The sequence below is a fragment of the Haemaphysalis longicornis genome, unplaced genomic scaffold (genome assembly GCF_048455015.1).
Source record: "Haemaphysalis longicornis isolate Haplotype H1 unplaced genomic scaffold, Haemaphysalis longicornis Haplotype H1 scaffold_1, whole genome shotgun sequence".
Taxonomy (NCBI): domain Eukaryota; kingdom Metazoa; phylum Arthropoda; class Arachnida; order Ixodida; family Ixodidae; genus Haemaphysalis; species Haemaphysalis longicornis.
Window position 1 is genome coordinate 411,252,436 of NW_027526203.1, and position 144,179 is coordinate 411,396,614.

The 144,179-nt window shown below is 48.5% G+C and overlaps 1 protein-coding gene across 3 annotated transcripts; it reads left to right on the top strand.

Moving 5' to 3' along the window:
* Positions 1–2,704: 2,704 nt before the first annotated feature.
* LOC144155502 (uncharacterized) lies at positions 2,705–68,286 on the top strand. 3 transcript variants are annotated; one of them, XM_077686990.1, is made up of 15 exons: positions 2,748–2,877; positions 24,738–24,805; positions 25,411–25,572; positions 33,210–33,335; positions 34,887–34,988; positions 37,983–38,147; positions 40,857–40,937; positions 42,192–42,362; positions 50,965–51,020; positions 51,955–52,080; positions 54,961–55,135; positions 58,964–59,063; positions 59,151–59,257; positions 63,539–63,670; positions 67,713–68,286. In XM_077686990.1, exons 3-15 carry the CDS (start codon positions 25,459–25,461, stop codon positions 67,839–67,841), a joined length of 1,584 nt encoding a protein of 527 aa, XP_077543116.1. In that variant the 5' UTR covers positions 2,748–2,877; positions 24,738–24,805; positions 25,411–25,458; the 3' UTR covers positions 67,842–68,286. The 3 variants fall into 3 exon arrangements, with proteins under 3 accessions (XP_077543115.1, XP_077543117.1, XP_077543116.1); XM_077686989.1 differs by lacking the exon at positions 24,738–24,805 and having other exon boundaries at positions 2,705–2,877; XM_077686991.1 differs by lacking the exons at positions 24,738–24,805; positions 25,411–25,572 and having other exon boundaries at positions 2,708–2,877.
* The last annotated feature ends 75,893 nt before the right edge of the window (positions 68,287–144,179 follow it).

Consider the following 144,179-nt stretch of genomic DNA (forward strand, 5'->3'; position numbering starts at 1 on the left):
GAGTATGTTTGAATATAACTTTCACAGGATTTGGTCCAAACCGCAGTCACGAAGAAAGGTCACCAAGGTCCGTGTAGCCCGTGTGGCAGCGGCATTCAAGTGCCATGCATTGTCCGATGACATCGCTGAGGTTCAGGCGTTCATCAGCGCGCAGTCACAGTCACCTTCAGGATGAGCCGTGGTGAAGAGAAGCGGGGACACACACAGAGGATATGCTCTATATCCTCACGAAAAGTGCAAGTATATGGCACAGAGGGAAGGTCGCTCGGCGCGTCTTGTGCAGGTATTCGTTGGTATACAAGCCACGTTGAACCGTACGCGGCGAATGGTTGCCTCCCCCCGCGTGCCTAGACCAAATTGCACCCGGAAAGTACAGGCGGGATGGATTTTGTATAGATATTGGTAATTTTTTGTTGTGTCAGTCGATATGGACAGTCGTGACTGCCGTGCCACAGAATACGCAAGCAACACGGCGTCCCTATGTGAACGGAATGGGGATGACGACTCTCGACTGGCTGTGGGCCGCGCAAACAGTTTGGTCTGCCGCCACATTTACAATCACCCCGCGGTGACCAGGTGGCCACCGCAAGACGATGACATGAAGCTTACTAGCAGTCTGAGAATGCAGGGCATGCATTTCCTGGAACAGTTGCTCGCTCGGAAATGAGGCAAGCTGTTGGAGCGCAGCCTGTGAGCCCGTGGAAATAACCCATCCACAAGCTTCTTGATCTAGAACGTACTGCAGAGCAGAGCGTAAAGCAGCAAGTTATGATCAGAGTTCTTCAATATATATTAGTTGCTAAACTCCGCTTCAGAATCCGGGTGGCGCGGGCCCCCCTGCTCCGTCGAAGCTGAGGGGCGAAGGGGCAAGCGTACTGGCGCGCCCCTAGGGGACAAAAACTGAACTTCGCTTAACTATTACTTAATCACAAAATTTCTGTAAAATAAAGCTTGCTTTTTAAATTACAAGACATTATTTAGGTGAAATTTACTTTTGTTTTTACGGTGGTTCTTCTTCTGAATTACAGCAGCAGCCGCAAGCACTTGAGCATTACTTCAACTTTCTGCCGACAGACGGCAGGTTAGTCAACTTGCCACGTGCTTGCCCCAGCGCAGGGGGGCCAACCGAAGACCGGATTCTGATACATGGGGCCTATGGGGAGTTTCGCAACTGGTATATATCCAGAAACTCTGGTTCTGATCTCGTCGACGCTCTATTATGGCTTAGCATGGCCGCAATAACGGTCCGCGTCGATGGAATCCAGGCTCCCACAGCAGATCCATCGGTATAAACATGTTTGCGATTTCGGTAGCATCTTAAGATGCGCTAAAGGGTAAAGAACTTAAGTGCTGGGGCCGGTAACCTAGATTTTCTTGCGATGCTCGAGATCGTGCCGGCAATTCGCCATGAAAAGTGCATCCAGGGCGGGAGTCGGAGCCGTGCAAGGAACTTCTGACACAAGGGAGATAACCTCGTAAGGTGCCAGGTCGCTAAGCAATCTAAGCTCTCAGAACGGACCTCCTTAAAAAATCACGCGTCACTTTGAGCGAGAAGGCCCAAGGAAAGGCCACGACTCCAAATGCTTCGTTAGGGTAGGTTCCTAGAACGTAGAGTTAGCACGATGACTCTATGCAGCACCCATGCGCGGCAGTCCAACAGGGACCGCGCGAGGTATTGCCAAACGTGCTGTTTCCAGTCAATACGCCGGTGCGGGTTATGCTTCCTGTCTGCGAGCTTTATTCGAGTAGCAGAGGACGTCTACACTTGCGTGGCTTAAGATGTAGACATGAAAGCGCCGTAATCGTAGTTACTTGTTTGTGCCTTTTCCTTATCTCCGTTACTATGAATAAGAGTCTCGGCCAAACGCCCTTGATAGGTCTATGTCTACACTTCACGTTTGGCAGCACATAACTATCTACCTAACGACCTGCCAGGCAACGTAAAACTCAGATTACGTCAACCTGCGTGTACTGTTTGACGACGTTAGACATAGACGTTAGACGACGTTGTGCGTAACGCCGTTGCTGGGGCTTTACCTAGGATAGAATGCTTTTGCAATAAATAAATAAATAAATAAATAAATAAATAAATAAATAAATAAATAAATAAATAAATAAATAAATAAATAAATAATCGTATGTGAATCTGCCAAAGCACATGCACTTGCTTTGCTGTTCATATACAGTTTGTGTTCATCGACATTTCGTGCTTAGCAAAAATCTCAAAACCGTTTACTGGGCAAAACAGCTCATACAGTTTCGCGGTGCAACTGTCATGAGCATCGAGTATAACGGTGCAAGTTACAACACAGTTTAGTTGTCTGCTAGACGCTTGGGGCTACTAAAGGCACAGCCACGCAATGCGAGGCAAAGACGCGACATGCGGGTTCATCAGACTCCCAAGAGGGCAAATAACAGCAGTCTGAGAGGCCGTGTGGCTGTTTTCCCTTCGGGCGGGTGGGTCCGTGGGCGCTGGAGCGGTAGGGCGGCCCGTTCGGGGCCTCGTTGCAGCGCCGAGTGTCGAAGGCGTTCTCTCCCGTGGCGGACACAAAGGTGTTCTATCTAACGGTATCAAAATGCGCCTAGGTGAACCGCTGTCCGCGGAACGCGACGGTCGCGTGCAATCGGCTCCCCCTTATCGATACGGTCGTTACCACGTCCCGTTGCCTGGGGAGGGGGGGGGGGGGGCTGCTACCGGCCGCTTATCGAGCGGCTCGTTTAGTCTACCCGTGGACCTCGACAGTGCCCGTGACACAGGCCGCAGGTTGCGCAGAGCCCCGTCGTTTGCGGACACTGTCAGTGCCCGTGGACGCCATGTACCACAGCGCTGAGCACGTGTCCACCATCAGCGGCCGCTACGGCAAGAACGACGCCGAGGCAAGGCCCTCCCGTTTTCTGTTGTCCGTTGCTCGTCGTCCTGCAGGTACACGTCTGTCCCCGCAGGACGCCGACAGCTGATTCGGCGTTGATGCCCGAAGGCAGGGAATTCAGTCCAGTCGGCTGGCACTCAAAGCTTTTTTGTGGCTTGATTACGTACTTACATAGCTGTGATTTGGTGTTACACAGCACAGCTTAGCTGCATATGCGTAGCGTTTCATGTGGCTCCTCTCTTTCCGTAAACAGTGCAAATGACCTCGCTAGGCTGACTTTCTGTGAAAACAGGCTTTTTTGTCTCTTATGCAGGTTAATTTGATTTCTTCTGTGTCGTGATTCATTGGAAGCATGTAATGGGGACAACAGCAGCAGGCATGCAGGTACTGTCAAGTAGGTTTAACAGGCACAGCCCACGCCGTACGTTCAGCCCATTCGCAAAGAAAATGCCTGTAGTTGGTTGTGTCAAATTCAAAATGTTTCGCCACCCCACTTACACCTGGGCCATGAGGCGCGCCAGTCGATTGAGGGCTCCAGAATAATTTTGACCACATGGGTATCGTCGACGTGCGCCGAAATCTCGGCCCTCAAGGTGTTTTCGCTCTTCGCCTCCATCTGAAAAATGGCTACCTGGCCCGGGATCGAACCCAAATCCTCCTGCTCGGCAGCACAACGTCTAAGTCACTTAACAAAGCTTGTTGAGCTAGTTGGTTCATGCTTATTGGAAATAATAAAAGCGGCGCTAAGCAGACGAAGACGTGTTGTGTGCGCCTGAATGTGGTGTATGTTTGTACTTCGTCTTCGTCTGCTAAGCGCCGCTTTTATTATTTCCAATCTAAGTCACTTAGCCGCCGCGGTGGGCCTTGTGGCTAATTCTTGTACTACCGCCCACCACGGTGCGTTTGTAGCGGTTCCGTGAAAGTTCCCGAATGTGCGTTGAAACACGGCGGTTGCGCAAAGATCGTTTAATTTCTGCTTCTTGATTCATATATTAATTCCTTAGATGTACGTCTTGTGTTCCAAGACGGCGGGGTGGGGGTGCCCTAAGAGTCGATGCGTAACGCCGTCCACCGATATCCAAGACACTTTGGGTGCGTGTTTTCGCCGGGAGAGTAGCTGGGAAGATACCTTATGCCGATGAAAAGTCAAAACATCGGTACCGTAAAGTATGTCTCTTGCTGGCCTGATAGGCATTGTGGCACCTGCCGCCACTCACATCACGCGAGCCTACTCAGCGCATGTTTTTAAACATCCCCTGGGGCGCTAGCGACGTATGGGTTTGCACGAATATGGCCTCCAGAGTGGGGGGCGTACGCGCATGAACTTGTGTTTTCGTCAACGCAACTCTTTTTTTACGGCTACTCACACGCACACGGTTAATCTGAGACCACTTGAAAACTTTTGTAAAAAACCGAAGTTGGACACTCCTCCGCGTTCGCATAAGATTAGGCGGTCTATTGTTTAAAAAAATGTTTTTTTTTTTTTTCTGCCGTGTTGCATTAAATGTTCACTAAACTCTCCGGAAGCGTGGACAGCACTCCGCACAGTGCTCGTATACCGAGCAGATTTTGAGGAACCGAGTTCAATTTTTGGTCATACGTAGCCTGGATGGATGGGAGGAGGGGTGAGGGAGCATATTTTAGGTGCGGAGTACCTTAGGACCGCACAATGTGCGTCCGCGTCCGTGCGCATAGCATTTACAATCGCAAAAAATCACACAGGCATCGTCAGCATTCGAGCCTGTGTCTGGTAGACCAGACAGAGTTAGGGTCAGTCGTCTTACCCTTTGGGATACGACCGTGAATTAGTACCCGAGAGTCAAACGGCTTACTCCCTCGCCCGTAACGGTGCGGAATACATCCCAACGTCCGTCCGCGTCCATCCGTGCGCACACAACCATCAAGCAAAAATCAAGCGAAATTCGATTTGAGCCGTGAGTTGCAGCTTCATTTAGGGAATAATCAAGGTGCAACTAACGGCTCAAATCGAATGACGGTCGGGGCGCAAATCGGATGTCACTCGGGGCGCAACTTGGATTTCATTTCGAGTCCCCGTACTCCGCACCCTCGCCATCATCCACGGAGTGGAGATGCTGCCATTTTTGAAACTGTTACCACTCACGCCTTCATTAATACTCTCCACTTGAAGCTACATATCACATACCGACATTTGCAAGTAAGTCGGTTTTAGACTGTCCGATTTGGGTTATGTTTGTTGTCGCCATAATCATAAAATCACACATACACACGCATGCACGCACGCACGTACGCACACGAGCACGCACGCGCAAACGCTCACGCACAACCCCACTGCGGGTATGTGTAACTTTGCATATGCAACCCTAGTGGGCATCAGAGCGCTCATACTGGTTTCAGAGTGCGGGCACATATTTATTATGTGCAACCGTCCAAGTGCTTGCGCTCTAAATTGATTAGTTCATTCACTGATTGCTTAGTGCGCGCCCCGGCATGCACCGCGGGCGGCGTGCATTCTTGCTCGTAAAGCGTTATCTAATACAACCCTACGTCTACGGGCTTTACTCTGTGGGTATAGGTTGTATGCACTGGCGAGGCACGCATGCAGGCAACCATGTGAGTGCGCCGTCACTGGTTATGTCGGGCCCCGCTGGATGGCTGTACTTGTCTGTGCTAAGCGCGTGATGTGTGTTGGACGTTCCAAACCCTACCCAACCGAACGCAGAGTAATGCTTCGACTCCAATGTGAGTACGGTTAATAACATCTCTGTCGACACCACCGTTGAGAATCGGGTTGAAACGGAGTAGACAAAGCACGCCGGTTGATTGATTGATTGATCAAACTTTATTATGCGAAAGAGTGAGTCCCCTCCGGTGGGGTTGACCCGTCGACGGGAGCGGAGCCTCATTCCCAGGCCCCGTACCGGGCTAGCAACTCCCGCCCACGGGCCGCTAGGCTCGCGTGGACGTTTGCGGATGGGCTGAGCCGAAGGATCTCCCATCGCTCATTAAGGGGAAGGGGGGAAGGGGAGGGTGTGTCGGGTATTGGTGCCTTTAGTGCGGTGCACTCTAGGATGACGTGTTTTAACGTTCCTTTGCTAGTGTTGCAGAACGGGCACAGCTCGGAGTATTGGTGCGGATACATCTTGTGTAGTAGTGTTGGGTGGGCCAGAGACCCTGCCTGTATTCCGCGTATTATCGTCTGGTCCCTGCGGGTGAGGGAGTGATGAGGCTCAGGTAGCGTTTGTCTATTTTCCCTGTACATTGTAATGATATCTTTATACGCAGTGATTGGTGTCAATGAGTCGACCCCCGTCTCCTCCACCTCCCGGCGGGACATGTCTCGGGCGTAATAGTCGGCGGTGTTGTTGCCGACCAGGGAGGAGTGCGCGGGTGTCCAAATCAGTTCGACCTCGTTGTCTGGTGTTTTGTGCCGTTTGAGGACGCGTGCCGCCTCGGAGGAGATCAACCCCCCGCGGTAGTTCGCGTAGGCTTTCTTGCTGTCTGTCACGACGTGCGTCGCCCCGGGTTGGATTAGTGCCAATGCGATCGCCATCTATTCAGCGTTTGTTGCGTTTCTTGTCCTCGTGGACGCCACGGCGACGAGCCTCTCTCTTGTTGTTACTGCCAAAGCGGCCTTGTCGCTTCCCTTGACCAGGGCGGCGTCGACGTACATGACATTGGGGTTGCCTTCCAAGCGCGTTTCCAAAGCCTTGGCGCGCGCTTTTCTCCTGTCGTCATTCTCGCCCGGCGTCATGTTGCGTGAAAGGGGTTTTGTGTGGATCTTGTCTCTCCAATGTTCGGGGACGCGGCCGGACGCCGGTGTTTTTTTTTTTTTTTTTTCTGCGGCGTGCGGGCGCACTGAGACAAGCCGCGCCATGTCCGTGGCGCTTCGGCCATGTTTGTGGCCGTTTCCATTGTTGCTAAGCGAATAAATTAACAGCTAAACTTTTCAGTGAATACAATCTATACGTAGCGATTTGGTAGAATAACAACAGTAACTGTCAGGTACGCGCAGCAGCTCAGGCCTAACGTTTCGCGTGAAAGTCTGGCGACGTCAATTAGAACTCGTACCTTGACGTACAATGAGTACTTTCATCGATGGGTGCCGGTTGGCGATGTGAGACCTCAAAGCGGGGCGTTAGGCCTAACATGATGGGTTTAGGCTTAGCGTTAGGTAACGTCCAAGTTGAATCTTACGGCGTGCCGAGAAACGTTCTTCTCATTGTGTATGCTTCGAGCTGTGGGTACGGGTTGGCGACGTTAGTTTGGAAAACGTGGCGTTAGGCCTAACGCCAGGCCGTCTTATGCCCTTGTCGCCGTTTCCCTCTCCCACGCATCAACCTGTACGTAAACTAGTTGTAGAGGAGAAAATACGGTAGGCTTCACCGAATGAACGACTTTCTACATCTGCGAAATCCACCGAGGTTTATTGCATTAAAATAATGAAAAGATCGGGATTGAAACATGATAGCCACAGCTTGGGTTACATGAGACCACCCGGGCTTCAGTTCGTGTGGAAGGAGGGGAAGGAGGAATAAGCGCTTATTTTCTTCTAAATTTGGAGCAGATAGGTGGGCGCCTTAGTACAGGTAGGTGCGTGCTTTCTCGTTGCAAGGGCGGCCCGCTGGATCAGGTTGCGGTGGTTCTGCAGGAAGAATTTTTTCTCTTCGTCTGAATATTAAACCGATGCCGGAAATCGAAACTGCGACCTCGTGATCACCAGCATGATGCACTAAGCCTATTATACCTGGTGCGAAAATATCTGCGGATTCGGGGATGTGATGGCACCCGTGAACCAGAACGGCCTCAGCTTTTCACAGCTGCGGCGAATTTCTAAACCCCTAACAGAGGATTTTTAAAAGGGCAAATTCTGTTTTCGCATATTCGGGATTATCTTGCTCACCCGTTAACATATCAAAGTGTTTTTTTTCGCGATATATGTATGAGTAAGATAAAGAATCGGGCTAGTATGTTTTGCATGTTCGTAGACTGCGCTTAAGGTTACTAAGGGCACACTTTTTTTAAGGAATACAAACGAACGACGTGGACAGTGCGATTGCAAGCCCGTAAGAGCGCAAGCCCGTAAGAATATGTAGCCCGGAGGAATCTCTAAAGCGTAGTTTTATGGTTTTGTCCCAACCAACACTAATGGTGTGAATCTGCATTTCGGAGTAAATTGGGTAATTTTAAAGATTCCCGAAAAGATGTTTGACTGATTGATACATCGAATTGGTTTTTGCTGGCGAATTTTACTCGGTGAAATGCACAAAACGAATTTTAAGGATTTCACACTGGGACGAAGCTAAAGGGCCGAAAAGGATTTTTTGAAACTACCCTCATGACGGGCCGAAAAGGTCTAACATTTGATGTGAACGCCAAGCCAAACTGCCGGTTGTAGAAACTTTATATTTGAGGAGCACATTCTTAATATGGTGCAGGAGCTCAAAATGGCTCATTTTTTTGAAAAATTACACCCCTAAAAGAATGAGACGCGCTAAAAAAATCGTCCCACAAATTTTTGTTCTAATCGCAGGCCCATTGAGATATCGAACAAGTTTTTGTTGATATACAAATGTGTAAAACTGCATTACAAGATTTTTTATACAACAGCAATGTAATAGGGAGGATCCAGATTTTTGGAAAATTACCCTTTTTACGGATTTCTCAACAACTATTCAGCCCGTTCATATATCTGATTTGTATTTGCGCATAAACGCTGCCCATAAAATTGTACATTAGCCAATTTCAGGATTTTGTTCCAGCGGGAATGTAAAGACACTAGCGGGATTTCTTCAATTACACCCCTCTCGACGTGGAATGCAGTTCAATTTTTCTTGCGCAACATGAATCGCGCTCGCATTTATTGGGAATTTCTGCAACCACACGTCTCCCGTAGGATCCAATGTTATTTAGTATAAAACTGTGACTAATGGGTATCCTTCACACCTACCAGATAATACTTTTCATGTGTACAGCCGCCGAATGTTTTAATAATATCGCGGGAGCGTCGACCGGCGGGTGGGTCAGCGCCTTATCACGGTAGAAAGCGGCGAAACGGGCGCGTATATACAGGGTGTTGCGACGATAATTGGAACACTTTAAACATTTTTCCTGAGCGCACCGCCGCTCTGTTCGCGCTCAAACTTGCCACGAAGGTCGCAATTTTTAGTCTATTTTGTTTGATGTACGGAAAAACGATGGTACTTACCTGTGTATTCTGAAAATCAATAAAAGCTATTTTCACCTATGGGAAAATGGCGGCTGATTTGGACGTGCGAGCCAGCGCAAGTTGATGTTGGAACGACGGAACCACCTGCAGAGTGAAACGAACGTTTGGGATTCACGTACGGAGCCAAATGGTGCAGCAGACGATCAGAAAATGCACCTAGAAATGAGCTAGCAGACGATCAGAAAACCCGGTTTTCGGGCTCGCACGTCCAAATCGCCGCCATTTTCCCATAGGCGAAGATCCTTTTTGTTTATTTTCAGGATAAACAGGTAAGTGCCGTCGTTGTTCCCGGTGTCAAACAAAACAGATCACAAAATGCGACGTTCGTGTCAAGTTTGAGCGCGAACAGAGCGGCGGTTCGCCCAGGAAAATTTTTAAAAAGTGTTCCAATTACCGTCGCAACACACTGTGTAGGTCACCCATTTCGCATGCGCAGAATGGTTCCGCCAGTGCAACCGTTGTCTGCTAGGCTGTTCCCAAAGGGGCGAAATCACCCCTTTCCGCTTGTAAGCAACCACCTATCTTCATTGCCGTGAACAAGGCGCACGAGAAAAAAATGGCAGCATTTCCACTCCGTCGATGCTGGCGAGGGTGCGGAGTGCGGGGACTCGAAATGACATTCAAGTTGCGCCCCGAGTGACATCCGATTTGCGCCCCGACCTTCATTCAATATGAGCCGTGATTTGCACCTTGATTATTCCCTAAATGAAACTGCAACTCACGGCTCAAATCGAATGACGGTCGGAGCGCAAATCGGGTGGTTGTGCGCATGGATGGACGCGGACGGACATTGCGAGGTACTCCGCACCGTTACAGGCGAGGGAGTAAGCCGTTTGACTCTCGGGTACTAACTCACGGGCGTAGCCTAATTAATAAAGAAAAAACAAACAAACAAACAAAAAAACGGGCGTAGCCTAGTGGATAAGACGACGGACGCTAACTCTGTCTGGTCTACCAGACTCAGGCTCGAACCCTACCGGTGCCTGTGATTTTTTGCTATGCGCACGGACGCGGACGGTCATTGTGAGGTACTAAGGTGCTCCGCACCTAATAGCTGTCACTACCCGGCAATGAAGATAGACGGCTGATTACCTGCGGGCAGGGGTTGTGTCGTGGTTGTGGGAACAGCCTAGCAGAAGGTGGTTGCATTGGGGCGTTTGTTCTGCGAATGCGAACTGAGCGCTCTGTTCTCGCTCGTTTCGCCGCTTTCTACCGTGATAAGGCGCTGATCCACCCACAGGTTGACGCTCCGGCGATATTATTGAAAAATTCGGAGGCTGTGCGCAGTCCTTTGAGCATTGGTACAATTTGTTTCGGAATAGTTTGAATAAAGCACGAGTTCCAACCGTTTCCCCCAACCACACGAACCCAGGAGGAGCCCATGTATACAGCACGCAGGCGTTCGTAGTTGTGTACTACTCCATGGTGAACTACCTAATTATGGCAATCGAGCATAACTCAACAATTAATTGTTATACCCATTCGTGTAATTAGTATAGTGGAGTAGCCGCGCATTGCTGAGTACTTCCGCTAGTGTTTGTATATGCCAAACTTTCCTGCGGATACCAGCCGCACGTGCCGCGCGGATGAGAGGCTGAAACAACGTGTTTCGTGAGTGCGAAAGTCGCTCAGTTCGTTAGGATTCCATCTAGAAGACATTCGGATTTTGAGCTGCGGTTGGTCATAGCACCGGGTTCGCAATGGAAACACGCATCATGGGGTACATCATCATCATCATCATCATCACCATCATCATCACCACCACCACCATCACCATCATCATCATCACCACACCACCACCACCACCATCATCATCATCATCATCATCATCATCAAACAACATAAACAGCCTATTTAGGTCCACTGCAGGACGCAGTCGTCTCCCATTGACGTCCACGTGCTCCTGTCCTGCGCTGCCCGAGTCCATTCTTTGCCTCCTAATTTTCTTTTTCCGTCTCTTCATCGAGTATATGGCCCCTTCTTCGGTCCCCGTCTCTTGTATCCACTCTATTGTCCTCGTAGCCCACTACATGGTTTGTGAAACTACAGTTTGTGAAACTACATGGCCAGCCCAAGTCCATTTCTTTTTCTTAATTTGAACTATGGTATATCCTACTCGAGTTTGGTGACTGATCCACGATGCTCGTTAACTGTCGCGAAGTGTTATACTCCGATCTTTATTCGCTCCATGGCCCGCTGGGCCGACCTTAATTTGCGTTACAGTTGTTTCGTAAGGCCGCTCCATACGTTATCACCGGCAGCACGCATTGGTGGTAGACTATTCTTTTCAGGGATAGAGGGAGTTTTTACTCTTCCTTATTTGTGAGTGCTTGCCGAATGCACACCAGCCCATTCCTATTCTGCGCTGGATTCTTTTGGCGTGGTTGGGATCAGCACTGACTATGTGGCCAAGACAGTTATATTATTGTGTTCTAGCGTTTTTTGACCTATCCATGGAGTACAGGGCTTCAGTTATTGCGTCAAATACGCGAGAAGGATTTCTCACGGCTTTGATGCTTCGGCGTGAAATTGTACTACTGATCCACGATTTAAAGAACCTTCCAGCGGTGACAAGCGCTCTTTTATCAAGTGTGGCGAACATTATATATTAGAGATAGCGCAGCTTCTACTTTCTTCACCTTGCTTCGTGGGCCCAACAGTTCATAATGGTGGCCCCCTGAGAAACTTCGTTTAACAAATCATGCACTTCTCCGTCTAAGGACGACGATGGTTGAACGCGAAGCTTTCTCGTGACGGATTCTTTGGTTGTCGTCTCAGTTTGGACTGAGTCTCGACCGTGTCGAAATGGAACAATCAGACAGACGCCGGCTTCATAACGCGGGGGACACGGGTTCGATTCCGGCCACTGAAGCGTTTTATTTTTCTTTCTATTCACCCACAATCAATCATCATCCGTCAGAGAAAGTTGGCTTTCCTGCGGAGCGTTTTCGCGTTACAGGCGCGATCAGTGAGAACACTGAAGCTTCGCTTTAAAAGTGGAGTACAAGTGCCGAGTGGGGCTGGGTTGGCGACCATTCCAATTAACAGTGCTGCTGAAGTAACAGCGCTGAAAACAAAATAATTTCCATGAAAGGGTAAAAATGCGTCCGAAGAATAAAAGACTAGGTATTGTGGAATCGTCAATCAAATAACTAGTTTCATGCTTGTGCTGCGGCTTGGCGTGTCGCGACAGAATAATGATAAGTGTATGGGCAAATAACACGATATCAGTAAGCTTATCTGTATATCTCGGTACACATGCCTGTCCCGGAGGCAGTTTTTTTCCCCGCTAGGGCACGTGCTTAATTGTACAAGGATCAATCAACCGTCACGATCGATACAGTCGATATCGTATTGAATTCAATCTCGGATCCTTTTCTGTGCGCATGCATGAGATAATGTTTCTATGCAAGCAGGCTGGCTATCATCACGTATACGCCTGGAGCAGTTTGTATTGATAATCAGCTGTTCACATGAAAAAGCGCCAACATGAACTTTGATCTCCTGGAGCTATATCATTTCGTAATATGCTATTAAATGCGCACCACCGTGGTGTTCTGTCGCCCATAGTCACCAACCAAAGAACGTTCACTCCTGTTGGGAATACTGCACTACGAGAGACCTCCAATGCTTGGAAGGATCGCTCCAACTGATAGTTTACGGGATCTGACTGTTGGAGCTTTTGCTACTGCCTTCTTTCTTAGTGGAAGGTACATTTCTGGCCGAGAGGTTTAATGAATTAGGACATCTTAAGAGTCAAAAATCCGACAGTCAGGTGACAGCCGAGTCAAGATTTCGAATGAGTCAGGATGTCCAATATGTGTGAAGAAGACCAACGAGTCAATAGATTCGTCTTCTCGCTCACTCACTCACTCACTCACTCACTCACTCACTCACTCACTCACTCACTCACTCACTCACTCACTCACTCACTCACTCACTCACTCACTCACTCACTCACTTACCTACCGAGTCAAAAGGACCCAAGGTCATGAGGGCCAACAGTGGGAATTCTAGTAAGCTATAAAATTACACTGACGCCCTTATGTACACGAGATTTCGCCTCATATAAAGGAAAGACAGATGTATTTACATTTCAGTCATCCTGTGCTACTGCATCCTTCCTATATCCTAGCTGTAGCTTCGGCGCGTTTCAACTAAATTTAGTAGTATCAGAGTTCACAAGCTCCAAACTTCTCGAGCTTTCAACTTTACAAGTTCAGACTCCCAATTTACGAACCGCCAAGCTCTGCAGCTCAATAGTATATAATTTATTCTGATCTCTTACAGAAACAGAGGACGCCATTTGCTGCATTCAAGGCTGGATAGCTTCTTGTTTGAATTTAAAAATGGCACTTATAGTCGCACTTTTTAACAGCGAAGCTGTTTAGCAAATCGTAATTTTTCGTGTCCGCAGTTAAAAAAAAACAAGAAAATGCCGAGCGCCTTGTGTGCGGGCTTCGCGGCGACCGCCCAGCGTCCCCGGGGCACGTTTGCAAGCCAAGCACACCCACTTAGAGGGATTGGCAATTTGAAAAAAAAAAGTCTCCAGCGTTTGCCGTATTCGTGGCAACACTTGCTCAGAACGAGAATGACATGTCACAGCGTATGCCCCTTCAAGTGATGTCCAATGATTATCCCTTCCAAAAAAATGAATGAAACTTACACTTATAGCAACAATTCTGGAGTAAAGGTCGTTGCGGCAGCGAAGAAGAAGCAAATTGGCTGCAATCGTGGACTTAAACCATCGTGATGGTCGTGAAGTTTGCGTACAGCTTCGCTACCTTCAAGTCTTAAGCGTTAGTGTGAGTTTCCTTCATTTTTTTGTTTTTGTTCGGCGACAAACAATGCCTTGTTTGTTTATAAATAAATAACAAATGCTGCGCTCATTTTTCTCGCCCGTCTTACTTCCATTTTTTGGTGATGGTAAGCAAGGCGCCAGAAAGTGGGAAAAGTTGTAGGGATAGTAAGAAAGCCGAGCTAGTTGGTAAGGTTGCATTCTGAGCAGCGCTAACAATACGGATACATAGGAAGAAGAACGATACAAGGTGTGTTACGTCGCGAACGCGGGTCACGCTCAGGCCTCCTGGGCGAGCCTCCTGGCCCACACTTTTTGCGAGTCTCGTTCAGCTCATACCCGGGGTTTGCTGCGGTGGGCACGGGAATAGGTAGCTGGGTTCCCACGAGTCTACAGTGGAGTCTCGAATCTGCAGTCTTCAATAATTCGTGTGGGCAACAGGACAACAAAAAAACTATGTCTTCATTGTGTCACTCCACAGTCCAACATTCCTCTTCAGGCCGTTCGTTTTATTTTAACGCGTAAATACACAGGAGGTATTCTTACATTTATTTATCACTCAGAGACTTCTCCATGTGTATTGATTGACTACTTATCGCGTAATATTGCGATGCTCACCTTTATAGAACAGCGGTGGATCGAAGAACTTGCTTTCGGACTAAAGCAACCGCAGCGCTAACGTATACTGAACCATGGGAAGACACGAATACGGACACACAAGGACGCTGCTGTTGCATGTCGGTATTCGCACCTTCCCTTGGTCCCATTCTGCTCACACTGCAGTTGTACTAGGTGTACTAGCTTCCACAAAAACGATTTCGGGCTAGCTCTACCAGATTCGACCCTACGGGGCTTGACACCCCCTTCTAGTGATGTTCGGGAAAACCACGGGAAAGCCGGAGGCAAACACGTTTCGCGATGCTACGCTGTAAACAGAAATGGGAAAGAGGATTAACGACGTCTCTTCCCCATTTAACTTACGCCTTCTGAGGAGCATTCATCCCAATGAACCACAGCTCAGTTTTCTCGAAATGAGGGTGTTGCTTGTACTATGTGTTAATTTAATATTGTGTACTGTGATGTGTATACTATGTGCCCTTAAAATATTGGTGATTCATTTTAATGCATGAAAAATAAATATAAACAAACCATCTTTAATGAAGTTTTTGTGAAAATGTAGCTTAAATTAGTATAGAAACAATTACCAAGCAACAATATACGCTACCCGCGGTGTCCAAAGGGGGAGGAGGTATGGATCCACGCTGTGCCAAGGTGTCGACACCACATGTCAGACAGTTTCGGGCCCTTTTCACCCATCTATCCCCTCCATAAAATCTCATAGCATAGCATGCTCGCCCGTCCCTTGCACGCACCGATGGCCGTCAGATATAGACGGTATTCGCTGAAAAGTTTAGCTTTCAATTACTTCGCTTGGCAACACTGAAAACGGCCACGGGCATGGCCGAAGCGCCAGTGACATGGCGCGGCTTGTGACACTGCGCTCGCGCACCGCAGAAAAAAAAAAAAACACCGGCGTGCGTCGTCCGCACCGTTTCAACCCGATTCTCAACGGTGGTGTCAACAAAGATGTTATTAATCGCACTAACATTGGAGTCGAGGCATTGTTTTGCGTTTGGTAAAGTAGAATTTGGAACGTCCAACACACATCATGCGCTTAGCACGGACAAGTACTGCCATTCCGCGGGGCCCGACGTAACCAGTGACGGCGCACTCACATGGTTGCCTACATGCGGGCCTCGCCAGTGAATACAACCTAAACGCACAACACTGACTGAGTGACACAGTGGAATCCAGATACTGCTCTGTAACACTCCGAAGGTGTCTCAAAGCGAGGTTACGGCTATGAAAAGCATCCATCGTCAGTCTAAATTTGATAAAAGTACCTCTTCATGGTTTAAACCCAATTACATTTTGTTTTGAGAAGCAGATATATTTCTTCAGTTTCTGGAATGGACTGAAAGTGAAATAATTCATTAAAATTGAAAGGAATCAGTGAAGCAATAAAAAACATATAGAAATTCATGTGGAGAAAGTTCGAGAGACGCACAGTAAATAAATATGCTTGCTATATACACTGACTTTGCTAGGTTCGCTTCACATAGCGTGTCTGACAGAACGATATAAGACCTACGTCACAAGGGATGGAAAGCCAGTACGCGCCCTATGGGCGTGAACGGCTTCGACAGATTGATGTACAGACCACCGCCGGGATGACCGATGCGTGTTTGCATTCGGGACGGTGACCAAACCTGTGAAAGATGCGAAGTCACATTTGCTTTAAAATGTTGATTTAGCATACCTCCGGGTTATTCCCCGTATTGGAATTTGCTAGTGTTTTACCCTAGCGGACAAGCCTGGTATCGTTTGTTCAGAAAAACGTGCGTTCATAACTCATTTTACAGTCGTTTTTCCGAATTCAATTCAGCCGTATAAGAGACAGCTTCATATCACTCGTTTTAAAATCGATATTGCTTGTTATCTATTTTAACGAATCGTATAAAGCAGGTCACCGTTGTAGAGCATTTTTATCGAACAAACATGGCTTAATTTCTGTTCAATTTCGTGCATTGGAATGCTAGTTACAGCCGTTTTGCGCAACGGTACTCTTCCCCGTGGAAGGCCATGCATTCGAATGTGCGGGGCAGCGGCATTGTAGTTACCCTACGTTTTAGCGGCTGTTCTGTGAGCTAAATATTGACAAGGAGCACATGAAACCGGGAAGGGTTATAGGGGCGGGATAGCGATCAAATGTTAGCGATAATTTTTAGTAGTTAGCTTGTCTTAAATCTGATTGAATTGGACACAGGCTACAGCCGTCGTCCAGAAGTATACATACATACCTCCCATTGAAGCCCACAGAGCGACAGAACATTCCCAAACGTATTCACAACTTCATTAGAGAGCTAACTATTGTCGTCGCAGCACAAAGAAAAAAACAAGAAAAAAGAGGTAAGACTGAATATACGGCTACAAAAAATTCGGCATGAAAGTGGCTTCAAAACATTGAAAACGTGAAATCGGTTTCCGAAGACATGCCGCAAAACAACCGTTTGGGGTGGGCGTTTGTCATTACCAGGCCTCCTCGATTATCTGCCCCGGATGGTCCGCGGACTGCCAGAGGCGCGATCCGGCGCTCGATTTTCCCATGTATTCCTATGGGACTTCCGGTCCGAGGGCAGTCCTCGGACAGCCCGCGGACTGTCCAGCACTGTTAAATCGAGGATTCCCACCATTTTAGCACATAAAAATGGCGCCCGTTTGAATCCATCTATAAGCGCTATAACTACAGAATTCTGGAATCATTACGCGTAGTTTCGGTGACGTGATTTGGTGCACTGAGTGTCAGTGTGGACACTGAACCATCACGGGTAATAGTATTGCCTGAACGCGCACGTGCGGCAACCCGACACTGCGGCCATGATGCGAGACCACTGGACCCGGTTGGGCCTCGCCAGCGTAGAATGCGTTCTGTAGAATCAACTCCATCGCAGCCAACAACGCGGAGACGATCATGCCGCCTTCTCACGTTATTCGTGCTCTACACAAATGTGCCGTTCCGAGATTCGCTGCGTACACACTTGAAAATGACCTTTTGTCTGCTTTTCCACAACGCACTTGAATGACCAACCGCTGTTACAACACGGGAACAGTAGTTCAATGACGAGGCCCGGCGTACGGTTCAAGTGTAAAAATATTGTCTGCGGCTTGAATCTATGCCATTACCGGATGTCATATTTGAGATTGAATTTTTGAGGTAAAGCGCACATCTGATCTCATTTTTTGCCAAATTTGCGCCTTTCAACGGACGGTTGGTTGCACCAGTGTAGTGTATTAACGCAGACACAAAGAGTTCTTTCAGAGTGCGTACGGGAGGCAGCAAAACCACCGCAAGTATTCGGCAAGGTCTCCGGCTCGAGAACTCATGAGCTAGGAGGTTCATGAAAGCCTTTGAAGACAACAGGGAAGACGTAACAGAAAATTGAACCATCACTGACGCCATAACCGGAAGTAAAGCCAATTTTCATCGTGACGAGCTTTTCGGTGTGCGGTTCTCTGTGTAGAATGCGCTGTCTCCCTCAACCAATGCAAATCGCTAGAGATCGAAATGCCTACCACTAGATGGTGATCGTATATAGCGTCGACATGGAGCTCCGCCGAGCTACGAATCGCAGGCGATGGATGCGGGAAGCACTTTTAACGCATAATTAAATAAATAGTGCAGTAAAAACGAAACGAAATATGAACATGAAACTGTTGATTAGGACACACCAGTTTCTAGGCGTATTTATGAGCGCGGAATTGTTACGTCGTTCGGTAGGGTGTATGAAAAGCGACGGTCGTAGTTCATTATATTATACGAATGAAGCCGTTATTTGATATCGGTGGGATCGAAACCCAATTTCATTGTGTCCAGGTACATGTTTCGTGTCCACGTTTCATTTTAGCTGCTCTGTGCCCAACAAGTTATCTGGTATTTCCGGTCGTCAAGACGTGTAGTGTCAGATACCGCAAGAGAGAAATAAACGTTTATTGCGCAGAAAAAGGGGGAGCGATGCAAATACAAAAAAAAAAAACTATGCCGTGGAAGCGCAGAGCGCTTATATAGCGTTATCTTTGAGCCATAATCAGCCTTTCCTCCCTTGCCTTCTACAGGAGGCTGCTCCATCCATGCCATGATCGGTGTGTACACGCTGCGTGTCAAAGAAACTCGTTTCGTCCTCTCGTCCCGTTCGCCTGAAAAGTAAGAACAAAAATAGAAGGCAATTCTTGCTCGGTTTGCAACAAGATAGGTGTAAATGCAATGACTTATGTGGTGTGCCCTGTGTTTTCTTGTATGACCAGGCGCTCCCAATTGTTTGCTAGTGGCGGCAGTAAGTCGCCGCACCCGCCGCACCACGCCAATCATGTTTCGTTCCTCAGAACGCGCCCAACTGATCTACCGTGAACGGCCTAGTCAATATCGAATTTGTAGACCTTGTAAGGGACCTAGGTGCAACTTATTTTGCTTTCTAGTGGTTCATTTTTTTACGCCGCAGCCGTTACTGCCGAGATCGTGTCAGTGATCCACCTTATCGCACCATGCCCCGCGAAAGAGCATGATGACATATGCCCGTTCAGGATGATTGGCTATCAGCGCGCCCTGGCAGCGCATGATGACACCTATCCGCTTCGTATTGTCATTTCGATTAACTATCTGCCAATTTTTTGTGGGGATTTCAGTCTGACTGTCAGAAGGACCAGACTTTTTCCTTGCACCTTCCTCAGAAAAAAAGCTCCCGCTTTTTCAAAACTTTTAATTTCCTACCAGCTCTATGCCTCTTTTTCCACCTGCCTCAAATATACTTGGGGACCGACCTGTAATAGTGCTAACGGCAGTCATGGGCACGTTACCAGTAAAAAGTAACAGTGTTACAGTTAGAGTTACTTAAGCCAAAAAAGTAACCGTCACAGTTACAGTTACAAAGTTTCCAAAAGTAACTAGTTACAGCTACAGTTACTGTGAAAAAGTAACGTCATTTCGTTTCCGTTACTGCATCAAAGTAAGCTACAGATCACAAACCAAACGATGTAGTTTACACTCATTGCACGTGGTAAAATCTTAGACGAAGGGAACCTAACCGGAGGCACACTCAAGCTCAACACCTACAATCGTTGTGTACGCCTCATTTTAATACTTTTTGGTTGATCCACCCTTGGTGTCATTGTGGGTGCCCCGTTCTCGGTGGAACCCTCTGCCGTGGTCTTTCTTTACAATGCTTGACCGGCTTCATCCTGGGCGGAGGTATAATTCACAGAAGAGCTTGCGTTCGGGCTAGTTGGTATTCCATATAATGTTCATCTTAAACGCACAAATAACACACGGACAGAGGAGGCAAGGACAAGCGCTTTTTACTATCAACTGGATTTTATTGAATCAGGGTGAAGTATATACCAGCAAAAAGACAAGAGATACAGAGAAGGTTACGATTATACAGAGATTAGAATAACGGAATCACTCTGCAATGTCCCAGACGTGTCAGGCATCATCACGGCCAGTTCTTTTTTAAGAACGCTGCCTCCTTATCCGACAAGGCTACCGATGTTGTACTGACACACTCGAAATCACCTAGTTGCATTTCAGCATGCTTCAACTATCTCACGCGTGCGCTGATCAGAGTCATGAAACAACAGAATTTCGAAAGTATGGCTCACACGGGGGGAGTTCACCGCAGTGAGTTGACAGGTTCCCATCCTTTCTTTTGTGTACGTTATTTTGACGGTCGCGTAACCGGAAGTTGACACGCCGTGCCGTCTGGCCTACATATCCCCTTCCGCAGGCCAACGGAACACGGTACACAACCCCTCTATCGCATTCTACGTACTTGTTTTGGTGCCCAACGCTACAGCCAGTGTTTTCTTTTTGTACAGGACATGTATCTGTGCAAAGCCTCGCTTGTCCTTGTCTTCTGTGTCCGTGTGTTTTTTGTGCACTTAAGATGAACGTTATCTAATTCACAGGTTCTTTTTTGTTGTTACCGCTCAACTCAACACGAAGGAAAAGTTTTAATAAATCACCTCAAAGACCTCGGTATTCTGCAGGGAAGACAGTCCTCTGAGCAACTTCCCCTTCTAAACTGCGAGGGAAGCTGTGCTGTGGAAAGGTGAAAGAGGGAGAGGATATGTGGAAGCACAAAGTCCAAAAAGTCGAAAGGGGGAACCGTACGTGGGCTTTTAACGAGTGTTACTGTTGGATAATTTTTTTTTAAGGGATGAAACTGTAACGGTAGTTTCCGTTACAGTTACTGGGCAAAAAAGTAGCAGTGTTACACTTACATGTTCCTCTAATTGAAAAGTAACTAGTTACAGTTACAAGTTACTGAAAAGAGTAACTAGTTACAGGTAACGCGTTACTAGTAACTAGTTCCTGCCCAAGACTGGCTAACGGGCAAGTGGTTCAACAAGCCTAGGTTGAGAACTTCCCTCGCATGTTCTCGTGTTTACAGCGTGGGCGCATGTTCGCGCTGTGTTTCCGGTGAGTCGCCCGATACGACTTGTGAACGCGGAGGGCACCAACGCTGATGATGTAAGGACACGTTCACGGCAGCCTCTGCTCAGCGCAAACAATACAGCTTTGGAGACAGTCGGATTGCAAGTGGGCGATTTTCACGTAGGTATCGGCCCCAAGCGATACGCCGACCAAAGTGCAATGATTACGTAGTCGTGGCACTCCAGTGTTTGACAAAGCTTTTGTTTTTTCTGAAGCAGCTGAGGCAATCGCCGGCACTCTTATCTGCAAAGCTGCGGATAAACTACTCGAACCATACACAACCACTTCTACCGTCTCGTCTCGAACCCAGAGGCCTTCGCCAAGGCGGTTTGGATCTTTCCATGGCCTTGCGAGACGACAAGGCCGCAGTGTTCTTCTGAAAGGGAGGGCAAGGTCAAGGCCTCACATCTTTTACATTGCGTAATGCGCACATAATGCATTACAGTTCGGTCGAAGGAGCAGGGGTATTTTATTCTTGTTTCCAAATAAATGAGTGCGTTTATTGTATAGGTGAGACAACCCTCGCAAGACTTCAGCTGTGGCTTAAAAGGCCGCATGACGCCACGACGGTGTCCTTGCGGCACCGACGGGCTCGTGCAATTATAGGGAAGTTTATCAGGATCTGTTTACACTTTGTGGTGATGCAGCTTCTGGCAGCCACAAAGCGCGCTACTGCTCATCGTAGACTAAGCAATCAAGCCACGCGACACGAGTATCGTTACGATGGCGCGTCCCAGAGAGCAACAGCTTGTTGCAAGGAGGTTGTCTCCTTCAACTATGTTTCGGAATGTCCACATTGATTCCGCCCACGGGCGCGCTTAAGAACACATCAAATTCTCAGAGAACAGTGATGAAGAAGAAGACGGTTTTTATTTTTCTGAAAGTTTCATATATACAAGGGCTGTGATTAGCATCTAGATCCGTAGCCCCAAGGCTAGTTTTGGATCCATACAAAAAATTTCACGTTTTTTTTTCATCCAAGTCAAGAACAAGGGACATATCAGGGGTTCAATACATGTAACAAGGAAGATGTGTTGATACAATACGAAAATAAACGCCAAAGTTTGAACAAGAATAACGGTGGGGAACTATACAAGGTATCAGGGAAAAATACGCATTATGTGCTGCAGAGCAAACTTTAAACTAGGTGAACTATATCCGTCAGACATCATGTAGGTTTTTATTGACTGTTCGTTTTGTGTCATACATTTTATTGTTGGTGGTAGGCTGTTCCATATTTTTTGTGCCAATGAAAGGAAGGCTTCGGCATCCATATACATTTGATGTCTTCAGTAGGTTCAGGTTATTATTGTTAGCACGCCTAGTATTTCTACTAGGAAAGCTTAAGATAGACGAGTGGTACGTAGTGTTAGTACTTATGACCCTCTTGATCAGTATTGCTATTTTGTAATTTCGTGCTTTATTGAAGTGTATGATGTTCAGCTCTTTAAAAATTAGCGAAGTTTTTGCAGTTCTCGCTGCTGATGCTATTATGCGCACGGCAATCTTTTGTAAAATATTGATAGGTGTGCAGTACGATGTGTAAGTGTAGCTCCATGAATCTACACAGTAGGTTAAATGTGAGTCAAAAATACTGAAGTAAATTTGGCGCAGTGTTGTCTCGGTGAAGTGTTTCCGTGCTTGGATAAGGGTAAAGCATCCAAGAGATAGCTTTTGGCAAACAGTTTTTATGTGGTGTGCCCAGTGCATTGATGTGTTCAGTGTTACGCCTAAGTATTTATATGCATCTACTTGGCAAAGTACTTTTCCATTCACTTTAAGGTTACACAGGTGGGATAAGTGTTTTTGACGTGAAGAAAAAATAATAAATTTTGTCTTTTTGATATTTAGTGCTAATTTGTTTGTGTTGAACCACGTTAATGTTCTCGCGAGATCTTCATTTGCCAGAGTTTCAGCTTCCACCACAGAGTTACATGTAGCTGATTAATAGTGCTGTGTCATCAGCATACAGGATTGCTTTCGCGTAAGTAAGGGAAGTAACATAGTCATTATAAAGTAACATAAAGATCCTAGGAAGTCAAAATAACGCAAGCTACATCACGCAAGTCGCCGAAGCGGAACGGAGGAAAGCTCCAGTCATGCTTTACCGTGCGCACGGGAGCTCTTTCCACGTGTCGACTCCGTCAGAGATTCGGGAGCCGGACGTTGGTCTTTCAGATGCGACTGCCTCTCATTCACTCGCCTTGTCCTTGCGTCCGGCGTCGCCGTTGTTGTCGGCGTCCGCCCCTCCCCCATTCTCCTCGCCGTGCCAGCTGCGCTCTCCACCGCTCACCACCTCTCCTCTCCGATAGCGAACACTCTCTCGCGAGGGGCATTCGATTGGATTCGATTGGCTTGGCTTGGCTTGGCTTGGCTTGGCTTGGATTGGATTTGGATTGGATTGGATTAAAGTGGATCGTGTTGGATTGTGTTGCGTCATAGCCGCGGCAGACGCACTGGCGCCGGCGCATCCCCTCACCGTTATGCGCGCTATAAAACGCGGTGCCTGCGCCGCTCCGCTCCATCGTTCCAGCGCCGTTCCTCCGCTGTCCAACGCTGCAACGTGAACCCCCTATGCGTCGCATCTACACATGGGTTCCCGCGAGGGGAGGTGGGAGTTTTTCATTGGCGCCACCCTTTCGCCACACATCCACGTGCAGCAGCGAGCAGAGACAGCCGAGGGGCAGCGCACGCACCGCTAGAGAGAGAGAGAAAACAAAACTTTATTAAAAAGAAAAGAAAACTGGGCTAGCGAGGGGGCGTGGCGGAGGACCAGAGGTCCGCCGCGACCGCCAGAGCTCGGCAGGTGACCAGCACTTGACTAGAGGCACGTTTCTACCAGCAAAAAAAAAAAAAAAAAAAAAAAAAAAAAAAAAGCGCCCTTCTCTTTCTTGCTAGCTCGGCATTCTTTCGCTAAGCAGGCGAGCCGCTCTGGGCATGCGAGGGCGTTGCCAGCAAAGGACACGTCCGCTGCTTCTTCATCGGGCTGTTTCTCAATTTAGCATCTTTGACATAAATGTTTGCGCAATCTTCTACGTCGCTTTAATGTGTCGTGCTCGTCTGCTGGCCTTTGGAATCTACGCCTAGTGTATTCAATCACCTTCTTTTGTCCTCGTCTTTCATGCAGTTTTTCATTTAGTAGTGTGCCAACTAGCCCAGCCCAACTCAACTAGCCCAGCCCAGCCCAACTAGCCCTGTATTCTGCGAGCGCTCCTCTTTCTCGCTGTCTCGGCATCCTTTCGTTTAGGAGGGTTTCTATTTCTTACTGTCGCGATGTTCTTTCGCTCAGGAGGCTGCATATACGGGCAGCGTTTTTCGCTCACGGGGCATTTAGCGCACTCACTCAAAAGACACGACTGAGCTTCGTCTTTGAACAATCAAAATAAAATAATAACGGAGATTATGTGGCGCATAGTATTTTTGTTTTGTTCTGTCACTCTAAAACAAATTATGCCAAAGAAGAGTTCCAGAAAAAAAAGACTTTCATTTGCGCAGGAAGACTCTAGATCAAGTGGGAGAAAGGGAATGAAAAAGATAGGGACGCTTAGAGTCGGGGGCATCTTGTGGTCTGTTGGAGTAGTGGTGGTGAGTCTGCGATGCCCTTTTGGAGGGCAATATGAGTCTTGTCAGCTCGGGATCAGGTGAAGGGAGCAAACTCATGATTCTATACTGCTAGTGTGAGGCCACTTGGAATATTTCAGCGAACAATGAGAGATAGCATCTCTGGGTCCGCTGTATGGCAATCCATGTATGATGTGAAGTCGATTATTGAGAGGAGGTGTGACGGTTCTGTCTGTAGCGGGTGAATTTCAGGCGGTGCCATATTAGGGGCTGAAGACCGGCGTTCGTGGAGGACGGGCACGAGGAACGTTGAAGTGGCAGTGAGTGTGTGCACCCTTTACAGAAGGTCTGCGGGGTATGGCTGGCGTTTCAAAGTATTTATTAATGAAAATTTAGGCTGATCCTGAAGTAGGGTGGAGTGGGGGAGCATATAGAAAGTAGGCTGGAGTGAGGGCCCGGAGACAATTCTCTGGCGCGGCTGGCGAAATCGAGACGGGAGCGGGTATAGTCAAGTGGGGAGGCAGCAAAGTTAAACATGCAGCCGCGTTTGATACCCTGACGATGAGTGGTCGGTGCGCAGGGGAATTCAGCTATAATGCAGGGTGGCGCGCTGATGGAGGATTTTGTTCGCGAGGAAATTGGTTGATCTCAGGTTTCTGAGACTTTGTTGTGCTTCGAAGGAGTCTGTGAGGATGCGAATTTGGGACGTGACGGAAAAGTGAAAGTCAGGCGTGAGTTAATCGATGGCATAAATAATCGCATAGAGTTCCGCTCCGGGTATGGTTACTTATGCTGTATGAAGGGCGCATTTTTTCTTTGATGAACGTGAGATACTCGAGGTCCATGCGATACCAACTGGAGTGGCGGGGCAATGCTAGCGTTGGGTGTAAACGTCGATTTCATGGACGTGCCTGTTGTTACGTAGGGAGGTGATGCGGGTGACACGGACGGCACGGACGTTACGTGGGGCGGGATGGGTGACCGTAGAGTCCGAGACGGACGGGCGGTGCCCTGGTGCGAGAGACGGTGGGATGTCGTGGGGTTGTCGTGGCTGGATTTCGCCCCGGGCGATGATAGGAACACATTGGTGAGTAAATGATCGTATATCAACGGATTGATATACTTGTTTTTTGTTTCATTTATTTATTTAAGGCACAACGGCCCCGAGGCATTCCATGAGGCGGGAGCAACTAATGGGCATCCTCTATTTACCAGACCTGGACAGTATGCGATAAAAGAAGCGATACGCTACATTCCTTGTCAGCTGCCGACTTTGTGGAAAGTTTCCGTGAATTCGGAGTCAGTTTTCAGGGACGTAATCACTGCGACATCATTTTTTGTGTATTGAAGCCACAGAGGGGATCCTGTGGACGCAGGGAGACTAAAAAGATCACATAAGCTCCACTCGAATCGTTTTGCTGTCTATTGCTGTAGGATCTAGCAGATCGTCTGCGGCGACAGACGGAGCATAGACCAATTGTCAGGGCATAAAAATTATAAAATAAAAAAGGCCCAAGGGCCTCCAAATAAGACCGCTCATATTGTCCCCGGAAAAATGTTAACCCAGCAATGCCCTGCGTTGACAGATTACTTTAGAAGGTATCGGTGCAAGCTAGGTCTTTGTAAGCTGGCTTTTCCACATTGTGGGTTGCGCAGTGAAGCATGACCATCTACGGAGGGAGTACGAAGTTACAACCCCACTTTATACTTCTCTCTATCGCTGCCGCCTCTTTCCCAAGTCGTGTATACTCCTTGCCACGCGTGGCATCTCTTTCCCCCTGACATTGCGATATGCTGTGGCGTGATTGGCGTAGCCTCGCTATAATAAAACGCCACTGTCTCTACCCGCCAATCGTCTGTGTCCTTTGTCTGAGGCGTAGAGATCGCGCCACTGTCCTTATAGTTCAACATGCCAAATCCCCAATGTAGTTAACCCGAACATAGCAAATCCAACCGAGCGCCAGCTTCGCTAAAATTCCCTCTTCTCAGAACTGATTGCTATTACTAATTAACTGTACGAGGACCTATCAAAACGCTATGGCTGGTGCTTGGTAAGATGGTAAGATATAGATTTAGTTACATGTACCTCGCTGGCCAATCACTCGTTGGGTACGGTGGGTTGTAGGTTCTTATTTTTGTCGTAATCCTTATGGGGAACCTTCGAATCATGACGACATATACCCGGCTGGAGCCACGCCGAAGAAAGCATCCGCGTTTCTACGTAAAAATAGTTTAGCATGATTGCGGCTGAAGGCATCAAGCGGTTGCTAGTGGTGTCCTAGTTTGTAGTTTAAGTTAATGAAAAGCTCCTTTATTGTCCCTCTTTTGAACCGGGCTGAGGTTTGCACTGGTGTGATAGTGTAAAGTTCTTTGACAAAGAGAAAGTTGATGATAGCTACCTTGAAAAGGCATTGGAAGTATTTAAAAAGGTAAATACCATTTATGAAAGGACAAGTTCTTTTTTGTTTGCACAAGTGACCTGTGGACGTTTTGTCGGTGTTTCTTGTAGGATGTCTGGAGTGGGTTTGAAATAATCTATCTGAGCCTTTAGCCATTTAAATGGACCCTGAAGTGATTTGCAAACATTGCGAGATTACTTGCGCAATTTGTAGTCTGGAGTCTCTATAGGCCATGTGCCGACCACTCTCGCTGCGTTTACGCGACTTTATTCAGTAGAAAAATCAATTCGAAAGTTCTCTCCCCCTCTCTGCATCCTCCTTGCCGATTTCGTATGACGTTTCGTATGACGTTAAAACAAGATGGCTTGGCTTGACTGCGCTACTACACCCCTCGCCGACCATCCGACAAGTGTCTGTCGGCCCAGCGTTTAGTCGGCCGGGAGCCGGCGGGTCGTCGCAATTCGTTCGCTGAGTTAAAACTAACCCACGGCACGTTTGTGCCAGGAAGAATGTGCCTTTAGTTTGTTAGTTTTTAGAGTGTATCAAGCTCTAAGTCCAATTCGCTCCGCACAAGCACACATGCGACGCTTCGCTGGCTGGTACGCTAGTAAAAAAATCCAAGGCCAATTGAACGCGGGAGAAGAGTTGGCGAAGTTAACATAGGTACGAAGAAATAAAAACCAACCGAAACTTTTATAGTACAACGTAAATCCAAGGAGCGAGAAGAACTTTTCGCGCTGGGTGAACTAGCACAGTGGTCAGCGGCACGACGCACATCTGCGAACGCTTTTCCGTCTAAGGAATGCGGTCTGTAGGCATGAGATTGTGGGAATTGGGGGGACGCTTACTGCACGAGCGCTATACAACAAATAGTCCCATAAGCTGCTTGAAATGCTAAAACTAAATAACAATGTAAACTGGCTGTATATTATATACATTACATTTCCGCCCGTACCATCGCTGGCTTGTGGCCTAGTGGTCTGGAGCACTAGGTACATTCATTTGCAAGTCGCAAATTCGAATCCACAATAGTGCATGTTTTTTTTTTTTTGAAGTTGATTTATTTGTTTTTGGACAATTTTTGCTATACTGAATTCACTATTTTTGCGCTGTAACGTTCATTTCTCCACGAGCGAGTCACAGCCTATAGCACTAGGGGACAGAGGAACTCCGCAAGGGTCTGTTCTGTCACCGCTGCTTTTCAACCTGGCGCTTCTACCTCTACCAGCATTACTAGGGAAAATAAAAGGAATAGATCACGCCTTTTATGCGGACGACATTACGATCTGGACAGCGCAAGCGGGCTCAGAAGGGTGGATGGAGGAAACACTCCAAAGGGCGGCGGACACAGTCCAGTAATATGCACGCACCTGCGGTCTCTACTGCTCACCGCAAAAATCAGAGCTATTAGTGATACAGTCAAGAACCCAAAAAGGAAGACAAGAGAAACATAAGAATAGTTAAAGACGACTGCAACATCACGCCCACGACTCACGTCAAGATGATTGGCCTAATAATACAGGAGAATGGTAAAGCCCGAACCGCACTCAAAAAGCTCAAGAGCACATCCGAACAAATCATGAACATGATCACAAATAAGAGAAGAGGACTCGAAGAAGAGGAATCCCTCAGGCTTGTCCAAGCCTTTGTGATCTCGAGAATCATCTACTCAGCTCCCTATCTCCAGCTTTTGAAAAACGAAAGGGACCAACTGGACACAATTATAAGAAAAGCTACGAAGCTCGCGCTGGGCATTCCGATACACTCATCCACGGAGAAGCTACTGGGGATGGCCAAGCATAATACGGTATCCGAACTGATCGAAGAGCACCTATCAAAACAAAGGGTGCGACTGAGCCAAACAAAAGCGGGAAGAGCCGTCATAGCTAAAATAGGATTGCAAGAAGCTTATCGTCAAAACAAAGGCCCTATACCGCCCGCATAGGCCGAGACAGTGGATAGCAAACCATTACCTCAAAACATGAAGCCGGAGAGAAACGAAGGAAGACGACTGGCCAGAGCCAAGACCCTAAACGAGTCTATAATTAAAGAAACAGGAGTGACGTACACAGACGCCTCACTTCCCAAGCACAGCAACGATTGCAGTAACAGGAAGGGACGAGCTTATCACGTGTGCCTCAGTCATCACACCAAGCCTAGAGGAAATTGAAGAAATGGCAATTGCCGTTGCGTTGACCAAACCAAAAGCGACGAAAATAGTCACGGACTCCAAAAAAGCGTATAGGAACTTCAGAAAAAGATGGCTTTCTTATAAGGCAGGGAGAATCCTCCAAAAGAAAGTACCACCAAGCCACAAAATAGAGCTAATATGGGTGCCAGCCCACTCTTCGGTGGAGGGCACCCACCAACAGGCCCGAGAGCTAATCAGCCGGGCAGAGGGGCAGGAAAAGCAACCCATAACGAGCTACAAGGACATAGTCAATCACTATAAAGACGGGAGGAAGCGATATCCTAAACCACACCATTCTCTAAGCAGAGCGCAGCAAGTGATATACAGACAGATCCAAGCCGGGTCGTTCCCCCACCATTGTCTTCGAAACAAGTTCTACCCAGATAGATACGAGAAAGAATGTCCCAACTGCAGACAACTGGACACAATCCAGCACATAATAGGCGAGTGAAATATTCCCAAGTTCACCCCTCCCCCCTTTCCCCCTCCCCTCACATCAACCCTGAGCGATGGGAGACATTGTTGTCCAGCCCTGCCCTGGAAGAACAGATTGAGCTGATCACCAGAGGCCAGGAGTACCTGGAAACATAACGGGCCCGAGAAGAGGGCACCACCATATGCATCAAGCGCCTAAACGGCTCTAGAATGCTCAATAAAGTTTGTTCTCTCTCTCTCTCTCTCTCTCTCTCTCTCTCTCTCTCTCTCTCTCTCTCTCTCTCTCTCTCTCTCTCTCTCTCTCTCTCTCTCTCTCTCTCTCTCTCTGACGCGCTGGCGAGTTCTCGTTGGTGTGGTGTTGTCATAAGCCCGAACTGCTTGCGGGCAAAGTCCCGTATCAGCCGACCCATGGCCTGGTGCGAACACGCCGCTTACAATACAGGCACAAGCCAGGCAAGCTCCAATGATGGGGGGAAAACGCATCGCATTTGAGCGTCTCCGGTGACGCGGACGCGGAGGGCGTTCATCCACTGCGTAAGCCTTGGCTAGTGCTTGTTACGATTCCAAGCCGTGTTGGTAGGCATATCTGGCGCATTTTACAGCCGACAACATGGCAGAAGTGCGGTATACCGATTACTGAGACATCGTAAATGCCCACCCGACGATAACAACGGATGCCAAGCATGTTGTTTCACAGTACCGAAACTGAAACTGGTTGCAATTCTAATCTTGGACATCGTTCCATCAACATCGCATCTCGATTGCGCGTCACTGCTGCTAGTTATTGCGGCCGCCGCAAATGTCGCCTGGTATTATTTGTTCTTACAGGCTTTATAAATGAAATACTTCTTTATCGACCGGTTTAACAATGAAAAGTGTGTTCATTTGAGCCAGTCTACGCAATGCAAACAAAAACAGAAGTTTGGCAAATTCCCTTCAGCGCCCTTTTAAGAATCCCTTTGCGGTGGCTCAGTGGCTATGGTATTGTGCTGCTGAGCGCAAGTACGCGGGTTCCATTTCGACCGCGGGGCTTCTGTTCTGATGGAGCTGAAAAGCGAAAACAGGCATGTGTCGAGATTTCGGCGCGCGTTAAGGTCCACCAGGTGTCCAAAATTAATGCGGAGCCCCCCACCACAGCGCGCCTCATAGCTCAGGTGTAGCTTCAGCGCGTTGAACCGCACAATCAATCAGTCAACCCGGAAAGTGCGCGGGAGAAGCTTTACACAGGCTCTTGTAGGCAGTTAAAACTGGCCGCGCTAAGGGGACCTAAATAGCGACTGAGGGAGTGATTTATTGAAATAGAAAGTGGAAAAGAAGTGGACTGGGGATATTTTGAACTGATTTGGTAGTTTACCAGCATACAATCCAGTCCGGGGAAGGGGAGAGGGGGAATCAAAGGGGATAGGTGAGAAGAAATGGGGACAAAGAAAGAAGGAGAGAAAGAAAGACAGAAGGAGTGCGTAAGCCTGGCCGGTAGGCATTGGGCTACAGCCCTTTGATGAGGTCGGTCTCCTCGAGGAAGGCTCAGACAAGTCGAGAGGCTTCCCGCCGAATGGAGTTGGGGCCCGTCGGGAAAAGCAGGTCCTTCAGGGTGTGGGTTGGCAGACCGAGACGCTGGAGTGCGGCCGAAAGCTCTGCTCTCGGGGCATCGTGCTGGTGGCAGGAGCATAGCAGGTGCCCCAGGGTCTCGGGCTCTGGGCAGTCGGCACATGTGGGTGACGACCGGCGGCCATGTCGGTGCCAGTGGGCTGCCACATTTCAGCGATCGAGCCGCATGCGGAGGAGTATGGAGCGGGCGTTCCTGGTGATGCGTCCAGGCAGGACCCGTGGAGCTTGGCCGCTGACGACTCTGGGGGGCCCTAAATAGGGTGGCGAAGTCTATAGGACCTGAAGCTTTCACGCTTTCCTCGCGCCTCACAGCGTTGTGGATGCTACGAGCTGATAAGCTCGAGCAAGACAACTTCAGGACACTTGTCAGGGCCCTCGCTTTCCGAGGTACGCGCAGCCGCTTGCTCCGCTCAGCGGTTCGTCCAGCCTTTTATTTTTAGCAGCCGGCGCTCCTGCCTATACGTAGGTGCGTGGCACTGCTTTTCAGGTTGGGCGTGCTAGCGATGCCTCGTCAATTTTAGCATAGGGGAAACTAGTGTTTAAAGGCCAGATAGGAGGGCTCCAAAAACAACATACTTTTTCATGACAATAATCAACAATGACTAGCGGCCCGCTTGCGTTTCTTGCATGCGGTGCTGTCGCGGCGAAGCGGTCTCTTCGAGGCCGGGTCGCGCAAAGAGGACTTAGCATCGCCGCAGTTATTCGGTCACTGCCAGCCGCGCCGACTGCACTCCCCATCGTCCACCGCACTATCATCCCCTTTCACGCATTTGTAGACTGATTTTCAGCACGGATTTGGCAGATGGCAACGAGTTTTAGCTGCTGCGGTGTGTGCCAATTCGTGCGCGGTCCATGTCTAGAGTGAAGGTAGGTGGTTGCCGCGGTCGCGTGCGTCGTGTTTCTGCCTGCAGAAGGTGTGTGCTTGGCAGCGTTATTTATACCTTGTAAACGACGTGCTATATCAGCAAACTAAGCTAAGCTCGTGTGACGGATGGCGACGATCGACATTCGTACCTACAAAGATACGCCATGCCGGAGTGCCCATCTCGTAGAAGATGCCTGAGCTGCCGACACCACCTGTGGCTTCCCCCAGAGCCGGAAACGCTGCTTGGTTGCAGCATTTGATGGAATCCGCCAATAGCGGCGCTGTAGCCTTCAGCGCCAGCTGCGTCCATGGGCGTTGGCAGGATTTTTTCTTGAGGGGGCAAACCCATTGTATTGAGGGGTAAGAGGGAGAGGGCATGGGGGCGGGGCCATTGTTCTGGGGAGGCTTGGAGGTGGGGGGCAACTGTACCTTTTGCACCCCCCTGCCGACGCCCATGGCTGCGTCATAGAGGCTACGTCAGAGGCGAGAAAAGCTACGTCAAAGCTCCGTTGATGATTGCAAGACTTCACATGTAAGCAAGAAAAGAAAAAAAACGCTTATCTAGCGATAGCCCGCTTGAAATTGCGATCTATTAAGGGCCCCTTTAAATCGACGGTCCGAATGTGTTCGTAAATTGAAACGACGTCTCAAGAAGACTGCTCAAGGGTGCCAAGGCCATCAACAAACCGTACGTTGCGGGCCCCTGGGCGCATATTACTAGTGTGCTCATGTCTAGTGTGCTCATATCACCTGTCTTATTTTTTTCTTTGTACAAATTACACAAAAAATGTGCTCTCTGCTGTGGCATTATACAAAGCAAGCATGGGGTTTCGCATTGCGTTACACAATAACGGCCGAAAACTGCGTGAAGTGTCCCAAAAAGGCTGACAGCATTGAAGAAAATCTCGAAGCAAACCTACTTTAAATAGCAATGCCCATTTTGTCAGGTAAGCGCAAAAAAAAATATCTGAAACGCACACGGTCCTCAAGAGAACAATGGTCCAGTTCGAACGAGTCTATTCAGGATAAAGCCTCATTACTCCCCGCATAAAATCATATTTGTACATTCTCCGTTTTACCTAAACCTATCGAGCGGCAACTATCCAGGGCCTTTGAGACGCTGGAAAAACAATGGCTACATGACATAGCGCACGATTTGCCTTGATGCAGGCTTCGTGGAGCGCGTCTTCGAACCACCGTTTCTTCCGTCCTTTTCCTCTTTCCAGGTTCACACTTCGCGCTCCTTGCCCGGTACGTCTCGCGACTTGATTGCGAGCCGAGGTTTTTCTCCTCAACGCAAGAGGAGTCACGAGAACGTCTCAAGCACCGACAGCTCTAACGTCCACGTCCAGGTAAGGTTCGAACTATCTCACGGAGTCACTTTTGTTCCATACGTTTGAAAAGACCGAATCGGGGCGCTTTGTACTTTTCTCAAGATGGTATAAGTGCTCTAAATCAACACAAAAATTGGATGGGATAATAACAGGGGCGTGACAATACCAGAAATGCGCGACAATGAAACTTGTGTAGACTGCCGATGTTTGTTACTTCGGAGCTGGACACCATGTTATTTGGAGATCAAGGTCATGAAGTCCTAAATACGAAGCCACTACTAGTTTTCTCATTGAAAATGATGGGGCGACGACGAGGCCTATCATCGGCTTGAAGTAAAACAAGCGAAAATATAATAAATAGTGACCTCTGGTTGCGTATATAGAGCAGCGGCGCCCAGGCTGACCTATTGTGATGGTACAAAACACAATGCCTCAAGAGCACTGCTTGGGTGCAAGGAGAATACTATGAACTGAAGGTGCAGCGGCTATGGTTTGGAAATGAGGGGCTCGTTAGGAAATACAGAAAGAAAATGCCGGCAGTCTACAACGCGAAAGAAGGCATAGGGGAATGGTTAGACTATTTTTTTACCGTTAGTGACGTTACATTATTTTTTTATTAATTGCGTCAGAAAGACAGAAAGAAAAACACGCGCCCAGAGTGGGGACCGAACCCACCGAACCCATATATATATATATATATATATATATATATATATATATATATATATATATATATATATATATATATATATATATATATATATATATGCTCAGCGTGCTTCGTGGAGGCCTTGAGCTGGCTTTCTTAACAGATTCCATTGGGACCTGCGGAACTAACTACATAAACTACATAGAGGAACTCTAGATTTAGGCACTTTTAGTGCCCCCTGTCGTCACCACTAGCGTAGGCGGGGAAGGGGGGGGGGGTAGGGGTCACTGAGTGGGCGCAGCCCATCATACAGTTTTTCACTAACTCATTATTGCCAAACTCTATGCAGCCCACCTCCCCGTTGAAATTTTTGATCCAGCGAGGGTAGGGGGGAGTGAGGAAAGACAAAAATAATTTTGCCTGTCAATAAATAGTGACTGCCGATCGTTGTTCTGGCGGGGGTAAGATACGCCCCAACCACATGCGGCTTCGATGTATATTCTAACCACGAAGATCAGCTATTTGGAAATTGCATGGGACAAAACGGACAAAACGATTGGAAAGTTATGCGGAGTACGACGTCATCTCTAAGTCTTTGTATTTTTAATTTGTACGCATACTTTGTTTTGACTTTTTTATGTTTGCTTGTTTTGTTGTTTTCTCAACGTTTCCTCCTTTTTGGGGGGAAATTAAATTGCCCTTATAAAATGAAACCCTGCGTGCACCACTGGCCATGACTGTCTTCAGCAGTCACTGGCGATAATTTATTTCGAAACGCATGCATTTTGGTGGGGACAGAGTTGTATTTTAGAATAAAGCGATCGTTCAAAAAGGGATGACCTGATAACGGTGGATTCATACATTAACTACGATTTCACCGGCTGTGTGACAAGTGGCGCTCGGTCTTTCTTTGTTTACAGATATCGGACATCGCTGGGGATGAAGATATTGTAGCTACAACGTATTTCTTGAAGATATGCAAATCCACCATCCTAAAACCCTATTCCGTCATTCTGCAACTGGTGAGATTGAAACGCCGCTGAAACGAACTAAAGTCGCTCGCAAACAAAACGAAGGAAAGGGAAAATAGGCAAGCATTTGAATCGCTCTGAGCAACAGGGCCACACAACGCTCGCTGCACGGGTTTAGGTCAGGGAATGTGAATGCCACACCTTTTGGTGTGAGGGGCAGTGCCGTGTTGTCCCTTCCCTCGCTGCTAGCGCTCGTAATGAGAAGCAGTGGATGGTTTAATGTTTCGGCTTAAAACGGGCCATGCAGACAAAATATAAGTTTCCTTTATTCGAAAGATCTCGGCCCGTTTGCCCGAACGCGATAATTATAGGAATAAGTTCTCAGCTACAACTTCAGCGCTGTCTAGGTAATAAGTTGTGTGCCCGAAACTGACACAAACGCTCGGTTAAGGTAGCGTTTCCGTCGGGTTTTCTGGCAACCAGCTTATTTGCCGTGGCCGACTTCGACTTATTGGCGCATTATTCGTAAGCGGGAACTCAATCGGGAACTTATGCGTACGGGCAAACGGGCCCTGGTGTTTTATAGTGCCCCCAGCATTTGTCCGGCAGCAAACGATGCTTTATTTACTAAAAAAAATGTATTCAAGTTAAAATTTTGATTCTCCCGCCAAATCGCGTGTTTCGTGGCGTCTCCGATGACGTAACCAGGACAGGTCTCTAAGCAAACGTAAGTGCGCTCTTTACTCTGCAGCGGACTGCCGGTGCGCATCCACACTGGCAGTGGTGGGACGAGAAGGGTGACGTCACTAGCGTTCCCCGGTAATGGCGGCCGCCTTGGTGTCCGTTTAGTCGAATCAGAAACTGACACGAATAAACTAGGCTGTTAAAAATTACTTACGCTGCTACGCTATGACTGTCTAATGTGCCATTCTATAATTATTGGGCTAGTAGGCTCCCATAGCAGCGAAAAAAACATAACAAGAAAATTTCGTGTCAGCACTCTTTTAAAGGGGCCATGCAGACAAAACACAAGTCTGGTTCATTCGAAATATTGCCGCTTTAGAATCACACTGACACCCCTTTTAACGTAAACTACGCTCAGATAAGCTATATAATTATGAAAAAAGGGAATGGCCATGCGACTATGTTAAATGCCCACCTGCGCGATTGGCTGAGGCTAGCAAAAGTAAACGCAGATTAGGCAGGGCATATAAGCTTGCCAAACGAGCTAGTCGCGCTTAAATTTAGGGCACGTTCTTTTTATATCAGTAATAATGGTGTAGTGAACAATTAAAGTTACGAACGAACACGTAAACACCGAAGCAGTTAGTGCGGCACTTCGCCGACTGACACCGGCAGCCGTCGGATGCGTTGGACTTGTCGGAGACAACACTGACCAACTGACATAAGCGGCCCGGTCACTTAAACGATCATGTTTGTCGAGTCATAACTTACGTTTTAGGAAACGATTAGTACGAACCCTAATATAAATACGGCAGAGATAGAAGTCCGGCCCCAAGCAAAGTGCGAACACTGGCAGTTCAACTAACTTCAGCTAAGGCTCCTAACTTCAGCGGTATTGCAGCGTCATCTATAAACAATATAACCAAACCATGGCCTGCGAGATCAAAACGCGCGCGGGGTGATCTCGGACGTTATGACGAAACAGCCGTCTGTGAGATGGTAGCAGCCCTGGTCAGCAGGCTATCTTTAGTTTTAAGGCCGTGCTCCGGATACGACATTGTCGACGTCACGAAAACACATGATTTAGCGGGAGAATTGAAATTTTGGTTTAAAATTTCTAATTTCTCTGGGAATAAAACATCTTTTACTGCCGCAAAAGCGCTGAGGGTACTATAAAACACTAAATCTTTCGAATAAAACAAACTTGCATTTTGTCTGCATGGCCCCTTTAAGCAATAAAGGATTGCTTGGTGCCAGCACTGTCGAACTATCTAAGCTACAGCTTAAATGTGCGTGTGCGTACATTTGTGCGTACAACCTAAACAAACTTAAATACATTTTTGTGCCATCCGATGAAGAGCATAAATCCGAAGATCCACATCACTCACATTCATTTTTTATAGTTACGTACAACCACACCTCAGTTTCATTGGACGCTTTTGTGGGGCAAGCAAGGCGCCTCTCCCCAGCCACAGCGCGCGTCTCAAAGAGGTGAGCGATAATTGACTGTTAGCAGGCTAAGTGGCGAGTAGACGTTTTTCCTTTCGCGGTTCATCTTTGTGGGTATGATCACCCAGAACAGACCTATGAAGCACACCCTCACGCTTGCCCCGGGTATTGGAAGCGCATCTAGTTATATTGAACAGACATGATGCTGGCACTAACGAATGAACAGGATCGACGTTCGCATATCCCGCAAGCGTGTCGGGTCGACAGCATCTGCACGTCCTCAGTTACGTCGCAAAGAACTAGAAGCGGCATTTTGCGGAGGTGGGTAACGGCATTTGAATTCTTAGCCCTAAGCCGTTTTCAACCCGCCGAGTAATCGCGACGCAAAACTAAGAAGCGCCTCACTCACTACCAGCACCACCACAACCACCAAAAGTGAAAATTGGGAAGGGTAGACTGAAATTGACACGGTGGAAAACAACGAAATCATCCGTGAAGGAAATCCTCCTCTTCAAATTTATCGGACGACGCTGGGACGACCCACACCTTCTTCCCATTTACCTTTTTCTTATTGAATGCTTTCTTTTTTCACTATTCCGACTTTGGCATCAAAATATTTTTCAACCTGTTTAAATTATCTTTTTGCAATGTCCTGAAGTTTTTACTAGAATTTTTTTCAGCCACTTATGATTGGCCGATCCCACGATTGGTTATGCGCCATTCACCAAGAAAAATTCATCATCACCATTAATGGTGGGTGAACGCTCTCCTGATGTGGCTGCCCCCGTTCCGCCAAGGTCCTTACTTCTATCAGATGCGCGCTTGTGGCTCTCTTTCGAGGGCTCTGAGAAGCGGAGGTACCCAAGGGCCATCTGCGTGTGTTGAGTTGTTTCGGTGGTGCCGCCTGTGCAGATAGCATGGCGCAAGTTTCGCAAAGACAACCCCACACGCCACCATCTCTCCTGGAGGCTGATGAACGTTCTGTACCCAGCTCTCATCCTCACCCTGTTGCTGTTCTACGCTATTCTACAAGGACTGGCCTGCCCTGGACGGCTGGAGTTCAAAACTGCCAGGGCGGTGAGTTTTCCCCTAGCAATGCGCCCTAAAGCCTTGTAGGTTTGGTGGGCAAAATGTATTTGATTTTTTTCCGCCTAAGGACTTACAAGTGAAACCTGACTTCTTTTAGCTTTGAAAAGACAGTGCTTTTCCAACATTTTGGTTTTGAGTAACGTGGCAACTACCAAGGAGTGCTAAAAACCCTTCCCTTCGCACACTACCTTCGCATTGTCATGGTTTCAGGCATACCTGCCATGAGTTATAAGGATAGGACCTTCAGTTAAGGTAATTGAAGTATTGCAGGGAAAATCTCACTATTAACACTGTCATGAATAAACAATTCGTGCAGAATGTCGGCGAGTGCACTTAAAGAACGGACGTATCAGTATAGAGTTTGCGTTTTCAAAGCCCAGCCGTGAAAATACCGTGTTGTGGGGACGTTCGTTTGAGAGTTTCTGTGAACAAAAAAATAAGGTGGAGGGGGGCCCTTTTTGAGGTCACCTGGAGTCCGGAAATTTTGAATCGATGCTCATGCTCATTGGCTTTAACATTTTCTATGTGTTTCGAGCGCATTTTTTCGCATACGTTAGCCGGAAGCACGGGACAAAACTTAGCGTCAATCGAAAATAAAATTTTCTGTCGCGATTTCTTGTTTCCAGTTTCCCGGTGACGTCGAAAGTAGCTCCCCAGGACACTAAACAAGAGATGATGTGCACATAGTTACTTGTAATGTTTGTTCTATTCACTGCTGTTGCATTTGGTAGAGGCTGGTCAACTAACCGGCACGCATTTTAGCTGTTATCACTGTCTCCCTCCTAGTCGGTCTATGGGAGCACTTCTCGTGAAGGGATTAATTTGACTTCTGTACGTCACCAGACTTGCCCACTTAAGTAGTCCCCTACAGGAAGCCGCGTTCTTCTTACTGCAGTTAAGATTAAGAATACTGGAACTGTGGTTGCTCCATTTTTCTGTTAATTTACTTGATGCGTTCAGCAGGCTTTAGCGAAGGGACGTAATATAATTATTATGTGGGATTGATACTGTTCAAGTAAAACTACCTCTTGATTGATTGTGTGGAAAAAATTTGCCGCAACACGAGGACGGTAGCAAACTGCTCGCTACGAGCAACAGACCTACATCATTAATCAGTAATTGCTGCAGGCTGCTTGAGCATATAATCTGTAGCCAGATAACGTCGTTTTTTGGAATGCAGTAACATGTTATTCAGCTTCCACCTTGGGTTTATAGAACGCTATCCGCCATGACCCAGCTCGTATCAGTCATGCACAGCAATGCTGTCAACAATAGAACACAAATCTACCCAATAGTTTTGTATCTATCAAAAGCCTCTGATGGGGTACCGCATTGTTCAGAGGGCAGTTTGTTCAAATTAATAGCTGCCAAAAACAAAACCTTGACGGGAGTGCTCCGAGGGCCGGTGGGTGTAAGAACCGCTCTTGTTTTATCTATTCCAATGATATTGCTGAGGTCCTTTACGCGGGTGTGAATGAAAATGTTTGCAGATGACTTGTAATTTATACTATACCGTCAGTAGCACCTTGGAACAATTATTGGAGAATGAAAAGTTGTGTCAAATTGCTGACTGGCGTTAGACATGGCACATGGTAATCACCTTTCCAAAACCTTGTGCTCTTGCAATAATGCACAAGAAAACTTCCTGTGAATATAAATACCATGGCCGTGATAAACGCATTGAATTCGTGAACGATATGTAAAATAGTTTTGACTGTTAACATGAAACGTAGATGGTAATTTGCGTCAAGGCCTACAAAAAGCTATGCTTTTGGAGAAGCATATTGGGAGCTTGCAAGTGGACCGTCAAACTTTCAAGCTATAAAGCTCCACTTCTTCCCAGTGTCGGAACACGCGTCCATCGCGTGGGATCCACGCTTGAAGACAGTCATAAAAAGTGGGGAGGATCCAGTGACCAGGAGCACGATTTATTTTTCTCAAATTTTACAGGCGCCTCTCCTTAGTTTCTGAAATAATAAAAAGATATGGCCGGGAATTACTGGAGACGAGGTGGGAAATTGTCAGGTTAAACTTTTTTATAAAAACTCGACAATAACAAGTCTGGTTTAAATGAAATGTATATTCTGCCCTCTCTCCGAAGCTCAGAAAGGTTAAATCACTCAAAAAGCGTTAGGTCATATGTCGCTAAAAATGACACCTTTAAGTAGTACATGTACACTTCCTGTATACGAACTATCGCCTTTAAGTAGTACATGTACACTTTCTTTATACGAACTATCGATGACCGTGGTATTCATTGCCTTCCGACTGCGCGCATGCCCCGACATCTCCTAGTTTTGACTGCTTTGTTAGGAAAATGACGTAACCCTCTCCTGCTAGGGTGGTGAAAAATTATCCGCAGTGTTTTTTAAATAAAAATAAACCAAAATTTGTATTATTCTCTGGGTCGACTCAACGACGTTCTTTCTGGGTTATTTTGTTTTTCCTGAATGCGCTAGCGCTGACGCGACTGAGTGGGCGCGAGGTAGCGATTGTAATTTTTAAACTGGAAACCCACCTGCTGCCTTACAGCAAAGATGTCACAACCTCTTAGCGTGAGCAGAGATCGCGAAGTTTGTATAAAGATGAGTGTCCTTAGTTCATTATGCTCTAAAACTATGGTCGAAGTTCGCGAAGATAAGGGAATTTCTTTTGTTAATATCAGAACATTCACAAATACCGCTGCTGTTTTCACAGGTAGAACTCCAAAACGCGACGAAAATACCTCCCAAGAATACCACTACCGACTCCATCGGGTTCTACTGGGATGAGACTACAGTGAGTACGCGTAGGTCGACATCTCGCGTTATAATTTAGCCCTCTTGCCGTCGTTTTCAAATGCGATATATATTTTTAAGAAAAACCAATTCTGTTTTGAAAAAAAAAAATGGCAGCATCTCCATTATGTGGATGATGGCGAGGGTGCGGAGTACGGGAACTCGAAATGAAATTCATGTTGCGCCCGGAGTGACATCCGATTTGCGCCCCGACCGTCATTCGATTTGAGCCGTGAGTTGCACCGTGATTATTCCCTAAATGAAACTGCAACTCACGGCTCAAATCGAATTTCGCTTGATTTTCGCTTGATGGTGATGGGCGCACGGATGGACGCGGACGGACTTTGGGAGGTCCTAAGGTACTCCGCATCGTTTCAGGCGCAGGAGTAAGCCGTTTGACTCTCGGGTACTAACTCACGGTCGTAGCCCAATGGGTAAGACGACTGGCACTAACTCGGTCTAGTCTACCAGACACGGGCTCTAATCCTGCCGATGCCTGTGCGATTTTTTGCGACTGTAAGCGCTATGCGCATGGACGTGAACGGACATTGTGCGGTCCTAAGGTGCTCCGCACCTAAAATTCGTGCACCTTTAATTTATTACCTGCAGGCTGTATCCAGGAGGGATAGCATTGGGGGCGGACGCTAAACTAGCTGGGCAAAATAACAGATGGCAGACCCATTTCCCATACCTGCTCCTGGTTTAGGGTTGATAGACCGATGGACGTGGAAGGACCCACGAAGCGCGCCGGCACCGTAATCGAGGCACGTGCCGATCCGGCACCACGCGCCCTGCAGAGCCACACAAGCTTCGGCGGGTTTCTCCGCTGTTTGCATTGTTCCGCAACTCCTCTCCGTCGGCAACTGCAGTAAAGCCTCATGATAACCTAATCCCCGTAAGCAAAACTTTGTTAAAAGCGAAGATGAAGTGATCTGACCACAGTACAGTGAGGGGCCAGAAAAGCTTTGAACAGAACGATATTTCGAATGGAGCGATTTCGTCATACCAAAGGTTTACTGTACGCCGTCGCCGCATAGCGGTGGCGTGTGCGCCCCTCTGCTGCCGAGAGAAGCTAGGGGCGGCTGCGTTAATGGGCCTCTGGTTCTGTGTTACACGATGGCGCAGTTGGGATTCCCCGGGGCGATAAAGAGACACGTCTGTAGGACACAGGGAAGGCGCGCCCACACCTCCCCTTACGCATGCTTCGGGCGGCGGTGTGTTCTGTGTAACTTAGTGGATGCGCGGCGCGTTGCAGACGTCGCGGAGTAGCGAGGAGGCGGACGACCTGGGCGACCTTCCGCAGTGCCAGCACCGGCTCACGCTGTACATCCTGCCCAGTGTGCTCCAGGTGGCTGCTTTCCTCTACGGGTTCTACATGTTCCGCCTGATCGGAGTGGACGAGGAGCTCTATGCCATCATGGAGAAGGTGCGTGCCGCACCCGGCCAGTACGTACAGCGGCACTCTGACGCTGATTGAGAATTGCCTCAAAGGGAGTTACGTGCGGCTCAATTCTGTCATCTGGAGATTTTACAACTAGTTACAAATGTAACTAATTCATCGCATGAGCTTTTAACTGCTTGCCACGGGCGCTCCATGAAAATATATCACAACACAGCAACACGTTAAACCCGTTTCATTCCCATGTTAATTTGCACTCAGACATGTATATTTCTTTGGCGAATTCTCATTCATACCTCGCCCGTCCTGTCAGGTTGCATGTAGAACGCGAGGATCGGTCATTTGGATGTGTTGCAATGAAGCCTACTCAGAGGTGTTTTGAAGAATACGCAACGCCACAGCACCGACCACAAGTTTAGAGTCGAGTCGCATATGCCAGGTCAGTCAGGTCAATCAGTGATATCCTTTGGAGGATGTTTTCCCTTTCTCGAGGAATTTGCGGCTGCAGTTTTGGCCGAAAGATAAAAAGGGAATCTGTGATAAATTCAGGAAATGTTCATAGTGATATAGTAAGAATAAAAGAAATATGTCAGTAAATAAGACCTCGCATCATTCATTCTTAACACGGCATTGTCAGGGCACCTTATGAATAACTGTGATAAATAAATAGCCTCAATTACCCCAAAATATCTTGATTTCCTTTCTTAGGAGCACTGTAAACTTAGAGCATTAGCATGCAAGGATTGAATGCTTTTGGGACGAAATTTGAAATGCATGTTACCGCATCAGTGCCCTGTAAGAATTCGGGAAATGGGGCTGAGCGACAGAGGTAGTGGAATCTGTTTCAGAATAAAACTCTACACGGCGTCTGCGTCCGCAGGGTGACGTAAAGCCGACATAGGTGGCACTGATTAACGCCCAAAGAGAACAGGAATACACCTAAAAGATCAGTCAGCTACGAAAAGAGCATGCAGGGAAACGTTCAGGGTTTTGGCGAGAAATCCGCGTGGAAAAGGGCTAAAAAGAAATTTCTGCATCTAAAAATTTGAATTTTTCTCCCCAGTACGGGACATCACGGCCGTCAGTGGCTTGCTTTGATCTATGATCGCAATAATTGATCAAGCAGCTGAGTTTCGGATAAACAGGCACGGGAACGTTTTTAAGAGTTCAAGGCCAAATGATCGCCGCCGCGTGGTTATGAATTCTCGTGCCCACTCGCCCTTTGACGGCTAACTGCGGTGCCTTCTCGGAAGGCCTCGGCACCGGCCATTGTGGTAGCGGGTCATTTTTGCCTTCTTGCTTGGCTGCCTGATGGTCAGTGACTTGGGGATCCTTGAGCAGTTGGCCGGACGAACAAAGACCCGCAGGGAAGGCTGACGGAAGGCCGACTTCCGAGCAGGAGTCCATTTTCACCTTTCCATATAAAACGCGCATCGTTCGACCTCCCGGCTATCCGTTGTGTATATCAAAACTAAACAAAATGTGCATTGAGATGTGTACCCCAATAATTTCGCACGTGAGGTTTTAACAGTCATTAATTAAAAAAATACCACGCTGCCCCAAAAATCCAAGAATTCGGCGCGCCTCGTTCATGCATTGCTTCAGATACTAACTCTTTAGCTCCTCGAAGTTGCATCGATTCGGCATGAAATCAGCGTGTACAAACATGCGTAACGGCAGTCTAACCGCAGAAAATTAGCGGCACTGTGTTATATGCTTCTTTTCTTGCCTTCTGGAGAAACTTTTCGCCGGAATGTACCTAAGTTGCCTGTCAGATTTGTTTTCATTAGTGTGTCTTCGCATCAAATGCGGCAAACCGAATTTGATGATTGATTGTAGGGTTTAACGCGCCGACGCAACGCAGGCGATGAGGCGCGCCGTAGTGGAGGGCTCCGGATTAATTTTGACCACCTGGGGATCTTTAACGTGCGCCGAAATCTCGTACACACGGGCGTTTTTGCTTTTCGCCTCCATCAGAAAAGCGGCCGCCGCGGCCGGGAATCGAACCCGCGACCTCGTGCTCAGCAGCGCAACGCCTTAGCCACTGAGCCACCGCGGCGGGTTCAAACCGAATTTCACGCGTCGACGAAAACGTGTTGTTTATACCCTGCTAAGCTCAAGGGGCGAAAGGAGGCGTTTCTGGGCGGGTTGCCAATCCTTCAGCCGCGATAGTGCCCGTGCGTACCGAGCTCGTATTCTTCCTTTATGATAAGGCTCGTGGTCACAGATGACACTGCCGGGCCGCACGACAATGCGCGTTTCTTGTGCGAACCATAGCTGTGAATGGAGTAGGAAGGACTAGTGCTTACTTCTCTCCTAACGACAACGAATCGTCTCCGTAGTGGGGAGATGCCACGTTTCGCGGTGGTCTGATACCTGCGGTTGTTTAGGACGCAATCAGATGCACGCAATCTGACTGCTAGCGTGATGTTTGTCAGATCTGTGCGGTGGACCTTTCATGAAGTGGGTGCTGCTTGTGCCGGCTGTAAGGTTAAGGGTGCAGCGGTAACCGTTCAGCCTCTCCTTTCTTTTCTGTTTGATTTTAACTCATTCGCAGTACAGGAAAAGCGCAGTATCTTTTGTTTTGGGTGGAAATTGAACGCACTTAAAAAAAAGCACGCTTGAAGAGGTACTTCAAATGTTTCCGTTCTACGAATGACGCAGTGGCTTTCGGTAATGAACTGAGAAATCGTTCGCAGTGGCCGTAAACGTTATACAGCCACTCTTAGCGGACAACACTTCATCATTGAAGATTACTTGTACATTTTACAGCCTTTATTACTTGTATCTGTCGTGTACATGTATGTCATGTAACTACACCACTCCTGCGATGTCTCTCGTTGAGACAGCAGTATTTGCAAATATATATATATATATATATATATATATATATATATCAGGGTGTCGAACCGGAACCGAACCGAACCGAAAACCGGAACTGAACCGGTATTTTTGCCGGAACTGAACCCGAACCCGAACCGTTATTTTTTGAGCACGCTGAACCCGAACCGGAACTGAACCGAAAAAAGAAATAACGGTTACCGGTTCATGCCGAAACGGTTCGACCCTCTGTTGTTGACATTGCACAGTCAATGCAATTCAGGCTTTTTTTTCTTTCACGTACCATCAACTTCGTACCTGCTCGCTCACTTCCCCCTCCAGACAATTGAACACTATCACACTCTATGTAACAACAAGGGAAATGAATGAGCACCAATGTAGCAATGGTCTGTTGCTGCTGGAAGCGCGAGCGTAGTGGAAGCTGACCAAAGGAAATGTCATTCTCCGCAGCTTGCAGGGGATATAAAACGGCTTTGCCCTTCCCTAGCTGCAACTTTAGTGGAGCAATCAGGCTGCAGGAGTGCTCTAGTGTGCAGCAGCGAAAGCCCGATGTGTGCAAACTTTTTCCATTTCATAATTTGTTTAAAAGGTCCGACACCTGCAAATTGTAATATTTGACAAATTTGACCGCAGGAGCGGCTCAGTGGCTAAACCACTTGATGCTGACTACAAGTGGCTTCGATGTCCCTTACCCACGACCATTTTTGAGGACAGTACAGTGGACAAGCTCCGTTTTTTACAAGTACAAATAACAACAGATATGTCAGGGAAAACTGTTAAGGTGCGCACTTAATCTCTTGGCAAGAAACTGCAGTCCTCGACCTTGTCTTGGAAGCAGAAACAGTAATAAAGCAGATGACACGTGCAGAAAGGACGGCCGGTACCTCACACTGTCCCATTCGCCGAGCGATCATCTTTTCTGCTTGTTCTGCAGTTTTTTCTCTTTCAGATCTGCTTTTTTTTTCGAAGGTGCACTTGTACTGACTGCCCAACTCGCTACATTACTTCTACTGCTACTCGATCCGGAGGGGAGTACTGATTTGATTTGATTGTGGGGTTTAACGCGCCGACCCAGCACAGGCGATGAGGCGCGCCGTAGTGGAGGGCTTCGAATTAATTTTGACCACCTGGGGATCTTTAACGTGCGCCGAAATTTCGTACACACGGGCGTTTTTGCTTTTCGCCTCCATCAGAAAAGCGGCCGCTTCGGCCGGGAATCGAACCCGCGACCTCGCGCTCAGCAGTGCCTTAGCCACTGAGCCACCGAGGCAGGTCAGAGGGGAGTACTGCTGTGGACGAATTAAAGAGCGCCTACCCAAAAAAGTTCTTCTTATGCTCCGCGCGTAAAATTTCCCTTTCATTTTGTAACAGCATAATCTGTTATAAGATTACGCAATGTAGCACACGGAACGATGGCCGGGGGTCAGGCGGTACGATGACATACTGATTGTAATGCACACATCCAGTATAGCTTTCGCAAAAGGAATTGCAGTGGTCAGAGAAATAATGCAGTGACTGAGCGTTAACTAAAGCTTACTTTTAACAAAAGTGTGGCTAACACATTCGATAGGGTGACAGCTAACAAATTATTCAGGGTGACCAAATGATCTAATTCATTGGTAGTATTTATGTGCCTGTAGTAGGGTTGTTCTGTTTTGTTACAAATATTAAAAAAATGTGCGCCATTGGTAATTAGCGCTGATATTTCAACACGCCAGTACGCAGACCTAAATTTAAGGCTTCAAGGTAAGCGTGATAGGCGATTCCATAGTGACGATTGCGATTTTAACAAAAAATGAAAGGGCAGAATATACAGGGTGTCCCAGCTATCATGCACCAAGATTTAAAAAAAGAGAAATTGCGTAACTCGAAGAAAACCTAGTGCATAATGTTTGCAGTACTGTGAAGTTGCGGAGAGTAATTTTTTCGTTAATGAGACTTAATTAATTGATTGTAATTAATTATCTAACTAGAGAAATACTTCCCTAATCACTAAAGTGTCAATGAGGCACTTGTAGGTAACCACGAGGGGCATCTAACTGCGCTATTTTCAGCGACGAACTAATTGCGTACTCATTTATTTTGACTGATTAAGGAAACCCGCGAAATATGAAAAATACCACGTGACGACGCTTACGCGCGCATTGTAAAGCAGCGTCCCCAAACAAAGCTGATTGAAAGCAACTGCTTCGCGTGTTATCCGCCCGAAAAGACAGCGCATCACCTTGATAATAGCATGCATGGAAGGAGCAGCAACAGCAAGATTCCCGGGACGCGTGTGCAGATAAGGAACAAACTCGGTCGCGATTTCTTCTTTCTTTCTTTTGTTTATTTCATTCTGGCTAACTCAGAGGCAGCCTGTTTGAGGGCGTTGCTTTACGGTGCGCGCGGAGGCGCCGTCACGTGGTATTTTTCATATTTCGCGGGTTTCCTTTATCAGTCATAATAAATGTGTACGCAATTAGTTCATCGCTGAAAATACCGCAGTTAGATGCCCCTCGTGGTTACCTTCAAGTGCCTCATTGACACTTTAGTGATTAGGAGAGTATTACTCGAGTTAGATAATTAATTACCATTAGTTAATTAAGTGTCATTAAAGAAAAAAATACTGTCCGCTTCTTCACAGTACTGCAAACATTATGCACCTGGTTTCTTTCGAGTTACGCCTTTACTCGTTTTTTAAATCTTGGTGCATGATAGCTGGGACACCCTGTATATCCCACCGTCATATCTCTCGGCGGTGGCTTTATGAATAGTCGCTAGGACAACATAAAGTCTGGACGAGAAAGTAGGTAGTAAATCGTCACCACTTCATCTGTTTTTCTAATATCTCGTGATTATTTAAAGTTTGCTTTGCAATTGCGCCACTGCCCTTGGGGAACAGCAGCATTTTGAATTTTTGTTTGTGTTTTGACTTTACTGTCGCTTTAAACTACTAAATGTTTTTTTTCTAATTTTAGTGACAATTCAATTCATCGAACCGGTTCGCGAACCGGTTCAAGCTCCCGAACCGGTTCGCGAACCGGTTCGGCACATAATTTTGTCGAACCGGAACTGAACCGGAACGAAATTATTTCACCCGAACCCGAACCGTAACCGAACCGGTATTTTTTTCGGTTCGACACCCTGATATATATATATATATATTTAAAGCAAAGGGAGGATATGGTAGGTCATTGAAACAGATAAAGAATTTGGAAAAAAAGAAAGTGGAGAAAAAATCCCCGCCAGGTGGGATCCGAACCCACGAATGTCATTAGAGAAATATGTCAGTAAATAAGATTTCGCATCATTCATTCTTAACACGGCATTGTCAGGGCACCTTATGAATAACTGGGATAAATAAATAGCCTCAATTACCCCAAAATATCTTGATTTCCTGGAGGTCGTGGGTTCGGATCCCACCTGGCGGGCATTTTATCTGTTTCAATGACCTACCATATCCTCCCCTTTGCTTTCCAAGGTTTTCTTGACTGCCAACCCTTATTTCTGTCTTATATATATATATATATATATATATATAGTCTGTGGAACTACAATAGTTTTACTTTACAATGTTAATCAAACCTGCTGAACAAAACACCCCAGCACTAAAATTTGAAAAATGCCTTATATAACACCTATGGTTTTTGTAAAAGCTTTGTTGGCCGCAATGCGTGTCAGCGATCAACTCTTGAAGGACTGAAACGACATGTACATCGCTAAATTTAAAGCTAGTAATGTAAAACCTTGCGAACCGTGTTTATAGAATAAAAAAAAGGTATCTATTTCTACGTCAACGAGAAAAGAGAACACATTATGACCGAGTCAATCCTCTGAAATTGTTATTCGAAAAAGGGAAATCGCAGTTTTGTTTGTTCTAGACAGCTTTCTTCTGTACCCGTTTTTACGGCTGTTATTTTAAACATTGCTCTCTTCTGCCTTTGTTTTTCAAAACATTGTCCTCTCCGCGCATCGCACCATTCAAAACAATCGCTTATCAACTTTTTTAAGGGGCACCTTCCACTCACTTTCTTGCAGTGATGTCAACACCAATATTTTATCTTGCTTTATACTTCTTACGGATAACAGGTATTATACAGGAAGCTTGCGCTTTTATTCATCGATCGAATCGATTACTCAAAGAAGGCATAATATCTTTTTCTTATATTTATCCTATTTCGACACGGTGTTTTAAGGCATAATATAATGTTTCAGCACCATGTATGAACTCTCATTTAAAGAATATTCTGCACAGCGCATGTATTTTGTACCTAGCTGTTAACGTTACTGAATGTCATTTCACACTGTGGTACTTTTGACCAATGAGCACAGAAAAACTGATTTCGGTATTTGTAGACCACCACTTCCGGGAGCTCTGAGGATGTATTTCCCCTAGGGGGCGGGGCCTCTCATGCAATGTTTCAGGTTCAGTTTTATAATACAGTCGGCTACCGTTAATACGAAGTCCACGGAGACCACCAAACACTTTGAATTGGCGTAACTTTCAGTTAAAGAAAGGCAACGAGAATAGAATACCCAATCATACAAAACTAGCCTCCCTCCACGATTTCGTTCAGAATGTAGACTTTCGATGCTAAGTCGAGTGTACAACACAGTCGTTCAGACATATCCCTAACATCGAAGCCTGAAGCGTCCACCGCACAAACTGTTCACACTCGTCTGGCGCAACAACTAAGGATAAGGACCTCAGAAAGATCCGTCAGCGTGCGCGAGCATACAGTTTCCTACACATGTATGAAACCCTATAGAACCGCCGCGGTGGCTCAGTGGCTATGGCGTTATGCTGCTGAGCCTAAGGACACGGGTTCGATCCCCGGCCGCGGCTGCCGCTTTTCTAATGGAGGCGAAAAGCAAAAATGCCCGTGCGTTCGAGGTTTCGGCGACCGTTAAAGATGCCCAGGTGGTCAAAATTAATACGGAGCCCCCACTACGGCGTGCCTCGTCGCCTGTGTAGCGTCTGCACGTTAAACGTCGCAATCAATCAATCAATCAATCAATCAATCAATCAATCAATCAATCAATCAATCAATCAATCAATCAAATCAATCAATCAATCAATCAATCAATCAAACCCTATGGGCGCGATCCTCGACTGAGTAATACTGCCGCTTTATCAGCTATGGCGCTGCCTTAGTTGCTATGGCGCCGACACCAGTAGATAACACGGTGTTGTTCTCGTGCTTGAAAATTTGGAATTTTATCAAGGAATGACGGTCACCTCGATGCTTTATATTAAGAAATGCATCCCAGTTAACCGATATAATGGGTTTGAGATTTAAATTATCGAGTAATTACTTCCATTGCATTGCATGTAAAATTGACGGGACCAGCATATCACTTCTAATTAACCGAATATTACAAATAGGCGACTGACTAACTATTTAGTGGCTAACTTGATAAGGCACTGCTGTTTGTGTGGTAATAAATGTATTGAATTTAATATGGCATAGGCCATATTAGAGTTAAATATAATTTGCGCCAAGGTAAATTAATTGCTCAATAAATATCTGGGCGACCCAAATTCCCCTCAGAGTAGATCTTAGACTGCGTGAAGGGCGACCAGGAACCGTCGTTTTAGCGTCTAATAGCAAGCATGGCTCTTCTTGTTTCTGTTTTTTGTAAATTGCAAATTGTTGAACAACTGCAAGCTTTCATTTCTCCTTGTCTGATCATTTGTAACTCTCACCTTAAGCATATTTTAAGCAGCTTGAAAACATTTGCTGTTGCCCAATGGCGCTCCTCACCGTGGAAGCCAACTTATTTCTCCTTCGTTTTTTTATTTCAGGTTTTTCTACAGTCTTCGGCATACTTCACAGAGCGCATCATCATAACTATTACAAGGTACCGACAACGTTTAACGGAAAAATTCTTGCTTGGAAATGGCGCGGGTAATTGCCTGCTGTGATGCGGGATGGCTAAAGCACAGTTCAGTGAAGCCGAATTTGAAAATTAATTTAGAGACTGTGAAGGGTGCAAGCTATAGGGAATAAAATAGAAAGTCATACCTTATTCTCCCTCGATTTTTATTTTCTTTAGAAACAGCGCAACAAAATTGAAGCAGTCGAAGCCTATGACTAAAAAATGTACCGTTGCTTCCGCTGTGGCGTCAAATGCCACAGGACAACCCTTTATCTGAAAGATAAATATTTTCGGTCAAGCATTGCCTAGGTATTCAAACAGGGATGGCAGCTACAAAAACATGAACCTGACTGAGAAACGGCGTAGTATCCGCACCGCGTTGCAAGGTATGGTGAAAACCGAAATCCCTCTAGAAGTAGTCACTATGCATTCGCGAGTACGCGCACCTCGAAAGAAACTCCCTTCTCTCTCATGAACTGGTGCAGTTTGATGTGTGCTGGAATTCTTTCGGTCGTTATACTAAGCTTAAAATGGTCGTGGCTTATGGTTCCTATCGTGGCAAATGGTTCCCATCGCGGGTATGCGCGCGCATTTCAAATCGAGAAAACGAGTAAACACATGCTCGTTGTACTGTGCTCCCACTCATAGACCCCTCCCCCCCCACACACACTCACAGATGCACATACGTACACACGCACACACAGGCACGCACGCACAAGAGAACACTACACACCACAGCACCACATGAGCGGTGTGCAACTCAACTCGCCGTGGAATACGTAACACTAGTTTCTGAAGCGGGTATCATCTTGTAGATATATACAACTCGTAGTCTTTAAGGTGCTGCCATTTCAAACCATGGACTATTTTCTTTCAGAAAAACTGAGCCAATTTTCTTGTTTTTTTTTGTATCTAGGAGGTTTCTACTAGCGGGAATCGTTTGGACACTTCTACAGATAGCGGTTCAAGTACTGTACAACACCGCTGTGGAATCAGAAGAAAAACTGGTGGAACGAGCCTTCGCTACCTCAACTCTGCCGGGGTAGTATTGCTGTATATGTATGTATGTATGTATGTATGTATGTATGTATGTATGTATGTATGTATGTATGTATGTATGTATGTATGTATGTATGTATGTATGTATGTATGTATGTATGTATGTATGTATGTATGTATGTATGTATGTATGTATGTATGTATGTATGTATGTATGTCATGAGCTTGTTTGTGTCCACTGCAGGACGAAAGCCTCTCCCAAAGGTACATATTTATGTGTTTGAAAACGACCGGTGCCCGGCCGAAACGTTAGAATGAATATTGTTGTTTTTCACCATGACCATTCAATCGTACAGTTAGCCTTATAGTCAGGAACCTTTTCTCTTAATTTTACACATGCTCATTATCAAATCAAAGAGTTCATGTGTATATATATATATATATATATATATATATATATATATATATATATATATATATATATATATATATATATATATATATATATATATATATATATATATATATATATATATATAGCGAATCAGAATAGGAAATGAGGGGCTCGTTGAAAATAAGACAGAAATAAGGGTTGGCAGTCAAGAAAACCTCGGAAAACAAAAGGGAGGATATGGTAGGTCATTGAAACAGATAAAGAATTTGGAAAGAAAGAAAGTGAAGAAAAAATGCCCGCCAGGTGGGATCTGAACCCACGACCTCCAGAATACCGGTCTGGTGCGATAACCACTACGCTACCGGCGGGGCTATTTTTCCCCTTCACCCTTCACTTTCTGGGGTATTTATGTCAATGTAATTTTTTTTCCTCTCCTTGGGGGCGGGACAGGACTTTCTTTCTTTCCAAATTCTTTATCTGTTTCAATGACCTACCAAATCCTCCCCTTTGTTTTCCGAGGTTTTCTTGACTGCCAACCGTTATTTCTTGTTATATATATATATATATATATATATATATGGTGCTAAGGCGAAACTAAACGTTGAAGAACGGTAGCAAAGTAAACATTCATACAGGCGCACTAGCAGATCAGTGAATACATGTATAAATGTATACATAAATAAACAATTAAGTGCCGTTCCACTATGTAACAGCGGACGACCGGCGGAGCTGATTGTGGGTTACCGTAGTAACGGGACTGGTGTCCCCTGGAAATAACAAACGATCACATACCGCACAAGTGACGCCGAATCAGCTGGCCAAAAACTCTCGCTCATTGAAAACCGCACCGTCGCGGCGGAGAAGCGTTCAGCGGGATTGTAGCCACGCCGACGTCTTAACTGCGTCAACCGCCTCGCGGTATTCGTAGTCCGACGGGCATCGCGCTCACACCTGGCGTCGCGGCCCGATCGTCGTCGGTGGCCTCCTTCCGCCGCGTTCGCGGGGAGTTAGACTGTCTTCAAAGACGATAGTCCTTCTAGGGATACTTAAACGGGATAATTTCGCTCTGTCTCTTTGTCTGTCCCTCGACTCAGCCGCCCGGCCAAAACTTAAGAGAATTCTTGAACGTGACGTTAATATAGGCACAGCATTCCGAAACTACTAAATCCGGTGGGTATGTTCATACTTGTCAACATTGTTCATCAAAAAGAAAACATCAGGCATATTTGAGGCCAGACATCAATACATAAGTGACATTTGCATTATGCTTTACATTAAAAATATGTGGATGCCTGATTTTTGCTATAACAAATAAAAATTACGACTTCAACAATGTTTCGACCTCAAAACACCAAAAGCGCTCGTAGAGCCGCCTTGCGGCAGTGTTCCAAGCTTAACAGTAACAAAAGGTTTCAGTAGATGGCCTGAGCAGTGAAAAGCGGCAAAATTGAACTTACCTGAGTAAACCTCAACAGCGTTTATTGTGGGAGGAGTGAAATGGGAGGGGAAGACTATGAGAGGTGGGTGGGAACGGAAGAGAGGGATTGACGTGGTCATGCAAATGTCGTCCAAAGACTATCGTCTTTCGACGACATTTGCATCGAAGTTAGCAGATACGAGGCCAATTTTCTCTTTGTGAGTACGCTTTATTGTGCAACAGGTAATGTGGGGAAGCCGGATTACAAAAACCAAGCTTGTACCGATCTTCGTAAGGTCAGCTTCACTTCTAAACAAAAATGCATGGCTAGAAAATATGTTATATTCAGCAACGATACACGCAATCCTAAATCAAAATGTGAAGCACAGAAGGCGAACAGGTGGCGGAAACGAGAGGGGGTACATACAGCCTAACAGAAGAACACGTACTGCCATGGCATATGCAGAGAACAGCGGTCAGAAAACTGAGAGAACCAACTACGGACGAAAAAAAAAAACGGGTAAGTTAGCTTACAACAGCTCTGCTGTAATAAATAAATAAGGAAGCGAGCTGCTCATGTATTTAGCTCGAATACGTAGTGCCTACAGCTCACATTGTTCACTGTTCTTCGGATTACATAATGACTTTCGACGACACACCATCAACCTAATGTGTTTTCATGAAAAATACCACATAGAACAACTTGCACGCAAAAAAAAACCAAACGAGAAATAACTGTGGCCCACTGAGATTTTTGTGTTTTGAAATTACCAGCATAGAATAAAATGTGTGCTCATGCACTGCTAAATTACCGCCAGTGTGTTTTAGTTGTGGGGGGTGGGGGTTTACTCCTTATTAGTCATGTTTTTTTATGGAAACTAGTTCCATGCTTGCAATTTCTAGGTCGGTGCTTCAGTGCACCTGCTTAAGTATTTCTATGGTGTAAACAGTATGCTGACACTCGGAAAGAGACGGAGTGGGCTGGCACTCAGCTAGTGATGTCCCTTTCCGTCCTGCCAATAGTTGTTTTTATAACCGTGCTTGGGAAGTCCGACACATGGTTATGTAGTGCACGCCCAGAGTCTTCATTCTGGTCCATGTGCCTATGACAGGTGGAAGATGCTGAGCCTGATTACGCTGCGGATCCTGGGTCAGCTGGTGATGACCCTCGTTGAGATGGCGGTGCTGCTGAACTACTGCACACAGTGCGAGATGATCATCACCTACCTGCGCGGTGTCGCCCTGCGGCTGAGAGAGAAACGCATCACGATCCGCGAAGGCATGCACGTCAGTATGCGCTGCATGGCACTCAACTCCTTTGCCCCACGTCAGCACCACACTCACAGTGGTACAAAAACCTAATGTAGTGCTTCCTTTCAATAGTAGGGTGGACTTAAGCAAACACTCACATAGCGAGACAAACCACTGAAGCAGATAGCGCCAACAATGCTCTATTTGTGCACGTCAAATACTTATCACACGTTAGTTTGCTCAGAACATAGGTGCAATTTCATTCTGTATCGTGGATAGCTATGCACATGTATAGCTTTCGATGAGAGCAAACGTGCACCAGCAGCTCCAATGTTACGAGTGGGCTTACATTAACAGAAATTAAGAGTAGTTATGAGATGAAGCAGAAAGCCGTTGTTGCGCCTTTCTGCGGGTCGAAGGTCAGAAAGCGCCCACAGGTTAACTCTCAACTGAATAGCAGTTTGGCCAAGCAAAAAGGCGCTGGGACGGTATTTCTTTGCTATGTCTCTCTACCAGACGTCTACGCAGTTTAACTACTTAGTTCAGGTTACCACAGTTTAGCTAACTTCTTGAGCAATTTAGCTGTTTTGATTACTTTTTAATTTGATAATGAGCAGTGTACTTTCAATACTTCCCCGGGGGAATTCTACTACAATTAAAAAAATGTTTTCCAAATGTAGACGTTGGATAGCTCATCACAAGACGATTTGGGCAGTAGTTTGGAATAGACAAAAAACAGGATAATCGAACCCATGGGTGTCATATTTTCTTTGCGGTTTCCTCTCGGAAGTCTTAATAGGAATTCAAGAACCGGGGAAGACAGAAATGGGGCCTGGTTTTTGTTACTTTGATGATGCATATGTAACTCAAACTAAGCGTGACCAAAGATGAAAAGCAAGACCCGCACGTCACTGGTACTTCCAATGCTATTTATTCGAATTTGCCATACCCTCTTTGTTTCTCGCACCGACAGATGTTATTTTAGGCTGGTTTACGATATTCACTGACCATATTAATTCAGATGGTTACAAGCTACAAATGTGTGCCACAGTGCAACTAAGAAGCTTGCTATAGGCAAAGATGAAATGCATGCACTCAAAGACGAACAAGGTAGCATCACACACAACATGGGCGAGATAATAGAAGTAATGGAAAGATGTGATGCCGAGTTGTATGCTAGCAATGTTAGGCATGGAGAAAGGACTAAATCTACAAACGTGGTTCACAAGGTCTCATTAGTAGCTAAACATGAAGTATTGAAGGCGTGTTAAGGGATGAGCAGAGCAAAAGCTTTAGGAGACGATGAAATAACTGTGGGCGAATGAAAGAGGGGAATGTACATTGTACTATAAAAGTGAGCAAAATTAATTTCTGGACACCTTAGGACTTAAGGGCACCTTAAACTGGTGAGATGTCAACATAACAAAGATCCACATGATGGGTGGTGTCAGAGACCTTAAGAATTACAGGAATATCAGTGTATAGCAGCTGTTTACAAAATAAAACTAACGGCATAGACCTAGATTTTGCAACTGGTTGACCGGGATGTATTTAGGAAAGCATTCTCGACAGTTGATTACATTCCTGGCACCAGCCAAGTAAGGAAGGAAAACGGTAGAGTGTAACAAGCCATCTTACATAGCTCTAACATATTCCGAAGAAAGGTTTGATTTTTCAGATACCGACGCAGTACTGGAATCATTGAAGGTCTAGGGAATAGAAAAGACTTACAGAATACTCTTGGAGGACATATACAAGGAATTTATGGGCGGGATAATCTTTCACTAGAAGAGTGTAAAGTTCCCGATAAGGAACGGAGTGAGTGAAGAAGGCACTATCTTTCTGAAATTGTTTAGAGCCGGTCTAGAGAAGGAATTCAAGAAACTTGAATGGGTAAAGTCACTGATACGAGCGAATGGAGAATATTCAAGTTACTTGAGATTTTCAGGCACATTATCTTGCTCAGTGAATCAGGAGAACTAGTGAAAAAAAAAACGCTTCAGGAACTGCGCTTAGAAAGTTCTGTTAGAATTAAAGATAAATATGAAGAAATTGAATCAATGTAGAAGAGACACGCAGAACGCGTCACCTTTAGCCTGGGTAATGTAATGCTTTAACAGGTAAATGAATATAACTATCTTGGGCAAGTCACTGCTGGTCTCAACAATGAGAAAGAAATCCAGCATAGAATCTGAATTGGCTGGGGGGTATTTGGCATCTGACTTAAGCATGCAAAACTAACGAACAGCGGCGTATCTCTATCACTGAAAATAAAGGTATGTGCAACCAATATGTACTGCCAGTGACGAGTTATAGGGCAGAACTTGGTGCCTTATTAGGCGCCTTGAAGGAAAAAAGTCAGCCCAAGAAGCAATGGAAAGAAGGATAATAGGCGTAAGGCTTAGGGGTAGAGAACATGTCCTATATGAAGGAAAAATGAGTAGGGGGGAAGGGGTGGGTAGGAACATCATGGCTAAAATAATGATAAAAAAGGAGTGGACTTGGGCTGGGTGTGTAGTAAAAAAATGGAGGGGGGGGGGGGGTTCCAAAGAATGCGCAAGGGCACTGAAAGACAGAAACAGCTAGAAGAGTAAGGGAGAGGAATTCGTCCTGTAGTGGACATAAGTAGGCTGGTGTTGATTATAGGTGGAAGTCACGGTTGATTTTTTCAACCTTGGAATATTTTACCTGCCCCGAAGTCTCCTTCACACACACCCACACACATTGTTGTAGTATGAGTGCAATTATTCCACCATGTGAAATGCAGCCCGTGGGCTTTGGATCAATTTTAGCACTTGTAGTATAGCAACAGAGCGCTTGAACCTTTGCAATGTTTTAGTGGGAACCAAATGGATTTATACAGCTTCAGTTCGATGCGGCAGTAGGCAATGCATTTGTTTTCTTTAGCTATTTGATGTGAGATAACATTTATGCTGTCCCTAATATCCGTCTTAATTAGCTTTTCCTTCCGGTATCTTGCCCTTTGCATTGTTTTGCCAGCCAGTGCTCCACAATCACAAGTTTTTTGGAGACCTTTTGCTGGTAGGCAAAGGCAATGGAGAACCACATGGTTAAGGGGGACATGGCTATGTGCTACTCATTAGGACTTAACTTATTCTTGCACCTACGCTCTACCTGTGCACTGGTTTTATGCCTGCTTTTTATGTGATTGGCTATCTCGCACAGCGTCGGTGTGTGTGAAGAATCAGAGCATAGAATCCAAAAAGACAGTGTGATAAAGCAAGCTCATTGCATTATTACCGAAGTTTGGCATCGTGTTTCAGTAGCACACCGCAAAGCCCTCACAAACCTAGGTCCGCGTATCTGCATTTGAGAACCACAGTGGTTTCCCTCCCGCCAGCGAGCGACTAGTGTTACTTCTTTGTGGTTTTCTATTAGGTTCCTTGTTCACAAAGGTCTGAGCTTCACTCACCACCTAAAAGTGATCAAAATGTCACAGTGATGAGTTAGGATGGTTTCAAGCATTTGAAGGTATGTTGTAAGTGTAATAACATTTAAAATATAATATCATCTTTATGACTAGTGGCTACGGTTTTATGTACCAACCTCATATTTCACCGATAAAAGGGCCGAATGGAGGAAAGGAGCACTCTTACCCCCGTAACAGATATCTCTGGCTTCTATCAGAAACTTTGCGATTGCTGTCCCTTTCCCCCAGATTTTTCTTTTGTTCATGCATGAGTCGTATATATACTAAAGCTAGACATATGTGTATGACCCAGAATAATTTCGTGTTTGGCAAAAGTACTTGTTACGTGACCTTTTTTTTTAAATTTTTTGAGTGGCAGAAGCTGTTGATTCACATTTGCAATGCGGCATTCATTCGTTTTTGTTCCTGCACAGGAGCTCCTGGCAAGCAACGACTACATTAGCCACCTGAACCGCAACCTTGGAAAGGTTACTGCCCTCTTCTTCATCAACTTTGCAATTCACGCACTTATAGGTACGCCGCAGCAATTCATAAACTTGTGCAGAGACGCCGGATGAGTGACATCGTCGATCTACTTCACTTTCTTCCTTCACGCTGCAGGAATTTTCCTGTTCCTGCTCAACAACAGGAAGGCAGCCGTAGTGCTGGCCTACAGGGCGGCGTATCCCATTGTTTGGATGCTGGCCATGTTCCCTCCCCTTCTCCAGGTTAGTCACAGAGGCCCCTGCGTGGTGCATGCACTGACAACTTCCACTCCTAAACGTCGTATCACACACAAACACCCTAAGAGTGACCTCCGCATGTAATGATCTGATGTGCAGCGTGTTGATACGTTGGCGTTCTAAAGGCATAGTACAACAAAAGGAAATTGGGTATGACGCTACAAAAATTAAGCTCAGTGTACCGACCTAGCGAGCATTGGCGTGGAGATTACTGAAGTTTGATTCAGTGAATGTTTCGTGAGGCAAAGCGAAGAAATGCATTCACATATTTAAAGCGTAAGACAACATACACGATGTCGAGAACCATACACCAAGGACTCTTCAAGTGGCTGGTACAAATGGGACAATGCATAAGGCGTGCCTGTTTATTGGGATATTTATTTATGGTTTGTTTTGTTCTGGAAGGAAAGTTATCACACCGAATTACTCGACAGTCTACCATTTCTTGACTGACATTTACGTGGTAGAAAAAAATTGCAATAAAGGACCCCACTAGAAGGCGAGGTAACTGAAATAACATACTTATGGAACATTTTATTGAAAGGAATGTACGCAATAAAAAACTTGACAGGGTGGAATAGAAGGAAGAATAACAAATTGAAAAAAAACGGGTTCATCTTGTGATATGCCTCTTAATGTTAATCTAGAATTAAATAATTAACGTAAGTTTTGGCTGCAGTGCGCACCTAAATGGGTAGTTCAAGTTCGCATAAGCGACAGATAGCAGTGCGTGCTTACGTATCTACGTGCTTAATTAGCGTTCTTACTTAGGACCGGGAAGAAAATGTTGTTAATAATAAGTACGCAAGGCCGTCGTGGTCTAGGTGGTTGTTTGTGGGGCACGTGATACGGCCACGATGGTGAGCTAAGTCCCAAACTGGACCGACTGGCTGCTATGTCAAATACGTTAATACACGGGAATGCGAGCTGTCGCTAAAATTCGCATGGATGAACACCAGTGTGTGCACTGTAGAGAATAGCGGCTGCTGGCCACTCCATTTTGGGTGATTGGAGGAATTCCCCATTAAAAGAGGGAAGGGAAATACGTAAACTAGTGTCACTAGATAAGGTTACAGAGTATTGGCACTTTTTTCTCCTACGCCGCCATGATCGCGTAATGGAACAATAGTTCGCATCACGTGGCACGTGTTTACTCTGTTAAGGTTCATGGTCGCCGCCATTTTGTTGTTTATGCGTTTTCCCTCGGTCAGTTGTGGTGGACTTAGCTTGTCCTTCCTGCTCTGTGTCTTCGCGTGACTGACGTCGTCCCGAACACGAATCAAAGATAGCGCGTCTAACAGCCTTTCAGCAGGAGAAGTGTGTCCGAAGATGCCGTTTTTAAGCATCTTAGACTGTGTTGTTAACAAACGACCCGGTCAAGTTAGCGGCGAGGCCGTATAAGCGGCAATCTCGCAACACCAAAATGGCTGCCGTTGTTGACTTGCGTACTTGAATGGCGGTACTCTGATACCTTATCCAGTGACACTAACGTAAACCTTGCGTCCTCGCACTAAGGGGAGAGCCAGTAAATGTACTTACGTAGCCGGGAGCAGTAGCGTCTTCGCCATCGAAATCCTCTCTAAAATGCAATTGCATGTGCACCTGTAAAGCGTGCTTTGCTGTAAGAACGCTGTGTACAGTTAAGGAGCCGATGCACCAACCAAAAGAAACGCGAGAAATGCGCCAACTGTGTGAATTAGGGCCCACTAAGCCAGCAGAACACATTAATCTGCAGATAATAATGGGATGCCAGCTAGATGCATTGTTTCTCCCTTTCACTATCTCAGTAACTTATATCTTCCTGTTGGCGTATGCGAAGTGATTCCAACCACACATGCACGAATGGTTTTATGTACAAAGTTTATAGGGTATGTGTAGTACGGGGAGCGTCCAAAGAACGGGAATACAAAATCTTCCTCGCGCTACAGAAAAGCCTCACCGAACAGAGGCACCGCAGCTGTGCTACACACGCTGTATTAGTTGAAAATGTTAAAAAATAATTTGGCCGCTGTCCTCCCCACTTCGCTGAAAATGCCGTCGAAAGATGATGGTCTTCTGCCGCCTGTGCCACGTAAATGCCTCCCTTCTCTCCCTCGCCCACCTCTCCCGGTCTTCCCCTCCCGTTTCGCTCCTCGCACGATAAACAATGAGGAGGTTTTCTAAAGTCAATTCAATTTCGCCGCGTTGCACTGCTCGCGCCATTTACTGGAACCTTTTGTTACTGTTGAGCTAAGAACACTGCCAGGACGCCCATCCAAGCGAGAGTTTTCGTTTTCTATTTTTGGGTCAAAATATTACTTTCAACGCTTTTTTTATTTGCTATTGCAAATATCAAGCGCACATTTTTTTTTTCAATTGAACTAATACTGCGAGTAACCATTGTACAGGCGGCAACACACATGTCTATAACACTCGAGCGACGTGCCTTGGGCAGCACGGGCGACGCCTATCGGTGGCACCTTGTTCGAGATAGCTTGAATCTGCGCGTGTGTGACAGCCCTGACACGAGCAGCATTTTTCGCGTTTTTGGACGCCGATGCTACAGGGGATGTTTGCGCCACCAGGAGCGCTCTTGGCGGCACCGGCCGCGAGGCGCACGTAGGACGGGCGTTGCTCAGCTCGCGCAGCTGCTGCGTCTTTGCTCGGGAAAAGAAGAAAACTGCCGCGTCATCTTTCAGTCAAATTGCTATGTGTAATCGCGCGTTGCGCGCTGCGAATTTATCCGCGGGTGTTGGTAGCTGGTCGACAGCGCCGAGGATGCGCTTTCCTAGAGCAGCCTTTAATGTTCAAATGACCATGCTTTGAGTTCAATGAATACATAGCGTTAGGGAAGGGTTGTTCACGATAATGTTGTGAATTTTCTCGCATACAAGGAAGAGAGCTGCTGAAGCACAACATGGATAATATGATGCACTTCTTATATGACAACATTATTGAATATGATTAGGAGAACTTTCAGACATCACGAAAGCCTTTCATGCCCTGTCGGTCAGTCGACGTTCAAAGTCCTAGAGCGAAAGGAGGAAGTCAACTTTTGTCGTACCAACAAACCTCTGGACGCCTCCAGGTAGTTAAGGGCTGTTACTGCGACCAAAAGCATGACTAGGCATGAGTGGATGGGCGAATTGAGAAGGATGACAAGGTAAAGTTAAAATAGTCAAAGTGAAATTACGGGGAAGAAGTCAATTAGAGACGCACACCAAATAAACAGTAATAGATGTGAATTAAAAGGAACAAAAATAAATTAAATTGATCACGGAGTGAACCAAATAGATTAAGGGGAATAAAGATGAAAGCTAATTTAAAGAATTTACAGTGTATTAAGATGAAATTAAACAAATAAGGAAGGAAGGCAAAGCAAATTAAGAGGAATCAATGGGAATTGTGAGGAACGCAAGATGAATAAATAAATGAATTAAGTTGTATAAAAGTGAATTAACAAAGGCAAAGTGAATTGAGATGCATCAAAGTAAATTACGAATGGAGACAAAGAAAACGGCAAGAAATCAATGTGAATCAAGCGGTATGAAAGGGAAATAATTTGAATTAAAGTAAATTAAAGTGTATAGCTCAATGAATAAGTTATGTCAAGGTCAATTAAAATGATTCATACCGAATCAACGCAATTTTAAATAAAATTTAGATGGATCCAAGGGACTTAGGAAGGAGAACAGTGCACATTTAAAGGAAGCCGTTTGAATAAAAAAGAATCAGAGTAAATTGTACCGCTTGACTGAGTGAAATATATTATATCAAAGTGAATTAACAATAATAAAAGGGAAACAAATGAATTCAAGTGAATTAGAGATAAATACACAGCGAATTAAGAAGAATCAATGTGAATTAAGAGAAATTAAGTGACCGAAGTGAATTGATAACTGATTTAAGAGGGATAAACCTGAATAAACAGGAACGTGTTGAACCACAGCAAGATTATTGTGGCGTGGCAGGTCCTGGGCGAGGGGGGGGGGAGGGGGGGGTAGAGGGTGGAGGTGGCCCACAGTAGCAAGGTGAGATATTAGGTCATCGCTACAAAGTAAGGCATAGAGGATGGTGTGTTGAAGGTGCAGCGGGCATTGGCAAGTCATGGGACTCAATTTAGTTATTTTGTTCTATCCTGCGCAGGTGCGCCACTGATTTCATGCGTCTTTACGCGGAAACTTTTAAACCAGTTTGCGGCGATCACTTGTTTTGTCTGCTTCCCAGTGGTGCTGGTGTTTTTTTACGTTTTTTTCAGCAAGCATAATCCGCACTTTTCACCCGCAGGCATCGCGCGTGACGGCTGTGGGGTTGAAGATCTCGAAAATCAGCATAGAATCGAGAGTGTTTGGCTACCAGGACGTGCAAGATTTCGATCTCGATTCTTTTGTTCTGTTCGTGGGAAACATGAAACTCAGGGTAAGTACGACCTTGTCTTAAAGTACGCTATTCGTAGGGAGCATCGGAACAGCCAGCCTTCCCCATTGCAGCGGTACATACAACACACCAACCCACGCGCAGAAATAAATGCTGGCCTGCGACCTGGTACATGGTGTGACGGCCTTTCTAAAGCCAGAAGGATCTTGCTTCAGCAAGGGGTTCGGCAAGCATGTGAAATTAACGAAAGCTTTGACTTTGACAAAAGTATAAACAAAAATTAAATTCTGGAGGATATACGCACCGAAGCTGCATCATGGCTATGAGGTTCCGCCGTTGCGGAGCGCTCCGGGTTAACTTCGAACACCTCAGTATCTTGGTATCTTATACGTGCGCCAAAATCTCAATAAATGGGCATTTTCGTTTTTCGCTCGACAAAAGTATAGCTCATCTCTTCTTACCAAACGTGAATGTTATTAATATAGGTCATGCGTATCAAGATTTCAGTACGTGTTAGAAATGTGCCACTTGGGAGCGACTGGGGAAGCAGGCTGTTCTTGCAGAGACTAAGACTTGACGCGGAAGCAGTATAGGACGTACTCTCCTCCCCTGTGTCCTCTGGGGCTTGCGTTATGCTGCTGTGGACGCCTAGTATTCGTACGTGTTGCGTGCGGGGATTACAATTTGCCAAGATCCCCGTATGTCCTTCCACATGAAGGCTTTGTTTATGTGAACGTATAAGGAATGAAGGCGAGCTACGCTTTTCAGTGAAGAAGCCGCACGAGCAAAATATCGCTTCTAATTAGGCTTTCACCCGTAACTCCACGGCCGCTCGGCATTTAATACGTGTAGGGAGACCCGGAAAGCAAGCAGTGTCGTTCTGCGAAGTACAGCAATGCGAAGCGGTTTCGTGGTGCTATGGCAGCCAGCTGCCAATACTGAAACCGCCTGCAGTGTATTCGAAGAGATGAGCGAATTGTATAAGCGGGCCCCGAGAAGTCCGTTGAGATCGCCAACACACTAACGTAGTTAAAGGGACAGCGGACGGATTTTTGTGTAGCGCATGTCCTCGAGCTCACATGAAAGTCAGCGTTTTATGTAGTGGTGTAACCACAAAGAATTTCTGAGTAAATTGGCGGAAATAATTTTAATTTGGCACTGAACTTTCTGGAATCTGAAAGGTGACGACACGTCGTGTCTAGACTTGACCTAGCATTCGTATACGAACAGCTGCGTTTCGGTTTCAACGCGTGTTTCAAAAACCGCATAGCCGCATAAGGAAAAGGGAAAGACTGCACTTTATTATTGTTTTAGGTGGGGACAGATTTTTAAATACCTCTTTTCATCTAACGTACAGTTGAAATTATGTTGCCCCGAAGCTCACTGACAGATAAAAAAATTCCGCCTTCAAACGCTCCAGGACCCTCAGAAAAACTGTTTAGATTCAACGTGTTTTAGGTGATGCCCTTTCATTTAGAATAGAGAGCGCATGCTCCACAAAAATCAGTTAACTGTCTCTTTCAACTTAACTTCATATCGTAATGGCCTACCCGAGAAATACTCGCGATGGGAGGTATAAAACTATGATGAGCTGCTACCGGTTGCAAAGCTACACATAGATAGTATGCGTGCTAACGACTTTATTATAGTAGTAAGTATTAAGAGGAATGTTTTCGCAAAATTATTTCAGCCAGTGCCCCATGAAATGACACAAGCACGAAGTCTCCTACAGGAACGCTATAGGATGTTTTGCTTCAACATTTGCCCTTGTTCGCAAACAAACAATGCATTGAAACATACATTAGGACTGCCTTTTTCTCTCTGTTTTCCCATTGCTTTGATTTGGTCGCGTAAGGAGAGCGCAAGTCTTTAGCAAGACTCGTGTACTGATTCAATCAACTACTGCGGAAATGGAGCGCGCTGGGCATAGAAGCAGACGACAAGCTTGGTCGCCTCTTCCCTACTAGTTATAAGGTTACGGCAGTAAATTTTCCTTTTTTTTTGCTCACTGCTGTAACGGATATCGTTGGCATTAAGAATTCCGCCACCCATTCACACTAACTCTCTTAAATGGTTTAGACCCCACCTTACACCATATAAATCGAAACGAGAACAATAGTGGCCGTCTGCGAAATTTGGGCGAGGAAGCCTGTTGGTTTGAAAGCTAAAGCCCTCTCCCCCCCTTTTTTACAGCAGAGCTGTATAATCTAACTCCCAACGGTTACATTGCCGTGGGCATAAACGATCTCCGTGGGCAAAAACGCCAAGGCGCAAGGCCTAAGACGGCGAGAGCTTGCGTTAGGCTAATCAGGCATACAAAAAAGGGCTCATAATTCGTTTAAGGAAACCACAAAACAAGCATCGAAACCTCATTATGCATGATAAGGCGCCTGGGAACAATGCGACCACCCCACCATGTGTTCCTGGTAAAGATTGTGTTTGCAGATTATCTTTGAAGGCGAGGCAGAACTATAGCGTCACTAAACAGAGCAGATCTTGCCCTAGACGCCGAGCACATGCGTCAGGCTGGGCAAAACCTAGCATTTGCCGCCAGAGCAGCCAAGCGCAATGTCAGTAGATAAGGTATTAGAGTACCGCCGCTGAGGCACGCAAGTCAGCAATGGCGGCCATTTTGGATTTCATCAGTGTTGCGAGACTGCCGCACCTACGGCCTGGCTGGTAACGTCGAACAGGTCGTTTGTTAACAACACTACCGAATATACAGCAAAACGGCATCTTTGGACACACTTCTGCTGATTAAATGCGGTTACACGCGTTACGTTTGATTCGCATTCGGAACGACGTTAGTCAACCCGCCGCGGTGGCTCAGTGACTAAGGCGTTGCGCTGCAGAGTATGAGGTCGCGGGTTCGATTCCCGGCCGCGGCGGCCGCTTTTCTGATGGAGGCGAAAGGCGAAAACGCCCGTGTGTACGAGATTTAGGCGCACGTTAAAGATCCCCAGGTGGTCAAAATTAATCCGGAGCCCAAAATTAATCAATCAATCAACGACGTCAGTCTCGCGCAGCCGCAGAGCAGGGAGGACAAGCTAAGCCTACCAGAGCTAACCGACTAAAACGCATGAACCACAAATTGGCGGCAATAATGATCCGTCGCAGTGTAAACAAATGTTACGTAATGCGAACTGAAAAATGATCATGGCGGCGGGACGGAACAGTAGGAGGAAAGAGTGCCGATAATCTGTGCCGTTATCTAGTGACACTAGACGAGCGCAAGCGATAAGCCCTGCCGAGATGACGAGAAACATTTCATACCCTCCTCCTTCACCATTTGTAGTTGTTTACAGCAGCTTTGGTGGAAATCCACTTTCGCAGAGCGGTATGGCGACCAATTTTTTTAAAGGTTTATTCAACGAGAGTTGCCTGGTGTGCCTATATTTTAATTTACATGTGCTTATCTACCTGCTGAAAAAATACTTTTGGCGAACAAGCTACGGTAATCAGCTTTCACCTTTTATTTTTGTGGACGCCGGAATTTATAGCGCGCAGGAATGTATGGTGGGAGGGCGATACTCGTCTTCAGCCTTTTCTGAGTTGGGAAACAACTGGTGCGGCCGAGAGACATACATTTTATTTCCAGGTACTGCTGGCCGATTGGGCCGTTACAGGGGTGGGGTAAAAAACTGACATAACAACCGCCATGTCAAGCGTAAAAGAAATGCATAGCCGATACAAAAAGAATACATCATTATACTACATTCTAGAACTTACATGCTACATCACATACATCATAAAATACACTTCACAATACTACATCCTACAACGTACATGAGACAAGTTACAGGAAATACATTCAAATTTACAATAGAACACTGGCACACATACGCATTTGTTTCATTCTGAGCGCTATAATTAACCGATGTAGGCAAACTTGCTTTTATATTTTAGTGTTCCTTCAAGACGTAGGCGCCTACCACCATCTGACACTTTCTATTTCATATAAAGTCACCTTTCATATTTCATTTTTTTTTTATCGTTGACTCTTGGCAGCATTCATTCTGGCCTGAAGGGCTCCATCTCTTCCCCTTCAAATAACTATAGCACCGCCTTTTCTTTTATTTTGCAGGCCAAGATGTTCGGCGTGGCTATATGGCCGTCCACGCTGCTCTTTTTCTTCGGCGGTACTGCGCTGGTCGTGTACCTGCTGGTCATCTGCGACGTCCTCACAAACCCTGTCATGGGCTCCTTCCTGTAGGAGGCAATCTCTGGTGTTGTCGCTGCCGCCGACACGTTTATTTAAGAGAGCGAGAGAGGATAAACATATAGCTGAGGTGTAAGCTGCTTTCTCTGCTCTGAGCTGTACGAAAGGCCCACCCTTAAAAACAAGTGCCAGAATGCACAGGCGGGCTGCTCTGATGCGTCGGTCAGCTCCCAAAATGGTTTTATGCCTTACACCTCCTGTTCTTCGCCATTGTTAGAAAAAAAAAGCCAGTACATGAAAAAGACGTTTACAAGCAAACAATCTCTGGCCTTGCCAAGTAATGAAGCACAGTAAAAGAAATTGTTAGGCAAGTTGGTGCATACTGCGATAAAAACTGAAAGCCCGCAAAACACGACAAGGGAAGATTGTCTCATATAAATGCCGTCCCCCATTTCCGCGGCATATGCATTTGAATAAAAATACAAAACAATGGGTGAAAGGCACATTAAAAGTTTCCTGAAATACGTTTCAAAGGTAACACGTATCAACGGCTTTGGTTTTATGCGCTCCCCATCCTGTTATTGGCATACCGCTCGGTAGCCATCTGGTTCTAAGGAGCTTGAAGTACACATGACTAGAGTATTGTTGTAATCGGAAGAAAATTCCCAAGAGATTGCGTCTCAGATGCTTTAACTTGAGATAGCCTGTATTTTTCATGTTATTCCTAAGCTTACTTGTTTTTCGCATCGCAATAAGGGAAACGGAGGGGAGGTGCAATCGGGTCAAGCATACCTTCTTGCGGCAGTGCCACTACTCAGCTCTTCCCACATCATGCCGAGGCAGGTGGGATTTCTGCCATAAAGCTCGCCAATATCGATAGGGCGGGACGTACACAATGGGAGGGGGAGGGAGATGCCGCGAATACAGCTTGCTTTTTGCTTTTTTTTTTTTGCTTTTTTGTTCGGGTGTCCAAGTTCTTTTTTTCACCTCACTATCAAAACTAGATTCTTCCTGAATTCACTAAACAATTGAAACTAATTTTTCTTGACCGATACCCCTGAGTGTGCTTGCGCCAGTGAATATGGGCCGTCATCATCGAACGGCTCGCTGGCCTCGGCCGCCGGTAGGGGGCCATGACGAGCAGTCGCATCTCACAACGGCTCCGCGTCTAATTAACTCCCAGTGGCATTTATCTACCTCGATTGAGCCGCGGACCACTCGATCGTCTTCCGCAAGTCATCCGCTACCCGGCGAGGTGATTTTTATTACGGTGAGCAGCATAAGTTGAGCGTACTCAGCAGTGTGACCGCCGGCGAGGCGGCCGTGCTCGCCGCCACGGCTACGTGACACCGCTCGCAGAGCTCCATCGTCTGAAGCAGCCGCCGACATGCCGACTGTCGAGATCGAGGGTGAGTCTATCTCACCAGAAGATTATAATAATACTGCGGGTTGGATCGAAAGCTACCGCCGACGAGGCCGCCGTGAGCTGGCCCAGCTAACCCTAACGTCGCCGAACAAAGGACAACATGGCGCCGGCTACCACGTCGATGCCAGAAGAGGCAGGCAAGATGGCCGCCCTCGCTCCAAGTCTCGCGGCCGTCGCCAAGAGCGTCGAGCTCCGGAACTTCCACCGACCGACGTGAAAATCATTCTCCGCCCGAAGAATAATCTCGACTTACAAAGATGCAGCCACGCCGTGCTCCACGACAGCATCCGCAACGCAGCCGGCGTGAATCTGGAAGAAGCGCTAGCCGACACCTTACGCATTAACAACCTCCGCAACGTCATCGTCGTCAGCACACCTAGCTTGACCAGAGCAACACTCTATGGGCGCATCGACTCGCTTCGTCTCGGGGACCGAACTCATGCAGTGAGCGCCTACACGGCCCCACCCGAAGGTACGGCGAAGGGCGTCATACACAATATTCCGGATACTGATGACGCCGACGCCATCACCCGCAGTCTCGTCAACAGCCGCAACCCTACCATCCTGCAAGCCCGACGCCTCGGCACGTCCCGCTCAGTGATTATCGCTTTCGAGGGTGGCACCGTCCCCTACTACGTCTATTACCGTGGGACTGAATACAAATGCTATCTGCATAAGAAAAAGCACGAAGTTTGTGAGCGATGCGCAGCATACGGACACCGTATCGACGTCTGCCCCAAACCAGACAATTATACTCTCGAAGTATGCCCGGTATGTGGTCTTCGCGATCCAACTCCTGTCCATCCTTGCACCCCACGTTGCGCCATCTGTGGCCTAGACCACAAGACGGGCGACAAAACGTGCAAACAGCGGTATCGCACCCCCTACCTATTGCAACGATGCCGCTGGGATCAAGAACGACACCGAAGGCACACTCCCGGACGATCATTTCACAGCAAGGACCGGGATACCTCAGGCACCCCACGGGACCGTTCGACCTCCGTCCCGCGTCTCGCAGGCCCCGCCGCACCCCAAGGGGTTCAGCACCGCTCCCGCTCTAAGCGAAGATCTACAAACAAGGGGGGCCTCGTCACGCTCGGACGCTCTCCGACGCCTAAACCTAGTGGACGCCAGCACAGCCCTCCTCCAGAACAGCGCCAGAGCTTGTCTACCGCTCGCCATCCCACCTCGTCTCCCACTCGCCAGCGGAGCTGCTCCGGCCGACGCCAGATCCGGTCTCCAGCATCAGGCGCTACAAGCTTCGCTGCGCCCCCCAAGGTGAGCTGGGCAGAATTGGCCTCCCAGTCCACACAGCACGTACATAAGGTAGACCCGGTACAGCAAGAATTAGTTAAGCTCAGGCAAATGATTGAACTCCTAGTGGAAGAGAACACTCAGTTACGTACACAACTCGCCCGACAGGCGGCAGGACAGCTCTCGTCCCAGGAGAACATGGACACCACTACTACACTTCCTTCCGAGTCAGCCCGGCACACCCCATCTGAAATTGCACGCAGTGAGCTCCCCAGCGACATACCCACACCCGCCGACTCGGAGCCCGAAATCGCCTCTATACAGTCTTCCAAACGTCGTAAGGGACTTGATGCTAAACCCAAGGATGCTCAGTATACAACTGAGCAAGTCGTGGACTCTAAACTACAGCAATTCGAACAGAAAACCGAACGTGCAATGAACGACCGCCTGGAGGAGCTCAAGGGCATGATCACGGATCTCACCAATACTATCGCAAAAGAATTCTCAGCCATGAAAGCCCGAATCTCGGTTCTAGAAAACACGCAGAGCCAGCCGGTCTCCGGTGGCGGCGGCCCAATTAAGCACAAGCCGTACACGCGTCCCACCCCTGAGCCCAACACAAGCACATTCCTAGAGCATATTGCATTACCTAAGAATACTCTCGGGGATTAACATGGGACAAGATAACCGACGACCCTATAGCAGCATAATTATCTGGCAATGGAACTGCAGAAGCTACCGAAAGAAGCGCGACGTCCTTCAACAGCACCTAAATGCAGTGGGGAACGACGCTGTACCAGATGTTATTGCATTACAAGAGACATATGGCACCTCCAAACTCGCAGGCTACCGTGCCTTTGCCCCGTTAGATACTGTCCCTGCCAGCCGTCCCCACCACCTGGTCACCACGCTGGTCCGTCGCAATATCCCAGTTATACAACATGCCATGGGAGTCGAGGGGGCCGATCACGTGCTGGTGGAACTGGTTTTCACCACGGGCCAGCGCAAGAGCAGCGTCTTTATACTTAATACGTACAGCAGCCCCCGGCAGGCTCATCGTTTTTCTAAACTTTTTCGACGTGCGGCCGATCTGGCAGGCCATCATTCCCCGCTCCTTGTCCTGGGCGACTTCAATGCCCCACACACAGCATGGGGCTACGGACGGAACACAGCGAAGGGCACCCGCTTATGGCTTGATGCACAACAAGAGCGTCTTACGCTCTTGACCGATCCGATGCAACCCACAAGGCGGGGTACGAGTACCACACAGGACACCACCCCCGACCTCACCTTTATTCGAAATCATCACCGTTCCGTTACTTGGACCAACACTAGGGTCGACCTGGGTAGTGATCACTACATCCTGAGCATTCACTTAGAGACGCCGCTATGCAGACGTCGTGCTGGCGTTACTCAGCAACTCGTTGACTGGCCGGAGTTCCGCAAGGCGCGACTGCAGGGCACCGAACTCGCTCAGCCCATAGAGAATATCTCGGAATGGGTGGCCCAGCTACGGCAGGACGTTCAACACCACACCCGCACAATACCACAGGAAGCTCAGATCCAACAGGCGGACTCCCGTCTGCTACGGTTGTGGGAAGCCAAATCTAGCCTCCAGCGACGGTACCGTGCCCGACCGGGTAGCAGGGCGCTCCGCCGTAGAATTGTACAACTTCAATGCGAGATAGAGAAACACGCCGCTCACGTAACGGCACAGCAATGGTACTCATTCTGCCAACATCTGGGAACTAATATGAGTGCCTCACGCACTTGGCGTATACTCCGTCATCTCATTGACGACACCAAGAGCAGAACATCCCAACGACAGGAACTTCTCAAACTCCTGCACCAATATCCAGACGAGCCCCAGCAACTCCTTTCAGCGCTCCGAGCCCGCTACATTACTCAAGCGCCCCCGTCGGTTGCACGCACATATCACGGCACAGCCAATCCGACGCTTGATGCACCGTACACAGAGTCTGACACCCGCAGAGCCATGGCCCAACTACGTACGCATTCGGCACCTGGTTCCGACGGGATCACCAATAAGACACTTCGGAACTTGGACGACGCCTCTGTCACGGCACTCACAGCCTACTTCAACAAATGCTGGACAGACGGGGTGGTCCCGGATGACTGGAAAAGTGCGATCACCGTATTCATCCCAAAACCAGGAAAGCCCCTGAAAATCGAGAACCTTCGTCCCATCTCGCTAACATCATGCTTAGGGAAGTTGTTCGAGCACATGGTTCTCCACCGTCTTACTGCATATGTGGAAACACACCAATTACTCCCCGAAACCATGTACGGCTTCCGCCAGGGACGCTCCACGCAGGACGTATTGATACAGCTACACCATGACATCATACTGGGCACCGGAACCTCGCCACGGGACACGCGGGCCGTCCTTAGTTTGGATCTCAAGAGTGCCTTTGATAATGTAGCCCATGACGCCATCCTACGCGGCCTCACGGACATGAACGTCGGCCCAAGAGCCTACTACTACGTACAGGATTTTCTATCTCACCGTACGGCACGCCTTGCAATCGGGGACCTCAAAACCGATTCCATCCTGCTGGGCGATGTGGGGACTCCCCAAGGATCAGTGCTCTCGCCCTTCCTATTTAACGTGGCGATGCGGGATCTCCCGCCAGCCCTAGCCCAGATACCTAATCTCCAACACAGCTTATACGCGGACGATATTACTCTATGGATAGCCGGGGGCAGAGACGGCGACATCCAGGACGCCCTTCAAGCCGGCATCGGGACAGTGGAATGCTACGCCAACAGCAAGGGGCTACAGTGCTCTCCACAAAAATCTGAATTGTTAGTTATCTACCCAGGCCGTCACACCCCTCCACCCCACCAGAGCATTCAGTTATACTCTAGCAGGGGAACGCACATACCTCAGGTTCCCGTTATTCGGATATTGGGGATGCACATTCAAGCAAACGGTCTCAACTCAGAAACCATCCGCCGCCTCGATGTTCATGCCACCCAGGTCGGGCGCATGCTCACTCGGGTAGCTAATCGGCGGCAGGGAATTTCCGAACACACTCTATTTCGCCTCGTGCAAGCCTTCATACTCTCCAAGATAACTTATGCCACCCCCTATCTCCTGCTGACTCGACTTGAAACAGAAAAGCTCAATATAATTCTACGCCGTACCTACAAGCAGGTGCTAGGAATTCCCGGAACGGCCCCTACCCACCGCCTTCTGGAGCTTGGCATCCATAATACAGCTGATGAGCTCATCGAGGCTCAGCGCACTTCTCACATGCACCGCCTCGCACTCACGCCTACGGGCAGAAAAATCCTACAACGGCTAGGCCGCACGGTCCCATTTGAACACCCTTCTGCGCAACCCGTGCCTGCCTTTTTACAAGCGGTGATAGAAGCGCCCCCTCTTCCCAAGAACATGCAAGCGGGCTCGCAGGATGGTCGGCGCCGGGCACGAACGAGGTACCTCACCCGCCTCCTCAAGACCCATTCACATGTGTGGTATACGGACGCCTCCCCATATAAAGGACGCCCCGCCCTTTGCGCTGCCACATCTAACTTTCCCAATAACCAGGAAGTCGCATGCACCTTGCCCCATGGCGACATCACAGATGCAGAAGAGGCAGCCATCGCCCTTGCGGTTGTACAAATCGCTCGCAGTGGCTCTCCTGGAATCATCGTAACTGACTGTCAGACCGCCCTGCGAAACATTACGAACGGCAAGTGCAGTCCCCCAGCTGCTCGCATACTACGCACCATCCCCGAGACCCCGCACTTACCTCCCATACGTCTCCTTTGGACCCCCGCCCACTCGGGCCTGGAGGGGAATGAGGTGGCTCATGAGCTGGCCTGCGAGCTCACCAACCAGGCGTCAGATCATCCGGCCACTACTCTGCTCTCAGCACCCCTCCTTAGCTTTCAAGATGTCCTAGCTTACTACAAGGACGCTAGACGCATTTACCCACACCCGCACGCCTCACTCACTCGATACGAAGCGACCACACTACGTCAAATCCAGACGAACACCCTTCCTTCCCCAGCACTGTACAGCAGAATACACCCTAGCTTATACAGCCCGTTCTGTCCATCCTGCGGTGTCTGGGCCAACATGCAACACATGTTATGGCAGTGCCCCACTATGCAGACCGACAATTTTATTCACAACGAATCAGACTGGGAGGCCGCGCTGCTCAGCCCCAATAAGGACATCCAGAAGGCGCTTGTGGCTCTAGCGATCCGTGCGGGACCTCCAGTGCTTCAGCGAGATCCGCCACAGCAACCACCTCCATGAACGGCCCGGCCACAGGGGGCCACCGTCGGGTCCAAGCTGGGCTCAACCGCTGACCCTCTGAACACTATCGGGCCACTAAATAAAGTTTTCTCTCTCTCTCTCTCTCTCGCTGGCCTCGCCGTGCCCGTGGTTCGGCAGCGCTTCGATCCTTCTTCCCTGCATCTATTGCTGTAAGTCTACTTCGCAGTGCTCGTTACTTGAGGATATCCGCCATGTATGCCGACTTTCCATATCGCCCCAAGGATTCTTCAATGTGCACCGTGAGAGCTGCGAAGGCACCGAGAACGGCATTCCTGAACGGCCATCGATCGCTATCTCTCGTGCCCACCTGCTCCGAGCCGATAGACGATATTTGCTTCTTTCGTGGGCTGAGTTGTGGGGATGGTGGTAAAACATTTTTTTTTTTTCTAGTGAAAGGAGGTTCGCCCTCGAAAGCGCGAGAGGCCCTGAGTCCAGGGCTCCTGCGGCGGGGCTGAGTCATCTGACGTGCCTAGGGAGAGTTCGCTGAAAACCTTGGTCGCATTTGTCCGCTCGTCTGATCACTTGTATGGGCAGAATGTTTCCTTTGTCGAAGAATGCTCACTAGTGCAGTAAGCAATTATTGTGGGAGATGAACTTCAGAACAGGGGGCGCTTACACCTAGCGAGAGATACCTGGGAAGTCTGAAACTAGCATCCGGGTTGATGATGCGCAAGACTCGGACTGGCAGTGTTTTTGTAACTACGGCAACCTCTGTTCATGGCTCACCCAAGTCTTTCTGTCATCGCACATACTGGCCACGAGGTTCGAGCTGTCTGGCATACAATAACAAAAAAAAAACTGGACGAAGGTGGCTGTCAAGCGCTTAGCCGAACTGGCACACATGGGTATTTAGCTGACGACAGCGCTTGTGGGAAAGAGCAGCCATGATAAGTTCGACGACAAAGTCCACATGGTGAAGCTGTTGAACCGGACATAAGAGGATGTGGCTGAGTGCATGAACCTAGAGGGCCACACAAAGGCGCCGAAAGGCAGGAGGAGTGCCCTATTGGGCCACTCCCGAATCCGGTCAGGCCTTTTGATACCGTGAGGGAGAACAAGAATGACCCGTTGAAGAGACACACAACACAGAAGAATCCAGCGTGACAGTATCCAACGTTGGCGCGAAAATCGGCCACCGCATTTGAAAGTTCTATCGAACGCCGGGCTTCTATAGGCAGGTAAGTCGTCGCACCTACAGTCATGTTTTTAGATGCCCAGCTTGACCTACCCAACCAGTCAGAGACCTTGTGAAGCGACTGAGGCAACCTGGAGTAAGGAATCGTTGTGATCCCCAGCTTCCCTTACCTCGTCTTCCCTTACGGCCGGAGGTCGCTTGAGCGGCTCAGCATGGAGGGCACGGCCAGGTACACAGGCGAGAAGTTAGAAACTCTCAAGAGGGATTTGCAAGACGCTTGCAACAAAACGAGCTCCCGAGGTGACTGGCGCGTGTTGAAGGCCCAAGGCTAGGTGGTTGCTGCCAAGAGCAACCTGAACGGTCATAGGTATCGGGCACAGGTTGTATCAGTGGAAGAGGGGGACACACTCAATGTGTTCTGCATGGACTTTGGATTCTGTGAATCTGTGAGTCAGGTCAGGTCTCCAGAGGAGTGCTTCACGCACCTGCCCCAGCAGGCGTTCGACGCCTGCCTTGCCTTGTGACCGACAAGGGCAAAAACTGGCTCGGCAAACAGCTCACCTGACGAGAACCATCGAAAACCAGCAAACCGGGGCTTACTGACCTTTATAGAAGATGCATGCGCTGTGTGTCGTAGCTGCCACCCTTCCCACTCGTCCCTGCCCACGTCAAGAACTTATGGTCTGGTTGTCCATGTGTTCACCACGGGTATTGAGACATTGAACGTTACTCTTTACTCCCCGTATTTCTAGGCACACTCGCCAATGTTTTTTCTTTACGTTGATGCCCAACTATGCGTAGGATCCGCCAATTGTTTTATAGAACTGACCCCTCCACATATTCATTGTGGCCCCAATGCCTGGGGTACGCCTGAAGGCTAATACTGGGCGTATAGTTGCCGGCCAGCAATTTGCCTGCCGTATCCATCTACAAAGGAGAGACGAATGTGCTGCGGAGTTTGGAGTAAACATATTGTTACGGCGTATATGTGGATAAAGCACGCATGGAGCCATGACCCGCCACCATCGACGACTAGGGGCGGCTGGCGTACAGCCTGCTCTTGCTTTGTAATGGCCACCTTGAAAATATTGTAAATAGATTGTTCATCGTTCTTTACCATGGTTAGTGTGCTGCCGTCGCGTAGCATCTTTTAATGGAGGTGCTGGGTACATCCCCATCCCGGCACTCCAGCATCGCCCCGTCAAGGCTGCTGAAGCATTCTCTTGAAGGTGGTTGGTACGCGTCGGCTCGCCCCAGCTATAATGTTCCTATGTTCGGCTCGCCCCAGCCCATGTCCCCAGCTTCGTGTCCCTAAGCGAAGCCCCGTCGTGATTTGCCGTGACGTGACCCACCGTGTCCAGAAGAGATGACGATGCCGCTTCAACTCCGCATAGTACTGGCATGTGTCCATGGACTTTGGACGCTTCGCAGCTGCACTGGAACCGCCTTGTAAAATCCGGTTAAACTTGGCCTCACCCCGCAGCCGTCATCCTAGCTTAGCAAGAACATTCCAAAGCTTAGCAAACACAACAAAACTTAGCAACACGGGAAGAAAGTAGGTCGACCCCCAGCTCCGCTGTTCTTTTTTTGCAACTGAACACCTATTTCACACCGTTTCAACACCCTACAGAAAGCCAAGCGTGTTGCAGTCGGTAAACACACTTTTTGCCCACGACTATAGTCTTTTTTTAATTTTGAAGGTTCAAATTGGTGTTTCACGTGCCAAAGCTAAACTTGGGGCATCAGGTGCACCGCATATGAAAACGAGCGATCATTGCATACGAGCAATTATTTTTTTTTTTTGCGTTTGAAAATTTCTTGCGAGTAGAGAAGTATATAAGGGGATGTCTTGTTCTTTACAGTGCTATCATGACCTTGTTCAATGAACAGCTGAACACCTTTTCCACACCCTTTCAACACCCTAAGGAAAACCAAGGGTATTGAAGTTGATCAACACCCTTTTTTTCACACAAAAAGGGTGTAGAGCTAGGAAAAGGGTGTTGAGATTCCAGAAAAAGGGTGTAAAGGCCTCCCAACACCATTTTCCCACTTATGCCGTACATCCTTTTTGGCTAAAAGAGCGTAGAAAAATTTAGTGTGAAGCCTAAATTATCCCACACCCCCGGCACTTTTTTTGCAGCTAAATCTCGACGAGACAGGTGGAAACAATAATGTTTTATTCGGCAGACATTCAACAGAAAAATAGGTGCAGACAGTGAGCCCACCGCTTGCGTCTGCTACTCAGTCACCTTCACTACCATTCTAATCCGTTGCGCCGCTTGGGCAGCCGCTCTCAGTATCCTCTATAAGGTCGTCTTCTGTCCATTGAAGTGGTTTGTAATTAAAAACTTCATAAATTACTTGGCCACAACGTCAACTCGACTCCGCTTCCACGTGTTGGAAATCTACCTTGCGATGGTTTCTTAGAAAAGGGGGTGCTTAGATTCGCATGCAAAATTTTTTAGCAGCCAAGCTGTTTAGCAAATAGTATTTTTCGTGTCCGCAGTTGAAAATACCAAGAAATTGCCGAGCGCGAGCAGATGAGCGCGTGCATCTGAGCGCAGGCCTCGCGGCGACCGCTGGGCAGTTAACAAAACCAAGAAAATGCCGAGTGCTCGTGTGTGCGTGCCTCGCGACTACCGCCCATCGTCCCTGGCGCATGTTTGTGAAGCCAAGCATACCTACTTAGGGAATTGGCCAAGATTGCGGCGACCGCCCGCCAGTTAAAAAAAAAAACAAGAAAATGCTGAGCGCTCACGTCTGCGTGGCTCGCGGCGACCGCCCACCGTATTCGTCGCACGTTTGCAAGCCAAGCATACCCACTAAGAAGATTGGGCAGGGTTGGCAAAAAAAAAAAAAAAAAAAAAAAACTCCAGCGTCTGCCGTAATCGTGGCAACACGTGCTCGAAACGAGAAAGACACGTTATAGCGTACGCCCCTCCAAGGTAATGTCCAATGGGTATCACTTCCAAAAAAATGAAGCAGCGAAGAAGAAGCAAAACGGCTGCAATCGTCGGCTTAAACCTTCGTGATGGTTGTGAAAACTGCGGGCAGCTCTGATACCTTCCAAGTCTTACGTGTTAGTGTGAGCTTACTTCATTTTTTTTTCTATTTCTCCCCCCCCCCCCTTCCCCGGGAAGTAGAGGAGGGTACTTGGATCTGGGAGGGCTTAGAATCGCCAAAATACGGTATATCGGGAGTGCGCAGCAGTTCCAGCACATGCATGACGCAAGCGGACCAGGATCGGCTGGAGACTACTAACAGGGCCGCCATGCTCACCATTACTTGCCTCCTCCGCGTAAGGCCAATTCCTCTGCTCCAAGAAGAAGCCCAGCTAAACATGCTAGATGAACTCATTCATCAGCATCGTTCCACACGCCTGTAGAAACGTGGACTGGTTACAGAGGCCGCTGCTCTCGCCGCGTACATGGGCCAGCCGCCTGATACGTCTCCAGCTTTTTCCGCCGCGAGGCCACCCTGCCTGTACCATCGGGTGACGGACCACAAGCCTCTAACAAAGCTAAATGTCCGTACGTCTGGCCTTCACCAGGCCCCAAACGCCGTCCTTCATGTCCCTGATTGGGCGTCTGCGACGCAACCGCTGTTTGTCCAGGCTTTTGTGGACGCCAAGGCATACAACTGCTTCGTCACCACGGCATTGACGTCTCCCTCTTACCCTGCCCTAAACCAAAGCTGCGCGTACGAGACACTCCGTGCACTCCCAAGCCCGCTAGCAGAACTTATAATACCATTCGGGATGGTCTGCAGGCGCTTGAATCGACATTGACTATAGTGGGGACAAGCTGGACCTTTATACTGACTCAACGGTAGCGATTCGGGACTGGCGTCGCATTGCGCGTTGTGCAAGCCTGGCCGCGCGTATTCAAGCGATTATGGACACTTATCCATGCCCTGTCCGCGTTTTGTGGAATCGCCGGGACATGCTTCCTGCCCACACAGCGGCGGATCGCGCCTGCCACAGGGACCTCCCACGGCCACTACCACTTCTTCCTGTATCTACGATAGAAGAACTGCTGGTGTAAAAGGAAATCCTCCTTCGCGCCACGCGTGCTTTAGTTCCACTGCGTGGAACTGACCTGCCCAGTGGGCTCGCTCGCTGGGAGGAGGTCGTGCTGCGGAGGCTCCGGGTTGGGGTGGTGTTATCCCCAGCAGTTATTCACGCTTGACCTGCCCGTTATCACGAGCCGTTTGCGGACACCTGCCCTTTCTGTGTGCTTCCTGCGTCAGGAGCTGACGTTGAACAGCTGCTGTGGACTTGCCCAGGTCTTAGAGACGACCGAACGCAACACCTCCGAGGCACAGTGCTCCATCCTGGGAGACCCCAGATCTCAAGCGCTGAATATGGGGGCCCTAGCACCGGTGTCATCTTGGATTATTGCGCGTCACGGGTGCAGTGTTGTACCTATGAATTTTTTTTATTAGCCGTTGGGCAATCTCTCGCAAAAAAAGACCTTTATAGAAAGTAACGTCAACGCCTCGCCCGTTTCATGATGTGAAAAACGTGAACCTCAAATATCTGGCGGCTTTCAAATTTACTGTGTAAATATAAAAAGGCCTATGCTATCATTTGGTCGAAGTTTGTTTACCGACTCAGCTGTCAATTTCTATTGCAACCTATTCAGTCGATAAGCTTTGAAGAACTCCGCGCCTTAAAGGGGTGAAGGGAATTTATTTAAACAAATGTCGTAATTGGAGAATATTATTACAGATTGAATTGGTACGATTCATCTTGAAAATTATAACGTATTCGCGACGTGTGAAAGTAACAATTTCTCAGCACATCACCGTCAAATTTAATACCAAGGTACGAAGCGCAAAATTTAGATTAAATTAAATAATGTCCTGGTATTGGAAATAATGTCCTGAAATAATGTCCTGGAAATAATGTCCAAACACACACTCAAAAGGAGAAGACCCATCGTTTCTCCCAGCTAGGCTTTTGTGTCCGAAAAACGTCAGATTTTAAAGAAAACGGATTCGCTATGTTTTCACCGCTTTATATGTAGCAGACAAACATTTACTAAATACGAAAATTAGGGCAGTACCCCATCAAGCACGCATCTTCAGAGATATACGGGTACTGCTAAATGCTCTCAATTGAGGTAGAAAGCTTCCATCGTTGGAAGTGATTTTGCCTTTCCTCAGTTTGTTTTGAACTGTTGTATAGAACTTTTCTCGCAGACCTTTCACATACCGTGATGACGTAACGCTAGTTATTCTAAGAACAGACTTCTCGTAAAATTAAACTTGATTTTCCTAATACCAATAAGCGCGAGTCAGTCGTAAGGTCAAAATTTCTAATATCATGCTACAGCGACTCAAAAGCAGCAAAACACTCGGTCATTAGAATAATCGCAAGGACACGAGGTTCCGAAAAAAATGACGCCATAAAAGGTTTTGACATTGTGCTAATACATAACTATATAAATACCTTCAAAATAATCAGTTGGCTGCACTAAGTACACCAAAAGCTTCCGCATAACAATGTACAAGCAAGTGTCATATTGGCCACAAGCTTCCGTCGTACGCGCACTACAAGCGATGTGTACAGTTCGGGTGGCGGGGTCTTGTGAAAAAACAACGCGTCTCCAATGCCGCTGCTGGAGTAATTGTGCACTGACGGCCAGCCCTGGCTCATCACAGATGAAGTGCGGGTCGTTAGTGGTAATGGTGGCGGTAATGGCCTTGGTGTAAATCGGCGTGAGATGGCGCTGGGCGTGGCTGGCATCTGGAAGCCTGGCTGCCTGACGTGGCTGTAACTGCGCCCTTGTCAGCGCCGCCTTGGAGGTGTGGCGTCATCGCAGACTGGGTGGCTGTGTACGCTCCTCCGTCCTTTATTTCTGTGGTGTCGCACCAGTAGAAAGCTCGGGGTGAAAGTGGCTGCAGCAAAGATGGTGACGTTCCTTAGTGAACTGCCAAGCCGGAAGGACGATGATGATGATGATGACGACGACGACGATGAACATGATGATGATGATGCCCTATATGTTGTTTTTTTATTATTTTCTCCTTGATCCTAGATGCGTGGGATATAGCGTGCCCACTACGGGGTATTGGCAAATTTCTGCGTCCTTGCTTGCTTCGCTGAAAACAACGTGGACAGGCGTTAAAGTCTCCATACAGAGTGTAGAATAGCTGAGCCACACTGGCGTCATTTAGCGAAATGCCTAGAGTGGCTGAACACTGGATAGCGTAAACTTAATTGAGCCGCATAGTCTTTGGCAGAGCAATACGCCCCATTTTCTGCGTCTGCGTACGTGGGTAGACGCGTTGCCCACTGAACCCACCATGAGGCCGCACACGGAGGTACACGATCACCTTCAGCAGGCGAAGCGGGGTCGCACAGGAGGAAGTGTAGAGACTAATGTGCATAACTACAAGCACCTAATGTTAGCTTATAACTAGACCCTTAAAAGACTCCTGAAAAACTGCTGATAAAGGCTTGCACTTTTTTCTTTGGGCCGATAAACGTGTAAAAATTGGTAGCTATTGCCAACACAAAGCGGCCCTCCGTGATCTGACCACCGCCATGTGCACTATGTTGGGAAATGACGATCCCACCGCTGGCACCACTGTTGGGAATGACTATCCCAGGGCGGTCGCCAAGGTTGTGACTCGCATCCAGCTCGTCACCGACGTTGGGAATCGGCCATCCCACCGCTACATCCGCTGTTGCGACTGGCCATCCGAGCGCAGTCACCGGTGTAGCGACGTTGCCTCGCTCCGTCCGCTATCGACGCGGCGCAGAGCAGAGCGAAGTTCTCGAGCCGACGAAAACTCAAAGTAACATTTATATACAGTATGTACAGGGTAAGCAAAAGTTACATCATTCGCACAAAGGCGACAGCACCCTTTCACTCGGTGCTTCCGAAGAGACTGGTGCCGGAGAGAAGCCGCCGAGGAAAGCCGACGATGAGAGCCTCCGGGCTTCTTTTATAGCCCGGGAGTTCGTTGTGGCCCCAAGAAGTTCGAAATGTTCCAATCAGGGCTCTCGCTGCCTGAAGTTTGAATTCCAACGAATGGTAGCGAAGCGGTGAGTCAGCAGCGCCGCCAATGGGGAAAGGGAGAGCGATGCCGCCGCCGTCTTCGTGACCTCGCCTCCGGGCGTAGCGACATGCCCTTGTTTGGGTCGTTCTCCGCTGAGAGATTCGGCCGCGCCGCAGCGTTTCGAGATGCAGGAGTCGGCCGCGCCGCAGGGTTTCGAGATGCAGGATTCGGCCGCGCCGCAGCGACAAAGGGAGAGGCGTGACTCAGCCTCGCTGTCGGCGCGTCGCCTCGTGCAACGCCTTTGGGCCAGGCGCTCTGGCACAACAGCACCCCCGCCGCCAGACAATGCGCCGTGAAGACGAGCTGCCTCCACGTGGCTCGGATGCTGGGCGCGCTCGTTCGCCAAGCTCATCCAGGTACACCTCCAGTGCCCCAGGAAAAGGGCGGCTCCACCAAGTTCCTCTCCTTGAACAGGTACCACCTGCCAGGTCCGGATCACAGGTACCTCGCCGTGCTGCCCAGGTGTCTCGACCAGCTTCGTGCGGCTCTTCTGCTCTATCCTCAGCACCGGTTGCTCATCGTTCTGGAGCTTGCAAAGAACCGACCGACAACAGGCAACACCCAGCGCAAGCAAGCACCCTCTGTCCTCCGTCAGAACACCAGACTCCAAAGCGTGACAAACTCTCCTAGCTAAGTGTCTATCCCAAATTTGGACCCTCTACACCAAGAGGCCCATGCGGGACGTAAAACTCTTAAAAGAAGAACTCGCACTAAGTGTCAAACGTAACACACGACATTAAATGATAACTAAGGTTGATAACTTGAAATCACGCGGTGCGGAAATAATCAACTGAGGCAGCAAATGAGGGCAATAATTTTGCTCCCATCTACCTGCTAAGACAAAAGCTGCTCACGAAGAGGCGAAATGAAAGACACGGGGAGGACGAAGGCGGCCCTACTTAGAACGGCCGGCCAAGTGCGTCTGCGTTACCGGATACAGAGCACGCAAACTTCTGCACTGCCGACACGATGCAGCCACATTCCTTTCCGGAATTACCGTAAGCCTCTTCCCGGCAAGTTAACTTGCGACTTAAGTACAAACTGGTCGTTCCCGGTCGTTAGCATCCTCTTGGCATAGTACAGCTTCCATGCCACGATCGCTCGATCGCACTGAATAACGAACCTTTCGAAAAGTCGGGGACCGTTAGAACTGGCTCCTCGCTCAAGGCTCGTTTCAAAACGCGTCCTCCTTCTCTGTGCCCCATTCTACCCTCACTGGCTCAGTCGTTCTAAGAGCGTCAGTCAAAGGACTAGCCAGTGTGGAGTAATCTCTCACATACGCTTAGCCATATCCAGTCAAACCCGAAAAAGTCCTTATCTCAGACTTAGTCGTTGGTCGGCGATAGCTTACGACTGCGGCTACTTTACGACTGACGGTCTTCGTCGGCCGCGCTACCACCGCCACATGCGCTAGATACGTCACTTCGGCGTATCCTATGTGACACTTCGACTGTTTGATTAGTAGGCCTGCTTCTTTGAGCCTGCTCAGCACGACTCGTAAGTGATCTACTTGCTCCTAACCATGTGCCAGAAAAGCTGGCGCCATCGTCGAGGTAATGGAGCGCGCACTATGACAGGCCACGAAACACCGATCCTTTAGTTTCGACTCAAAAGGCCACACGGCGCGCGTTTGAGGCCGAAGCTGAACATGACGGGACGGACTGTCCGAACGGGGAAACTAATAACGCAGCGTTACAACTAGCTCTTCCCCACAGGCTAGTTTCGTCATTCGAAACGCGTTCTCTTTCCCCGGTCATATACAAGCCTCGCAAAGCTGACGCCCGTAATCTCGCGCGGAGCTGACTTCAAGGCCAACATAGCGGCCGGCACGCATGCCTCGCAACCGCGTTTCCGCTCATAGCAGAAAGCTCTCAACTCCCGCTTTCGCACTGAGCGTCTTCGCTCCACTGGCTTGAAATGCGGGTGAAAGTGCCCCACCTTGCTTTCAAGCAAGTCATCACGAACTGGGGACAACATCGAGTTCGCCTCGCAACACTCGGCCACCTGGGTTTCCCCGCCGATGGGGATGACGCAACCCGCTTCGGCCGACGGCGGCTCGATCAAGCTACTGCCAGAGCCGCTCGGCCTTCGTTGCTCGCTCGTCTCTCGTGTCCTGCTCGCAGGCTTAGCCACAACATCGCCCGCGTTAGAGCTCACACCCGAAGGAACACCTTCTGTTTCCGGGGGCTCTAGCGGCTTCGTCTGGCTAGCCTCGCCGTCCAAACTTTCACGAGAAACCTCGCTAGCTCGCGCACTGGGCGCGATCCTGTTGGAAGCCGTCTCTGAGGCATCCGCTGATTCTGAGCGTTCTGCCGAGATCGTTGAACCCGAGACCGACACCTGAACTCGATCAGCGGACTCGTACGGCCCTCTATCGGACGTCTCAGCAAGTGCGTTATCTACTTTAGGTACGCCATTGCTCTCCGAGACGGCGGTACTGTCTCTGTCAACGCCACTCGCTACGAGTTGACTGGATTTCTCTGTCGGCCTTGTAGGCAGTGCTTCGACCTTGAGCTCGCGTAACGGCTGATGGGAAACCGGTGACAACGCACTCTTCGTGTCGCCCGGCTCCGTTTCTCCACCGAAGGGTTTCACGCAACCCGCCTCAGCCGCTGGCGGTTCGACTAACCTACCGCGAGAGTTTTCGGTCGGCTCGCAGTTCGAGCTCCGTTGCTCGGCGTCCTTTCGCGTCTCGCTCGCTGGGGAAGAGTCAACATTCTCCGAGAGCTTCCCCGCTTGCGAACTCGTAAGTGCCTTGCACTGGCCACTGCTCGCGGACTCTGCGCGCGTTTCGAAATCTTTATTTCGCAGCGGCGTCTCTGCCTCCGCGCCGTTCTCGCTCTCTTGGCTCGCTTCTCTGGCCAAGAATACGAGTGCGGTCGCTTCGCCTTTGCCCTCGGACGCTCCGTCTTCCGGCCCTGACCTCTGAACAACGAACGGCGGCCGTTGGTCGTGACTTCTCGGACCGCTCGCCTGAAACGTTGGACAAGTCACGCTAGGCGCCGGCGAACCCTGCCGGAGCGCCGACTGTAGCCTCATCAACTCGAACTCCATTTCGGCTAGCTCTCTCTCTAATTGCCTTTCGGCTTCCTCTCTCCGTTTCTGCCTTTCGGCTTCTTCGCGCTCACGGCGCTCTTTCTTTTCAGCTTCCTCGCGCTCCCGGCGCTCTTTCTTTTCGGCCTCCTCGCGCTCACGGCGCTCTTTCTTTTCGGCCTCCTCGCGCTCACGGCGCTCTTTCTTTTCGGCCTCCTCGCGCTCACGGCGCTCTTTGATATCCTCCCTGGCCTCATTGACTTCCTCAGCCGTTACGTTCTCCTTCCGCATGATCTCAAGGATCGCATGCTTCCGTTTCGCACGGCCCAAGTCAAGGCCCAGCTCCTCGCAAACTTCGATGAGTTCCTTCACTTTAAGGTCCTCCATCGTTTGCACTGGCCTCTTGCTGCTTACCCGCTTTAGAATTCCCTTGCCGTTCCTGTACTACCGAGCTACTAGTAAGGCACGCGCAAGTAATCCTCTACGCTCCTTTGTTTACCTCTCGGCACTAGCTTTGGTTTCAAAACACTTTCTCTAGGCTTGAAACACTCAAAGCTATACACAGTGCTTCACCCAGCCCTTCTCTAAACTACCATAACCTGTGCTAGAGAAGTCTGGTGAACTGAGAGAAAACGTCGAGCGCTTACCACACTAGGTAGTAGCCGTTGCCGGTCGATCCCGCAGCTAGGGTCCCTAGAAATCTTGCTAGTCTGCCGTCCGCGCGCCTTCTCTATGGGGAGGCGTGTCCGCGCCGCTGATGCACGCGCAGAGCTGCGCAGAGGGCGCTGCCAGCAATCGGAGCGCCCGAGCGGCGGGAGCGAGAGCGGCCGCCGGCCGGCCTGTGCCGCGCGCTACCAGGGCTCGCAAGCTTGGACGTTCCCTGGTTTCCCTATGGGCCTCGTGCACTGCAGTTTCAAATAAACATGTGGCGCCACCTGGGAGCGGCGGCGGAATTTTTTCTTAAGAAAAAAATAAACATATACAGCAGTTCGCTACGCGGCATAGTTTAAACAACAACCGTAAAATAAGTATACAACAATTACCACGTTTTTTTTAATTCACAATTGTTATAATAATAGAAATATTACGCTGACGAGTTGTGCGGGAATACAAGCCGAAATAATTTAGAAAGCGCCCCTTCTCCAATACAAGCAGACGACAGTACACGGATCAGCTGCCTGCGACGCCGGCGTTCCCGAAGCACATAGTACCCGAAAAGAAATAAAAAGAACAGATCCATAAATGCATTTGCGTATGTGCACGCTACTTGCTGTAAGACCGCTGAAAAAAAAAATGCCGTGTATCCAGTGCATATTTTTGTAGCGCCTCAATTAGCCTTTGGTGTGCACGCATCAGAAAATACATGGAGCAACCCACGGATATGCATGCTTGAATTGTACGTAGTCATACCAGCAAAATATGAAGCTTTAAAATGAAAACAGAAACGTAAATATTCACGCTACACTGCGACACAACCGTAAACAGATGGACACACACCAGCCACAATTCGGAGACTCGCATCTACACTTTTATTTAAAGGACTCTCAAATATCTCAAACATGTACAACTTGTAGTTTGCGTTTGAAAAACGAGTTGAAGTGGGGCTTGTTGCGCAAAATATTTTTGCTGACAAAGATAACTTGCAGCGTAGTCACACAAACATCACGTACAACTGTCAGCTTTGAAACAATCTCCATTATTCAAAATGGTCTTATTTTATCAAGGTCACTCCGAATGCGAGAGGAATCATTCGTGCACAATTAAAGCTCCTGTTGTGCGACCTACCATATCTGTGCCCGTGTCTATGTCGAGCGATAAACAAGGTAAATAAACGTTCAGAGGCTTTCATGAAAGCCTCGTCTCGCGCATCTACGTCCAAAATTATTCGCATATTAAGTATGCATATATAAACCGATGAAAGCACTTCAAAAAGCATTGCAATATTTTTATGAGCCCATCCAACAAACTCATCGTAGTTTCAGCAGTTTGAGGTAGAGTTTACTCAAGCAGTTGGCATTTTTTTGAGGTAGAGTTTACTCAAGCAGTTGGCATTTTCAAATACCAGCCTCTACAAACCTGAATCTTCGGGCTCTTGAAGCCGCTTATCCTTGGTGTCGCAATTTATACACACAAACCTTTCGCCGCGATTTCACACACACAACACATCAAATCACTTCCTGACAAGTACAAGGCACAGGGAAGTGTACACACGGGAGAAATTCGCTTCTGCAAGCACCATGAAGTCGCGTAGTCGGTCTTCTCCTCACAATAAGCTTTCCGCCAACTGCTTGGTTATGCCAGCAGTTCTAACTCAGCCGTTCTGATCTACGGCTAAATAAATCAAATCCACCAAAGCGACCGCAGCAACGAAGGCGTTGCTGGCGGCGTTTGGACGTTTTGCCGTTATTTCATGCTGTTCGGGGGCCGGCGGCCCCACAAAAAATTTTCCACTGGTGGAGCCAGCGATCACACCCTCCCTCACACATACATTATCGCTTCCGGGAGGCGATGCACACACAGACGCACACTCCTGCACTCCTCTCGTTCTCTTGGTAACATCGCGGGCTTCCGTCTTTTTATTTTTATCTTTTATTTGGGCGGCGCTGCTGGTGTTCAGTGGAAGCCGTTGCGAAATGACAGCGTGACCGCGCGCTGCGCGGAGACAAAACCGCGCTTGTTTAAAACTGTTTTTTTGTGTGATGCATCGCTTTCCTGTCGCCTTTGCGAACCATATACCATATTCTATTTAATAAAGTACCGTTTGGCTGTTCGTATCGCATGGCAACAGAATAGCGGTCATTCCTTCTTTCTCTTCTTATAATCGTACTGCGCGGAATACTATCCTCCGGACGTCGTTTGCTCACGGACTTCGGAAATTATGCCTCCGTTGTCCGCAAGATGGCGCTGAACACAGCGCATCAGTGGCGCCACCATACAAGCGCACGAGGCCCATAGGCGGCGTAAAAATCGACGCCCCACGTGACCAACCTACAGCGCTGTTTTCGACCATCAAGCCCACCAGACGGCGCAGGCAAAATGTTACTTTTGGTATAGAATACAAAACATTCATTCCGTGACTCAAAGAGCCCACACAGTTCGCTTACAATGTGTTATTTAAAAATACTATTAACAAGTTCCGCATCAAACATCTGTTGAGCAAAAATGTACGCAACTTTTTACGAACAGCCGACTGGTGCACCACCTCGTTTCTGAATTCGCAACCACAAAGCCGCCAATTCAAATTGAAACCGCTGCAACGGCCGACCGTTTCAATGTGCGCGGAGCACCGGTTTCGTGACTGTTATTGCTGTTATGTGCTTTTGCGTCCATCAGTTGTTGAGAGGACTGGCAAAACACGGGAATTGAGTGCTTGTGGAATGACAAATGTGGGAAATTCCGCATCGGAAGGCAGCTGTCGAGGCCAGAATATTCGATTCTTCCAACAGAAGGTGAGTGTTATGCACTCCGCTAGAAAGACGGTGCAAAGGAAACCGTTGTCGCCGTCAATACTTCATTTGTGCCCTTCGTTCGAAATCTTAGCGCAAGTGAGCGAGTTGTTATGGCAAAAAAAAATGTTGTCACGAAAGCGACGTACAATTGCAGCGATCGAAATGAAATGATGTCCTGGCCTCTGTAAACTTGCGGATGTCAATAAACGATTTGTTCTCACTTGCTGCTCACTGTGGTCTGTGCCAGTCGAGGCCATCTGGTCACCTGGCGTAACATCACTTCACTTGCGCGGCGCAAGTAAACACGCGACCAGCGTGCCAGCCAGGAGCCAGCAGGAGCAGCCACGGCCGGACTCGACGCCCCTTTCGCGCGCGGGAGGAGGAGAGTCGAGTCCGGCCGTGGAGCAGCGAGCCGGCGGCCGCCGTGTGAGGGCAGCCATGTTATTAAGGAGCTCAAGCGGCCTGTGCAAAAAGCATCCGCCATGTTTACAAAGCCATGTTTACAGCGCCATCAAGCGGGCGTACTGGGTAGTTCACGACGCCGCCACTACGCTTTTTCTGGCACTACAGGCAAAGCTAGACCTTTGCTTCTCTAAAATCCTCCCTGTTCTGTGGCGCTACTGCTGCCAGGCCTCTCAAGCTTGGACGTTCCCTGTCTTCCCTATAGGCGGCGTAAAAATCGACGCCCCACGTGACCCACCTAAAGCGCTGTTTTCGACCATCAAGCCCACCAGACGGCGCAGGAAAAATGTTACTTTTGGTATAGAATACAAAACATTCATTCCGTGACTCAAAGAGCCCACACAGTTCGCTTACAATGTGTTATTTAAAAATACTATTAACAAGTTCCGCATCAAACATCCGTTGAGCAAAAATGTACGCAACTTTTTACGAACAGCCGACTGGTGCACCACCTCGTTTCTGAATTCGCAACCACAAAGCCGCCAATTCAAATTGAAACCGCTGCAACGGCCGACCGTTTCAATGTGCGCGGAGCACCGGTTTCGTGACTGTTATTGCTGTTATGTGCTTTTGCGTCCATCAGTTGTTGAGAGGACTGGCAAAACACGGGAATTGAGTGCTTGTGGAATGACAAATGTGGGAAATTCCGCATCGGAAGGCAGCTGTCGAGGCCAGAATATTCGATTCTTCCAACAGAAGGTGAGTGTTATGCACTCCGCTAGAAAGACGGTGCAAAGGAAACCGTTGTCGCCGTCAATACTTCATTTGTGCCCTTCGTACGAAATCTTAGCGCAAGTGAACGAGTTGTTATGGCAAAAAAAAAAAATGTCACGAAAGCGACGTACAATTGCAGCGATCGAAATGAAATGATGTCCTGGCCTCTGTAAACTTGCGGATGTCAATAAACGATTTGTTCTCACTTGCTGCTCACTGTGGTCTGTGCCAGTCGAGGCCATCTGGTCACCTGGCGTAACATCACTTCACTAGCGCGGCGCAAGTAAACACGCGACCAGCGTGCCAGCCAGGAGCCAGCAGGAGCAGCCACGGCCGGACTCGACGCCCCTTTCGCGCGCGGGAGGAGGAGAGTCGAGTCCGGCCGTGGAGCAGCGAGCCGGCGGCCGCCGTGCGAGGGCAGCCATGTTATTAAGGAGCTCAAGCGGCCTGTGCAAAAAGCATCCGCCATGTTTACAAAGCCGTGTTTACAGCGCCATCAAGCGGGCGTACTGGGTAGTTCACGACGCCGCCACTACGCTTTTTCTGGCACTACAGGCAAAGCTAGACCTTTGCTTCTCTAAAATCCTCCCTGTTCTGTGCTGCTGCGGAGAGCGGGCGCGCATGGGGCTTTGACGGCCAGTTAGAGCGGTGAAATTCAGCGGCTCGGGGTACATCAGCTCACAATTGAAGCTGCGATAGAACTACTATAGGACCTTTTAATTTCGGCGGCCCAAATTTTTCGCGAATCGAGCTGCGGAGCCTAGGCTATTTGCGGACGCTTACCTTCGCGAGTGAGACAGAAGGATGAAACCGCAGCAACGAGATTAGCCGTTTCGCTACCACCGCTGGAACCATTATTTCGCGCATTGTTGAGACAGTGAGATCCGTTCCAGGAGAGCCCGGCGGCGCCACACGCAGTGTTTGTGCTAATTGTGAAAACTACGTGGTTATCCCCGAATGTCATGTATTGAAGGAGGTCTGCATGTACCCGTCCTGGCTGACTCGATAAAAAAAAAAAAGCTGCAGTGAAATGCTTTACCAAAAAACCCATTCCTAAATACTTCTGGCCGAGCCCTCCTACTTCCCCAAGGCATATGGTCATTGAAATAAATAAGCCTTAAGAGCTTATGTTTTTCATTTCAAACAGCCGCAAGTAAAATGATTGGCCATATCACAGATGTTCTCCCTTGTTGCTTTCCCTGCGTGCGTCTCGTGATTCACTCCGAGTATGCGGGCGATAAAAAAAGAAAAAAAGAAAGCCCTGTGTAATGAAGAATGCAAGCGCAGTTACTGTTTGGCAGCCTGATTCTATGAAAAAGTTTCCCGCACTCTTCAAGGTAGCGAATTTTCCAAATCGTGGAATTCACAAAAATTACAGGCGCGCAAAATAGAAGCTAGTACCACAGTTTCTGTCTGTTGATTGAAAGTGCCAAAAACATCATATATATATGCGTGCATACATTCCTATTACTTTTATTCGGTATTTACATTTAACAGATATTCCCAACTGAGGAGGCAGCGTTCGTCGTGCGATGGGGCCTAGTTAATGAACGATGCAAATTGGTCAGATTCCGTTCAAGCTTCAAAGCATATAAGTAATCCCTCGTTATAACGAAGTCAGCAGGACGGCGAAAAAATTTTTTATAAGCGGTATTTCGATATAAGCAACCGCTCGAGAATAGCTTGAGCAATTGAGCTTTAATTGCACCACAACTGCAAGGAACCAAAACAGAATGTATTCAGAGAAGAACAACTTTATTCGGGTGCAAAAAGCGAAGTGAGTTTTGGCTGTTTCAAGTTTTTGTCGGGCACGAGCAACCCCATCTCCGATTTGGCCAGCAATGCATGAGGCCGTGGTCGTCGCCCATAAAAGTGTCAGTGGCTGTGGCCAATTTATAGGGAGGCGTGCGGGCGTCACGGAATGATACGCGAATTTCGCGCTGGAAACCGCCGCAAATGCCGTGGCTATAGAGTCTAGGGTTGTGCTTGTTGCGCTCAAAAAACGATTACCCGCTCACTCTGGGTACACAGCGCAATCACGAAAACTGACGGTTTTCGCTCTAGAGGCTTAGCATGACCACTGGGCAAATTTTCCTCGCGGTGTGCAGCCGTGAAGTTTGCAAAACAAGCGCTTTTCGGCGTTCCCTCGTCAACGACACTGCTAATTCTACGGTTTGAGTGTCGGTGTTCGCACACCGTCGCGCCCACACCAATGTCTAGGAACAAAATTTAAGGACCGTACCACGCAGTTGGACCATTTGTCTAAATTCGGTTGACGCAAATCGAGCATGAACTGACTCCAGAAAATCGTCCGGGGAAAGACCAGCTTGCGTTGACCGGCCATGTTGACCTCCTGACTTGCCGATGGGTCGCCGCCAATGGGCGACGCCTCCGCTCGACACTTCACTCTAAGCGGGTCAGGCTCTTCGAGCGCTTCGAATAATGCGGCCTAAAAAGCATGCGTTTGGGTTGGGACCAGAAGAAATTTCGAATAAAGCGATATTTCGAATAAAGCGATCTCGTTATAACGAGGGAATACTGTATTTGACTCCCAAGCAAAGAGAAGTGAGGATGGTTTCAAAGCGCCTCAAAAAAAAAAAAAATTATGAAGCGCCCACACACAACACAAATATTTTCACGCGCTATATATCCATGAGGTCGCGGGTTCGATTCTGGGCCGTGGTGGCCGCTGTTCTGATGGAGGCGAAAAGCAAAAACGCCCGTGAGTACGTGATTTCGGCGCACGTTAAAGATCCCCAGGGGGTAAAAATTAATCCGGAGCCCTCCACTGCGGCGCGCCTCATCGCCTGCGTTGCGTCGTTAAACCCTACAATCAATCAATTATATATCCACGGCAGTGTACGGTGGGGGCATACACAAAAACGCTTCTTTGTTAAGTAACTTAGTCGAAATACCGCGTGATGTGCCCCAACTAGCAAAAGATTCCGTGCCGACAGTGTTTCCGATGCCCCCCAGAATGTGTCGAAACCTTTTCCCTTGAAGAGGATATCGAGGATAGAGCGCAGTGACACGATTCCATGGTTTGGCGGCTCGATCTTTCTTAATTCGCAAAAAACGTACTGGCATTAATTCATGCTTCGGTAACAAACTCTTCGTATTCGTAGGAACCAATTTATTTGGCTAATCTGTTTTGTAGAGGACGAAAATGCGCCCTTAAAATCGGCTGAAAGCGCCCATACCTACGAATGCAGCACAGCGAAGCGCCGTCCGCTGCACTGCTCCCTACGCCGACACTGGCCGGCCGCGCTCCGACTGCGTGCAGCGCCGCCGCTGCATGCATCACGGAGGAGCCCCCTTCGCGGCCGCCGGACGGCAGACTAGCAAGTATTTCTAGGGACCATACCGCAGCTGCCATCCACTGTTGGGAAATGACGATCCCACCGCTGGCACCACTGTTGGGAAATGACGATCCCACCGCTGGCACCACTGTTGGGAATGACTATCCCAGGGCGGTCGCCAAGGTTGTGACTCGCATCCAGCTCGTCACCGACGTTGGGAATCGGCCATCCCACCGCTACATCCGCTGTTGCGACTGGCCATCCGAGCGCAGTCACCGGTGTAGCGACGTTGCCTCGCTCCGTCCGCTATCGACGCGGCGCAGAGCAGAGCGAAGTTCTCGAGCCGACGAAAACTCAAAGTAACATTTATATACAGTATGTACAGGGTAAGCAAAAGTTACATCATTCGCACAAAGGCGACAGCACCCTTTCACTCGGTGCTTCCGAAGAGACTGGTGCCGGAGAGAAGCCGCCGAGGAAAGCCGACGATGAGAGCCTCCGGGCTTCTTTTATAGCCCGGGAGTTCGTTGTGGCCCCAAGAAGTTCGAAATGCTCCAATCAGGGCTCTCGCTGCCTGAAGTTTGAATTCCAACGAATGGTAGCGAAGCGGTGAGTCAGCAGCGCCGCCAATGGGGAAAGGGAGAGCGATGCCGCCGCCGTCTCCGTGACCTCGCCTCCGGGCGTAGCGACATGCCCTTGTTTGGGTCGTTCTCCGCTGAGAGATTCGGCCGCGCCGCAGCGTTTCGAGATGCAGGAGTCGGCCGCGCCGCAGGGTTTCGAGATGCCGGATTCGGCCGCGCCGCAGCGACAAAGGGAGAGGCGTGACTCAGCCTCGCTGTCGGCGCGTCGCCTCGTGCAACGCCTTTGGGCCAGGCGCTCTGGCACAACAACTACTAGTCTTTGCTTTCGAGGCGACTTTCTTTATAGAGCCATCGAAAGCGTTTCCTGCTGCAACTAAAAGGAAGCCGGCTAATAGTAGAGATAAAATGACGTTGCTCAAGCACACAACAAGCGGTTCTTGGAAGGTCCCATTCCTTGCCTGCGATAATTGCTTCGAAATTCGGTATATGTACTAGTGGCAGTTTCCATACCATCCGTTCAGTTCGCGTGTTGGTATCCAACTAAGGAAGTGAGAAATAACTTTGTTGGCAAATGAGAGAAATCAATTTGATTCAGTCCGACATACACTGATTTCATACAAGGCCGTAAGTTCGTATTAGGCTAAGGTTATCGCGAAATAGCTAGAGGACGAAACCGCATAATAATTAAATGATCAAAGCGTCCAAGCATGTAAGAGCGATAAATAAGAACGAAATAGATCCATAAATATATAATTGATAATGCAAATGCTATAAAAACAAACAAAACAAACGAACAAATACAATATTCTCGATTACGGAAGTGAAGAAACAACTGTTCTTCCACGCTGCTTCGGGCTGCCACTGGTACCTCGCACTTCTGCCAACGTTAATTCCTGTCCAACAGGGGTCCGGGGTGACCTCAACAGCAGCTCTTGTCTGCTGTGTACAGTCAGTGAAGCGTTCCCATGGCCTGGCGGGTTATTTCGAAAGGAAGGAGTCTCCGACATCGCGGCTTGCGCTTTGTTCTGCCGTGCAGACCACCCGCGGTTCCTCAAAGGTGGGTTGGGGGTCGTCAGGGACTGGGTGGGTGGCGTCGGGGGTAAACCGTGCTCCAAGGAAGGGCGAGGCACACGTTGGGCGGTTCGTGGTTTCCCCGGGTGACCGTGGCACAGGCCAAGGCTGGCGACGATGGCGTGACCGAGCGTCCGGCCGGGGCGAAGGCTGGGGTTTGATGTGGGTGGTACTGCGACACCGGCTCCACCGTCTCAGAGGGGCGGGATGACCGAGGTGGTGGCGATGTCTCTGGGTCCATCCGTCCGCCGTCCCTGCTGCTAAGCCGAGGCGAGGACGGGGTAGAAAGATAAGCGGAAAATCGGGACAGCCGATTAAGTGTGCCTTTCTTCTTCTGCTACGTCGTCCTCCTCGTTATCCTGTGCGCGCCAAACGCGCATCAATCGTTGGCATTTGCAAATTTGGCGGGGCAACTTTTTCTGAGGTTTGACGAGGGAGGGCAACAAAAACTTAAGCTACTATGCTTCGTAATGATTACATTATATGAAGAGTATCAGAGTGCATATGCCGGTTCTAACAAGCGTGCTGCTTCTAAACAAAGGTAGGTATACGCTGGTCCTTGAGACAGATTGGATTGGAAAAACATTTATTGTGCCTGCGGTTGAAGTCCAAGTTAAGACTTCAAACTTGGCCAGTGTCGTCCTCGCTGTCGCCACCAGGGTTAGAGGCCCTCCGCCCGTTACAGGGCTGCCAAGTCTCCTGCCTGGCCAACGCCATGATGACCCGCTGGACAGAGGTATGTCGGCAAAAGTTGCGTGTTCAGATCCGTGCTCGGGATGAACATATTTTACTTTTTGTTTTATAGACTAATCCCCAATAGAAGCATTACAGTGATTTACTATCATGTCATTTGGCTCATATAACATTTCATTGGTTGTGAAGCGAGACCTTGCGAAGAAATAAAATAAATCCCCTTAGGGTTCGCCTATAAATATTCGCCCTTAAAGTCCTCGGAGTGATTGGTAGTGTGTCCCTTGGATCAGATAGTGTGTTTCTTGTATTGTAGAGAGAGAGAGAGAGAGAGAGAGAGAGAGAGAGAGAGAGAGAGAGAAAAAAAAATTTACTTGAAGCGACCCATGTCCGGGCTCCCGAAAATGGAGTTGGTGGCTTCCACTTCGCCGCAATGCGCTCAATTGACCAACCGATGGAGCCGATGGTGAAATTTTCTCGTATGTCGATATCGAGGATACAATTTGACTCAAAAGTTCGCTCTGCGCTGCGGCTTCCTGCAATGCATAACGTTATGCATTGCACGCTGCCCCCCACCCCCAGTCCCCCTCCCCAGATAACATTTTTTTGTCTAATATGTCGCTTTAATTCGGTGAACTTGCTTTGAAGGGGGCCCAGACTGATCACGTGGGCGCATTGTGGTAAACCTGAACCACGGGGTTGCCTTAATGTGTACCGACGTGTGGCCGGCCAACAAAAACAAGGCTTTCGCACGCGAAGCTGCACGGTAGCAGGCGGCAACAAATTGCATTCAGCAATAAAAAGACTAAGCTGCGCTCCTACATAGCAAAATATGAGTCTGACATACGACATTGATCGTTGTTGTAGTCTGATTCGGCGCCAAGTGTCGCCATCTAGATCTACTTAATAAAACGAACTCGAAATATCATAGGATCCGAGGCTCATCATAATTCAGTCGGAGATCTACGCAAAGACGTACGCCTGAAATTGAAGGAAAAGTGGCTAATTGGGACCAATTTCGCGAATACTTCACATCGCATGATGGACAGTGACAGATAGGGTTCTAGAAGCAAAACCAAAGGATACGAAGGCTATCTAACTGCGTCATCAGGATCCGATTCCCCATCTACACTGCCTGGTCTGTTGAGGTGATTCTTACCACCGAGGTGGCTTGAGGGCTGGGCAACGTAGTGGCGGTAGAGGCCAGGCTCGGGCTGAGGTTTTGGAATTTCGATAGTTCAAGGGGACAGAGACAACGCAGGCTTTTTTGATGCCTCGCGCGGCTGTCCAAAAATGCCGATCGTTGGCATGTGGCTTGATTTGGAACGCCCCACTTCAAGAGGCCCATCATCATCATCATCATCAAGCCATGCAAGCAAATCAAAGAAGCGGTTTCACGTGCCCGCGTTCTGATATCCTTACTGGCAAAGTTGGCCACAGATGCTCCAAGATTGCTGCTTGGTTGCCCATCCAGCCCTTTGCGTAGTATACGCCACTGCTCGCGTCTGCGGCACAGCTGCCAGGGCTGAAACGCGTGCGCCAAGCACGACGTGAGGCGGTGCCCGCCCACCGCGGAGCGCGCCGTTGTCACCAACAGGAAGATGGCCCCCACCGGCCACAGGATGACGGAAGTCACCGGCGGCCAGGCCGTGCCGGTGGCATCGAGGAGGCCGGCAGCAGCGGTGCCCTCAAAGGTGAATCACGTGGACGACCTCACCGACCTGACTCAGCCGAAACGCGAGGTAAGGACGGCGTATTTGGGCGGTTTATATTTGGGACCAAGTCATGGTCCAGGCCAGAAGAGCGCCTGAGCATGTTCCCGCCGTGAAACATATTCCTTCCCTAACATTAGCCCTCATATATTTCTTTAGGGATAGCAAGGTAATCGCAAACTGCAATGGAACCAGGATCGCGGTGGCATTTGGGGTTGGTTTGTTGGTTGCTTGATTGGTGTCATAAAACAATTGCGGGTATCCATTGAGAGGGATTGGCCAAGACAGAAAGTGGAATAGGGCGGGTTGCGCAACTAAAAAAAACATATTTCTTTTTCCTATTCCTTTGTTTTAAGCCTTTCCTTCAAGTGACCACAATTTCGTTGATTCCACTATCCGCATGTATCGTCATCATCAAGGGGGAGCAACTATTTTAAAAAGTTTTTTTTTGTGTACAGTTTATCGGAGGCCCTGTCAAAGGCGGGTTTCTTTGCGATTGTTGTTTTTAGCTATTTGACAGCTGCTTTCCTCCAGTTTCCACCGTAACTGAAACTATGATCACATCGGTGCGTCGCCAGCCCGCCCAACGATCGCTTATTCAGTTCCACGTGCCCTGTTGTATCTTACAATCTCAATTAGACAAAATGAGGTGTGCTGCGGCAGTGGTGCCTGAACCGTTCTCTGATGAGGTGAGCTTAACGTGGAGTTCCCGCTAATGATTTTATAGTTCATGTTTCGTTGTTCCGCCATAGTCTAGAATATTGCATGTGGACTCAATGCCGCTGCCAACATAGGGTAACAGACTGGGCGTGCGGGTGAGATACGCTTCACTTGACTGCGCACAACTGAACTCCTTGGCAAGGCTATGTATTGCTCTGGGCGCATGACAGTTTCCTTTGCCGAAGGAGAAACGGAACCATGGTTTCCACTTTGTAGTCATGCTTGGCGCCCATGGTATGTCCCATTTACAATGTTCTTCAGCGCTCAAGCCCAGCCCTTGCTCATACTTAGCACCCCAGGGGGGGGGGGGGGGGGGGGCGAATTTTTTTATCAGCGGAGCTGTTCTAAGGCTGGCCCTAACGACAGTCCTTGCTGTTATCGCGTCACACTCTCTCTGGAGCAGGCTTCTTCGCCGTGCAAAAACCGGTTCCAAGTACAGAAAACAGACTCATAAAAATAAAAAATAAAGGTCCTAGGGCCTTCATATTTTAATCTAAGATGACTTATAATGTCCCTGGAAACATGCATCCTCAATAATTCATTTTCCTTAAGGGTGAAGCCGACTTTAAAGTTAGGTGTAAGCTTGGTCTTTGTAAGCTGGCTTTTCCACATAGTTTGTTGTACAGTGAAGCATGGCCATCTTCGTAGGTAGTATGATTACCGAAAACGGCTAATTCTTGCATTATCGAAAGTAGCCCGAAAAAAAATATTAAGGCCCTTTTTTTTATTTTAAAGATTTTTTCTATACTGGGTTTGCGAGGCGGAGAAATCTTCTCCGGAGGAATCTTGACTCCATACCAGGCCAGACTGTCGCCAAGCCCCGCCCCAGAATAGCTCCGCTGTTAATTATGCGGCAATTAGCCGCTAAGACGACTCTAACGTTACGCAACGTTTCATTTAGTTGCCATACATAGTTCACAGTGAAGTTCTAAACGTTACAGAATTACTGTCTGCTGACAATAGAGAGCCGTCTACGGTGAAAGTATGGTTACAGAAAACGGCTGTAACTGTTCTCTTACTGGAGCTATCCTGAAACAAATCATACTAGAATTTGCAGCTAACATCCCGCACCGCAGACTCGCTGGTCCTCCTTTCTCACAGAGTGGATGGGCACTGAATTGCGTTTCTATGCTTTGCCTTTGGGTGCATTAGTTTTTATATAGCCACTGTGGCATAGTAAACATCTGGACCGATCATGTTAGGCCGCGTGTGAAGCGGGACCTGAATTCCTCTTCTCCGTCTAGGTTTCTTGCTTTTACATTCACAGTAACGGCAGGGGAAATGTGTATATCCCGCTTACTGCAGCCACACACGTGTGGGCATCAACTAGGGCTCCAGATGGCAATCGAGAGTTTTATCATAGCGGCTACAGTACATTGTGCTAAGGTCGGTGGATACCAGGACCCCACTGCGCATGCGCGCGACGGGCACTGCGAGGAGGGTTACCCCTCCCCGGAACGAATGCGTGAGATTGGTTAGGCAGGCCGCTGTTTCCCGCGGAACGAATGCGTACCTGCCTACCCGTCCCTCTAGCCTAGCGCACGATAGCCGCTATGCTAAGGCGCTCTAATAAGACTGTCCGTAATAAACACGCGAGGGGGCTCGCGGCGCCTGTGGCAGAGCTTTCACATCGCTCTTACAAACATTAACATAATCTAGTACTTTAAAGAAAATAATAAGAATTTGCTAAAACTTGCTCTTTAAGACACAGGTTCAATTTTAGTTGCATGCTTTGATTTCCATTTATGATGTAAACGTGCTTTTGTGTTTTTTTTTTGTTTTGTTTTCAGAGCCCTGTCGAGAGCCATGAAGGGGAATGGGAGAACAAGAGTGGAAGGGAAGAAGAGTCCAAGGGATGGATGATGAATAATTACGCCAGGGAAATAAAAATAACCACAAGCGGTGTGATTATGTTGTAGATCATGCTGTAAAGCACCTGTGGTTGACTGTAGACGTGGACATGTTTAAAGGCACCCGCCTACTACCGGTTGTAAAAGTGCCCAGTCTAGGGCAGACGCCATGAAATGAAACGCTACCTCATTGCGGCTCGCGCTACACACGCGCACGCACGCACGCACGTACGTGCACTTTCACCTCTCTCTCTCCCTCTCCAGGTTGCACGAAATCACGCAAGAACCGGTTCGCAAGCTTTGAAACGGTTGGTCAAGTTGGATATTAATTAAAATCGAAAAAGTGTTTCTGTGTTTTTCGAAGCCACCATGAAGACAAAATACGTTTGGTTCGTTCAAAATATGCTTAGTCCTGTTACAATTCAGCGCGCCGCTACCCTGTGCGCGTGATACAAGTTTGGTGCAGTGAGGTGAAGTTTTCGTGTGTTGCGGTAAAGCCCGCCCTTTTCAAACAAGTTACGACAAGCGGGAACATGTCGGTCGCGCTGACCCTCGTTGGCGATGATTCACACCCGTGGCAAACTGGTTCCTGCGCCGGTGTGATCGGACCCGTCGTGGCGAACGGACGCTACCGCGGAGATCCCTCCTTTCTCCCCTCTCTTAAGTAAACTCAACGTTCTCCGGCTATCATAAGACCGGGGGAGGTGTTCTTGTGTGTCTGTACGTGTGTGTACCCGGCATAGCTCTCATAGGATGCAATGTATTGCGAACCCCGCTCTAACGTCGCAGCTATGGAACCCTTCCCGTATGATGCGTCGCAACCTGACACTCCGAAGCCGCTTGGGCACCGCCATTTTGGCTTTTGATGAGTCTTGGCCAGGCTTTGTTACTGAACTGGCTACAAGAAGACGCAAGCGATTTATAGAGGCCGCCACTAGATGGCCATCCGTCGAAAGTGCTATCAGCATCATTACTATGCTTACAACAGAAGTTTCGCTTCGGTACGCTGGAGTGCGTGATGTTAGCGCCGCCGCACTGTTGTAATGGTGCCGTGCAGCGTTTTCAGATTAGGTCAGTTGGCAAAGAGCGCGGCCTTCCAGTACCGCACCGCGGGCCGGTGCTGCCACCGACCAGGCGATGGCGGTGCTGTAGCGTTGAGATCGGTCTCGGCGCGCCGTTTGCTGCCCCTTCCTTGCCACTCTCGTCGCTTTCTACACCACCAATACCATCTCTTGCGCCAGTTTCTCCAAAGCTTGTAGTGTCTAGGGACTTGCCAGACACTACAAGCTATGGACGAGCCGTCGCGGCGATAGACCTCCTTCGCAGGTACGTCGCACCTCAAAGTGACGCTGAAAGCAATGCGGCATTTCAGGTTATTGAGAAGCGAGTGGTGCTTACGAGCGCGCGAAAGAAACGGCAAGCTCCTATTTGTGATTTTTTAAAGCGTTAGGCTCACATTGCAGAAATACATCGTTTTCGTCAAAGGCACACTGCTTTCGTTCATTTTGCGTATCACGACGCCCGTTTTGGCGCCGCGGGACGGTCGGAACGGTGAGCGAGTGGTACGGGGAGTTCACGACGCTCGATTTTGTTGTCGACCTGCACGAGTAGGGTGACGGCGAGCGAGTAGCAGTGATTTTACGACGACTAACTTAACTTGACGCCCGTCTTAATTGCTCTCTTGGCAACACTAAATGTGCACATAAAAATTAAAACGAAGACCGCTACATTTGGCGGAACGGGCAGAAACTAAGTTTGCAACAATGAAGCCCTAGAGGGGGTGAATTAACGACGCCAGTTAGACGCCAGCCCATTTTCGTGGCTTTCCTCACTCTTACGTTTTCCCGGCTGTTACGTTTTTTTTTTTTTTCGCGATCCAGTGAAAAACGTATTTACGGGGTTCCACTGTACTTTGTTCAGGTCGTGCGCAAAGCACTGGAAGGCGGTGGAACCGTTTACGCTTCTGTGTATAAGTTCCGCCCTTTCGGCGACCCATGTCAGATCCAGGGTTACCAAATTGGGCTTAATTGGGCTACTTCTTGTTTAAGCTGGCGTCAAAAATGTTCTTTTGGCTGTGTGGCTATGTTTGGGCTACATGGCATCGAGGCCTAACCCCCCCCCCTTTCCCCCCCCCCCCTTTTTTTTTTACCACAACGCGTCTCCCCCAAACTGGCGACTCCAAGGATGGGGCGCATGCCAGAGCGATTTACCGGCGTGTTTGAAGCCTTTCCACATGCAGGCTTTCCACACGATAACAATAAGCGCAAAATCAAAAGTCGGGCACACGCCTCTTTGCGTAATCGGCGCATTTCGGAGTTAAGGCTTTGGGGCGTGGTGGGACATCCTTTGGCCGAAGCAAGACCGACGCGGAGAAACTAGCCTTGCAGCGGCGATCGACTGACCTTCCTTTGTTCCCGAACCGGGAGGCTGCAGTGCAGGGCCTCGTCTCCTAGGGCAGGTGAACGGAGCACCTAACTCTAACTCTAACTTGCCTAACGTATGGAAACATAGACAATGGAACTTCGAGCGACACACGTGAGGTGAGAAAACCTGGACGAGGGGACGGGGTCCCCGCTTAATGTACACCCATTTGTCAAAATTTTGTGGGCAATCCTAAGCCTTCTCGACCACAAAGAATTCGAAAAATCGGCTTTACCTTTTAATGCGACAAAATATTTTAAGGCAGTAAGAAAGGTGTTTTCTCTAGCTTTCTTGCATAAAAAGTTTCAGCCTCGCTCGGGACGTAAGCTTGTACATTGAATTTTAGATGCGACTGCATCTCATTCACTCGCCTTGTCCCTCCATACGGCGTTGTCCGCACCCCTCCCCCTACACTATAAAAAAAATAATATTCAGCGGCGCCCGGTTTCGATCCCACGACGCTGTGGGCGGAACGCGAGGTACATGGTGCTCTTCCCACTGCGCCACAAAACCGAGACAGAATCAAATGCTACAAACGCGCCATATATCCTTGACTCATTCAAACTACGTCAAGAAGGTATACTGATACAACGCATGATGGGGCAATGATTAACACTTGCAATAAAAGAAAAGAATCTCCCACTTACAGCACCAATGATGGAGTAAAGGTCGTCGCGACAGCGAAGCCCCAAGCATACCACTTAGAGAGATTGACCAAGATTGGCCAATAAAACATAATAATAATCATAAAACATAATAATCATACGCGTTCCCGACACGTTTCACGCGATTTCAGAATCAATCCAACGGAAACACCAAGTGAACCCCACGATGCGTCGCATCTACACAGGGTTCCCCTGGCGGGGAGGTGGGCGCTATTTTTTTTTTGCATCTGAATAGCCCCGCAGTCTCTCCCCAGCTCTCAGAGCGTGCAGTCATGACGGCTCCTCGAGAGCGGAAGGCGCGAGCGCGCCGAACCGGTCCTCCGCGCCACCTGAAGTGGCCTCCACTTCGACGGGCTGCTTCCCACCCTGCCGACGGGTAAACTAATAGCGTCCTCGATAAACACGCACCGGTGTCGGTGTTTCCCCCAAAACCGGCGCGGTGCGCAGTGCCCCACGACGGAACGTACCGGCACGGAGCGTTGATCGAGGACAAACGGGACAAAGGAGATGTTCTACCCAAGCGCCATCTCTTAAGATAAGAAAGCAACTCATAAAAACGTTCACACGTGGCAATACAGTGCTGTAATGAGACACAGCGCTATTAGAAAGTGATATTTATTGAAGGCCAATGATTATATGTACGCACAACCCGTATCCGTCACACATGCGCGACAACGTACCTCGGCCTCTTCCACTGAACAGCTACGTACTACAAGCTGCTTCTTATATTCGTTTGAGCCATAATGCGAGTGCCTGTTTTGTTCCGCCCTTCCGCTACAGCAAAGCAACTAGGTCTTCATGGTCCATGCACTCCAGTGACAACAGTTCATGATAATTCAATCAAATGAAACGAATGCCAATCCCCAACTGGCTGGCAATGCATGCAGCCTTTTTTGCGTACACAAAGTTCGCGTCCTCATTTACAATCTCTGGCCGTTGTTACCGCTCGTTCGGAGCCTGCCGCATCGTTGCCCGATGAATTCGCAAGCAAGTCATCCTTGTCAGCAACAAAATATAGCTCCGGCTTCAGCCTTTACACCAGTGCGTCGATGCGCCGTCGCTGCAGCAGACGGCGGAGGAAGCCGCTTCCCCGGCGTCGTTCGGGATGTATCTTGGGATTGCACCACGCCGCCCCGTCGAGTCTCTCGGTGCGCGGCGGTGCAACCAAAAATTGCCCCGCGACGGTGCACCCCGGTTTATCGAGGATGAAAAGGCGCCCCGATGCGTCCCGGTGTGCACCGGTGCGGTTTATCGAAGATGCTATAAGTGAAAACTCGGTGTTTCTGCACGGCGACCCGTCGGCATGGCCTTACAAGATCGACGACGTTGCAGCGGCTCTCAGCGCTTTGACCGACTTGAAGAAGATCATCGGTCTATAGGACCATCCATGTATGGATGGTTACGTTCCAGTCGTCCGAAGAAATGAAAGAACTGGCCTCGAAGGGTGAAATCGAGGCTAAGGGGAAAAGGTGCCCGAACAATGAGGAAAAAACAGTGAAACTCCGCTGGGTGCCCACAACCGTGTCCAACGAACTTCTGGTGCACTACTTGGAACGCTTCGCTCGTCTAAGCGCCCTCGTCTAATTATTGGCACTGTGGAAGGTCCCAGTCTCCACAGAATACCTGAAAGAACCCGCAAGGGAGTTTCCCTTCCCCCACAACATCCTATTCACCCCCTATCTTGAGCAACTGTGCCCTATGACCCTTGCATCCGAGGTCGTCAATGGCCTGAAGATGGGAGACGAGAAGCTCCGTGTTCTCGCCTATGCGGACGACGTGGCCTTAATTTGCACACATTGATCACATGTCGGTGAGGTAATTAGGCTATCAAACCAGTTTTGCCGCTTTTCGGGAGGAGAGCTAAACCTAGTTAAGTCGAGGGGAGCCTGGTTGGGTGAATGGGCCTCCAAACCAAGTTGACTATTTGGAATGGCCTGGGAAGAGGAGATGTCCAGTTACCTCAACCAAAGCGCCACAGTCACAAATCGGGGGAAACCCAAGCTGTCAGCGGCGGAAAGAAAGCTCCAACCATGGAGAAACAGAAACATCGCTCTGTTCACGAGGGCCCATGTATACAATGCAACTGCATACCCCGCAGTGCTGTACGGGGCCCGCACAACTACCATCGACGCAGACATCATGAATATGCTGCGCCGGTCCTGGGCGGTACTTCTCTGGCGTTCCACATTCGAACCCATACGCCGCTCAAACCTTTTCTGGAGCCTAGAAAAGGGTGGGTCGGGTTCTTCAACGCGGAGCTCAAACTGACTATCCGGCGATTCTTGTACTTTCTGGGTCTACGCGATCCTTTCCTAGTGGCAGCCACGCAGTGCCTGGGTACCATACATTTGGCCCTGTGGCTCGCCACGACAGCATCTCTCTGCTTTGACATGCGCGGAACGAGGTTCTAAAGACAAATCGTTCTAGCCTTAGCCCTGCTCGAGCAGCATTTCTCTTCGGATTATGTGCTCAAAACAAAGCCCAGGAAACTGTACTGGGACCTCGTGGAGAAGGTCCTGCCACCCCTCTCTATACCGACAATCTCCAATACCTGACGATGTCTTGAAACGAGTAAGACGACTCCCTGTGCCCACCGCTTCAAAGGACTTTTTCTTCTTCCTCCACGTGGGAGTGCTGCCCACAAAGGCACGTTTTGAGGATAAGGGTTTCTTCCTTAATGGCGGTGCGAGTTGCCTCCTCTGTGGAAAACGAGAAACGGTAGAACACGTCTTCACAGATTGTAACACCACGGCCGTCTTCTGGGACGAGCTGCAGACCGCGTACACCGAGCGATAGGACCTGTCGTGGTCAGGCCTCCGGCACCTGAGTGCGCCCACAAAGAGCAAGGCGCTACGGGACTGCGTGCTTGCCCTGGGGCTACACTCGCTGTGGAGGGCTCGAGTGGATGCAGTGGACGCTAGGCAGTGGACAGTGGACAGGCTAGGAGAGGGCAGTGGACGCTAGGAACCCCAGGGTTACCTGGCGGCACTTCACGGCAAAGGCTGAAGGGGCAGTAAGCGTGTTGGAGGCATCAGATTCTGACACGGAACTCCCCGACTCACAGCAAAAAGGATGCCAAGCACTGCAGCGGTTCAAAGAAAAAGAGATGCATCGCTGGCAACGGCTGCGATGTTGCCCCACTAGTACGTTGTAGAGACGCTTCTCCCCTCTGAACAGGCGTTGTATATCCTTGCCCAGAATTTACACCCACATGGGAACATGTTACTTTCCCACAATTCTCTGTTCATGTACTCTGATATTACAGTGTCTCCGAATGTCATATTTTCCTGCTTGTTTGTTCTTCGTTGCCACCGCAGTCCCACTGTGTTGCGTACTTTGCGACTCAAGCGAAGGCTCGCCCAAAGGGGGTTGGAGTTCCTGTGGCGACAGTACGTACGCGTACCAGCGTCGGCCACCGCTTCGAGCGGCCAGCGCATTATGTATATATGTATATCTTTGGAAATAAAGGTTGTGTTTGGAAAAAAAAAAGACTTAATGGGTCAGTCGGTAGACCGTTTCACACCTCCCGTTGCGGCCAGAGTGATCGTGGGCTCAAAACCTAGCGCCGCCGCTCCAATTGAACTTTTTCTGGTGATGTCATTTCTGTGACGGATATGACGTCGGTGAGGTTTTTGGACCCCGGCAGAAAACACTTACGAGTTAAAAACTTCTTGTACAATCCAGCAGGGATACCGTCAGGCCCAGGCGTGACGCACAGTCAATTTTTTAACACGCTCACTCAGCTCGTCGGCATCCACCGGAGCGCACAGCAGCTAAAACGGGTGATCTGACACGCATGGCAGCACCCCACAAAATGCGCTAAGCCTGTCCTCAAATTTCTCTGCATCCCAAGACGCGTGCTCGGTCGAGAAAAGGGTGGCGAAATGTCCCGCGAATACCTCGGCTATATCTCCAGCCCTCGTGCTAACCGACCCATCAGCGAGTGTAACTTCTGGAAGAGTGGCTAACCCAACCTAGTCAAGCCAGCCAGCTCTAATATGCCACAGTACGGAGGGGTCCGAGACAGGCCTGCCCAAAGTCTGCGCACGGCTCGCCGCTTGTGATGACTGCCGTAAGAGGGACCCGTAGCGTATTTTTAGCAGGTTGACATACTCCTGCATGGTGACGGTTAAGGTGCCCCACTCTATACGATGCGAAGTCTCTCAACGTGTCGTCAAGCGCGGCCGTGATGCGCACCTTTCGCGCACGACCCTCCTTTACTAAAAGCACGCGCCACGGGTCCTTCAACTCATCCCAAGGGACAGAACTGAACTCGCACAGGGCAGTCAAAGAAGCAGTAAGCGCTGCCGAACTGTCCCTGACGGTTAGCAGACGCTCGTCCATCCGCCACATCTGGTGGCAGGGCGTACAGTTGCCAAGGTTAAGCGTTGCCAACAAATGCCGATGATCAGACACGCGACGAAATCCAGCCGGGAAGGAGAGGACGTCACAGCATTCTACGTAGCAGCTCATCTCGGGTGGAAAACAAAATTTATCTAGCCGAATTTTAGATTGTCCCCTTTCCCAAGCAGCGACAAACCTGTCGCCGTGATGCTGCACCCACGCGTCGGAAAGATGGAATTGACCGAGCAGGTCCTTCAACTCCCGGGCACCGCTATAGGGCTGACCTTGCCCAGGTCCCTGTACATCACGCTGAGGGTCGCTCACACAATTAGAATCACCCACCAGAAATGTTGGGTAAGGTTCGAGCACGAACGCGTCGAGGGATGCGAGAAAAGCGGATGAGTCAGAGTGCTGCGCAGGTGCATACACAACAGCTCGCACCCGACGAGCGAGCAAGAAAAATTCGACTGGAAGCACGTGCCTTCCGATCCCAAACGCACAATGAACCTTGCGGCGTAAGCTCTCGCGCAGAAATACGACGCCTGCGCCTGAAGCCATCCTGCTTGACAAGGTAAAAAAGGCGTGCACACAAAAGCGCTCGCGAAACAAAAGAACGTGGCGTGGAGTACGAAAATTTCACTCCCGCAAAAAGAGAAGGTCAGCGTGTTGCGGCCGAGCATAGTGCATCACCTCCCTCTGTTAGTCCAAGTCCCGAAAGCTCTGGGCATTCAAAGTAATAAAACGCACCAGCATGAAGGTGATAAGTGCACAAACCCCGTTAACCTTTCCATCTTCAAAACTCACTATCGTCGGAAGGCACGTTGACTTCTACGCACAATTTCTTGTTGTCGGCACCATTGGAGCCCGCTGAAGACGACGGCAACGCCCGCTTGGACACATCTAGGCGGTCCGGTGGAGAGGGTCGAGGAGGAAGCAAGTCGTGCACCTGGTTGATCGTGTTGACGAAGCGAGGCTCGGTCACAACGAGGGATGGGCCAGCAGTGCGAGGCTGGTCAGTGCCGCTCGCGTCATCCGGGCCACCAAGGTAGACACACTTTGCTTGGTGGACGCTGTGATCCGCTCCAGGAGAGATAGGAAACCTAGCAGACCGGCGACCGACAGGATTGACCAGACGGAAGTCCTTGACCTTGGGCGTAGGAGCAGCACTGGTACTGGACGTACTGTGGCCAGCTGCAGGCCACTTAGAGGCGAGACTATAGAATGGTCCACCACTGCCTTGCCGCTCTTTCCGGCCTTGTTGTGTTCTTTCCGGTGGCCGCGCGAGCCGCTCGAGGAACCAGGGAGAGCGATGTTTTTTTAGGGGCGAAGCTCCTTAAGTCATGGGTCTGTCCATCCCTCGTGTCTCGTGGTACGTGACCGCCGCATGCTTTCGGAGATGTCGCAAAGTGGGCCGCGTTGCACGCGCAAGAACCGGCTGCAACCGGCAGCGCAAACTCGGCACCGGGAGCGCGAGCTTGTCTGTGTTCGCCAACGGAGGCGCGAGCGCACGTGCACTGCGAGGGGGAGATCACGCAAGAGATCACGCCACGAACGCAGGCAGTCGTTCTCGGAGATCGAACGAGACGCAAGGACCTTTGCTCGTTTCCTCTCGTCTTGTTCGGGCACAAGTTCGCCCTAACTAAAAGTTCTTTCTTTACCGTTGTGTCCCTTCCTACGTGACAAATTGTGGTGGAGGTGCGGGGTAGTCCTCGATGGCGCGGGGTCTTTCACCAGGTCGGGGCCTGGGAGCATTGACTCCGAAAATAAAAGTTGATTTGTACAATGTACGCACACAGTCTTACGTCTTTCTTAATGATGTAATGGGCGAACTTTCACGGGAGAGTTACGGTTACCGATGATCTCCCCCTCTCGAGCTTCGCCCCAGTTATCATCATTCATTCCGTGGATATGGCGTGATTTTTTCTCAGTGCACGCACTGGCTCGCGCTGAGGTTGCTCCGCAGGTCACTGCACTCAGCAGAGCTGAGGCTCGTGAAGTGGGTGGTATCGGTTGAAGACGATGACGTGGCTTTGTCCCTGAGGTGCCATCTCTTCCTCCGAAGGCGACAGGCAGCTCTCCAGTTTCATCTCTTCGCTGTCGCATGCGATTCATCAATCGTCGCGGTGACACCTAGAGCAGTACCTTCACTCGACGCCTCGGCAGGCTGGCTCAAGGAGGCCCGGGGCAGCTCGGGAAAGTCGCTTGTACTCTAGAGAGCCTGCTGACTGGGGGGCGTGCGAGGCGTCTCAGAGAAATTGCTTGCAGCGTCTGGATAGGAGCGGGGCCGCAGGCGGTCGGCTTTGGCATGATTGGCCTTGCAGCGACGACACTGGGCGTTGCAGTCGCCACCGTCGGGGCCGTACACAGAGCAGCGGCCGCACAGGGGGTCTTGCAGTCACTAACTTGATGATCGGCCTGGCGGGCGCATGCCCGCCGCACACCTCGGTACTCGAACTGCGCCTTGAACCCTCGAATCTTCATAAAGTTGGGTACGGCCTTGGCCATCTTCATCTTCACAAGTTGCATGCCGGTCTTGATATGCTGGAGACTCCTCCACGTCGGCTGGCTAATGTTGAGGACCTTTGCATACGGTTTCAGTGCTGCCGATAGATCCGCGTTACTCACAACGGCGTTCAGGCGGTACACCATCACGTGGACGACCTGCGGGCCCATATAGGCCACAGGGCACGAAGCACAGTTCCAAACGACGGCGTCTTTCTTAGCAATCTTGCGAGCAGCAGCAGCCGTAGCCGCCACCGCGCAGAACTAGTAACCAACCTGGTGCATCAGGGTGTCCAGGCCATAACGACCTACGATTTCCTCGAGGACACGCACCAGGTCATCCATGGTGACGTCCGTCGGGGTCGAGAAGTAGATGACATGGGCCTTGGGTGGTGGCTGAACAACCTCCCAAGAAGCCATGATGACGTGTCCAATATGGTGGTCCATTGTTCAGTGGGTATAGGCGTCCAGGAGGGAAGGTCTACCCCAACGTAAAACGCCGGGCCACCCCGCTGCAGTCACGGCGAAACCAAGACAGCCGCACGCTGATGCTACTGAACACTGGACCACCATATTGGACCTTAAGGACACATCATCATGGCGTCTTGGGAGGTTGTTCAGCCACCGCCCAAGGCCCATGTCTTCTACTTCTAGCACAGAGCCCCGGTGCCCCACAGCGAAACTCGATTTGGGACTGGATTCAGCCACCCGGCCATTGTTGAAAAGTTATCGGAATGCGAATCAGTACGATTTAAACTTCCCAGGGGGTAGCACTACTCTTTTAAGGATTTTAGGCCTCATATTACTAAACCTCTAAACAGCAATTCCCACCACATCGCCAGCTGTGCTAGTATTCTATCTGTACAGGGTAGAAGGGCTCTGATTTTGGATTGTAATGGGTGGCAGCCAACCGGGTCGAACCAGGTTGGCTGCCGAAGGCCGGTATGCTGTAGCTTCCGTATGCTCCGATTCGCCGGCGGTTTCGGCGGCGTCCAGCCGGAGGGGCTGCACAGTACCGCGCGGCGGTAAGGGGAGGGGACGAGGCGGGTGGAACCGGTGGCTACAGCTCCTGGCGTTCTTGTGCTCACAGTCAACAAGATTCCCGTTCGAGGGGCCTAGTTTCAAGCAGGTTTGTTTACACAGTGACTGGACGCCGGTAGGCTAAAATGTTACTCCACCGTCCTAAACAACTACGATTGCAGCATGCAAAACAAAGCCTATTAATGACTCTACAACGGTTTATTTACGTGTTTAATAAAACGAGAAGACTTTTTGCGCAGGAAAAACAATGTGCCACCATCACAGTAATTGATGTGCTCGCGTCAGACGAGAACGAACGCGAGAGGCGGTGGCGATGAGGCTGGAATGTGCTAGGGAAAACAATGAAATGCCAGCACAGTACCTACATAATGACCAGCGCACGAAAATATCACGATATTGCGATCGCATGAGACGTAATTTTAGTAGTTAATGTATACTGCTACATCGTTAACTTCAACAGATTTTATTGCGTATCATTCTTTGCCGAGTACCTCTCAGCCAGGACCGTGCAACGCTCTGCATTTCCACAATAAGGCAGATATCGCGGAAGTTCCGCCTGCAATTGCTATAATAGCGTAAATGGAGAGAATTCGTCGAACGAAATTTTGTAAAACTTCAAAGTAAGAAAAATATACAAAAATTACGGGAAATGGGTAACCGTGTAACGACCTGCAATGCCACAATAATGAAGATTTTGCTAGAGTTTCACGTGTAATCGTTATTAGCGTGTGGAGGTAATTGGTCGTACGAAATTTTGAAAAACTAAAAATCAAGAAGAATGTTAAAAAAATACGGAGAATGTCAAAACGTATACCGCATGCCATTTCCACAATAAGGAAGATTTCGCGAAAGTTGACCTGTAGTCGTTATATTAGCGTAAATGTGATAATTTGCCGAAAGAAATTTTGAAAGACTAGACAAATAAGACAAATACAAAATACGGAAAATGGCGAACCGCGTAACGTTCTGCATTTCCCCAATAATGCGGGTTTCGCGAAAGTTCCAAATGTAATCGCTACAATACTTTAAATGCAGATAATTGGTCGAACGAAATTTTCAGAAAAAGAAATATGAGAAATACAAAAAAAAAAATTAGGTTGATCCTTCTTTCATAGGGATCGGTAAAACACGAAAGTGAAATGTGCCTTCACAGGAGCATTTGAATGTTTATTGTGCATCGGTTTGAACTTGCACATCGCTATTTATATTTCGTCGGTATGGCACCTATAGACGCATCAACATTAGACACGGGATCACACGCGGCAGAACATTGCGTAAATCCGATTGAAACCCCAGCCGCTCGCAAACCATGCGAACGAAACCTATCGGGTTGTTTGGTGAAGTCACGCTACAGCGAAAGGAGCATGATTTGCGGGTCGGCAGCAGTCCTGTGCGTGTGCTTGGCGAGCGCCGTCCTGCTGGATGGGTCGCTGAGGCAAAGGTGCGACCGCATTAGTCCTGCTCCGTGGCGTGTACGCTAGTCAGCTTGTTTAACGCGGCGGCGGCGTTGCACAAGCTGAGCGGCGCTCCACATCGGCGGCGGGCGGGTAAACACAGCAGCTTCCGCTGCTACACTGATTATTATTATTATTATTATTATTATTATTATTATTATTATTATGATGATGATGTAGGGGTTTGACCATTTGTAGCGGGTGGACACCAGAGGGGTGTCCCAGCCGATATTACAAACACACACACACACACACACACACACGCACACACACACACACACACACACACACACACACACGGGGACATAAAAACACAAGAAAGTTATCGGAAAGTTGTTGAGCGCGCGGTGCTCCACGCGCGATCGCACACGCACACATCAGTTGGCGAGGGGAGCACAGAAACAGCAGAAAGTCATCGACGAAAGATGTTACACGGTGAACGCTGCCCTATCGAAGCGCCAACTATCGGCGCTCATTAGCGTCATGACGCACTACTTCGCTTCACCTCTCCTAGACGGCAGCACCATCTGAATAGCAAATTAGAGGGAAGGACATAAGCCGCGTTCGTACAGCTACCCGGGGATGACTTCATGGGGATGACTTCATGACTGTGTCAAAAGCCAGAAAGCGTGGAACATGTTTTTGGCGATTGCTGGGACGCCGTCTTCTTCTGGGACTTCCTCCAGAGGACTCTAAAAAAGGACCTCCCGCTGACACCGAAAGGCATACGTTTTCTTGAAGTTGAATTTGATGAGGCTCCTTACGATGTATTCTTCCTCCTCGGCCTACATGCTATATGGCGTAGCAGAATAGCTGTCAGAAACAGTGATGAGAATGCCAGGCCAGTAGATTCTTACTTTGCAGAAAATGTTAGCAAACTGAAGGAAGTGTACGCCAAACAAGAATATGATGATGAGGTTTTGTCGTTTATGAGTGCATTAAGCGTAATTAAAGCCCACAAATATTAACTACCAACTAAAGGTTCGGCAGCGTTGTTGGGCCAACCTAAAGAGCTTTTGTGGTGTGTGAGACCAAACCAGGCTCAGAAAGAAAATGTGAGAGTAAGGGTTGTGTACGACTGTTACTACACGCAGTTGTGAAAACAAGGACACGGCCCAGCCGGGGTTACGGTTGGCCGCCTTATGCAGTGTATGTTTTGTACCAGGTTTCGTTGTTGGTACCTTCTCTTGTCTGTACCGTGAGTGGTGATTTATAAATGACCGGCAATAAAAAAAAAAAAAGACTTCATGGCTCAGTCGGTAGAGCGTTTCACACCTCCCGCAGCGGCCAGAGTGATCGTGGGTTCGAAACCCGGCGCACCGCGCACTTTTTCTGCAGATGTCATTTCCGTGACGGATATGACGTCGGTGAGGTTTGTGGACTCCGACATAAAACACTTTCGGGTTAAAAACCCTGGCGTTTTCGATACCTTAAGATGCTGCCCCAAAACGCGGATCGTTGGAATATCATCTGGGGCCCTATTCTCGACTGCACAAATTCCCAGGCAATTCGCCATGTTTTTTTTTTTTTTTTTTTTTTTTGCATAAGCACGATGTAAGCAATCAGTGACGTGATGACGACATGCAGTCTAATTTGACGCTTCACTCGTAAAGATCGCAACCAAGTTATCATATATTGCGCATAAAAGGTATAAAAACGCTTGGCACGTACTATAAAAATTAAGACGGTAGCTGAGGCTGGCATGAAAAACACATTTCTGCAGGTCAAAATTGGCATCAACACCACAAGCCAATCGAGTAACGTTGATCCAAAAGTGACCGAAAGGAGGATGTTGAGCTAAAAAACATCAAACAATTTTTTTGCCGTATCTATTTATTTCTTTCAATCGCTTTTAGTAACATAGTTGGGCTCTGTGCTTCAATGCAAGCTTTGATGCGTTATCACCTTCCCGGCCGCACCCATCGCTTGTAGGACACATAAGAGCAGCGAAGCCCTACGCTCGATAACCGCGGAGCGCACCGATGTCGCCGATTCACTCATTCGTCATGCTGGACTTCAATCAGCGCTATAATCATGGAGGAAACAATACTCAGGAGAGGCCCCTAGCACCCCAATGCATTGCGAAAAGTGTGGAGGAAGTCACGTGATTTTTCTTGAGCCCATAGACAATGTTGCTTACTTGTTTACAACTGCGATGGCCAAATTTGGGCAAATAGAACGGACAAATTTTTAAAGCTCTTGGTATGTGGCTGCCTCGCTACGCTTGCAAATCAGCGCAGTCGCTACGACAAACGTTTTTAGATTGGCTGCGTCTGCTGCAACCCGGGGCTTCCGAGCCGATTCCCCCCGAACTGGCTGCTGCGCCCCACGGAAGTGACGTACGTCAACACAAACATTGCGTAATTGCATTACATTGCAATTACTTCAATAGTATTGCATATATTTTTGGTAGTGACACACTAATATTACAGTATCAAGATTTATTTTTCGCCTGAGTTTATTGTCTTTTAATATGACGTCACCTAGTCACCGTGACGTCAAGGACATGCTTTGTAGATGTTTGCATTATATTTTTCTCTGCGAAACTGGAGTTTGTTATTGTTTTTGACACTCGCGTAGAAGAAGTTGTGTAAACAAAGCACTTTTTATAGATTTACCACGGGTTTTACGGATGACCTACGGACGAGCGGCATGGAGAACAGGTCGAATTTTATCGAAGAGCGAATTTTGGCCCCGTATTGGCATACGTACGGGTAGAGTTCACTCTAGTACGGGCATGGAGGAAAGAAAAGGTACGGGCTTGTCTGTTCCGAGTTCGTTCATTCCGGCTTCGCGCGGTGCCGAGGCAAGCAAGAATGCTACGAGCGTCGCCGTTGTGTGGAGTCGCTCACGAGCGGTGCGGTGCTGCGCTGTGTTTTCTTTCATATGAGGTGTTCAGCTCCAAGCCTGTGTCACCGCGTTTGTATCTTCTGCAGTAATTCACAGTCTTCAAAGTCCGATGACTATTCGTGGCAGCAACGCGAAGTGCTGGTCAGCGCTTGCGCAGAGCGCAATGTTTTCATATCAAATACGTACGTATCAGAACCAAATGTTGCCCCAAAATGTGCAGTAAAGTACGAAGCACCGTGTTGCCTTCAAAACGTGACCGATGTGTGTGGTGCGTCATAGTTTTCCAGAGGTTTGTTTGTGTGAAGCTGCTGGCGCCGCAGTCATCGATGCTGTCATCACAGTCATTGTTATACACGGTGTTGTGTCGGTATCACAACGCGAGGCAAATACTTTGATACTGCTCCGTACTCGACTTGCAAGTGTCCAGATTCGTGTCGCTGCAGGAGTGTATACGTGAATAATCTAGAGCATCAGCTAGCAATGGTGCGTCGCAGTGACAGCGAGTTCGTTCGCTTCAACTTGCCGTGATCCCTGTCGTTTTACAAGCGTGGCCAAAAAATGCGCCGGATATCTGTCGTGAGTTACTGTGGCATTTTCCGTGTGTGTTGTGTTCGTGTGCTCCAAAATTTACGATGTCGCCAAACGTACGTGATCGTGCCCATTTATGACAGGCTAGGTGATGCGTCAGTGGCTTCAGCAATAACAGATGCTACGTGCTGTGTTGAACTGTTATATCTACATTCTAAGCATACCATCTAGGTGACTCTGCGTAGTTGTTGTTTCTATTTGCTCTAACCTCAGTTGCCTTGTTCATCTTTTTTGCAGGGTATTTTTATTTACGTGTGCACGCAGCATATTAGCACTAAATCAACCTTACACACTTACCTGTACATGCCATAACCCTCTTTGTAATCACGTGTGCATGTGCTACTGTTACCCTGCAGTATTTCGTCAGCTACTGTGCATGCTAGCAAAGATTGTTTGCATGTCATTCTGAACCATTGCTAATAGCCTGAATTTCCTTTAGTATTACTAGCATACCTTTTTCTTTCTCACCTGCTGGCTTCGTGTTGCTTTTAAAAGGAATGGATGATTTAACGCTTATGTCGGACAAACTTGTAAAAAACAATACACGGGATACACCTGCTAAATTTCTCAATGGCACAAAACACGTACACTGATCGCACAGGTTAAAAGTATGTCTGACGTGCTCCACACTCTTCGTCTGCCCCTCAACACAGTCATGCTTGATTTTTACCCAACCGGCAAAACCACTTCTGCTCACTGACGAGCCAGGGTCACTGCCACGCCCACTTCACAACATATAGTGAAAGCAGTCTGTTCTGATTTTTACCCAACAAACCAAACCACTTCCACTCACTGACTAGCCATTTAGAGTCACTGTTAATTAAAAAAATCCAGATGTAACTGTAGCGATGGTGAAGGCGGTATTGAAAGTCCGGGGTGGGCGACTTTGACGGCGCTTGTGGGTTTCAGTGCATTTGGACTAAGAACGGCTCTCACGGGGTGGAAGCCCTAACATCCTTCTGCTCGCAAATCCATAAAATATTTCTCTGTCTCGTTTAATGCAATGCAAAGTTGAGGCCATATAAAAGCACCATCAGAGAAACATGAGAAAGCGTTGCTTTTGCCTCCGTGGAATGAACCAAGGTGGACCCGCTAGGTATATCTGCATCTAAGCATACATTGGGTGCTACTGTGCAGCTGACTGGTACCCGTTGGCAAACCTGCTTCCCACACAACACAAACACATGCCTGTTGCATGCGGCATGTGCGCATTTTGTTTGTCTGCGTGGAATGGAATGGCTGTGCCAGCAGGAAATAATTCATGAAGCACTGCAGGGCAGTGCAACAGTCACCAGAAAAAATTTCCATCGGCAGACTCGCATACTCGAATGGCAACTGGCAGGCTCCATGGTTCAACACAGTGGTAATTCCAGTGTGCCACCAATGCAACAAGTCTCTCCATAGTATCAGGAGATTCGAATATAGGTTAACAAGGGCGGTGTGACAACTGTCGCCGTGCTGAAAAATGCCACAACAGGGCTGTATTGTGCACAGATTTTTGTTGCCACTCCCATCCCACCTAGTTGTGCCAGCTTCCAAGTTTACCCCGTATCATTTCAAATTAACTGACGTTTGCTGGTGTTTGATTGATAGATGCAAGCACCAGTAAAGTGTGTCTGTCATCTTTAGCACTAAAATCATGTTCTCAAGGGGAAACCAAGTTTAACGAGGTTGCGGACATGAAAGCTGGCAGTGCTCATGGGGGTCGTAGCAGAAAAGTTGCAGCATGGCGTCGTGCTGTTTTTGCTATGTTGATGTTATAAAGCGCATGGTATTTATATGGGTCATACGTTTCAAACAAGGCACTAGCTGGAAGTCGTTGCTGTCCCTTCCCTTTGTTACACTTTGTAGTCGTGCTCTTTGTTTGAAAAAATTATTAGAAACTAGCTAGTGTAATTACAATTATAGAACTAATTTTCTGTGAAGGAAATGCTGCCTTGTGCCGGCTAAAGGATATACACTGTTTTGGCTACACATCATAAGACAAGATAGCAATGCAATACTCTACAGAGCCCGTGCACAAGCTGCTGCCTTGCATTGGTCTGACCCACAGAATTGACAGGAACAGCTCCCCAGGACTGATCCCGAGCAAAGGTTATGGCTCGCTCATGCCCCTCAACTTCACAGAAGTCAATGAAACCTTGTTACACAGGCTGCGGCTTAAAGTAGCATTGACCTGAAAATATCTGCACACAATCGGACGCGAGGACAGCCCAGACTGCCTTCTGTGTAAGACTGTACAGACACAATTGATTTTTGACCAAGGTATACTAGTGGGTGAAAAGACCTTGAAGCAGCCTTACTACGCTTGAATGCTTACCCTCTGTCTGAACGAAAGATTTTTGGCACGTGGGCTGACACGAAGAAGCAAGATCGAGCTGTCAAATCGCTGCTTGTCCTGTCAGGACTCTTGGGTCTATGTGGTGAAATTTCACAAACTGCGGAACTTTTTTTTATAGTCGGTAAATAAGTTATGCGAATTATGCAGTGATTAGTCTGTTTCTGCGCCCCATACATGCTTTAAGTGTACAAAGTTCATTGGTTGATTTCACTGTCATTTCTCATACCCTCAGTATTCAGTACCTTCGTTGCCCCAGTGGGATTTAAGTAGCAGGCCCAAGTTCAGTTTCTCAGGCTGGCCTCTTCTCCTTTCAAAAATCTTTTACTATCTCTACCTCTCTCTTGCCAGCATGCCAGGTGCTTCTAACGGTTTACTAGGATTCGCAACGGTCACCATACGATAAAAATTTCTTATGACTACTTTCATTGCTGAAGTTCACTGCACTCAGTGTACTAGGGTGTTTGGCGCACAACAGTAATTATGACTGCAGACAGCCTACAGTTCTTAAAGCCCACATCGAAATCCTGCCACGGACTCGTTCTTGCCTTCACTTCGATAAGGCTGTCACAAATGGGTTGATAAGCCGAACATGCTGGAAGGGATGTTTTTCTACACTCTGAATTAATGTTTGATCATTGTGCATACATTAAAGCATTTTTGCTGGTTCTTCCTTTTTATCTCTTGACACCCATTGCGACCAATGGGCTGGTAAAAGCTGTGGCTTGTCATGTGTTTCCAGTTCATAATGGGGCATTCTGCTTGTTGCCAAAGCCAACTGCAGAAAAGTTCTTCAGCCATAATGCAGTGCTGGCGATGGTCTTTTGTGGGCTATAAAAGCAAAATGTACTGGTTGTTAATCAAATAAAGTGTGCCAATTTTAAATGTTTCTTCCCAATGCCGGATGTGTTTTCTTGGAGGTTGTGTGTTTGCTTAGTCCTTTTGGGAACAGTTGAGCATGTATGGCTCATGTGTTGGCCATGAGACTAATCAGCATTTGAAGGTTCATGGGGCAGGTACAACTTGTACAGCTGGTGAGCGAAGGGATATAACTATTGCATTTCCGATTTTCTTGCAACATGTCACTAGCATACAACAATTAGGATTTATAATTTAGCTGCAGTTCTTTTTTACGACAATACTGCCATTGTGCCCATTATAAAATTCATAGTAATCACGACCAGCCGCCATACGTTGCTGGCCGTAATGTGCGCGGCGTCATCAAAAAACAATGTCATAGTTACTCCCGCCGTTTACCCCGCTCGTGTGCACGCGTTTTGCGATGAGCGTGCAGCATCAACCTGGCTTGCCCGTGGTGCTCGGAAAAATACCAGGAAAACAGTCACGTACGTCTGCGCCAACGTTACTAGATGCGCCACAAGGATGAGCACAAGACACCTCGCAGACGCCCAGCTCGCGAAGCCGGTTCTACCGCGTGCCGACGAATGGGAAAGCCTGCGGACAAAGCAATCCGGGTCAGCCAGTCATGCATGCGGAAGATGGATATGACGATAATTTTATGGACCTCATGACTACTACTGCCACAGTGAGAAGCGACGACGGAACACGTAAATAAACAAATTTAGCGCAATACGTGGTGGTGTGTCATTCAGTGCTTCAGGAGGATCTAAAAAGAAATCCTCCAGCTCGCCTTGCGTCACTTAGTGCAAGTTTCGCCAGTTTTAAAGACGAAGGTGTAACATCAAACGCGAAAACTGACCGTACATATATGTGGCGTCGGCGGGGCCACCGCTGAATGGACTGGTGTACTTGAACTCATTTCGCCAGAGCAGCAGCCAAATCCTCTCACTACGGCGCTAAACCGGCACCTTGGCAGAATGGAACCTTGCTGCCACGTGCTGCCAGCTGCAGGTGCACGTGGCAGCACGTATACGCGTAAACGGATGCGCACACACAGCTCTGACTGCTGGGGAACTTCAGCGTGATGCATCCAGTCTGCTTGTCAGAAAACGAAGGCCTGTATGCTTCTTTCTTTTTGGACAACAAACGTCACATGGTTGGCCGGTTCTTCATCACTTGCAGCGTAGTAGACTGTTGGACAGCTGCTGCTATGACCAGAAGCAACATGAGCACTACTTACATGACGTTTGTATACAAATTATGTGCAACAACGCTTTTATCAATTTGGTGTTGACAGGAGCTGTGGGCACAGTATATGTGGGAGACTATATTGGCGCTGCCCTTACCAGCGTGTGGTACAGCGCTGTGCTCACGCTGTTTATTAGTTACCAGCGCAATTTTTACAACGGTGTGTGAAGTTGGTGAAATGAAGTACAGTGTATCTCCTGGATTGGTCGGTGCTTCCTGCTTCGGCGTGATTCTTTCCAGGCCATCACTAACAAGGGTGGCAAAGTTGTGCTTGTGCCAGAAGCCAAATTTTTTGACACTTAAATTGTGATCAGTACTTGTAGCACTGCAGTGTACCTTGTTACTTTGGAAGCTGGGAAAAGTTGGTACAACATGACCAAATATATAGTAGGCACGACGAAAAGAGGCATATTAACACGCGTTTACTCCAAACATCTTTTTGTCACATCTAATATAATTCAGGCCTCTTTTGTCCCAGCTGTGCTGATTTCACTCCCCAAAATAAGGCACCTGCTGGTCTTTTTATGCACAGAAAGTATGGTGAGGTTTCAAAACATTTTAGGCTGCTGAAACGCTGGTGTTCAGCGGCGCGTACTACAGTGCACCAGAGTCGAAGATCAAGTGCACTGGGCACCAGTAATCTAGACCCAAGATAACTCTTGTCAAATGAGGGCCTTCGAAGGTATTCCTTCGGCCTATTCTTCTCCCCACAAAAGCCACAGATTCTATGATCTAAATGGGAGCGCAAGCAGCTTTCGTGCAACACTATTTAGACCTTTGCCGGCAGAGTCTTCAGCCAGTGCCCACGTTTGAGGACACAGACCCATTCTTCCCTATTGAGCCACAGCAGATCAAACCTGAAGGCGTGATATGGGGCGTGCACACACCTTCCAAAATAAAAAGAAAGAAAGAAGTGCGGTTACAAAAGCCGGCGAATTTAAACGTGCAACACAATCCTCCGAATCCTCCACTCGGAGTGGTTTCGCCTTGCCCGCCGGTGCGCCGTAGATACTACAACACGTACCGAACGACAGCCGATGTACCAAGGAGAAGAGTTATCAGCCTGCGCTTACGGCGCGTACAAAAAGCGCGTGCTTTTCATCGTAAACAATGAAAAGCACAGCCGACCTAAACACGAGTGCCGGCACGGCCGCTTTGCACGGCCGGCATTGTACTTCGTACTAGTTTCGGCGATCAACAACGACGACCAAATCCAAGAAATAATAACAAAAAACAGGTGACGTCACTTCCGTGGGGCGCTCCAGCCAGCCCCGATCGGGCGAGGCTGGAGCACCCCGGGGGAAAGGATCCCCGGGGTGCAGCAGCCTTTGCCTTTTAGATTAGGCCAGGGGCGGTATTCTCGTAACTGTCCCTTTTGAAAACGTCCCTTTTGAGTCCCTTTCATCGTGACGTACTTCCGGTTAAACAGTGGGCATTGGCAGTAGGTTTGCCGCGCTTGCGTTACGTCACTTCCGGTTGTTTGCTTATAGCCAATCAGGGCTCGCCAAAAGGGACACTTTTGAAAGGGACGCTAAAGGGACAAAACTCGAGAATACCGCCCCAGTTTGAAAACTCCGCCGTCGGAGGCGGCCGCAGCGGCGCTTACGTCGCGGAGAGATTGGCGGAGCGAGGCGCTGCCGCCGCCGGCGACCTGCCGGGAAAATCCCCTTCGCTAAGCGTTGGCGAGAGCCACAGTTCGTTCTTTGCACACTTTGTGTTACTTCGTTGTGAAGTGAAGTGAAATTTATCGCTGCTGAGACGTAGCGCGCGAAGACCTGCGCGCGAAGACCTCAGTGCTGTACCACCCCAAACAAGGCTCCCGTCGTCGGCGTTCGCCATCCCGCGAGCCTGTTGCTATGACGACGACAAACGCTACTTTGCCAGGCTTAAGAGCTGAAAAATCGTCCTTCTATCTCAAAAACGAAGGCCGTTTTTCGATTGAAACTTTGGGTGAGGGTTAGAATGGGCAAATTCAAGGCGAAATCAACAGCTTAAAACATGACATCGCACCGAGGAATTAGCGACGAAGCTGTTTTCGCTTCGAAGCGGAAGGGCAGGGCGACGCCATGTTAGTCAAATCAAACCGGAGACAGCAAAGGATGATGGGATAGAGTGCTGGGCTCAGTGGGCTCCTCTATGCATGGCGGGACTCGGCTTCACGAATGTGACGTCAGGGCCATAGAGTTTCTTACAGTATACACTAGAGAGGAATCTGGCGCTAGCGTCTATGCGGCTCACATCAAGGTCGTCTGTGTCGTCATGGGCCGCCATTATACATCGCGCTCGCCTTAGTTCCATCATTGGCTTGGATTGAAACGTTTTAGTGACCGCAAATTTAAACAAAGTGCCACAAAAACGCGAAGAATAGTGTTCAATTATGTAAGTGGAAAATAAAAACAGGATGTTTTAAAACTAAGAAAAAAAGAAGTAAAGCGTACTTTTTCCGGAACGGTTGTGCCTGCTATTCCGCAGGCCAAGGTTGTAGTTACAATGTTATTATTTGGGGGGTAACTCATTAGACTGTGATTTTATTAATTTTACCATTATTTCAAAAAATAGGTTGTTTGAAGAGTTTCGAAAGTTTTTTTGAGCGTGCCTATGAAAACGTTGCCTTCGTGGTGAACCGGTGCACCGCGACCGCCAGCTAGGTTAACAAGAAAAATGAAAACGTGGCGTTAAACAGTCGTGGACGATGACAAGATAGGACGCATACCAGCGCCCGTATCTGCCGTATCTTGTCTTCGTCGAAGTACGTTTTGTTTCTTCTTTTCGTCGGCTACAAATTTCGCGGCGGCATATTACCCGCTCAGTCATACGTCCTTCGACTGCGGCATGAGCAACGTCAGGTGCGATCACGGATTGCCTGCTGTTTCAATGAACACGGCTACCACAGAAACGGGAGGATTTCGGCGTCCTTGTAGCTCGTAAACGTCTGAATGCATAGTGAAGAAAGCAAATCCCAAAAACCACTTAAGAATCCAGTTGTCATGCCAAGCCCAAGCCAAAAAGGATGTCTTCCCATGAACCCCCACGACGACATGGCTTACGAGGCGCAGTTTCCTCTCTAGTATACTTACTAAGAAACTCTATGGTCAGGGCCTCTCCTAACCTTTTCTTTCCTCCATGGCTATAATAAACAAAAGAGTCACTTTTCTGTGTTATTTTTCTCTTGAGTTCGATCACGTGTCCCTGCAACTTACTAGGAGGAGTGTGGACAAATGCTATGCATTGGGTTCTCTTTGTCATGGAGAGGCTTGTACTGCCCTCTTATGTCGCGGTTACGCAAAACAAATATTTTTATTTTATTACCAAACATAAAAGCAAAATACTGCATGTCATTTGTATGATCCGTGATTGCTGACTCGGAAACAGTCAAAACCATTATTTCTTTCGGTATAAAACATTCTTTAAACGGCGCGTCATGCGAAACGGACATTTCCTGGCGCCGAAGGTCGGGACTATTTCGCAGCAAAAGCAGCTGCCATTTTCAAGCTGTTACGTAACATTACGTCAATTTTACGCAGGCTGAAGTTGCCAATGTGTGACGTAATCGTTCCGCCACCTGTTTAAATTACGTCATGCCTTCACAGCCAAGCATAGTCTACCTTTTCATTGCCGGCGAAGAATTATGCGCTTTCTGTAAAGAGAAATAAGGCAAACCTTAGAACTGGTACCAGTAAACGCCATAAAACATCAAAATGATGACAGCACATACAACCGCTTTGTCAACCGGAAGTACGGGACCAAAATTGAAAGCCAATCAGAAAAGACTTCCGGCAAATTGCCCAATTCCCCCGGAATTTGCGCAGTCGAGAATAGGGTCCCTGATTTGGAATGCAACACCTCATGAGGCTCATCATCATCATCATCAACAACATCATCGTGAAGCCACGCACCCTAGAGTGAACTAGAGTGAACTAGTTCACTCTAACGCACCCTAGTCAAGGAAGCGCTTTGACGTGTGCACGTTCTATTGCTCGTGCTGGCAAAGATGGCCGCGGATGTTCCCAGATTGCTGCTTGCTTGCCCGTCGAGCACATCGCGTAGTATACGCCATGACTCGGGTCTACGGCAGAGCACCCAGGGTCGACAGACGCCTTCCAAGAACACGTGAAGCGGTCCCCGCCCACCGTGGAGCGCGCCATTTACATATACAAGCGCTTGGGCCCCACCGGCAACAGGATGACAGAGACCACCGGCCATCGGCTCGGGCTGGTGGTATCGAGCAGGGCGGCAGCCACCGTGGAGCCGTCCCCAGGGAATCATGTGGACAACCCCATTGGCCACCAGGACGCGCCGTTGGCATCAAGCAGGGCGGTAGAAGTGGTGCCTTCCAAAGGGAGTCGTGTGGTCTACCTCATAGACCTGGCTCAGCCAAAACGCGAGGTGGGAACATCGTCTTTGGGCGGCTTCTATTTTAGACTGAGACATGGTCCAGGCCAGTACAGCGCCTGAGCATAATTCCACTGCGAAACTAACTTCTCCCCTAACATCTGTCATATATTCGCTAGCTGATGGTAAAACAAACCGTCGGCTGTGACAAACGGTATAAAACCACCACTGAGGCAGCATGTGGGATTGGTTGGAAGCTTGGTTGGTTTAACGCGTATCCATTCATGGAGAAATTCCAAGACAGAAGGTGGGATTGGTTGGGGTACGGGACTCGAAAAACGCCTTTTGAGAAACAAGTGGCCGCCATTTGATTGAATTTCGTTTATCTCACTGGCTCCACATGTTTCGTCAGTTACAAAGGGGGAGTTTGTATTTTAAAAGATGTTTTCTTTGTGCAGCTCACCGAAGGCTCTTTTATGAGCGTATGCATTTTCACGAGCTACTTTCCTCCAGCTGTCACCATAACTGAAATTACGATCACATCGGTGCGTCTCCAGGACGCTCTACAATCCCTTCTTCAATTCGATGTGCCCTGCTCTTTCTTGAAATCACCACTAGACATAATCAGCTGTGCTCCTGCAGTATAACCTAAACTCTCCTCTGATCAGGTGTGCTTAATGTGTAGTTCATGCAAACGATTTTATAGTTCATGTTACCTTGTTACCCAGCAGCCGCAGTGGGCGGGCCAACCACACTCTTAAAAATCGCCGCATGTGGGTTTCACCACAACTCCATAACAACCAATCATCGCGACAAAATGGGAAAATTTGGCGAATGACGACGCCCAGCAAGCGATTAGAGCAAAAAAAAAAAGCACCGATACTTTCGGCCTCCTTGATTTACCAGTCCCGGACGGTCCGAGGGCATCCGGGGACTGTGTTTGGATCGGAGGTCCCATAAGACTACACGGGAAAATCGCGCCCCGGTTCGCTAATCAGGCGATGCGGACGATCCAGGACTGATAATCTAAGATATTTTGCTCTAATCGCGAGCTGGGCGTCTTCATTCGCCAAATTTGCATATTTGGTCGCGGTGATTTGTCGCTATGAAGTGTTGTGGCGAAGCCCACGTGCGGTGATTTTTAAAATGCGTTAAGCTTCAAATGTATTTCTCTGTGGGGGTCACGTCGGAGGAAAAGCGAGCGTGCGCTTTTTAGTTTGTTTAGTCATGCTTGGTTCCCACTGTATGTTCCGCGTAAAGCACTCATCCTCGCTCAAGGCGCGAAAGGCCAATCGTTGCCAATAGTTGGAATCTAGGGGGGGGGGGGGGGGGATTTTTCTTCTACGGATTTGGCCTTAGTTTTTATGGCCACCTTTCATACATCGGATTGGTCGCGGCGGCAGAGTAATGATATACACCCCTCATGCCGGGCCACGTGTGAAGAGCGACCTAAATTCCACTTGTGCGTGTAGGTTTCCCACTTCTCCGATGCTAGTACCTGCAGTGGAGAACGTGTATGTCCCGTTTTATGCGGGCACACGAATGTGGGCATCAAGTAGCGCTCCAAATGACAATGACGTTCCTTTTGCTATATAATCCTCTGAGAGAGTGCCCAGCACCTACGGCAGATCTGCCACTCCGCTCATGCAAACATTATGGTAATGTTTATATAAATTAGAACTTCAAAGAAAAATACTACTAATAATCAACCGCATATTTTTTAAACACTGGTTGATCTAGTTGCATACTTTTATGTCTACTTACCTTAAAAAAGCTTTTTGTTTCTTTTCATCCTTTATGCACAGCCTTCCCGGATCCATGCAGGTGGCGACGCATTATGCAACCGAAATAAATGTGCATGGACAAAAAAAAAAAAAAACCATAAGCGGTGTGGTGTCTTTTTTTTTATCATGTTTATATGCGTAAACATATTACCGGTCTCTAAAAGCGCGAAAGTGACTTTCTGGGGCAGCCAGCACGAAACGCAATGCTCCCGCACGACCGTTCGTTTATGCGTTTCGTCCTGCGGGCTGCCCCAGCAGGTCGCTTTTGCACTTTTAGAGCCGGTAACAGGTTTACTCACATAAACATGATATGTATATATATCTATATGTCTAACGAAAAAAAAACTATCGGTTGAGAAAGGATAATAATCATAACTATAAGAGCGTAAAATAATTTTATTTTGTCTATAGTTTAAAGGGAAGTTTAACCAAAAAATGCAAGTTTGGTTTATTCAAAAGATGGCTTTGCCCCAATGGCAATGATGTCGATCTTAATGGTTGCTTTAAACAATTAGGCTAGATAATCGGATAAATGAATTAACTTGCTTCCGTTGACCACGCACTTTTTTGCGAAACCTTACGACGTCACAGGATCACACTTACACGATTGGAAGCCGGGTGACCAAAGCCGCCGCTAAAAATCCTGTTTGTGAGATTTAGGGGTGCCCCGACTTTTGGTTCACCGATGAAAAACCATACTGGGAAAAACCGATAAATCGGTTTTTTACAGTACGTCAGCGCTGACGTAGGGTGAAAACAACGTCTTGCGGGGCCGGAATAGTGTACAGCGAGTTTCCAAAGGCTATTTCCCTCAAAGCAAAGAAGGTCACGGTTTGTTTTCTTTCGTGGTTTTTTGACGTTCTGTGCAGAGCGTGTAGGCAGACACAACTATGGAATAGCACCGACCACGATTTCGGTATGGAGCTGCCTTTCACGCCCAGCAAAAGAGAGTTCTACCTGTTTTTTTATACCCCTAACAATCTACAAAGAATGGTACCAAAATTGTGACCGTTGTCTACTAATGCGTAAACATTCTCTCCATTTATTCTTTCATGTAACGAGCCTCTAAAGAATTGACTTCAACGCTGGGCAGAAGTGAATTGGTGGGGTGATATATTACCAAGAGTAATGTTCCCAGTTTTATATCACAGAATGGATTCACCGAGTATCCATTTGCTGGCCCTGAAATTATAAAATGCAAGAATACGGCACTTTGAAGGTGTTGGTCGCGAACTGGGCGTCCGTAGCGCGAGCTGTCTTATCTACCCCCTTAAGGCGCGGACGCCCGTATACTGTTTTCTGGGTATTTTTTTCGAGCGCCACGTGCAAGCCTGGACGACCCCGGGCGCCCCTCGTTAGGAGCGTGGTCACGTGTGCGGTAAACGGCTGAAGCAACTATGACCCGGTGATACTTTGATGACGCCAGACACATTATAGTCAGCAACAACAGCTCCGGTGTTAAAAACAATTACAAGAAAAGTAGGAAGCAAGTATAAAGGAGAAAGAGTGGAGTGCAGACTATAGGTGTGACAGGGGAATTCGGTAGGGCTAAATGGCAGATTGCTCAGCAGAAGACCTGATTCCAGTATGAATAAGTGTACCACAGGGCGTGTTTTGCTCGCGCGTTTTGTATAGGTGTTGTATACAACACCAATAGGTGTTGTATACGAAGTGCCTCTATCTTGTGGAAAATGCTATATCGGGCAGACTGGTAGGTGCATTAACGACAGGCTCCGGGAGCACCGTACAGCTGTTCAAGCGCTCGCTGCGGGGGGGGGGGGGGGGGCATTTAGCTGACCATTGCCGCCGCTGCCGGTGCGTTCGACACTGTGTTCCACTTTACGAAAAGACACAAATATTGCGTTGTTTTAAGGACCAAGCCAGCTGTGAATTGTTTGAAGCGTGGCGCATCATGAAAGGCGGTGAAGTGTGCAAGCACGGCATATATCTATTAGTTTGTCAAAAAAAGAAATAGAGTATCCGAATGCGAACTTGCCACGTGTGTAACGGAATGCACCACTTGACCCTGTCATGATTTTTCATTGTATTTTGAGCATGTTCACGCATGCGCGCTCCTGTATATATATTTCGGTACGTGTAGTAAAAATTCAGTTGATGTCTAGCGCTAGTCCTGTGTGGTCTCTACTTTTGTCCCGTCCTTACCGCGCTACTTAACCATGTTTCACAGTTCGAACCAACTAGCCCACATTTACAAGTTGACAAGCATAACTGTGGTTATTATTCTAGAAACATTATCATTGTGTTTGCCGAAAATACGGAATCCATGGCACTCGAAATGGCCGACGCATGTTGCCCGCATTGGCCATCTCGTGTTACAGAAGATGGCTGAGTGCTCAAATGATAAAGAGCAGTTCAATTAATGCTCACAATGACGACAACTTTGCTCAGTGAAGCTCGTATCAACAAATAACAGATTTGAAAAAAAAAATCGGTAACTTGCGCCTTGGGTGGGGTGCTCGCAGTGTGACAGCCCTCCGGAATGCGAGATTAGCGCGGAACCAATGGACGACCACAGCTCGATGATTCCAGCTGACTAACGGCGAAGCTATAGCGGAAGGGCTCTGCCCTTTGATTTGAAAACATGTGTCAGTGAAAGCACTTTGTGCTATTGGGAAAATTTGAGCACAATAGTTCCACAAGTAGCATTTAGGCAAGTAGCGAAGCGCGTTCCCGAAAGTAGCGTACATGTAGACCTAACAACGGCGACTGGACAATCCTGTGATTCATTGTAGAGAAAAAAAATAAAACATTTCAAAGGGAAAAGGATCATGACAACGACGACGACAAATGCGTACCAGTGGATGGGTGCCACTGTAGGCCCCACGTCACTAGTGTGTATAGCACGAACGTGGCCTTCCACGCTTCTCTTGTTCTACAAATGTCATCGGTGCCTTGTATGGCGGCGATTTACTCTGAACAGCCTACGTCAACCGTAGCGGTGAAACGTGGCGGCACACATAATAAGGGAATATCCGTTCCACAACTCATACTAACGCTTCAGTATTCACTCAATCATGAGAAGCCCCTAGGTGTACTAGAAATAATCTACATTGAAAATTCTTCTTTCAGGTATTCACCCAGGGCCTAATTTTTTGCGACTACACTTAAGGTGAGTCTCAGCAAACTTAAATTAATTGGATGTCTCGAAAGGTTGCGGGAGAGCTATTATAACCGGTTCAGTTACTTCATGGCGGTACCAGCGCTAATTCGGCGCGAATCTGTCATTCGGCTGTTCCCCGCTGAACCCACCGGGAGACAGAAAAGGGACCAACTTGATGCCAAACATCAGCCTCTTTATCCTTTCTGCATATTTATCTCACGACATATTAAATAATGATGATGATAATTCGGCATCCAGTATCGCCATCTAGATGGACGTAGTAGCAATAACTCGATACATCACAGAATGCGAGGCCCATCGCAATTTCCTCGGAGAGCTACACCAAGGCGTGCCTGGTTGTGCGAATGTGGCTAATTTCGACAAATTTCCGAATACTGCTTATCTGTACGAGATACAATTACAGAGAGGGTCGTAGAGGCCCAACGCAGGGCTACGAAAGCTATAAATGCGTCCTCATTTTTCGGTTCCTATTTCTTGCTGCCTCTGCCTTGCAGCACGCCTTGCAGCTGCTTGTTACCACCGAGGCTGGTTGAGGGATGGGTAACGTTGTGCAGGTTGGGGAAAGGCGCCAGCCGTAATTGGAAATTCCCAGAATTGAAGACCATAAAAAAAACAGACTTTTTTGGTGTTTTACAATGCTGCCCAAAAATGCGGCTAATTGGCATGTCTCCTGATTTGGAATGCAACGGCTCATGAGGCTCGTCATCATCATCATCATCATCGCCAAGCCACGCAGCCTAGTCAAAGAAGCGCTTTGACGTATGCGCGTTCTATTGCTCGTGCTTGCCAAGATGGCCGCCGATGTTCCCAGATTGCTGCTTGCTTGCCCGTCGAGCACATCGCGCAGTATACGCCACGACTCGTGTCTACGGAGGAGCACCCAGGGTCGAAAGACGCCTGCCAAGAAAGCGTGAAGCGGTCCCCGCCCACCGCGGAGCACACCGTTTTCACATACAAGCGCTTGGGCCCCACCGGCAACAGGATGACAGAGACCACCGGCCATCGGCTCGTGCTGGTGGTATCGAGCAGGGCGGCCGCCACCATGGAGCCGCCCCCAGGGAATCGCGCGGATGACCCCACCGGCCACAGGATGACGGAGACCACCGGCGACCAGGCCGTGCCGGTGGTATCAAGCAGGGCGGTAGCCACCATGGTGCCGCCCCAAACAAGTCGTGTGAACGACCCCACCGGCAACAGTATGGGGGACACCACCGGCCACCAGACCGTGCTGGTGGCATCGTGGAGAGCTGCATCAAAGGTGCCCCCCAAAAGGAACCATGGGGACGACCTCATCGACCGGACTGAGCCCAAATGCGAGGTGGGAACATCGTCTTTGACCGGCTTCTATTTTCGATCGAGTCTGGGTCCAGGCCAGTAGAGCGCCTGAACATAATCCCGCTTCGAAAGAGACGTCGTCCGTAACATTAGCTGCCGTATATTCGTTCAATGATTCGCTTGCAGATGGTAAGATAAAGCGCCGGCTGTGGCAAACGGTATAAAACCAGCACTGTGGCAGCATGGGGGATTGGTTGGTTGCTTGGTTGATTTGGCGCGTACCCATCCAGAAGAGGTATTCGCCAAGACAGAAGGTAGGGTTAGGTGGAGTACGGGACTGGAAAAAGATATTTTGAGGAACAAGTGGCTGCCATTTCGTTGAATTTCAGTGATCGCACTGGTTCCGCATTTGCCGTCTATACAAAAATGGAGTTACGGTTTGAAAAGATGTTGTTTTTGTACATCTCAGCGAAAGCTCCTTCATGAGCGCATCCTCTTTCTTGAGCTACTTTCTTCCAGCTGCCACCATAAGTGTACTACGATCACATCGGTGCGCCTACAGCCCACTCTACAGTCCCTCCAATTCTATGTGCCCTGCCCTTTCTTGCAATCACCACTAGAGATAATCAGCTGTGCTGCTGCATGCAGTATAACCTAAACTCGTCTCTGATGAGGTGTGTTTAATTTCTAGTTCATGTTAACGATTTTATAGTGAATGTTACGTTGCTCCCCAGCACCCTCTTTGGGCGGGCCAACCACATGTGTACTCTTAAAAATCGCCGCAGGTGGGCTTCACCACAACACTCCATAGCGACCAATCATCGTGACCAAATGTGAGAAATTGGCGAATTTCGAGGCCCACCACGCGATTATAGCATAAAATAGTGCCTGCACTGTGACAACAGCGCAGATGCACGCTTTGCACTGTTTGTCACAGCGCAGGTACTATATTTGCTCTATCGCAAGCTGGGCCTCGTCTTTCGCCAAATTTGCATATTTGGTCACGGTGATTGGTAGCTATGGAGTGTTGTGGTGAAGCCCACTTGCGGCGATTTTTAAGAGTGTAGGCTTCCCATGCATTTCTCTGGCAGCGTGATAGACCCCTTCGTCGGAGGAAAAAGCGAACGCGCGCTTTTTAGCTTTTTCAAGTCATGCTTACACTTCACATACTCGCCCAAGGCCAGCCATTTCCCATTGTTAATATCCCGTGGACGAAATTTTCTTCTACGTATTTTGCGTTAATTTTTAAAGCCCGTTTTAATCATCCGAATGGTCGCGGCGGCAGAGTAAACATCGGTACCCCTCGTGTTGGACCACGTGTGAAAGCGACATAAATTCCTCTTAAGCGTGTAGGTTCCCTACCTTTCCGATGTCAGAACCTGCAGGGGAGAACGTGTATATCCCGTTTTATGCGGGCGCATACATGTGGGCATCAAGTAGTTCTCCAAGTGACAATAACGTTCCTTCTGCTATATAAGCCTCTGAGAGGGTGCCCAGCACTTACGGCAGATCTCCCACGCCGCTCATGCGAACATTACCGCAATGTTTAGGTAAATTAGAACTTCGAAGAAGGATGATACGAATATCGACCCCGTATTTTTTAAAACACTGGTTGATCTAGTTGCATACTTTGATGTCCACTTACGATAAAAACGTCCTTTTTGTGTTTTGATTCTTTATGCAGAACCCTGCCCGGGTCCATGTAGACGGGAGAGACCAGGACGAGTCTAAGCAATGGGTGGTGACTCATTGCGCTACCGAAATAAAAGGTCAAGGACAAAAAAAAGAAGCATAAGTGTTGTGGTGTCTATTTTCGATCAGGTTGTGCAAAGTGACTTACTGGGGCAGCTGTGATGATCGGGATTCTCAACGTGACCCTGGGTCCACACTTGGCATGAGGAGATGGAGGCGCAGACACGTGGAAGCTTTTAAATAGTATTTAATAGGATCAACTGGCTCGATCTCGCTTACGGCTCGGCATCGCTGGGCTGCTTCGGCGTGATGCGGCACGGGCTTGTAGGAAGGGCCGGACGTTCGCCGTAACCAAGCTGCTGCGGCGCGAGCCTGAACGTGGAGTCCGCCGCAGACCCAACGTTGTAGCTCGTGCTCGAACTAAGGGCCCGCCGGGATGATGCTTCTGCTGCGCGGGCTCGAACGAAGAGATGACGTACGCAGCTATGAGGCTGCTTTGGCTCTAGCTCGTACGAATCCTGCACGTCGGTTGGCTAAGTGTGGAGGCGGGTGGTCAGACGTCGCACTCGTGTGATGGCTCGATTCCGGAGCCCGAAGCCCCCACCCCCCCTGCCTTCTGCCTATAACGCTTCCCCGGATCGCTCTCCCGTCAGACGTCGCACTCGAGCGATGCTAGACTCCTGGGCCCGAAGTCCCCTTGTCTTCTGCCTAGCGCTTCTCGCGACTTGTCCCGTCCGCTCCCCGGATCGCTCTCTCTCTCTCTCTCTCTCTCTCTCTCTCTCTCTCTCTCTCTCTCTCTCTCTCTCTCTCTCTCTCTCTCTCTCTCTCTCTCTCTCTCTCTCTCTTCTGGATCTCTCTCTGTTAATACCTTTCGTCGCTTTCTTCCATTCCTCTCACGCCGTCAGTAATCACTCTCCCCTCGTGTCCGCCGGGGGCATGAGTCCCTTAGGCTTTCACAAAAGGAGTTCTTATCGTGGGGGTTCTATAGTGGCGTCTCGAAGACGGTACCATGATGCCCTCTGCAAGGTGAGTCATTGGCGCTTCCAAACGCACTCAGCTCTCCTCCGCTTCTCGAAATTGCCATTGCTGGCCCATTGACGCCGTGCTTGTGTGGCGCCGTGGGCGGTTTTTCGGAAAGGTCCCAGACCGGTGTCCCGTAGCCGATCCTTAGAAGAATGCACACACGCACACACGCATACACTGGACTAATAGACCCTGTACAAGATTAGAACCCGTGCTAGTCTCTTTTAGCGCCGGCTCCCGACATTGGTGGCGCTGGCCGGATGACACAGTACCAGTATGGCGCCATGCGCAGTTTCTTGAAGCCAACCACCTCCCGAAGTCTTTTCAGTGAACATGAGCCGTCACACAACCAGCTCGAAACGCAATATTCCCGCATGATGGTTCGTGCTATCTATCTATTACAGGGTGTTTCAGATAACTTTAGACACGAGTTTAAAATTATGTCGATGCACTCTAAGACGACGCGAGCAAGTGTATGTTGTTCACTTTTGTATGTAGTGTGTCACGCTATTTTTAGCACTTTGCTTAATTAGATAATTAGTCAATATTAATTAGCCAACTTCCAAAGCAACGAACCTAGAAAAAACTGTGGTTGATCCCTCTGTCATAGGAATCGGTAAAACACGAAAGTGAAATGTGCAGCGAAATCTGCCACTAAGCATTATTTGCGGGTCGGCGGCTGTCTTGTGGGTATGCTTGGCCAGCGACGTCTTGCTGGCGGGTCGCTTCGGCAAACGTGTACTGGTGTCGTTTCTATGACGGATATGACGTCAGTGAAATCTTGGCGTATCCCGGCATAAAACACTATCGTGTTAAAATATAAAACCCGAGAACAAACAACCCCAAGTATAACGTACTCTTTAGTACTAAAGGTTGCTACCCCTCAAGAACACCCTGTGTGCAGGGGTGCACCCTTTACAGGCCGTCACTTCTGGAATCACACACTTTCATGTTTAAAAAAAGTCCAATTAGAAAGTTGAAGAGCGGTTCGCAAAACGTCCGAATAAACAGTTTCTGTATTTCTCTGTATTAAGTATTAGTGTTTTTCATCTTACTGATGATGCCCGTGAAATCCAAAAAACGCCACGTGACATGCCCGTTCGCGCGTCGTGATGATAATGGTGATAATGATGAGGATAAGGAGGATAGTAGCCTTTTTTATTCACCGAAATTCTGGAAAACTAAAAATATAAGAAATGGAAAAAATCTATTTCTACTACCTATTTCTATTTCTACTACTAAAAAGACTATTTCTACTACCGGAGGGGTCATCTTCTTGGGGGAATAAAGCACATTCAGACCACCCCTCTGGATCCGCCAATGAACTGGCTAGGTTTCGCAGAGCATTAAAACATGCGAGGAATGTACTTAATTTATCTGAGCTCATATTTAGGTTCTCAGATGCCCACTCTAGGGGACTAATCGCTGACTATGCCCGCAGCCGTTAGAGGCCGATTGCACAGCTCCCATTGGCAACGACTTCAACACAACTACCCGCACATGTGCTTTTTCAACTCAATGATAAGGGGTTCTCTCAGACATTCTAGATACTTTATTATGTCCCCGTATCAATAAGCGTAAAACGGCTTACATACGGGAGTGTAATATGGAGAGGATCGAATATAACGGAGGCAGCCTGAAAGCAGTAAAGAGGCATTTAGGCGTGGGGAAAAATCAGATGTATGCACTTAAAAGACAAGCAAGATAATGTCATCACAAATAGGGATAAAATAGTCACAGTAGCCGAGGAGTTCTATAGGGATCTGTACAGTAGCCGGGACATCCAGGATAATGCCGAACGAGAAAGTAGCTCAGAGGAGATAGACATCCCACCAGTAACGACCGAAGAAGTAAGGAAGGCTTTGAAAGAAATGAAAGGGGGCAAAGCACCCGGTGAGGATCAGATAACAGTGGACCTCTTGAAGGACGGCGGAGAAATTGTACTTGAAAAACAGGCAAACCCGGTGTATACGCAATGCCTAATGACCGCAAGTGTACCGGAATCTTGGAAGAACGCGAACATCATCCTAATCACTGAGAAAGGTGACATGAAGGACTTGAAAAATTACAGGCCGATCAGCTTACTGTCAGTCGTCTACAAGGTATTTATCAAGGTAATCGCTAACACAATTTCTGCAACCTTAGATTTCAGTCAACCTAAAGAACAAGCAGGGTCCGTAAAGGCTATTCAACACTGGACCATATTCACACGATCAATGAGGTGATAGAGAAGTGTGTTGAGTACACTGAACCCCTATATATAGCCTTCATAGATTATGAGAAATCATTTGACTCGGTTGAAACCTCAGCATTCAGGCATTACGGAACCAGGGTGTAGACGAGCATTATGTAAAAATATTAGAGGATATTTACAATGGGTCCACAGCTACCATCATCCTTCATAAGGAGGGCAGTAAAATACCTATGAGGAAGGGCGTCAGACAAGACAAGGAGACATAATCTCTCCAATGTTATTCACAGCGTGTTTACAAGAAGTATTCAGCACATTAGATTGGGAACAGGTGGGAGTAAGGGTTAATGGAGAATACCTCAGTAACCTCAGATTTGCTGATGACGTTGCCTTGCTATGTAACTCGGGGGACGAATTGCAAAGCATGCTTACCGCACTGGACAAACAGAGTAGAACCGTGGGCCTGAAAATTAATATGCAGAACACTAAAGTGATGATCAATAACCTCGGAACAGCACAGCGATTTGAGATAGGTGGCGAGGCAGTAGAAGTGGTAAGCGAATATATATACTTAGGCCAAGTTGTGACCCCGGATCCCAACCATGAGACAGAGATAATTAGGAGGAAAAGAATGGGGTGGAGTGGATTCGGTAGGCATTTTCAGATAATGAATGGCAGCCTACCATTGTCCCTGAAGAAGAAAGGGTATGACAGCTGCATCTTACCGGTACTCACCTACGGGGCAGAAACTTGGAGGCTCACTAAGAGGGTTAAACTTAAATTGAGGACGGCTGAGCGAGCAATGGAACGGGAGAAGGTAGGTGTAATATTAAGGGACAAGAAGAGAGCGGAGTGGATCAGGGAACGCGTGTTAAGGACATATTAGTAGAAGTTAAGAAGAAGAAATGGACGTCGGCAGGGCATGTAATGCGAAGGCACGATAAATGTTGGTCATTAAGGGTAACAGAGGGTATCCCTAGAGAAGGCAAGCGCTGCAGGGGGCGGCAGAAAGCAAGATGAGCAGATGAGATCAAGAAGCTTGCGGGGATAAATTGGTCACAGTTGGCACAGGACCGAGGTAATTGGAGATTAACGGGAGAGGCCTTCTCCCTGCAGGGGGCGTAGATAGGCTGGTGATGATGATGATGACAATGAATATGTCCCCGTGCCTTTTTTTCGATAACTCCCACCTTCGCCTATGCATGGCGGCCAAAACCCACGTTCGCATTTCTAGGCGAATACTGGATTGACCGTTCTGACAAATATTCCATTTACAGAATGGAGCTGAATAAACTATACAGAGCACGCTTAATTGTCTTCAGTTTTCTTTGAACTGCTGCAGAAATCGTCTAGCGTACCACCCACATATGCATTGCGAGGGGACATGCCGCTACCATATCAGGAACTGATTTCGGAGAAATTAAATTTGCTCCAATGCTAACGTACACAAATCTTACAAAACGGCAAACATTATACTATGCTACAGGATCCCGAGCTAGCAAATCAAAAGACCAGTAGAATAACCAAATCGCCACAGACTTTCAACGAAATGAAGCCGGCAGTATATTTAGCATAACATAATTATAATATATCGGACTACGTAAATATATGCAAAATAAAAATTTAGTTAAAATTTAGACAAAAAATTCACGCACCTCCACGAAGTGAATCGTGACGAGTGGGAGAAGCACTAGGGAACGTTCTTACCGTAAATCACCCGCGGAATTGCCCACTCGCGCATGTAAACGAATGACAACGCGTGTATACAGTATATACAATTCCAATCCAATCCAATCCGATACAATTCAATTTAATCCAATCCAATCCGTTTCAATCCAATCCAATCCAATCCTCCTCGCGCATGCGCAACACTGTGTACACGGACGCCAAGCCCCGGACAAAGCGAGGTTCCAAGGTGCTTCGCCCCTAAAAACGTTCATATCAGGGAACAAGCTGCTGCTATTGCAGGGCGTGTCAGCTCATCCACGTGGTCTGTGTTTTACGAACGGTAGTTCTTGCGGTTCTATTATACGTGTGCATGGTGTCTTCGCAGGCTGCTGTTGTTCAATGTGTACCGTGAATGAAGTATGCCGCTCGGCTGGCGCGGTCTCGAGAAAAGAAAGTCTCCAGCGCCGCTGCTGGTGCCTATGTAGGGCCCTTCCGGCCAGCCCTGGCTCATCATGGACGAACAGGGGGTTATAAGGGTCTGGCTGCAGGTTGTCTTCAAAGGATGTAGGCCTTGCATGCCTGCAGGGTAACTTCCTAGAAGAATACATCCGGTGTTCTGCTCGTGACTGGCCGATTCAACAGCGGTGATGATGGCCTTGACGTAGGTGGGCGTGGAAGGCCGTTGCGCTTGTTCGGTTTGGCTTGAGCGGTGTCGAGTAAAGAAAGAGTCTCCAGCGCCGCTGCTTGTGCCTTTGTAGTGCCCTGCCGGGCAGCCCTGGCTCATCATTGACGGACTGTAAATCGTCAGGGTCTGGTTGCAGGTTGTCTTCAAAGGATATAAACCTTGCCTGCCTGCAGGGTAACTTCATAGAAGAATACATCCGGTGCTCTGCTCGTGACTGGCCGATTCAACGGCGGTGATGATGGCCTTGGCGTAGGTGGGCGTGGAAAGCGGTTGCGCCTGTTCGGTTTGGCTTGAGCGGTGTCGAGTAAAGAGTCTCCAGCGCCGCTGCTTGTGCCTTTGTAGTGCCCTTCCAGCCGGCCCTGGCTCATCATTGACGGACTGTAGGTCGTCAGGGTCTGGTTGCAGGTTGTCTTCAAAGGATGTAGACCTTGACTGCCTGCAGCGTAACTTCCTAGAATAGTACATCCATTGCTCTGCTGGTGACTGACCGATTTAACAGCGGTGATGATGGCCTTGACGTAGGTGGGCGTGGAAGGCCGTTGCGCCTGTTCGGTTTGGCTTGAGCGGTGTCGAGTAAAGAAAGAGTCTCCAGCGCCGCTGCTTGTGCCTTTGTAGTGCCCTGCCAGCCGGCCCTGGCTCATGATGGACGAGCTGGGTGGTCGTCAGGGTCTGGCTGCAGGTTGTCTTCAAAGGATATAGACCTTGCCTGCCTGCAGGGTAACTTCATAGAAGAATACATCCGGTGCTCTGCTCGTGACTGGCCGATTCAACAGCGATGATGATGGCCTTGACGTAGGTGGGCGTGGAAGGCCGTTGCGCCTGTTCGGTTTGGCTTGAGCGGTGTCGAGTAAAGAAAGAGTCTCCAGCGCCGCTGCTGGTGCCTTAGTAGTGCCCTGCCGGGCAGCCCTGGCTCATCATTGACGGACTGTAGGTCGTCAGGGTCTGGTTGCAGGTTGTCTTCAAAGGATATAGACCTTGCCTGCCTGCAGGGTAACTTCATAGAAGAATACATCCGGTGCTCTGCTCGTGACTGGCCGATTCAGCGGCGGTGATGCAGGCCTTGACGTAGGTGGGCGTGGAAGGCTGTTGCGCCTGTTCGGTTTGGCTTGCGTGGTGTCGAGTAAAGAAAGAGTCTCCAGCGCCGCTGCTGGTGCCTTAATAGTGCCCTGCCGGCCAGCCCTGGCTCATCATTGACGGACTGTAGGTCGTCAGGGTCTGGTTGCAGGTTGTCTTCAAAGGATGTAGACCTTGACTGCCTGCAGCGTAACTTCCTAGAATAGTACATCCATTGCTCTGCTGGTAACTGACCGATTTAACAGCGGTGATGATGGCCTTGACGTAGGTGGGCGTGGAAGGCCGTTGCGCCTGTTCGGTTTGGCTTGCGTGGTGTCGAGTAAAGAAAGAGTCTCCAGCGCCGCTGCTGGTGCCTTAGTAGTGCCCTGCCGGCCAGCCCTGGCTCATCATTGACGGACTGTAGGTCGTCAGGGTCTGGTTGCAGGTTGTCTTCAAAGGATGTAGACCTTGACTGCCTGCAGCGTAACTTCCTAGAATAGTACATCCATTGCTCTGCTGGTGACTGACCGATTTAACAGCGGTGATGATGGCCTTGACGTAGGTGGGCGTGGAAGGCCGTTGCGCCTGTTCGGTTTGGCTTGAGCGGTGTCGAGTAAAGAAAGAGTCTCCAGCGCCGCTGCTTGTGCCTTTGTAGTGCCCTGCCAGCCGGCCCTGGCTCATCATGGACGAGCTGGGTGGTCGTCAGGGTCTGGCTGCAGGTTGTCTTCAAAGGATATAGACCTTGCCTGCCTGCAGGGTACCTTCATAGAAGAATACATCCGGTGCTCTGCTCGTGACTGGCCGATTCAACAGCGGTGATGATGGCCTTGACGTAGGTGGGCGTGGAAGGCTGTTGCGCCACTTCGGTTTGGCTTGCGTGGTGTCAAGTAAAGAAAGAGTCTCCAGCGCCGCTGCTGGTGCCTTAGTAGTGCCCTGCCGGCCAGCCCTGGCTCATCATTGACGGACTGTAGGTCGTCAGGGTCTGGTTGCAGGTTGTCTTCAAAGGATGTAGACCTTGACGGCCTGCAGCGTAACTTCCTAGAATAGTACATCCATTGCTCTGCTGGTGACTGGCCGATTAAACAGCGGTGATGATGGCCTTGACGTAGGTGGGCGTGGAAGGCCGTTGCGCCTGTTCGGTTTGGCTTGAGCGGTATCGAGTAAAGAAAGAGTCTCCAGCGCCGCTGCTTGTGCCTTTGTAGTGCCCTTCCAGCCGGCCCTGGCTCATCATTGACGGACTGGAGGTCGTCAGGGTCTGGTTGCAGGTTGTCTTCAAAGGATGTAGACCTTGACTGCCTGCAGCGTAACTTCCTAGAATAGAACATTCATTGCTCTGCTGCTGACTGGCCGATTTAACAGCGATGATGATGGCCTTGACGTAGGTGGGCGTGGAAGGCCGTTGCGCCTGTTCGGTTTGGCTTGAGCGGTGTCGAGTAAAGAAATAGTCTCCAGCTCCGCTGCTGGTGCCTTAGTAGTGCCCTGCCGGCCAGCCCTGGCTCATCATTGACGGACTGTAGGTCGTCAGGGTCTGGTTGCAGGTTGTCTTCAAAGGATGTAGACCTTGACCGCCTGCAGCGTAACTTCATAGAATAGTACATCCATTGCTCTGCTGCTGACTGGCCGATTTAACAGCGATGATGATGGCCTTGACGTAGGTGGGCATGGAAGGCCGTTGCGCCTGTTCGGTTTGGCTTGAGCGGTGTCGAGTAAAGAAAGAGTCTCCAGCGCCGCTGCTTGTGCCTTTGTAGTGCCCTGCCAGCCGGCCCTGGCTCATCATGGACGAGCTGGGTGGTCGTCAGGGTCTGGCTGCAGGTTGTCTTCAAAGGATGTAGACCTTGACTGCCTGCAGCGTAACTTCCTGAAATAGTACATCCATTGCTCTGCTGCTGTCTGGCCGATTTAACAGCGATGATGATGGCCTTGACGTAGGTGGGCGTGGAAGGCCGTTGCGCCTGTTCGGTTTGGCTTGAGCGGTGTCGAGTAAAGAAAGAGTCTCCAGCGCCGCTGCTGGTGCCTTAGTAGTGCCCTGCCGGGCAGCCCTGGCTCATCATTGACGGACTGTAGGTCGTCAGGGTCTGGTTGCAGGTTGTCTTCAAAGGATATAGACCTTGCCTGCCTGCAGGGTAACTTCATAGAAGAATACATCCGGTGCTCTGCTCGTGACTGGCCGATTCAACGGCGGTGATGATGGCCTTGGCGTAGGTGGGCGTGGAAAGCGGTTGCGCCTGTTCGGTTTGGCTTGCGCGGTGTCGAGTAAAGAAAGAGTCTCCAGCGCCGCTGCTGGTGCCTTAGTAGTGCCCTGCCGGTCAGCCCTGGCTCATCATTGACGGGCTGGAGGTCGTCAGGGTCTGGTTGCAGGTTGTCTTCAAAGGATGTAGACCTTGACTGCCTGCAGCGTAACTTCTTAGAATAGTACATCCATTGCTCTGCTGGTGACTGGCCGATTCAACAGCGGTGATGATGGCCTTGACGTAGGTGGGCGTGGAAGGCCGTTGCGCCTGCTCGGTTTGGCTTGCGCGGTGTCGAGTAAAGAAAGAGTCTCCAGCGCCGCTGCTTGTGCCTTTATAGTGCCCTGCCGGCCAGCCCTGGCTTATCATGGATGAACTGGGGATCGTTAAGGTCTGGCTGCAGGTTTTCTTCAATGGCTGCGCAGTGAATCGGCCTGCAGGATACCTTCCTAGAAGAATACTCCCGGTGCCCGGCTCGTGGCTGGCCGATGCAACAGCGGCGATGACTGTCTCGGCGGAGGTGGGCGTGGAAGAGCGTTGGGCCTCGTCGGGAACTGGAGTGTGGCTTGGGCCTGAATTCGTCCTGATATGCACCGCCGCGGAGCGTTGGAGCCAATGTGGCAGATGGGTTGGCCGTGTGCGAGGCTCCATCCTTCAATTCTGCGATGCGCCGGGATATAGGACGAGTAATGAGCTCGTTAAAATATATATGGTTGGTTGGTTGGTTCGTTGGTTCCTTATATCATGGCACGTACCCACGCGGGGGATTGGCCAAGAAGCTGCCTGTAATAATTAGGCTGTGACCCGGTTTATTTTAGAGAGAAAGGAAAAAAAAGAAGTACGAGAAAAAACATTGAGAGCAGAAAAAGAAATCTTTGGATAGAACAGGATTGTCAGGAAAAAAACGTGCCAATGAAGGCATAGCTATCTAGCAGGGCATCCGGCCTGTCGCCGCAACAAAGGAATGAAAGGCGATCACGACATCTCTGTGGCAATATCCTATGACGGAAGCACCCAGGGAAAGAATAACGGTTAAAGATAAAGGGAGATTCAGCCGATTAAACGTGTATTCAAGGTGCGTGCGTCGCATCGAGGAAAAGCTGCGGCAAATTAAAAGAAAGTGTTCTATTGTTTCAGGGGCCTTACAGAAAGGGCATTGAGGAGATAACCCCTGACCAGCTTTCTGTAGATAAAAATTTAAAGGGGGGATTCTGCAACGAAATTTTGTGATTGCGACCTCACATTTACGAGATTCGCAGAATTTAGGCTTCCATAAGTGAGACAGGTGAATACAGTCGGAGCATGAACGAAGGGCATCTTGCCGATTAATTTGTAAAACTTGAAGGCGCCTGAACCTCGCCCCCAAAAGAAAACTGTGAATTGGGCAATTCACGACGGCAGGACCCCCAAGAGCCAAATTGGCTAATTGGTCTGCCAGTTCATTGAAGATTATCCCTGCGTGACCAGGGACCCACACTAACCGGATCTCGCGAAGCTGGTAAGGAATGAATGAACGGAATGACGTGAGAATGGAAGAATCTTTATCATTTGTTTGAGCAGGGCACACGGAGAGAGAATCCGAAAGGATAACCGCCCCCGCAAATCTGTGCTGTAGTTTATTAAGGGCTAAGATTATCGCCAATAATTCTGCTTGAAAGATCGGGGTATAGTCTGGCAGCCTGATTAAGAAGGACCAATCTAGAGACTGAGAATATATTCCTACCCCAGCCTTCTCATCACTTTGCGAGGCATCTGTGGCAATGACGATATCAGTATGAAGAGTAGCCAAGTGATCTTCAAGTAAATGATCGAGTAATCGGGCCCGCAATAATTTCGCATGTGAAGGAAAAATGTTGTCCAAGCTTATGTCGACAGGCGACAAATTATCAGAATAGGGCTGGAGTAGAAAAAGATCTGCACGAAGAGGCTGCAGCCATGCCTGAACGCAATCCAATTGAGGACGCTGAAATCGGGGCCACGTAAATCCTCGAAAAAGGTCAGGCCTCAAGAGGAAAATGGGTTGAGCCTCGTATAATGGAGATTCAAACAGTTTTAGAAATGTTACAACAGTTAACAATTTAAATCGATCCAGAAGTGAAGGCAACCATGCCTCAAGGTACAATACAGAGTTAGCTACATACTTTGGCAACCCTAAACATAAACGCAACGCCAATCTCTCAATAAGAAATAGGGGATGGAGTTTGTACGTCGCGCAGCCAGAAAATAACACG

Bases quoted from the DNA above. Each gene is read 5' to 3' on its own strand.
- LOC144155502 (XM_077686989.1), top strand. From the start codon at position 2,815: ATGTACCACAGCGCTGAGCACGTGTCCACCATCAGCGGCCGCTACGGC. The intron at 40,938-42,191 runs GTGAGTACGCGT...GGCGCGTTGCAG, and splicing joins TCTACTGGGATGAGACTACA to ACGTCGCGGAGTAGCGAGGA. The intron at 59,064-59,150 runs GTACGCCGCAGC...TTCACGCTGCAG, and splicing joins TGCAATTCACGCACTTATAG to GAATTTTCCTGTTCCTGCTC.